The sequence below is a fragment of the Gouania willdenowi genome, chromosome 10 (genome assembly GCF_900634775.1).
Source record: "Gouania willdenowi chromosome 10, fGouWil2.1, whole genome shotgun sequence".
In the NCBI taxonomy this organism is placed as follows: Eukaryota; Metazoa; Chordata; class Actinopteri; order Blenniiformes; family Gobiesocidae; genus Gouania; species Gouania willdenowi.
The window spans coordinates 11,707,937-11,852,115 of NC_041053.1; the positions used below are offsets into that span (position 1 = coordinate 11,707,937).

Here is a 144,179-nt window from a genome sequence, read left to right on the forward strand (position 1 = left end):
GATAAATTGAATTACACCAAACCATTTGTACTACAATCCTTGAATAACGAGCGTAGAAAAGCAAAAATTATTGGATTTCCGAAATGAGTGGAATTAAAGTATCTCAACGATATAACTCATATTGATGGTTTTATTTCATGTTTTCTCTGTAATTGTACTAGGGTGCTGAGTTTGACACCCCTACCCTATGAAGATCTTTAGGAATCAATTCAAATCAACTACGTTTTTTTTTTTTTTTTTTTGGAATGTGTGAAAAAAAGAAGGTATACCTGAAGAAACCGACACATGGATCTACAATTGGCATCTTGTTGATAAGCAGCGTGACTATCTTCTGCTCCACAGAGCAGCACTTTGTCTAATTACGTTCCATTATATTTCGTAGCACAGCGTAAAGAAAACACAGCAAGTTTTTCTACGACAGAGAGTTTCATGAAATAAGCAGAACGGCGTCAGATCTGAATAGCTGTTCCAGTGCACTGTGGTGTAAAACTGCTTAATTATTGATATCTTTCTTACATATGCAAATACGCTAAATCGTTTCTGCATGACAGCTTGAAGCTGATGCCTGCAGGAGCAATGTTGGAGTGAAGAGTGTGGCCTTAGAAACATACGACTGCAGGCTCCAGGTTGCACTGTTTTACATACTAATTATCAGACGTGACAGGTTTTATCGGCGAGGCTCAATGCAAAGGCCTCAAACCGCCTTCATTCCACATGTGATGTCAGCGTGGCGATAATGAGATAGCAGAGTTTGAGCGTTCCTTCTTCATTTTCTATTTTAATCTCCTGTTTCACTTCAATTCTGTCTGAATATGTGAGTTAATGTACCTGAGAAGGTTAATGTCGGTCACAGGATTTTGGGACTTTTGTGTCCTCGATTCCATTTGGTCACATTGAGAGAGATAGAAATAAACAATGCTTGTGAAATATTTAAAGCCAGTGTGAGAGAATAATGGACTTTATTTTATTTAATTATTTCTTTTTTTTTTACTCTAATTAAACTACTGGGAATTCATTGCATATTGTTGGTAAACAGTCAGAATCGAGGGAATACCAATCTCAACGGATATCATCCCTTGTTCAATTTAGAAGACATTTCCAGGAAAAAATTAAAGTATAAAATTTGCTTGGTAGAATTTGATATTTTGTTCAACAATTTTGTATGTAATGACTCAAGCAATGAAATGAAGACTAATAGTTTTATTGGGAATAACTCTTCAGCATCCATAAGTATAGTTCATTTTGACTGACATGACATAAGCAAATTATAATGTTATAAAACAGCAGAGAATTGTATGAAAGCGACTGATACGTGTCCAAAAGCATTTGCAGTTTGTTCAGAGGAAGGAAAAGTTGCTACTATGATGTGCACAAATGACTAAATGTTGTGGAGATTGAACTAATAGTTATGATATTTTTCATTCTGATCTGAGAAAAGCACAAAAGTGACTGAGAAAAACTGTAAGTACAGGTGAACGATTGAAGGACCCATGCAGCATTTCTGAAAACGAGTGGTTATTCGATGTGTGCTTCTGGCCCGATGTTCAATGGTCAGACATTTATACATATCTGATCGAAAAAACCAGTGTATATACGAAAGAAAACCAAGTGGCGTTAAGTCTCCAGATGCTTATAACTACTTGTTATGAACGGGCAGGTAGAACGGCTGCTGTAATTCTGTTAAAGGAGGTTTCCGTGTATTTCCCTGTATTCTGATTAGTTTCAAATGATGAATATTGAAATGGGTCTATTTCGACAACTTCTGAATGTTATTACCTGAAAACATTTGAAAGCTTATTGAGAAACTGAAAAGTAAAATACATTTTAGGTCTGATAGTGTGCGGACAACTAGGAAAAGTTTTTGTGTTTTTGTGTTTCAATTTGCCAATGAAGAGTGTACAAATATCAAGCAAATATATATATATATATATATATATATAAAAATAGTGTGTATTGTGGTTTTGTGTGTATTATAATCAAAATCATATAAAGATGAGGGTGGGACTAATAACATATACTTCCACCCACTCCCTTTTTGAACACAAAATTTATGTGTATGCAGTAATATATGTAACTAGAATATTTACATTCTCTGAAGAAAATGCCAGTGAGGATGCAGGTATTTGCATTAGCTTAGCATTAGCATATAATTAGCATAGCATTAGCATTGACATTTATTTTATTTTTTTTATGTATTTATTCAGTTCATTTCCGACATGGTTGCAATCACAGAAATTCACTTTGACATTCAAAGCAGAAATCACATCGTCCGTTTTTTTTTTTTTTTTTTTGTCTTCTTGCATGCCGGAAAGGGTGACGGAAAAAAGCAGTTTGCTTATCTAAATCCGTCCCCTGCTTTGAACACTGAAAATTTTACATCAAAGCTCGTTTCTTTCCTGGTCAAACTTCTTATCTTCAAACCACAATTTCATCTTTTCATTTATGTTTTTTTTTTTTTTCTTTTTTTTCTTTTATGTGTGATGTGTTCTCATCTGCAGTCATTGTTCCTGTTATTACTCCTCCTCACTCTCGTTGTTATCTCAAACACCAGTTGATGAGTTCCATGTTGTCGCTGTGTTGATCTTGTATGCGTGTAGGAATATCCTCCGTGTCTTCTCCTTAAATCTTGTCATATTTTCGGATTGTTGTGTCTCTGCATCAAGGTTATTCCAGTGGTTGATAGCTCTATACACAGTACTATGTTTCCCAATGTTGGATTTGACCCTGTCTAGTCTAAACACATTATTATGTCTGAAGTAAAAGGAATTTTGTTTGTATGTGAAACGTTTTTGTATCTGATGTGGTAGTTTTTTAAATGAAGTCCTAAATGCGTGTATTTGTGTGTTGTAGTGTATTATTTCTTGCAGTTTTAGGCTTTTTGCCTTTTCAAATAATTTGTTTGTGTGTGCGTTGTGTGGTGTTTTATGTAAAATTCTTATAGCTTTTTTTTTAGTCTAAAAATGGTTCAAGATACGTTTTGTAGTTATTTCCCCATATTTTGGAGCAGTAATTTTAAATGCGTTGCTATGAGTGAAGAATAGATTGTTTTTAGTGATTTGTTATGTAGGATTTGTTGAAGCTTCCATAGGATGTAACTGCTTTTGGCAACATTGTTTTTAACTATTTGTATATGTTTTTCCAGGTCAGCTTGTCGTCCATCCACACTCCTAGTACCCTATATTCTTTTACTTGTTCTATTATTTCCATGTTTACTTTCAGTCTTATATCTCCTATTATTTTTTTCTTTCCGAAATTGATGAATTTTGTTTTACTGACGTTTAGGGCTAGTTTATTTACATCTAGCCATGTCTGGATTTTTGATAATTCTTCATTTGTTGACTCTATAAGAGTTTTAATGTCTTTACCTGAGCATAGAATGGTTGTATCGTCTGCAAACAACGTTAGTTTGAGACAATTTGAAACTTTAAAAATGTCGTTTATGTATAAAATGAACAGTTTTGGCCCTAGAATTGAACCCTGTGGCACAACACATTGTATGGTTTGGCATTTTGATGTGTGTTCTTCAAAATCAACATATTGTCTCCTATTTGTCGTATAGCGTTTAATCCATTTTAAAAGCTATATAGCGTTGGTTAGCATCAATATTAACATAGCATTGGCATAGCAATAACGTTACCCTAGCATTAGCACTCACCTAACACCTAGCATTAGCTTTAGTCTAACAATAGCATTAACTAGCCTAGCATTAGCATTATCTTAGCAATAGTATTAAAATAGTATTAGCACTAGGTTAAAAATGGTTGAAATTGGTTGAAATGTGTTGAACGTATTAGCTGAACGTGTTAAAGGTTGAATGGTTTGTAATATGTTTGCAAAGATTTGGAGGTAAAAACTAGAGCAGCACCACTTTAGCTTAACCTGTTGTCCACTTTAAAAAGTCAATGAAGTTTCACAAAAAATGTAATAATTCAAAAAGTTTAAAATTTACAAATTCTAAAAGTATAAGCATAAATCTCAGGAAACTTTCTGAACCTTTAGATAGCTTTTATTTTTTATTTTTTTTCAAAGTCGCATAAACTGTGGAGGAGGAGTTAACGTCAGACAGAAGAAAATAGCTTCATTGTGTTGTTTTTTTTCTTTTTTTCTGGAGGGAAGCCATCTGCATAAAGCATTTTGTTTATTGTTTCTTGTATTATTACATTTGCAATTTGTTTGAAATAAAACAGTATAATTAACTTTTCTATTTACATTATGATTCATGAGTTCACTCCATGTGTTTGCATTACCTCTGGAATAGTTTTGATCCTGACCGTGTTTTCTTTCTTCTTCTGCTTTCACAGCCATTGAGGTGAACCTACAGAAAGCTTTGGCTGAAGCCTCGTGCACTGAGACCTGCACCCAGGAGTGTTTAATACTAGGCCACTCTGATAGCTGTTGGATGCCCTCCGCCCTGGCCCACTTTCAGAGTCCTGGCAGCAACAGCCCCATCTCCACCCCCAACACTGCCACCCTCAGTCCCACCCTCTCCTCCTTTGGCTTCCAAGAAACCTGCGCTCGGGGTGTGAAAGCTAACATGGGCAGCCTGGGAGTCATGGATGGCCGCCATACGCTGGGCCGGTCCGTGCCCAAAAGGGATGATTTTGACAAGGTGATCAACCGGCCGCAGTTCTACAACACCCTGGACAGACACTGCAGTAGCAGGAAGGAGGAACCCGTCAAGGTCATTCCACTGGCAAACTTCTCCTCTCCAGTGCAGCAGACAACCAGCAGCTCCTTCTTACACGAGCACCAGCTGTAGAAACATTATTGTTATACATGTGTGTTTCCATCCATGAGTACGGCAGAATTGAAACAATGTCAACCAGCTCAAACCCAGTTCGACTAACGAAGATGTCTATACGCGTACCAGATCGGAAGCTGAAACCTTGTGCTAGAAAAGAAAAGTTGCCAAAGTAGATCCATTCAGTACAAAAGACATCACTTTGCTTTCAGTATGTCGGTGTTTGTTTAGAAGACTTTGTAGACTTTAAGCTTCTGAAGCTCCGCTTTGTAAAACCGTGTCCCCGAATGACCGTTTTCCTCATGCTGAAGAAAAAGAAAAGAAGAAAAAAAAAAAAGAAGTAAACTTTGTGCCGTGAAGCTAAATCAGGCTAAATGTTAATTATGAGTTGTGGATGGATGGTGTTTCTATTCAGGTTTGTTGTGACTCTGAACGCCATGTGAAACGAACTCCTTTGGTGGTGAGAGACGCTTCTTTTGTCTAGCCTGATTCCTTTCAGATGTCTATTTTGGTCAGGGGACAGCAGCACAGGAACATTTTCCGCTCAGCAAAACTAGGTCAAGAGTAGACTGCACCACGGCTTAAATTTTTTGGCAAGTCTTATCCAGCGCGCATACTAAACGTGAAAAACAAAACACAAAGTTTATTTCACACGTATGCAAATCCATGTGATTGCTCCACGACTGCTGTCTCTCTTCTGAATGGTGTGGACTTTTGCATTTTTATCACCGTAGCATCGCCATGAAAGGCTCTGAGCGTTTGAAAGTGTAACCTTTATTTTCCTCTTTTTTATTTCCATCCCTCACATTCGTGCAGCGCGGAAACAACTCCATAACAACAGCTTTGAAGCCAATTATGCAATTCTCTATCTAATTACTTTGATGTGTGATCTCAGTGCTAACCCATATTGTGGTCCAGAGGTTTGAAACAATTCTATTGTTGTTTCAAACACATGCAGTGCATGTAGAGGTGAAAAAAGAAATCCGCTTTACACTCTACCTCTGTTCTCATCGCTGTTATTAACACCTACGTTCTTGATAATAATTACTATTCTGTGTTTTCATACAGCTTAGGTTGGCTGCAAACTTTCTTTTATCACTTTCTCCTACACGTAGACGCTAAAATAATAGACTTCAAAAAATTATTTCGAGCCTGAGGAGTAGATGAATTATTGATGTTAATGTTATTTCAGTAGTTAATATAAGAAGAGACAGTGGCTGTATTTGGGAGGCCCGTGCTGCAGGCTGTACCTTATGTGGCTCCATTAACACACTTCATCACTGCCTGGCTGTGTAAACTGTTGTGATGATAATAACTACTTGAGACTAACTCGCTCCTCCTGTAACATATTGGATGCAGTATAATTTACTGCTGTGATTTTGCTGTTGTCCATTTTTCTCTCCTGGTAAGATCCATACCAGGTGTCAGCATCATCAGGTAAATGATTCATGTGATTCATTTTTGTTGTACCAGCTTGCAAATTGGGAACAGGCCTAAATCTGTAATGCGACGTTGTATTCTCAAGGGAGCATCCAAGGCAAATTGTGTTTGAATGCTTTTAGCTGGTGAACCTCGGCTCTCAGATCAGGGCTCATATTATTATAAGGAGGATTTATCAGAGGCTCAGTAAAATGATCACTTAAAGGAGCCGGCATGTCAAGGACACAAAAAGGGCGATTCAATTTCACCTCAGTAAATTATTCAAATCAATTCAAAACAGAAAAATTTAAATAAGCTCCATTTAAACATTTTTAGATGAAAACATCCTGTGGTTTGGATATTTGATTCCGAGCTCATATTCCAATTCCTTTACTTTTTTTTTTTACTACTTTCCGTCACTGATTCAGGGTGTTATAAATCAGAGGTTCTCAACTGGTGGGTCACAGCCATCAATCAATCAATCAATCAATCAATCAATCAATCAATCAATCTATCAATCAATCTTTTATTTGTATAGCGTCAAATCATAACCAATGGTATCTCAAGACACTTTACAGTAGAGCAGTCTTAAGGACGGACTCTTCATTTTATGGATACACACATATGCATATATACGTATATACACATACATATGTATCCCACACCCAACATGAATTAATCATGGCGGCAAGGAAAACCTTCTGTTAAGCAGCAGGAACCTTGTGTGGATCCCATTCCTATGATGAACAGCCATCCACGTTATGCTGTGTTGGGTGTGTGCAGAGGAAAGGGTGGAGACAGAGTTGTTGAGACTCTGTAACTCCACACTGAGGATCCCACGGACCTGCAAGACAAAAGCCAGCAGGAGTACAGGAGCAAACACACAAGGGAAGAAGCAGACATAGAGGGAGTGTTTGAGAGAGGAATGGGACCCTCTCCGGTCTCTCTCTAACCTAAATGACCTCTCTCTTAACGCCCTCTCCAACCTCTCTCCAACCGAGCATGCCAGACCCCCCCACCTGCAGTCTATGCCTATTGCATCTTAACTATGAGCTATGAGCTGGTTCCTAACTAAAAGCTTTACCAAAGAGGAATGTTTTGAGCCTAACCTTAAAGGTAGAGAGGGTGTCTGCCCCCCGAACCGTGGTTGGTAGATGGTTCCAGAGAAGTGGGGCCTGATAACTGAAAGCTCTTCCTCCTATACTACTTTTAGAGACAAATGGAACAACGAGTAGTCCAGCATTTTGAGAGCGTAGTGTTCTGGGGGGATTGTATGGCACTACAAGCTCCTTGAGATCGACTGGTGCCTGTCCATTTAGGGGTTTATAAGTGAGAAGAAGAATCTTGAATTCTATTCTATATTTTATGGGAAGCCAATGCACAGAGGCTAATACAGGAGTAATGTGATCTCTTCTCCTAGTTTTAGTCAGTACAGTGCAGCATTTTGAACCAGCTGAAGTGTCTTAAGCGACTTGCTCGGGCAGCCTGCTAAAAGAGAATTACAATAATCCAGTCGAGAGGTAACAAAAGCATGGACTAGCTTTTCAGGGTTGCCCTGAGACAGGATAGATCTGATTTTAGCAATGTTACGGAGATGAAAGAAGGCAGTTCTTGAAGTTTGTTTTATGTGAGAGTTGAAGGATAAGTCCTGATCAAATAGAACCCCAAGGTTTCTAACAGTTGTGCTTCGTGCCAGAGTAATGCCATCTAGGGCAGTTAGGCTAGCATAGGTTTCTCTAAGGTGTCGTGGGCCCAGTACAATGACCTCAGTCTTGTCTGAGTGAAGAAGAAGAAAATTTTGGTCCATCCAGGACCTAATGTCCTTTAGACAGGCCTCAAGTTTAGATAGCTGATTTGTCTCACCTGGCTTCATTGATACATACAGTTGGGTATCATCAGCATAGCAGTGAAAGTTAACAGAGTATTTTCTCATAACATTACCAAGGGGGATCATATAGATACAGAAGAGGATTGGACCTAGCACAGAGCACTGAGGAACCCCGTAGCTTACTTTAGTGTACACAGAAGACTTATTATTCACATGTACAAACTGGTACCTATCAGATAGGTAGGACTTAAACCAGTTTAGGGCAGTCCTTGTGATTCCAAGTAATTTCTCTAATCTCTCTAGTAGAATATAGTGATCTATAGTGTCAAAAGCTGCACTAAGATCTAATAAAACCAGCACTGAGAGTCGTCCTTCATCTGAAGCCCAGAGTAGATCATTAGTTACTTTAACTAAAGCAGTCTCTGTGCTGTGTTGAGCTCTAAAACCTGACTGGAAGTCCTCGAACAGGCTGTTGTTTTGAAGGAAGTCACAGAGCTGAGCTGCCACAACTTTCTCAAGAATCTTTGAAATAAAAGGAAGATTAGATATAGGCCTGTAGTTTGCTAAAGTGCTGGAATCAAGAGTAGTTTTTTTGAGAAGGGGTTTGATTACAGCTACTTTAAAGGACTGTGGCACGTAGCCTATTGATAGGGATATATTTATTGGCTCCAACAAAGATGGGCAGACTAGGGGAACAACTTCTTTAAACAGCTTAGTTGGGATCGGATCTGAAAGGCAGGTCGATGGTTTGGAGGATGAAATAATAGAGTTAAGTTCCTGAAGTCCTATATGTGTGAAACAGTTTAGGTTTGGCCTATTTACATTTAATGGTACAGCAGGCCCAGGTGAAGGCAGGGAGTGGCTAATTTTATCTCTAATCTTGTGAATTTTATCGTTAAAAAATGTCATAAAGTCCTCACAGCTGAGGGCTAGAGGAATCATGGGCTCAATAGAGCTCTGACTTTGTGTTAGCCTGGCTACAGTGCTGAAAAGGTACCTCGGATTATTTTTATTTTCTTCAATTAGTGAGGAGCAGTATTTAGATCGACTATGTCGTAAGGCTGTCATGTATTTACTATGGCTTTCTTGTATTCAAGAAAGCCATGCTTTCACAGTTAGTCTTACTTCATTTTCTTGGTTCTAATGACAGCAGAAACCATGTTTTTTTGCAGTTTTCAGTGCTATCTTCAATCATTTTAGCTTTTTGTCTTTTAATTAAAAATTTGGAATATTCTGTTTTGAATTTTCTTCATGAAAAAAACAAGAAATTGTTGAATCAAAATCCCACAAAAATGTATCCCATACCAGTGATATCATTACAAATGGGTCGGTAATACTTAACATGTTTTTTACAAAAAGGCTGACATTACGCTGTCATTATTATGACATGACACCTGTCATTAGCATTGATAAGGTTTATTTTCCCAAACTCACCTGTTTTCCATAGTTTTAGCTTCTGAAAAGTCACTTTCTGAGCAACTCTACACAAACAGGCTGATTTGCGTCCTACTTATGCATATTCATGAGCGGGCGTGTCAATAGACTGGACACTGACTTCCTCCTCCCTGCACGGTGACGTAGGGCCAGAGGACGGCCCACCCTCCTCCCACCCACTCCGTAGCAGAGCTCATGCGGCTTTATAAACATGAGACAGAGCGTTGGGGCGGGGCGTCCACTGGTACATACATTGACTGTAGAAAATACATACATAGCACTGCTTGAAGGTCTCTGAAATGTTGACCTTCTGTTTACATGTCAATCACGGCAGAGAGGTTCCTGGAGGCGTGGCTTCTCCAGCTCAGTGCTGCGTCAAATTTGTCATCAAAGCGGGAACGCGTCATCAAATTGGAGCGAGGTGTTTGGGCTCACCCTGCAGTAAGAAAGGAGCAAATCACCCTCTAACTAATGATTGACGAAACAAATGAAAAAAAAAACACTTTGGGCATGTGTATGAAGCACTTTTATCATGTTTAAAGCACAGAAAAGTTGATTTAGCTTAACATGGGCCCTTTAATGAGGATAAAAATGTCGTGATCAGGATCATTGATCCAGATATAACTGCCAACATCTACTAATGAGGAGATTTGGCTCTTGATGAAGGTTTGCGCTCTCTGAGTGTTCTAGTTTTTCATGGAATGTCACGGGTCCCAAAGCCAAATCAGTTGAGAACCACTGTTATAAACATCCATATTTGGTGACAAGACAAACATATCAAAGGCAACATGCACCATGATGTCACTGGAATTCTGTCACATGAATGTGATCCTAAAGCAAACGGCGTGAGAACATAATTTAAATAGTTTTCTAGTTGAACGTAAGTTATTGACACCAATTAGTTTGCTAATGGCGATATATTAAAAAAAGTTGTTTTTTGTCTGTTTTTATTTTTTTTTTCAATACACTGTTGTGCTTAACTATAAAGGTAGTTGTTTAAGATATAGATTAAATCACACATGTACAGTATGTACAATATTACCTAGCTCTACTCCTCACTGTGTTAGTCTGACATTAACTCCTGTGTCCTCTTAAACTGCAGCAGCAACATTACTGGAAAGTTCAATTCCAGAGTTAGTAATACCTGCATGAATGTACACCAATAGGATGTTGGTTTTGATACTAATACGTTTTTCAAAATTGTTACGTTTTAATTGTATTTCTAAGTTTGATTGTCTATGGCTTTTCTGAGGCTTTTTTTTATTTTTATTTTTTTTATATATAATAATAAGCATATGAATGTCCTCTCCTTTTGTTTGCAATGTCACTCTCAGTGCGTACGCTCTATGTCCACAGCTATCAGCTGAATAAAAGAGATAAACAGCTAATTAATCTCAGTTTTTCATGTTGCATGACTGGACTTTCATCATTACTTGGATATTTATCCTAATTTTTTTGCCTCGATCATGAATACAGATGCTTTCACTTATTCTGTCAATCCCAAACTTAGATAATAAACATCATTTGAAACGTGTACACAAACGTTTTTTAACCTCCACGAAACACTTTACTACGTTGTCAATACATCTATCATTATGATCAGTATTTGGTTTTAAGTCCCTGTTTGTTTGTCTTAATGAAGAAATGTTTCACTTTGTAAACGTTGAGAACTTGTAAAACGTGCTAGCCACTTTTGCCTCAACGTTCATACGGAGATCAGAACGCTACACTAGTGGATAAAGTGGACTCACTAACCTGGATGGACACGTACTTTAAGACTAATGGTTACACACTGGAAGCAGTTGTTCAAAATCATATGAAAATGAAGTACGATGCAAAGACATGAGATGACAATCTCAGTTGTAATGTATATGGAAATTATGCATATTATTGAGGAGAATGTGTCAGAATGTGTTTGTCAGTTTGTTAGCAGAAGTGTGTGTGTTTCCTTGCGTGTGTGTGTGTGTGTGTGTGTGTGTGTGTGTGTGTGTGTGTACTGGCATGCACCTTGCCAGAGTGTTTTACGTACACAAATGTATCTTGTACAAAATAATGAGAAAATAAAAAACAACAATTATATCACAATATGATAGAAAACTTAAGAATATGCTTGTAAATTCGTCATCAGTGAGTCCGGTAAAGTTTGCTTTGAAAGAAAGGCTTCAATGCTTGCCAGCAAATCTGTATTGGTCAGTTAACGCGATACAGTCTGTGTTGTCATGCCTTTGTAAACTATTGCACATAAATCTATGAAAAAATTATGTATTGGTGATTTTTTTTTTTTTTTTTTTGGTTTGTTTATAAGTTAAAAAAAAAAAAATACTTGAAACATTAAATATGAAGTCCTCAAACAAAGTATGGATCATGTTTGTTCTTCTCTTTGAGATGTGGTGTAATCACATGCATATTAAATATTACATAGTAAGTATTACATAATGTTTTACACATTGTTATTAGTAGGAATGTTGTTATATTAAGGGTACATACAATGATACACAAAATTCACGCTGATATCAGGAGTTTCTGAGAGGATGTCCCGCCCCAAACAGCTCCACTTCCTTCTACTGTCTCTGCAATCTACCAGAAGCCACGCCTCTACTTTTCTGCACGTGCATTGCGGAACATAACAAGGTCACATCAGGTCACATTGATACATGTCTATGGGTCAGGTAAGAGCCAAAATCATATTTACCTGTTTGATGTTTTGACGCGCAGCCTTGTTTCCGTGCACAGTTCCACATTCACTTTGATTGACAGTCTCAAAAACAGGAAGTCGAAGCCTATTGGCTGGGCGCACTCTGCGATCGTTTCCATTTGTATAGGGGTCTATAGGACGAAGGAGGGACTTATTTACATTAATGTATATGAATGACCACCGGCAGTAGACCATATATAGTAAATGACTAGTTAGGTATTTTCTTGCATTTCAAAAGAACATAAACATAGATTTCTCAGAAACAACAGATATCAGCTTTAAGTGTCAACGATTTCTTTTTTTTACACAAATAAACGATACATTTTCATGCCATTTCAATTTGCAGTTCATGTAGCACCGTGTAATAATGCTAATAATAAAAAAAAGAAAAATGGATCTGATAGAGAACCTATATTCTGCAGTACATTATTCTAAGCAGCATATTAAACAAAAACAGGTGCTTATTGTGATGTTTGTTCTATTTCCAAAGATGTAGTTTAGCATTGTCAGACTTTTGCGACCAAAACTAGCTGCAAACACCAGATCTGAAGGATGGTGGAGGATCTTCAATTTCAGGTATATTTAAGGCTTTAGCTATGTTGCAATAACGAGCTAGCTTTGCAGTTAGCATGTAGCTTCTGTCTCGCTCTCAGCGCTTTGTCTAAGGCTGTGTTCGAAATGGCACGCTCTGTACTACTCAGTGAGTACATACTGTCTACTATATACTATAAGTATCATTATGATGATGACCGTTCCCACTAGGGTTGCCACCCCTCAGGAAAGAAAATAAGGGACACCCACGGGACCGTGAACACAATCCTCAAAAATAGTAACATTTTGACAAAGAACAATGTTTCCCAAACGTTACAGCCCCATGTACCCCTTAGCTTGTGTTATACATTATTTATTGTGTCTGCAAGCTCGTCTCAACTCTTTCCTGTGTCTCGTCCAACATGAACCTCTACCTTTAAAAGTTCTGAAAACATTTTAAGTGAGAAAGTGAACAAGTAGAATATCAACGTGTGCTCATTTGATCCATAAAACTCGCGGAAACACATTCCATTCCGACATTTCAGAAAGTTTTTGGAGACCCTCTATTATACTTCTGACTGAACTTTTGGTTAACTTCAAAACCAGGGCCCTATTTAAAAAAAGCGTTAAAAACTGGAAGACAAGAAGAGGTATTTTTATTTCTAAAATGGGATGTTTGATTTTTGTCTTGAAGCCGGTCCCAGGACGATTTTACATTCTGCTCGCAGTGCATCATGGGGCGGTTGAGTATGACTAGTGTGCTCACTGTGCATGCCGTATATAGTACACATCCGAGTCTTTCTCACATAGTCGATCTTTTCATACTATCTAATGTGAACGCATTACAAACTAATTTTGACGTCAGACTTAGTATGAGTATTACGTTACTATGACATTTTGAACACGGCCTGAATCATTGTAAGAGGCACAGTTTAGTGGAATTGCACTAAACAATGCAGCCTTAGGCGGCATAGTTGAGCACAGATTCAATGATCTGCTAAAGGCTCAGAGCATCTGTCAGAAATGGATAAAATACATATAAAATACCCCTGTATCAAACGGTTCAATACAGATACATGTATTTTTGCAACCTAATATATATATGCTCATTTTTAGCACGGTTGCTCTCTAAACCATCAATAATCTATGAAAAATTATCCAGAATGTAACAAAGTAGGAGTCAGTGTGAGATGAGAAAAGTGAAAATGCTTTTAATAGAAGCATGTTAGTATGTATGCTAGTTTATCTTTCTAATATGCCCACCAGAGGTGAAAGTAACAGATTACAAGTACTCACATTATGTAATTGAGCTGCTTTTATGGGTACTTGTACTTGTTTGAGTATATTTATAAATCAGTAATTTTACTTGTACTTAAGTACAAATAAAATAAGTAAAGTTAAAATTATTTACATTTCTACACCCAACAGTTACTGAGTAAATAATATTTTTTTTTTTTTTGTTTTAAAATGATCAACAAACATTGTGAAACTACAAAAAATGAAAGGACGAAACAACAATCAAATGCATCACATCATAGCCGGCCAATCAGAAAGTAGAAGACAATAAGTTTAGAGTTAGGTGGTTATCTACAGTATATACTATAATAATCATACTGTTTATAAAGTGAGCATGAGAAGCATTATGCTTTATTGTGTGAGATTATGTTTTGTGAAAAAGCAATGGTCACGTTTTGGACATTATGAAAAACTGATGTATTACAACTATTAAATATGTGTCAGTATTGCATATTTAAACCTTAATACTGCTCCATAGCAGACTGATGAATATTTCCAATGATCGGATATTCTGGAGAAACATTTAATCAACTAAGTCCACTGTGGATTTAGTCGACTGTGAAAGCAAAGCTACACATCTGAGTAATTAGTTGATCTTAACTACTACAGCTGAGCGTGTCATAATTGCATAACCTAACCATAGCATGCTAATTTCACAAAGGGAATTGAAACTTTATGCTATGAGGCATGTTTTTTTTTTTTTTTTGCAGCCCTAATTGCATTCAGTTTATTCTAAAAGGTCTTGTGGCACATTAGTAAATAATGTGAAATAAATGCATGCAAAAAAAAAAAAAAAAGTAGCAGAAAAAGAAAAAGATTGCATGATATCGATGTGAATAATGTTGAAATAAACCATCACATCACAGGGAACTGATAGATCCCTATATGCTTCTATGATTACATCCTGTATCCAACCACTGCTGTGTGAATAAGAGTGCAAATGAGTGAATGAGCTGATATTGTAAAGTGTCATGGGACTACTACCATTTAACCAATTTTGTTTGGATTGAAATGTCATATAAAGCAGCTGCACTTTAAACAACCCAATCTGATTTATTCTAGCACTTACTGTAGTGCATGTTGACATGCATAATACTGCAAAGTACGCACTGTCAATCCTTTTCCAGCATTGTAACTTTTTCAACAATGGAGTGAAGGCTTGTAATAGTCAGTCAGTGTAAGGCCTGTAGATCTGCTCCGTGTATACGCTTCCTTCCACACTGAGACATCAGGGATTCACATGAACCTGAGATAAACAAACTGATATAGATGGTGAAATGATTTTAAGAAGTTTGATAGGAAGCGTATTTTGTAGGGGTGTAAAGAAATAGTTAACTCACTATATATGATAAAAAAATGTGATATAGGGCTCACAAAACAAACTCCTCACAATTTGATATTTTTTAAAAAAAAATGAAATAAATGTCCAATGAACTGTAACAAATGTGTAATAAATCTTATTTGAGGAAAATTGATTTGACTGCAAAAGTGCGAGACAGTGTGTGGGAGTGTTTTGCTTCACAAATAAAGAATGAACACAAATGAAGCAATCTAGCTGTTTTATTTATTGTTATTTCTCATTTCTATAACATAAATGTTATGAAAGCCGTACACTGGGCCTGCCAAAGAATTCCAAAATGCAGCTTGAAATGTTCAGCACCTCCTGTAACTTAAAGAAAGAGAGAGTAAAGTTGCTCAAAACAAGCAGTGTTATTATTTATGATGTTCGACATGATATATCATACAACAACCAATACATGCTTTATTATGGGAAATACACTTTAAAATGGAGGGAAATACTTTCTGTCAGTTGTAAATCACTAAGTTAGCCAGCAGGTAGAATAGAATAAAAGGATACATGAGGATAAAAATCATTTAAAAGTCGAACAATGTAGATTATGGTGTTAAAAGTCGAACAATGTAGATTATGGTGTTAAAAGTCGAACAATGTAGATTATGGTGTTAAAAGTCTCTAACAACGTACACTGATCCCGGTGGTTGTAGTAGTTCCAGCAAGATTGATTTTGTCTTCTTTGTGAACAGTATATTAAGTTGAGGTTTTCCTTTATTGAGACAAGGTTGTCAAGTGAAACTTCAAGGGAACCGTCGAAAGCGATCAGCAAAACTCCTCTGACGCAGACTGGCAGTTGACTGTCAAAACATGTCAGGAGATAAAAAATGTCCTGAAAAACCTTGCCTGAATAAACAAAACCTCAACTTAACAGACTGTGGGGTTTGCTCGTTCGCTGTTTCAGCAGAGTGGTTTTTTCTGTGCAGCACGACACACAGCACACTAGTTTACGGACCATATTGTATACCTAGCAGCGTCCGAGCCGCTATGGGAAGCAGGAGGGTCAAATCTCCTGCTTCCCATAGCTATGCTCCTTTAAAACGTATTTACTTGGTGTTATTCCTTGAAGCTTGGAATTTTATATCTTTGCTTTTTTATTTCGCAAAATTTCGCACCATGAAATTTTGTTACATTCCTAGTATTTTCATAGATTATTTTTTTTTTTTTTTCACTTCTTAACATTTACAATATTTTTTTTTTATAATTGTCTCTGTGATCTGGCTCATCCTTGTAATTATAGTTATTTAACAATAACTATGAAACAACTCCTGATTGCATGCTTGTGTAAATTATGCTGTGAGGGCTAACTAATGCATTATGTGCTACCATCCATCCATCCATCCATCCAGCCATAGATCCATCCATCCATCCATCCAATCATTGTAACTTTATTTCCTCAAAGACGGGCTCTTGAAGACCTTCAGCAACCCCCCAGGGCAATCGATCCTTCCTGCAACACGTTATCCACTGTTCCTTTATGAGTACATACAAGCCCTCTGGGAGCCAACCACAGGCATATAACACAGTGCAGGGGTTGATGTTCACAACAGCAGGACATGACAGGATCTCACTGACTCCCCAACTTACAGTATGTGACACGACGAGCGTGGTCATGCAGGCTGTAAAGCAATAAAAAGCTTTAGTGGGACATCTCATCTGGCAATAACAGCAGCATATGTTCCCTCCCCAGTCTGCTTAGGAGAGTCAGTAGTAACACCCCCCCCTCTACCACCACCACCACCAACACCACCCGTGTTTTTCATGGTAATTGGCTGCTTAAGACAGTGACGGTCCACACACTCCCCACCATACCAAATACTTTGCATGCCTGGTAAATACTGTAATAATGAAGAGGAAGAATTTGTTGGCATCACAGTGTGCTCAATGTTTTCCTCACACACACACACACACACACACACACACACACACTAATGCACAAACACACAAACATGCACACCAGGAAGCCTCTATCCCCATCTGCTAACAAGCACAACTTATTGTAGGCCTTGGTAGATTTCAAGGTGTCATCTGCTGAAGCGTCAGGAGAACATATAGAGATTGTCAAACACTACACCCGTTTCAAATTGTAATTAAACTGGCCATCAGGCACCTAGAGGCTGTTTGGTCAACAGCAGGGTACTAATTACTATGGGATGACCTTTGGAATAATACGTGGTGAATTATTCATAGTTGAGAAAATGGCTTAGGAGACATGCCAACGACATCAATGGGGCGGCTGAGCGTACATATACTCAACGAATTCATTCAAACGAGGTCCTCTGATGGATGCAACAGAGAGAAAATTAAATGTTTGAGATAAGCCCAGGAAAAAAACTTTTTATTCATATAATTTCACATATGCTGGACCCCATTAAATAGCTTTGTGTAAAGTTACTACAGTGGATGGAAGATAAGGTATTTTCTAGAGATTTAAGATGATTATCTTTGTGCTTTTGATGGAAGAAAATGAAATAACCTCACAGCCAGAAGTAGAAGCAAAAGTTATTTAAAACTACTAAAATACAACATTTAGATCAAAGCAGAATATTTACGCATCCATTAAAAATTTGACATTTTAACTCGATATAAAATAATATAGGCGGTGGCTATCCGTACGATTGCCATATCAATATACCAACTTTCTATCCGTACGCAGCGCTCATATTTTGCCAGTTTAGGTCACGTGATTGGTCAGTTTTTGGCCAGTTTAGGTCACATGAGTAAGACTAAACCTAACCATAAAAATTGTTGCGATATTGGGTTATAACCCTAACCCTAACCCTAAACCTAACCCTAAGACACTACGTACGTGTACTTTGGTAACCGTACCAATAGCACCAGGGGTTGTCCGTACGGCAATTGTACAAATAGACACTCTCAATAAGATACCACAACTGCATTATACTACTTAATTCGGATTTAAGTTTCATTCTGGCCATTTTCATTTGGAATTAGGTGTTCACAAGGTCAGTTGAAAAAGGATTTGATTTTTTTTTTTTTTTTTTAAATTAAAGGGGAATTAAAGCTCTCATGTAAACTTGCCAAATGAACTGTTTGTATGGCGTTGTGGTCCTCCTTGTATTGACTACAACTACGATTGCTATATTGTACGATTACGCATAAATTGGTGGGATAACCTGAGTCCTCGCTTCAACAGATATGCAACTTAGACAGAGGCGGTGGGGATTGACGGACAGCGGATTACGCAGCAGTTATGCAGCAGAGACGTTATGGAGTAGTTACGCATCAAGTAGAAATTCAGTGTTAGCGTTAACGCTTCTATGAACTCTATATCTATACGGAACGCCCTGCAAGAAGCCTCTTGACTCCAGTCTGTCTGTTCACTCTCACAACAACATCAGTGTAGTCGACAAAGAAAATACTCAGTTACCAACATCCCTAACATTGCCCAGCTCAACCATATACTACAATTTCTTTTATGCTTTTTTAAAATACTTTTGAAAGACAACCTACAAACTTAACATATTGTAATTTCCGGTTTTTAAGCTGCTACTTTATTCCCATGCTTTGAACCCTGCGGCTTAAACAATGACGCAGCTAATTTGTGGATTTTACAGGTTTTCATCCCACCTAAAAATGGAGCTCTGTCACGTTAGACCAGGTGGATCAATAAAACTATTAACATTATATTGTTTGCACTACTGCTGAATCATTGTGATCAGTCATTTTGTCATGATGGACACTCCCTCAGAAACAAAGAAATGTTGTCAGAGAGAGATAGAGAGAGCGCTGCAGCAGCCTGTATAAAGTAATAAAGTAAAAGTCAGCCAGTTTGTAATAGAAGAAAACAAAGGGCTTTAAGTTGTTAAATCACCACGTTTGGTTTGTTCAGGAGTGATCGGTGCTCTGGACTCTGAGGCTGATGGAGAATCTTACGTAAAGAGGACGACAGACAGAGATACAGTCTGTATCAAGGCTGTTCTGATCTCGCTCCGTCTTTAGTAAAACAGAGCTTTAAGTCCAGAAAAAAGGAAACAATAAACAGCTTAAATTGCCAAATCCCCACGTTGGATTTCTTCAGAAGTGATCGCGCCAATGTTTTTACTCAGATTCTGGAATCTGCGTGTACATTCCGCGGTAGTTCACGGTAAGAAGAATGGATGAAGTGGTGTATCAGTCTGGTTCCACTAAAAAGTGACCATAAAAAGCAGTAAATTCACTAATATGTAGATGTGGGGCAGTGAGGAGGAGAACTTTCTGTGGAGAAGGAAACTTATCAGTTGAAACACGGAAATTTCCATTAAACCTAACTGAGTTCTGCAGCCCGCCTACCTGCCCATTCTGATTGGCCGAGTCGTCTGAGGGGCACCCTCATCAGCCAATAGAGTGTGGCCTATGTTATGCTGCGACCTTTGTTGTGGATTTTTCTTAGAAAATTGCTACATTATTGGAATGCGACCAATATAATGGTGCGCTTGTTCAAAAATGATGGCACATGACTGCGCTAGAATAGAACCACAGTGGTGTACAAAAGAACAACAAATTATAGGAAAGACAAAATGAAACATCAAAATAAAGAGATAAATGATGACACATTTTAACATATTCATTTGCCCGTAGTGACATTGAAAGCCCCTTACAGCAGCTCCTGTCGAGCACTTGTGATGTTTCCGTGGGGTATTTAGCACAGAGAGGTTAAAGGTCCAGAACTGTTTCTTTCCAATCTCTGCTCACCCGTTGTGGACACTTTGTAGGAAGGACTTTTTTTCAGTGTCACATAACTACATAAACAGGAGTTTGTGGGCGGTGGTGTGATATTCAAGCAGCACATGTATAAGATTAATCTATAGTACTGCTATAGTAGCTTCTTTCACACATTGGTGAAGGCCTCTGAACGGCTCGGCCCTCTCTGAAGGACCTCAGCACAGTATTTATAGGGATGTTTTGAAAGAGGGTCAGGCATCAAGCTCTCTACTGCCATCACAGACGACCCAAATAATTAGTCAAAAATTTGACTAATTGGTGGTAATTAACAATGACCTTGTTTGCTTGGACATTAGAGAACTGTGACCATGCCAAGTCTGAACCCCCCCACCCCCCCTTTCTTCCCACCGACATTGGAGAACAATTACTGACAGGAGACGGCACACAGCAGGCAGATTTGCTTGCACTAAATGTTTTTCTCTTTATTTCAAAAGCTATTCACTCACTGATAATAAAATGTTGAGATGTTAAACTTTATTTTCCAGCTAAAGTGCCAAAAAATGTATTAGACACACCACCCAGTGTGCTGCGGTAAATTAACAACATTGGTTATTACCAACATAATGTTTTATTCTCCTTTCAATAAAAATACAGCGGTGTATGTAAATTGCCTCGAGGGCAGAAGGCTACTTTTTAATGCATATCAATATTATTAACATTATTACTAGTAATAAAATTTAGAATAAAAAAAGGAAAAACAGTAAAACACCTTGTTTCGAGATTAAAGTGTCATATGTTGATAAAATAGTCATTTTTCATGCATATTTTATTTTCAAACAAAAAAAAAACACACACATTTGAATTGATTATTTCTTTCTTGAAAACTTTCCTGTTCAAATTATTTTCTTATTTATTACTTTATACGTTTTTAAGAAACATTTCTGAAATATTACATTTATACTAGTTTTACATTTATTTTAGCAAAAGCAAATCATCTGCTGTTTTCATAGGTTTGACCTAAAATCTTTAAAATGTACCTAGTATCATTATCGTGCACAATATTCATTTTATTACCTTTTAAAAATGGGACTACTTTAGCTTTTAAGAGCCTGTATTCCACCATCTTAAAATGACATGATAAGTGACGTCACACGGCCCCACTGCCTGTAAACATCCCATTGTTTCCTATTTCCCGCTCTTCAGATCATTCAGCAGCTTTTTCAGTCAAAATGCCAATTTATGCTGCTTTTGGTTGCTCTAAATAATCAGGAAAAATTAAAGATGATAATGTAACTCTTTTGTTTACCGAAAGAATAAAAACAATTCCGCCCCAAAAAAGATCTGTGACCACAGGGGGCGACATTTCCAACTTTGTGGTTTGGTAGTAGACAATGAAGCAGAGAAGAAGAGCTCTCCTTATGGGCTTTTACCTTCCCTTAAAGCTGATATCCGGAGTTTCTGAAAAATCTATGTTCATGTATGATTCTTTTGAAACGCAAAAAATTACCTAACTAGTTTTTCACTATGGTCTACTGCCGGTGGTCATTCATATACATTAATGTATATAAGTCCCTCCTTCGTCCTATAGACCTCTATACAAATGGAAACAGTCGCTGAGTGCGCCCAACCAATAGGCTTCAACTTCTTGTTTTTGAGACTGTCAATCAAAGTGAATGCGGAACTGTGCCCGGAAACAAGGCTGCGCATGACAACAGCAAACAGGTAAATATGATTTTGGCTCTTACCTGAGACATAGACCCACAGTATATCAATGCGAACTGATGCGACCTTGTTATGTTCCGTGATGTAAGTGCAGAAAAGTAGAGGCGTGGCTTTTGGTAGATTGCAGAGGCAGTGGGAGGAAGTGAAGCTGTTTAGGGTGGGACATTGAGACGTCCTCTCAGAAACTCCAGATATTAGCTTTAACACTAGAAGTCCCAGGGATTTCTATATCCCCCCAGAAGTCCCAGAGCAGGGTCAAATGAACTCTAGGACCAAACTGACGACTCTGATGGCTACAATTTGCATCTATTCATTTGTAAATGAATCACCTGAGAAATCAGCAGGGGGGAGAGCCTGACTCTAACAATGGAAGTCTGGAATGTTAGGGGGAAGTGCCCTGGAAGCTAAAGTCACAATGCCCCGTTTATTAACTCGTTCTGCTTGATGCTGGGGGAGAACAAACACAGACTACAAACATTGAAAGAAACAGAGTCACCTCTTCCAACACACCTGATTCAAATGATTATCAGGCTTCTGCAGAGCTGGATGATCATTTGAGTAAGGTGTGCTGATTAGTGGCCCTCGAGGACCGGAATTGGACACCACTGGAATACCATGTTGTCATGCAGCCTTTTGTGCTGTGGGGAATAAATAGCTGGCTGCTTCCACCTGCTGACACTCCACACTTATTCTACTCAAAATGCAGAGAAGGTTTACCACTCAAGAAGCGTTGGAATTGATCCTGAACAATGCAAACCCTTGTGACTCAGATGGGGAGGACATAAACCTTCAGCCAAATTCGGATTCGGACTCTGAGCTGTCTTCAGGTTAGATTTCCCAAACATCCTATTTTCATTTCCTGACTTTATTTTTATTTAAAACCGAAGAAAAGAATAATTTGAATTTGTTCACATTGCAGATGACGCGACTGCTCCTCATCTGGAAAAGAGAGCTCGGTTGGAGAGTGAGCCCACAGAGACGGCGAAAGAGGGCACAGTGTGGCATGAAGAACATGTGGGTACAATTCTCCGTTTCACTCCAATGGAACCGTACGCTGCAGATGGAGAGCCAACAGCAAAGGCCAGAAGAAGAATCAGGAGTCGCCTTCAGAGCTTCCTCTGTTTCATTACTGTTGGCATGCTCCGTCCCATTCAAGAATGGACTATTCAGCATGCACGGCAAACGGAGCAGACGGACTGGTTCATGATCCTCCATGAACTAATGGCATTTATTTCTGTTATTATTTTGAGGGGGGTGACCAAGGTTCCATCTCTGCGTGACAGCTGGTCAGCATGCCTGGGAAACCCACTTATCACTGGAATTATGTCACGAAACCGTTTCCAAGACATCATGCGTCACCTACGATTTGATGACATGTTTACGCGCAGTGAGCGAGTGCAGACAGATAAGTTTGCTGCAATTTCGGATGTGTGGGGATCGTTTGTTACCAACTGCATCACATGCTACAACCCTGGTCGACACATCACAATTGATGAACAGCTTTTCCCATCGAAGACTCGCTGCTGTTTCCTGCAGTACATTGCAACAAAACCCGACAAATTTGGCATAAAGTTTTGGGTGGCTTGTGATTTGAAAACAAAGTACATCTGCAATGTCCTCCCATATCTTGGAAAGGACCCCAGTCGTCCCAGTGAGGAGAGACTTTCTGAGAGTGTGGTGATGAAGCTGATGGAACCATTTATGGACAAAGGCAGGACGGTCACCACGGACAATTTCTTTACATCACTGACACTTGCACGACGACTGCTCAGCCGGAAAACCACCATCCTCGGGACAGTCAACAAGATTCGCCGGGAAATTCCTCAGTCAACTAGAAAGATGGACCGCAAGGAATTCACCACTCAGGTATGTTGTTGGTCTTTTTTATTCCATCAACACCTCTGAGTGTGTCATTGTGTTTAAAACCGCTATAATAACAACAATTTCTTCTTTTTTAGGTGTTTTCCACCACTGGTGCCACGCTGACGGTGTATGCGCCCAAACGAAAAAAGACCGTCTACATTCTCAGCAGCATGCACAGCGTGGTTGAGACTGAGGAAACCATCAAAAGGAAGCCAAACACCATCACCCAATACAACACCACAAAGTGCGGAGTGGATGTGATGGACCAGATGGTGCGGGAGTACAGTGTGCGCACAGGAACACGGCGATGGCCAGTCGCCGTGTTCTACAACATGATCGACATGGCGGCACTCAATGCACATCTGCTTTATCAAGCATGCACCGGGGTGCAGGAGAGACGGGTGGACTTCCTGGTTCAGCTAGCAAGAGAGTTGGCTAACTCTCATGTGAGTGAAAAGAAGGCACTCAAAGAGCAACTGCACCAACAACAACCGCCTACACCTGGCCCTGGGAAAAGGGCTAAGTGTCAGATCAACCATTGCTGCAAGAGCAATCGCGCAACTGTGCGATGTGTTCATTGCCACAAATACACATGTGGCAAATGTAGGAGAGAGATACCGTGGCAGTGCCAAGTATGTCACGAGTCTCAATAAGAGGATGAAGGAGATTCTTCTAAATAAAAACCATTGAAAACAAATCACAGTTGTTCTTTTGCACATTTCTCACACCACACTGTCATTAAAAATAAATAATTTTTGTGTTCTCTTTGGGTCAAATGACACCTCTCTGGGTTTTATAGGTAAAAAGTTCATTTGACACCTCTGTGGGACTTCTAGTGTTAAACAATGCACAGCTGATGCTTTGATGGCTGAAGTTAGGTGAGTAATCACAGAATGAGCACCTTACGTCACAATTGAGGAATATAATTCTTTAAAAATATGAAGAATTCAAACCAAAAACAACACAGCAAAAGCAGGAAGAACGGAACGCTGGCAGATTATTAATGACTGTTAATTACCAAATTACCAAAACGCCGTACCAATATGGCACCAGTTCCGAAGTAAACGGTATAATAACCAGACCGAATGAGAATGAACAATTCGGTGCCTCATTTTGGTGCCCCGCCACTCCCCCGGTTGTTGATCATGACGTCAGTGCCGCTACTCATCAGACTCAGCACACCCGTTGCTCATCACTGATAGCGCGAGGATAAAAGACCACATGGAGTTTACTGAAAAGCCAAATAATGCACCATGTTTGATAACCTTCGTGTCCCAGAGCCAAGCACGTCAGCAACAGCAGCAGCCAGAGTCGTCCTCCCTGGACAAATTGAAGTGAGTCTCGCTCCCAGCACTGTTAGTGTGGCGGACATCATCACAGATGATGACAGCAGCCTTTGCCAACCGCAAATATTGCAGATTAAGTAGGCAAGCTATCAAACACTGTTGTCATTCAGTGTGTGACAACAACATATGAGCTATGTCTTGTACTTCAACTCAGTGTCCGCTGACTTTCTGTTTAATGTTAAGCTCATAACAAGTCGTGTTTGTAAACAAACTGTTGAACCTAAGCTTTAACACCAGATTTAGAAGGCACAGTTTTGCATTTACACAGGAATGCAACAGATTTACTGCAGGTTTACTGCAACCTGCGGCTCAGGAGCCTCATGTGGCTCTTTGACTCTTTTGTAATGGCTCCCTATAGCTTTAAAAAATATATTGAAATTAGGAGTTTTGTTTTTTTTTTTCTTCTCTTTTTACAGAGGTTATTCATGATTGTTCACAAATAAAATCGTGATAACAATAATTATCTCCAGTATTATATAGTTTAATACAGTATTGTTTTATTTGATATTATTTAAATGTTTTTGTTTATTTATTATTTCCATAATTACTTGTATATTAAAATAATATTGTGTTCAATTTGGCCCTGAAAATAAAAGGGTATTGTATTTTGACAAAGTGTATGCGGTTTAAGCACAGTTTAAGCACCGGAATTGTTTAAAAAATACAGAGTAGGCACCGGTATTGGATAAAACCCAATTGATACCCAACCCTACTGTTAATGCATCAATTTGTGAGATTATACAATATTAATCCATCAGAGACATACTCTGGTAAATCTCACTTTACTAAGGCTCAGACCTGTTCCTGTTTACGTAACTGCTTCATTTTAAGTGCTGTCTGTGCGGCTCTGAAGCGGCTCAGCCTACATCATAAGGTGGACAATATTTGTATTTTATGCAGCCTGTATTATCTTACAGGACCTAGGCTCCCTGCGTTGCCAACAGAGTATATGAATACATGAATGATTGAATTTAGCAGTCAGAAAGTGCTTGACGAATGCAGGCTTTATCAGCAGAGTCCATCAGATAAAAATCTATGATTCCTATGGGATGTCATTGAGTAAATGAAAACATTGCATCAATGCATCATTTCTCTCCTGTCAGCTGTCATATCAGATCCACACAGCAACGTGTATAGAGAATGACTCGTCTTTTTCCAAGAGAACTGATTGTTCAGGAGGCTCGGCTTTTGTACTGGATCAGAGCATATCCTAGCACTGACCCTGGTCTCAGGTTAGCTGTTCAGCATAAGTTACCATTGTGATTTACCCCGGTAGGAAGCAAACCAACGTCATAGTACAGCACACACAGAATAAATCCAGGAAGTTAGCACATCAAAGGAAATCCAGCTTTGAAAATCTGTGTTGTTGCAGCGGTGTTGCTATTTGTAGACGTTCCCTGTGCTCTGGCCGCACACCGGCTGCGTATTGACACAAATGTTGTTTCTGCTGCTTGAAATACAGCTGCTTTTGATAAAATGATCTTGTAGCATGTTGTCCACATCACACTGATGGTAAAGAGGTGTGATTTGTGTGTCGATGACGTTTAATTAAACAGTGATTGATGCAGGAAGTCTAAATCTGTGAATATCGTGCCAACTTTACAGAACTTCCGTCTGTGGGTCCCCTCTGTGTGGGGAGCTTAAAACATAAAGGTCTCATCCTATAGTTTCCCTAAAATATCAAATATCACACAAACAGAACAAGAATAATGTTAGAACAGAAAAACACTGTTTTTCGGGTTTTTGATTTTTATGTATTTCTGTTGAAGTTAAAAATCAGTAATTCAAAAATAACCACACTGTTTATTAGTAAACAACGGGTACTCAGTTTTTGTAATCCATGTCCTTCATGTTTTTGTGTTTTCTATTTGTATGTTACAGCTAACGGAACTGAAAAAGTATTCTTCTGTAATGCACTGAATTATTCCTTGGTGACTGCCACTGATAATATTGTTTCCTGAAACATACCACACAAAACTAACAACAAGAGAATTAATATAATTTAAGGCTGCGTTTGCAAACAAAGCATATATAATTAATTTCATTAACATTACATTTTCAGAGTTAATTCATTTTCAACTCAGGATTTTATGTGCAACCATTAGGCTGTTAACACCTGCAAGTAGGAAGTGATCAAATATCAGTGTAAAGTACATACAGTATTTTAGATTCCCCCCCAAAAAACACCAAAACTGGCAAATACCTCTGTCAAATAAATTATTCAAAAAAAAAAAAAAAAACTTTTGTGTTTTCATATTTCACAAACCAACGTTCATTTTTCTTCTCTCAGGCTGTTTCTGCATTAATCATCAATCAAAGGATGAAGCAGGTTTAATGTTAGCTACCTTACACAGGATGAAAAGAAAGTTCCCATCATGCCCTGTTGGCGGTTAGGAAGTACATTGGTGAAAGTGCTTTTACTGCGTGAATCTAAAGACAGCAGCGTGGCGCGGGGGGCCTGACAAGCCCCCTCATGTTCACACACACACACACACACACAGCTTTCCTGCCGGTAAGGCAGCAAGTCCCTGAAGCTCTTCCTCCGTGGAGTTTATTGTCAGAGTCTATCCGACGGTGAGATGTCTCTCCTCCCTCTTTGAAATTCTTAAGATCAAACAAAACAACAGTGTTGACACAGGGTGTGTGTTGTGTTTGTGGTTTGAATTTATAATCAATTTCCATGGTTAGGGGTTTCTTTTGTTTTGCTCTTGTTACTAGATTACTAAAGCGATAATAAATAAGGGCCTGCTGCACTGCTCATATTTTATCTACTGATGTATTATGTGTGTAACTCAAAAAGCTTTTTACAATGCAGAGTGAAGACAATGCAAGAATATACGCACAATATGAAAATAAAACAGAAATATGCTAAAGCATGGACCCATCTGGTCAATTTCTCCACTGCTGTGTTATTCAAAGTAATCAACCTACACTTTCAAATGCAGCCGCTGCACAATACTAAGGCAAAGCACGGTGGGATGAAAAGAAGGGAACAACAAGGAAATCAATATAGCAATTATGTGCGCAGATAATGGACATCAAAGTGTTATTTGGAGTGACCGAAAAGAAGAGGTGACACAAAGCCAATTCAAATACTGCAAACATTCCTTTGTTTAAAAAATCTGGAGCCACTCGCATGGATTTAATGTCACCAAAAATAACAAACTGTGTGTTTCTTTTTAATTTTATGTTGTTGTTTTGCAACTTTGTCGAAACTGAATTAGGATTATTTAGTACTAGCTATAGCTAATGATTAGATTTCTCTTTATGTTTGCAGCCGAGGCGTTTAAACTCAGTGGTTGAAGACACAGGATGATTAGCTAGGATACAAAAATAAATAAATAAGAAAAAAAACACACACACATACACACACACACACACATACACACACGCATACAACAATAACAACAGAAACCCCACACGTGTATTGTGTGCGTTTTTTAAATATATATACAGTGGGGCAAAAAAAGTATTCAGTCAGCCACCAATTGTGCAAGTTCTCCCACTTAAAAAGATGAGAGAGGCCTGTAAATTTCATCATAGGTATACCTCAACTAAGACAAAATGAGAAGGAAAAAAAATCCAGAAAATCACATTGTAGGATTTTTAATGAATTTATTTGCTAATTATGGTGGAAAATATGTATTTGGTCAATAACAAAAGTTGATCTCAATACTTTGTAATGTACCCTTTGTTGACAATGACAGAGGTCGAACATTTTCTGTATATACATATAAATTACTGATAGTTTAATGTCACAGATGTTTGTTCTACCTAAGATGTGTAGTATAAGTTTTAAGTGAAATAGTCCCAAACTTTTGAGACTTTAGGTTGGTTTTTCTTCTGTTGCGTAATTCTTCTTCACTATGTAAATGGGGAAGCTGCACTGCACCCAGCACTTCATGTACAATACTGCAGCAAATATGAAGCAGAAAGCAGCCGTAGTCAACATTATTAATTATGTTACTAATCATTGTTGCATGAATATGTTTTATATAACATATTATATATTTTACACACATTGTGGTTGTCGCGAATCTCAAAAAGATCTATACATTTAATGACATCTTTCTTTTGCTCCCTCCCCCCGGCAAGAATATCAAACTCTCCCTATGATACACACACATCCTTGGTACGCACACAAAAACCTTACGTGTTACAAGTCGGTGGGCACAATGTTTGCGCTGGGTGATAGCGACGGGCCTGAACTACAGTGATACGTGCATTTGTGTCTAGAAAAACACCAGACAAATCTCCACTAACACAATATAAAGTCCATACATTTGTCACTATGTCTGTATTGAGAAAACAGTAGCTAAAAACGACATATAACCGGTAAGGGAGGTTGAGTTTGGTTTTTTTAAAATGGAGCGGAGAGGATTTATACATTTTTTCCCCACACCTTCAAGAAAATTGTACGCACACTGTGTACGGGCTTCCGGCTGGCGGCGCCAATGACACACAACACACAATCAGAGAGGGGGAATGAAATAGGGCAAGTGGAGGAGGTGGAGGATGAGGAGGAAGGGTAGAAACGCTGATAAACACTCAAAAACATCCACTCCTCTGCAGCCGCAGCACATTTTTTCTCTTTCCTGCTCAGAGGTCACCTTCAACCCTGTCAAGCTTCACAGGTGGGTCAGAGATCTGGATTTGATAACTGGAGGGAGTTTAGAGAGCAGACATTTGACAAGCATGACAATGCTCTGACAGCCCTCATTGTGCCATGATTAATGACTGACATCCCTGTTGCATGTCTCATACGGAATGCAAATGCAGCTCTGTGGGTAAATTAGCCTAATATGGCACATGATTAGAGACAGGAAGAGTTAGGTATACGAGTGTAAAGCCAGAACAGGATGTGGGGCTGCTAGGTCCTGAAACAAAGCGTTATTATAGAGAAGACTACGGAGGGGATCAGACTGATGCTGCAGCGAGATTGAAAATGACCGCCAGCAAATCCTTCTCATTTGTAGCAACATGTTGACATTTAGCGGTTAGTCCGGGGATGAACAGAGGCAGTGTTTTGCATTTTGAGATGAAAAGTGACTCCAGATCCTGCTCCCTCACAGCAGACCAAAGTCATTTTCCTTTGGCTATTTGCTCTGATCTTTCACAGTTACAGCTGCACTTTTAAAACTAAATACTATTTTCGCAGCACACATTTGCAAGTAATTGACTCCAAAATAAAAGAGCAGGGTGGTTGCATTTGTGAGTGTTTTTATTTTTCATTTAAAAAAAAATGGTTTAAAAAAAAAAAAAAATGGTTATTATAATATAAAATACATTTTACACCTACATCTTCAGTGGTTTCCAGCCTGAATTATGAATCCATCATTAAGTCATTGTGGATATACATAGAAACCATTGTGAGGCATGGGCGGAGTGGTGTACGGGGACACTGGGGATTTCCCCGGTGGGCCGCTGGGTCGGGCCATGAGAAAGAGAAAAAGAAAGAGGCAATAAACACGCCTGTCAAGTATTCCATTTTGGTCGGGACACTCCCATATTTTACCCCTCGTTCCCGCCATTGTCCCGTATTAGTATTTTCCCGTAAATCTCCCGTGTGTTAATGTCATAATAATTAAATGATCAATAAATAAAAACATTCCTCTGCCTTACTAAACTGAACGCCATCACTAGCCTCTTGAGAACTTCCAGCTGAAATGGCCTGAGTGGCAGTTCTCGCGAGATTACTGCCGACAGCGGCAAAAAAAGCCAGAAATAACTGAGAAGAGAAATGGATGAATGTAAGAAGACGTTCCGGCGAAAAAAACAAAGAACTGGTGTAAATACCTTGTGAAATGTGACCGAGAGTTTATCTTCCTAAATCAGGATGGGACACAGTTACATGTTCTGTTAGATTAATAACTGAGATTTTAGCGTCTACAGGTAAGTCACCATGAAAAATCAGCCAATCACAAGCACCAACTCCTTTTAAAAAGTGTTAAAGGTTGTAAAGTCTGTAACAAATGTGTCCAATAAGTCATGAGTGAATACCAGAGAACCACAGGAGTGAGCATGTATAATGTAAATGTTAATGTCTAGCTTGAAAGACAAGCAACGTGAAATTAACAGTAAATATGCAATGTGTTGACTTGTATATAAACTGTAATTATATTAAATAAACACATGCTTCATACTATTTATGTGTTCATTTAGGCTGTATTATAAATTAGGAATTAGGGCTGGGTGATATATCAAGATTCAAGATGTATCGAGTTTTCTTTTTTTATTTTCTATTTTATAGAAAACTACAATATCATATATATTGTATTTTGTATAAAAATACTTGTTTTAGGAGTCGCTGCTTTTACTTCTCAGAACAGCATGAGAAGCACAGTTAGATGGATTAATGAGTGTGTCCTAACCTAACCTAACCTAACCTAACAAGCTACACTACAGAACTCACTCACACATAGTGTGCAGCTGTTTGTTGATAAATGTCCCTGTGTAGCATTTTGCATCAGCAAATTTAACTTTGAAATAAAATTATCTAGATTTATATTGTTTATCACCATTTTGAGAAAATATATTGTGAAATGAGTTTTGGTTCATATCACCCAGCCCAGGCAACTTGAGGGCTCAAGTTCATGATTAATATATGATTATGGTCCAAAGAAACATCAAATGCAGTTTTTTTCATCAAGGGACATGATGAAACTTGTGATGCTGGCTGGCTGGCTGGCTCCCCACACCGCGCATGAAGTGGGCCAGTCTGTCAATGACTCCCAGGCCACTCCCCAAGCTACCCCCCCACAGTCCACCCCCCCAGTCCACCCCAGTTGTGAGGCACAAAAGGTTTTTTTTTTTTAATTACTCAAAGAAAACTATCTTGGCATTACAAAGCAACACACAAATTTAACCTACTACTCAGTGAAATAATGATGAAAATCACAAATAAAGTTCAAATCCTTCACAAACCACAAATGGAGGGTGAGATATGTCCTCGCTCTCTAAGTGTTATTGATCACCCCATCAAAGGACGTGAAAGTAATGATTTGCTTTAATGCCTGCTTGAAGCTACAGGAACACTGCACTACTGATTCTGTAGCCTCAAGACAGACTCTGGCAACACAAGAGGACAAAAATGATTCCATCGAAGCTCTAAAATAAATATGATTGTATACTACTGAGAGAAAAAATCAACAGGCTTTGTAAGGGAGCAACACTATTTGGAAAATATGGTTAAAATGTAAGTGTGTTCACTGTTTAGTAGGAATGTGAAATAAATAAAAACCCCCAAAAAACTGCGATATAAAACTCAAAGGTTCACAAAATAAAATCAGGTAAAAAGGTTTTCAAAAAGCGCAGCTGCATGGACTTAGCAAGACGGTGGACAACGCGAATGCTCCGTAGACTCATAACTCATAAGTCAGCTGTGTGTAGTGATTAAACAGCGATCGAGCAAACACAACGGTCAGCACCAGGGGCCTCGCACCACATTTTGGGCCTCTATTGTAAGTTATGTACAAATTCTTTTTTTTTGCCCGAAAACTACACTAGTATTCCTGCATTATTATATAGGCTTTTTTTTCCTTCATAATAACCTAATGACTCCATATCCATTGCTTCTATTTTATAAATCTGTATTTTAGTGGTTTATTGAATATTGTGTTTGTGACATACTTTTGCTACAATTTAGTGGCTAAAACATTATTTATCTGGTTAATAAAAGGTAAATACAGAATGATTAGGATGATGGGGACGCTCTGGCCACCTAAGATTTGGTGGCAGCAAAACTTAGTCTTCAAAATGATGTTCTTTTAAATAGGCAGTGGCTATCTGTACGGTTGCAGTATTACATACCAACATTCTATCCGTACGCATCTCCCCTCATTGGCCAGTTTCTTGCGATATAAAGTTATAACCTAACCCTAAGACGCTACATATGTGTACTTCGGTAAACGTATCAATAGCATCGGGGGTTGTCCGTGTGGCAACCGTACGAATAGACATTTTCTAAATAATTATATTTCCAATCAAGATTTGATGTGCAAAAGGATTGTTCCAGCATTGAAATTCGCGAGAGTGCACGTAGTTAATTTCAATCACTAATATATTACTTATAAAAGATGTGTGTTTTAAAGCTCACCTCTGAAGAATGAAGTAAGCAGTTGCTTTTTTCTCATTTCACCTTCTCTCCACTCATTTCTTTCCCTGCATTTTTGGCCTGATTTTCCTTTTATTGAGGAAAGACATGGTTTCCTGCTGCTGTCTATCTCCCGCTCCTTGTCACATCCATCGTTCAGACTACATGTCACAGAGTAGCAGAAGCACATGTGGGTCGTACTATTTGCAGCTTATTTTCACACAGGGACCTTTTCATTTCAATATAAATATTCAAACAGTCCGACACCCATGGTCAGCGCACGCCTGGACACATCTGGATACAAACCAACTTGTCCGTTGAGCGGCCAAATTTCAACACATCTAAGCATTAAAGCATCTTCTAAAAGCATAGATTGAGACAGGGATCATGTGATTCATGGTTTTGTCACAACAACATTTATTACTGATCTGTTGAGTATTTCGTATCGTGAGTATGGTGTACATTTTAGTCCATCCTCAGGTCTCAGAGTGAGGTATCATTTATCAGGAAAACCTCTGTCACTTCTCAAACCAAACGGACTCATGTCTCAGCAAAACCTGCGTCAGATGACTCGCCCTCAAATGACACAGCCTCAAGCTTCAACGTAAAAATCGTCAGAATCAATTGCCTCAGGACGTAAAACATGACATGACATATTTTGAAGGAAACGGAAATGCACATGATGTCATCAATGTGATGCTTCAGATATGAGAGTAAGTTGAAAGCTGTTATTTTACTATTTATTTTTAAAGATTAAGATTGATTGATAAATCCTAACTTTTTCAAGGAAAGAACAGCTTTCCAACTTATTTCTTCATGTGTATTTCCGGTTTCTTCAAAATAAATCGCCTTGTCATGTTTTACAGACTGAGTTTTTGTTTTTTTTTTAAAGCCTGAGGCTGTTTCATTTAACAGAGGTTTTGCTGAGTCATGAGTTAGTTTGATTTGACAAGCAATACCTCACTCTGAGACCTGAGGATGTCCTAAAATGTACACCGTACTAGAGCCCTATATCGAATTTCATTTGTATCTTGACTTGACTGTTTCGTTACACCCCTAGAGTTTAGGACGATAGAAAAGGCTTTGCTGTCTGCTAACACCAAGCACACCTGATTTGTCATACAGGATCAAAAAGCCATTCATTAAAAAAAAATGAAAAATAAAAAAATGAGTAAGTAAAGATTGTTAGAAAATGAACAAGTGAATGGCTTAAATGAGCCTCGGTGAATAATCGAGTGAGCGAGTGAGTCAGTGATTAACTCTGACAGGGAAAATGACTGAGACAGCAATGAATGAAGAACTGAATGATCAACCTGGAACGACTCAAAGACGTTGCAATATTGAGTGGGTGTGTATGTGTGTGTGTGTGTGTGTGTGTGTGTGTGTGTGTGTGTGTGTGTGTGTGTGTGTGTGTGTGTGTGTGTGTGTGTGTGTGTGTGTGTGTGTGTGTGTGTGCGCACGAGCACGGGAGAGAGAATTGGTTCAATGACATTTCTGGCATCGTGACAAGTTCCACTTAAAATCCAAGTTTCCCAGTAGAACACTTTGGTTGACTTGTGTCAACTGTTTTCTGGGTGACTTTACCTGTCCAATTTGACGTTACAGTTTTGTTTGTTTGTTTGTTTTTTTACTCATCCTTCGGTTTTGCCTGTCTCCAAATTTATTCCTAGGCTTTTTTTAAGAACAAGAGTGAAATACAAGCAAGAGTACTCATGCAGAAGTCAATTAATCATGGTGTTTGAAGGCCAGGACTCACCCACAGTGTAAAAGGAAATTGGTGATGCTTGTGCATTGTTAGCCAGTTCAACTTTACTTCCATGCTTTAACTTTTAGTTATAAAGAGTAGTGATATTTTCTACTCAAGTAGAAGTACTGTCACCTGATTGAAATCGTACTCAAGTACAAGTGCAAGTACAGTATGTTATACATAAAATACTGAAGTACAAGTCAAAAGTAGCTCTAAGTTTAGCTACATTTATCAACCATAAAAAATGCTGTTTGCATTACGTTTAATCTGGTTGGTGGGCTATGATGTGATGCATTTGATTGGTGTCTGGTCAATTCTTTTTTTTGTTTTGGTTTTTTGTTTATCAATGTCCGTTGATCATTTTAAAACAAAAAAATAATTTTCCCAGTAACGTTTGACTTCTATTAAAAAGTACAAGTGAAATTACTGTTTTAGAAAAGTACCCATAAAATCAACTCAATTATATAACATGAGTACTTGTAATCTATTACATTAACCTCTGATTATGCATAATACAATAGCTGATGAAACAAGTTCTCAGTTTGATCCCTAACTGAAGTTCCACCAAATGTATTAGCATAGCCCTGACATTGAGGGGTGACTCTAGATGTCCCTTTCCAACAGCTGGCACAAGACTTTAATGAATATGCATTACAATCTTCATGATATTTATCATCAAGTGTTTTGATTCTTAATACCAAGTCAACTTTCTTCCCAAGGACGTAGAGTTGTGGTGCCTTGACCGTTGTAGAGAAAACAGTTTGGAATTATTGAAATTAATCTGGTTCTATGATCATCTGTGAATCCCTCACTCTTGTTTGTTGGTGTTGTCGGATCTAAAGCACGAGCTTGCTCCTCTTCACTGTATTAAGCAACAAGTTACACTGTGATCAGCTCCAATTATTCCACAAAATCCCCTGCTGAATGAATGAAAAATCAAAGGCTTGACCAGGCTGTTTTCCTCCTGTGCTGATAAAATGTTCAGTAACGTTTACTTCTGACAATAAAGGAGGTTGTTCACCCTCACTTATGTCATTGCATTTGCAAACACGAGTAACCAGAGACCGCAAACCTGCACCATGAACCAAATTTCCTCTTTTCCAGATATTATCTGGATCAGTGATCCTGATCATGGTACCATGATCATTCACACTTTAACGGCTTGGAAGAAATGCCAGTCCCCACTAATAAGAATACAGTAAGACCAAATGTATGGGCACCCCCATTTTTTTTTTGAAACGTACAATCTGAATCCAGATGAAATCATTGTGGTAATTAAGTAACCAACTCAACATAACTCTGTCAAATTCCATGAAGATCGGTCATTTATGAACTGAGGTATGAATTTCGGTATTTTCGCCAATGAAGAGAGATGAGGATTTTTCCTTTTTTTAAACTGATCCAGAATCAGTAATTTAATCTGGATCCCTTCCACAATTTAATGGAATCTTGAGGTCTAAGTTTGGTAAAAATATTGTCATAATCCATTAAGTCTTTTAGTGTAATCCTGATACCAATCAAACAAGCAAATAAATAAATGCCAGTGAAATTATGGTGGAGTTAAAAGTATAGTGGACGATTTTCCGGAAGTTTAGAAAATAAATGACCTCTGCACATCCAACACACTACCTGCTTCCAAGAGGGAATGCCTACATGTGCGAGAGAAATGTATAAAATGTGCAACTTAGACAGATATAACATATCTGCAATTAAATAGTGTATAAATATTTTGGGAAGGATTATGTGAGTCGTGCATCAGACAGTTGTTTTACAAAACGAGGCCGAAATTTGGATTTAGTGTTGTGAAAAATAACTTAAACAGCAAAAAGATTTAAAAACATGTCTTGAACTGTGGTCTGAGAGTACAAGTGAGTGCATTTATCTTCTTTCATATTATTACTGCTTTTATTGGGGTTGTAAAAATTGTGCAACTTGATAATGTTCATGGATTTTGTTTTTTTTAACTCCACTCACAGTCTAAAAACATGAATATTTACATGCTCCCAGTGTGCCTGAGATTATTGTCCATGTATCAGCCTTTAATTGGACTGTAAATAAATTGTGTAAGGCATAAAAAAGCAATAGGAACTTAATGTAACATGAAGTATAATATGTGTAGTAAATGTTTTCCTAAATGACACAGTATTATGGAAAAAAAAAACACTTTATAATGGTTTTGCTACAGTGATATACATTCCTTTAGCCTCATTCAAACGGCCAAAATTCCCTTGTTATTCCACATTTTGTAAAAAGTCAGCTCCAAACAGACGAGTTGGAGTCTTCTCGGATTGTGACGCCACATCGCGTAAACTCCTCCACCTGACAATCCTGACTCCTCCTACCCTGTAAGAATACATATTATACTGTATTGTCATCTATGTAAAGCTACAAACACAAAATGTGTTCTCTGCATTTAACCCCTCCCTGAGGAGCAGTGGGCAGCCACGATGTAGCACCCAGGGAGTAAAAAATGCGTCTTACATCTCATTCACACACATTTATGTCTATTTACATGTAATGAGGTAATAAACACACTCCCTGAAGCTGCGCTGAGACGGACTCACAAGCACAATAGCCGCTTAAATAGCCATGTGTTTTACTGTATTGTGCAGTTTTTTGACTAAAAACAATAACAAGAGTGTGTGGCTAGCAGAAGAAAATCGCTTTGGTGATCACTGATTTCCCTCGCAAGAACGAGGCTTGAAGTCTGCGTCTACAGTCACACCCACTCACGCATATGCATTAAGGTCCCAAAACAGCCTGTTTTTAGAAGTGTCATTAAAGAAACTTTTCAGAGGGCTAAAACTCCAGAAAACTGTCGAGTTTGGGAAAATAAACTTTAAATATTATGTTGTTGGCGTTCTTAAAACAAATGGAGAAATATAACAATACTGGACATTTAATGTTTTCTCTGACTGTATTTGTACAAATAAGCATTAACAATAAGTAATATATATCAGCAAATCTATTGAGAAGAGAAAAGTTGCCCAGTTATTGGAAATAATGTTTTATATTTATATCAAAACAAAATATCATATCAATAATACAATAATTAAATGCTCAATCAGTCCAGGCTGCATGTAAAATGGTTCAAGTTTCTTCTTTTGAATGATTTTACCATTGCATTGATACAGAAGTTTCAGCTACCAATGGCTGTGAGCAAAGAACAGCATTCCCCATGACCAATAATCACACTCCTGCTCTTTGGTTGTCTTAATTACACAATAAAATAACAAAGTGTAAACTTTAAAAGACACCAGACAGATTTGCTCTCAACACAATCATTCTAAAGGGAGTAAGATGCAAAAGAATAATCTGCTTTAGTGAACCAAGATGATTAAGAAGACACTCGCACTGAAACGCTGTGCAACAATTAGCTAAGTTGTCGTTCTTTCAGTGTTATTCATACAAAGGGTCGTGGCTCGTGTGAAGCTTCTCATTCCGCTTGTTTAATAGATAGAATGACGCAACGTCCATTTGGCATTTTTATGAGCTTATCTTTCAAAAAAAAACAACAACAAAAAAAAAAAACAATATAGCAATGATGGTGAAAATGTTTGTGTGTAAAACACTCGAGGTCAACGCCTCAATCGGAAAGTTATTGATAAATCCAAGGATTTGAAGACAGGGCGAGAAGTGGAGCTTTGACGGGTACCTGTGATATGATGGTGGCTGTGTGATGTGAACAAACAGTCTTTTCCAGGTAGGTTGAGTGATTGCCTAATCCCCTGTAGCTAGATGATTGCAGAGCAAGGTCAGTTTGAAGGCTCAGACTGATTGAGTGCTGTCTGTGGTCAGGGGCTCGCTAAAGTCTGATGCCATTAAGTGGACAGCAGCTGAGAATTCACTCTGGAGTTTTATAACAGCAGCAGAACCCAAACCGTCTAAACTTAATGACAATGTTGGGCCAGTAATCATCAAGACATAAAGTGCAGAAATGTGGTGATAACTTTGTGTTGAAAACAAGTCTGTGGCTTTGTTTGAAATGATACCCGTACTACTCATACTAAGTCCGATGTATGTAGTGTGTTCCAGGGTTGGGGTCAGTTATGATTGTGTTTGCGTAATTGATAATGACTTGCAATTATGACGTGATTGTAATTATAATTGGAAAAATTGGTTGTTGTTGTAATCATATTTGAAATGTAACTGAGTTCAAATAATTGACTTTGTAATTGTATTTGGCATAGTAATTCTATTAAAAATGTCATTAAAAATGTAGTTAGTTAGGTTCCTTAAGGATCAACATAGCCTTTTCAAAAAAAAAATATATAAATCTATGGCTATACTGATAGAAAAAGGCTCAGACGCCCACACCAAAAATATTAAAATCAATATTTTTATTGATTAACAATGTAACCAAGAGATGAGAAACAATTTGATAATTGATCATATTTTTATGTATTGTGTATTTTACAGCTGGTTTAAGACATGGGTCAAAACTGACCAATTAAAATTAGAGATGCTGACTAAAAGCTAAGACAAGAGGAAGGTTACGTTTCATGGGGTTATCTATTAACTCATTCAGTGCCAGCCAATTTTAAAAATGTTGTTCAACGTAATCGTAATTGAGTTGTAATTGAACATGAATAATTGAAGATGTAAATGTAATTTTAAAATGTAACTGACCCCAACACTGGTGGAAAGATTGAGTGCTCGAGAAATGTAGTCTATATCGAGACATTTCTAAAGTATATGTAACAGAGTCAATTATGTATTATGTATATTTTATTTTGTTATAATTACACAAAATCTGTCATCTTAAGTTTATTTTATTTTATTAATTCATACCTAACAAGTTGGGCCTCCAAGTCAGTATGTGGAACCTTTGTTTCCCCATGTTCAATTTTTAATATAGCACTTTTGCCTAAGCTTTGTTTAGCCACGCCCTTACCTCTTCCTTTTGGTTAATTATCTCCTGGTGAGAGGTAAGTGTCTTTGTTGGTCGGATAAAAATCCCTTGATTAGCTATGTTTCCAAGTTAGTTGGCTGAATTAAACCTGTTCTAAAGTGCTTCCGATGTAATGTAACACATGTTTGTGTCGTTTGATTTGTGTAGGGATATGTTTATGGAAAATATTGATAGGAGGATTTTTGTGTGCGTTCCTGCTGCTGTCAGAATAAAAAATCTTTAACACAACGCAGTGTCTCGACCGGTTACATATGCACGGCGGGCACACAAGTCATATTCAACCGCCCGATTGCGAGCGGAATTTAAGATCGTCCAGGGACCGACTTCAAGCTAAAACTCAAACATCTTCTTTTCAAAACAAAATCCTCACTAGTTTTTTCAATGCTTTTGTAAATAGGGCTCTTGTTTTGAAGTCAACCGTAAGTTTTGTCAGTAGCACAATGGCGAATCTCCGAAATGTCGGAATTGTGTGTGTGTACGTTTTATGGGTCAAATGAGCACATGTTTCTTCGGGCCCGGGGGCGGCTCGTGGGTTTTGCAGTAGCGGTTCTTGGAATTACATTTGTCATGGACGCACTGGCCTCGGGCTGTGGGATAACACTCATACTGGGCTCAACCATAGACACGTTGTTCCCAAATACCTGTTTTATGGAATTTCCACTCACTTCCTCCTCTGCTCACAGCCACCACCATTATTCCTAAGCCGCACACTGGTCACCAGACTGGCTTGATAACACAACAATAAGCACAATATACACAACCACAATTTCACATCGCATCACTTGAAACTTATTGACTATTCCCCACCCATTCATTTTCCTATCTTGTATCCCTCCTCCCTGCTAACTCCCCCCCCACCCCCCTCACCCTGGTGTAACACTGCCCTCTCTTTTTTACATCCTCCCTTTAATAAAGTATTTACCCTTCCCTAGGGAGAGCTGGTGATGGTCACAATTATGCAATGAAATAAATTCATTTATTTAATTGCAATAATAAAATATGCATTGCTGTTAAAAGATTGCACTTCTTGTAGTGTTAACCTTCAACAGCATGTGCAGACAAGGTGAAAAAAAACAAAAAAAAAAAAAACAAATGAGCACATGTTGATATTCTACTCAGTCACTTTCTCACTTAAAATGCTTTCAGAACTTTTAAAGGTGGATCATTAACAGATATATTTAGCCTCAGTTTGCTTTCGGTTTATGCAGTCATAGGTTTAAAATGTATCTTGGGAAACTTGGAAGTATACATCAGTGGGAACGGTCCTCATCCTAATCATGTATATAGTAAACAGTACTCATTGAGTGTGTAGTGTGTAGTAAGTTAGTTTGTGATTTCGAACACAGTCTGTGTTCTTCTTTATAGGATTTACTCCCATTGTTTCCAGTGTATTCTTTCTAAATGTGTCTTGCATCTCATTCTCACCCATTTATGTTTATTTACATGTAATGAGGTTATAAAATTGGATTTGTGTAAAGAAATGTGTAGCTTTATGGGGTTGCAACTGGATCAGCCGATAGACTACAATGATCATTCAAATATCGAGGGAAAGCAGCAATCTGCGTATCAACCTCCAGTAGTTTGCTGCAGAAATCCTTTTTGCGGACATCTCTGTGACAGCTCCTTGGCAACTTGTGCGCTTGTGTGCCACGAGCTCCCTAAGCTGACTGTTTGGATCAAGTGGGAAGAGGCAGCAATCCCAAATGAACATAATAGCAGATCCCAGTAGCTTCCACGGCCGACGCTATGAGATTTAAAAGACTACAGAGAGGAGAGCGCATGAGTAAAAGAGGAGGGGTAGAATCCACTTGGAAATGACAGACAAATGAAACTCACTAGAGGCATTATGTTACTATACAGATGACTCGCTGAAGCTTAGGTGTAACGTCAACATGCAAATACTGAAGATAATAAAGTGGTGACATTTTTTAAGGCTTAGAAAATGGATGAAAGACTTGCTAGCCTTTATCAGAACACTTTGAAGTGTCATCCCTTTGAATTGTAGAAAATGACTGACAAATTGGCACTTGAGGCGACAATCGAACATGAAAAATACGAAAAAAAGCAACATAAAAATAAAGTCACATTTCTGGAAAACTATAATGTATATATATATTTTAGAGGTAGGATGGTACACTGAGTATATGATACAATACTTGGGTTCACGGGATTGAAAGGAGGCAATAATTAGAACAAAAAAAATAAATAATAATAATATAATAATTAAATTAAAATGCATTTGACATGGATCAAGTTTTAAACTGAATAAAAGTGCCTCCCTCTATGTTGACGCATCTAAATTAAAAGTAGATGAAGCTGAAATAATTGACGCCCGTGACTGCATTCTTCTGAAGAGTTTCCATTTGATGTTACCTGAAGATAGAGTTTGATAAAGTATTTATTTATTTTTTTTAAATTAAAAATGAAGTAAAAATGTAAGCTACAAGCATGAACATTTTTTTGTTCTTATGTACAGCATTGATGCCAACAGACCTGGGGCCTCATTTATAAAACATTCAGTAGAAACTACACTAAAAGTGAGCGTACGTAGAAAATCTGAAAATGTGCTACCCCCCCAAAAAAAACAGAATTATAAAACTGTGCACAAGCTACAAGTTTGTGGTGATAAATTCACTTCATATTTTTTCACCCTGGACACGCCCAAATTCTACCTTAAATGGTTAGTGCAAAGGAGCTCATGAATGGTTTTTGCATCTAAACGAGCTGCTAACCAATGGGATTCTACGATCGTTCGTTGCAGAAATCACAAGGAAAACAAATTTCAGAACGAGAAAGAGATGTGTGTGAGTGATGAAGGTGAGTAATACCATAAATAAATGAATAAATGAAAATGAAGTTATTTTCAGCATTGGTTACTGCTGTATACGGCGTAAAGTGTGGCAGAGACACACCTTTAGAGCACGGATACTAAAGGACACACCTGAGCCCAGGTGGTCCTTATCAGTCCATTATAGGTAAGAGTTCACAGACATGCACTAAATATTGACAACCATTGCTGGGGGGTTGGCTTAATGTAAAGTAATGTAAGTACACAGCTTTTGTTAATGTCCCCCTACCTGGCTACTAAACGGCCTCATCTTCCTGAATGTATTATTATTATTATTATTATTATTATTATTATTATTATTATTATTATTATTATTATTATTATTATTATTATTATATTTTATTTAATTTGTGAAGCTTGAGCAACACTTTCACAATCTGTAAATAATTCCAAATGACTTCTGCGGTAGATTGAGAGATGCTGTTTAAATCTACTTCCTTCTCCACAATAAAATCGAGTGTGCATGCAAAGGCGTTCAGCAAAGGCGGAGAAACGTTGTTAGAGACTTTTAATGCAATTGTCTACATTGTTAGACTTTTAAATGTTTTTTTAATCCTAATGTATCCCTTTATTATCGCCTACCTGTGTCTCACTTAGGGATTTACAACTGACAGCAAGTCTATACCTCCATGCTAAAGCATATCCCCCATATTAAAGCACATGTATAGAGTGTTGTATGATATATCATGTAGAACATCATAAATAATAACACTGCTTCATTTCAGCAACTTCACTCTCTCATTCTTTAAGTTACAAGAGGGTGCTGAACATTTCAAGGTGCGTTTTGGATCGCAGCAGTTACTGTTCGGTACTGCAGCAAAAATGAAGCAGAAAGCATCCTCCGGCCTGATTTTATCATGATTTTACAACATCAAATGATGCGTCAACAGAATTTTTTGTAGTCAACATTATCAATTATGTTACTAATCGTTTTTGCATTATTGTTTATGTTAGAAACATTGTGGTTGGTGCAAATCTCGATACGTTCTATATATCTGATTCTATTTTTATTTTTTTTATTTTTTTTATTTTTTTTGCCTCCCCTGGCAAGAATCTCAAACTCCGCCTTTGCCACATATTGTTGACAATTACATTGAATTTCCAAACCTTTGACTGGTAGTTTATAACTTAGTGATTTACATACATTTATTGCTTTAATTTGAGTAAATGTGTGCTAAATATGAAAAAAGCAAGGTAAACATTGAAAATATTTATACGCTAGAAAATTGTCACCAAATGTTTACATTGGGTATGCCATGTTATAGAGTTTGCAATTTAAATTCCCTCCAGGTTTCCTTTAAGGAAACAGACAGAATTGGTTCTGGCTAGATGGACACTCCACATCATTTAATGTATTCCAGTCTATTACCACTTTTGTTCTGACACCTCATTCTTTTCCACCAATATACAAGGGGGTCATTCAATAACTGACACCTCTCTTCCATGGCGTAGTCACATCTCTGTTGCTGTTTGAGCACGTGTCGCAGCTAAGAAGCTTGAATTTTAAAAAGATGGATTTGCTGACACAGACATCCCATCACTCCTTGGACTGAGGCTTCGCACAGGAAGTGCTTCACTGTAAAAGGTGTAGTAGCTGTGTCACTTTTATCGAAGGTGATTGATCACAGCAGACAACAGCTGATGTGTGCAACTCAATCGTCAGGGGCAAAGGGATGCTACTTATTTCACAGGATCTGAAGCATTGCTCAGGTTGCTTCTGCTGAGACACGATTGAGATAAAAAAAAAAACCTCTCAGGCTTGATTTAATGTATGTTAGAATCTTCCCAGGGAACGCAAAGGAAAAACGCTAGTAAAATATACAGAAATTTGAACCACAATATGTACAATACAAAAATGATTAGCAACATACAGCAATTGATAATGATGATTAAAAAAATTGTGTTGACACATTGTAGCGTCTGCCGTCTCGAATACAAGTCAAAATGCATGCACTCATTTGCGCTGAAGGTCCAGTATTATGCTATTTTTCACCCATCTCCATTTGTTCTAAGACCCCCAGCAACATAATCTTTGAGGTTTATTTTCCAAACTCACCTGTTTTACACTATTTTATCCATTGGAAAAGTCCATTTCATGACGTTTCTATAAAAGGGCTGTTTTGGGCCTTCACGCATATGCATAAGTGGGCGTGTCTGTAGATGCAGACTTCATGCCACAGCTTTATTACTATAGCGATTTTCTTCTGCTATCCACACACTCTTGTTATTGTTTTCAGCCAAAAAAAACTGCACATTACAGTAAAACACACGGATATTTAAGCGGCTATTGTGAGTCCAACAAAAACTGCTCCACGGTGTGTGTTTATCACATCAGCAGCAGCGTCAGTCAGCTGCTTCAAACACTCACCGGAGATGCTACGTTGCTTTCTTCTCGTTCTCTCCGCTACCAATTACAGGAATAGTCCATTCCAGATAATAGTCCACTGTTTTGTTCAACCGCTGCATCGCATTGTGTCACAAACACGTCAGATCATATCAAAGGTGATACGAGGCGATATAACGGGTACTAAAAATGGAACTGATTGTAACTGCTTTCTTGTTCAACACCGTGGCTGCCCACTGCTAATCAGGGAGGGGTTAAATGCAGACAACAAATTGTAGATAGATTTACATACAGTATATAACAATAAAGTTTAACGTATATTCTATATAAAACCACAGTGTTTGTTTTACTTGTGAGCTAGTTTGAGAGGGAGGAGCTCACATTCTTATAAAGTAGGTGGAGCCAGGATTGTCAGGAGGAAGAGTTTCCGCGATGTAACGCAAGAAAAATCCAACACGCTCGTTTGGGGCTGACTTTTTACAAAATGTGGAATAACAAGGGAGGGAGGAAACACTTTGGCCCTCTGAATTAACGCTAAATGAATGTATATCACTGTAGCAAAGCCATTAAAAAGTGATTTTTTCATAATACTGCCCCTTTAAGTGATTAAATGCTTCTCAAATACAGCAGCATATATCACAAGTATCATATACATATAAGCTTAGAATCATCTGTTTTTTACCATATAAACCATTCTAAGACACACCCATCACAGCAAAACGTTAATCATTTTGTCAAACTTGGAAAAATGTGGCGAAATAAACAAGCCAGCACTGCTCACCTTTAAAGTGATGCCATGTCTTACAGAATCCCAATTTTCTATCAAAAGTGTTCTTAAAATCTTCCTAAGACATTCAAAATTCCAATGAGTCCCAGCATTTAGTCCAAAACACAGTAAAATGTCCTAAAAAGCACATGTAACGTCCTTTTTACAAGAAGAAAGCAGCTCTACCCTGATTAGAAATCCTCATTTTTAGATTAATGTTGTAAATTCATGATAAAATCAGGCCGCTTTCTGCTTCATTTTTGCTGCGGTACCATACATTAACAGATGTTACGACTGAGGTCGTATATGTGAGTGTGTCTGTCTATGCTGTGTGTGTGTGCTGTGGTGGGTGTGTCTTGTCAGCCTATCATCCAGGATTCATTCCACCTGCAAAGGAGGGGATGGAGTGACGGGTCTCTTCTTGATTGGTCAAACCTCCACAGGCCGACCAGTAAAAGGGGAGGAGACAACGCTGTCTGACGGCGCGGCGGGGCAGAGAGGGGCGCATCATGTCACTCTTCACTGGTCTCAACCATTGGAGCAGACAACAGTCAGGAGTGTGGGACGAGTGTGAGAGACTTTTGAGCGGCCGTATTTTGTTTGTGTTTATTTTGGCCCACAGCTCCCTCCTGTAGTTAATTCTCTTTTGTGTTATAGAAAATTGTGAATAAATAATTGTAAACTTAGTTTTGTCGATGTGTCTGCTTGAGACCAGGGAAAGGTGGCACACCTTCATCTTACGGTCCAGTTCTCCTAGGCTGGGCCGTAACAAGTCATGACTCCAGTGGCAAAAAAAAACTTGTATTTCTAAAGAACAACAAATGAATTCAAATATATATGGTATAGTCACTGTGTCTAATGGCACTTAAAATGTACATTATATTGCGGAAAACTGTCATGAAAACTTTTGACCACTGGGGAGGGGGAGAGTTTGAAAAAAATCCCACTGTGGCATTAGATAGAAACCACAGCAGCATCTGCCATGGTGCAGGTGCACTGGGAAAACCATTTGGACTAAAACAAAAAAAAAACAAAAAACAAAAGCGTACTCTGGGATTTCTCAAATGCCACTTAGCATTCAAGGACTTGGTGATTCATTAGTAGCCCAGCCGACTGGTTAGATGGAAGCATCTGTTTGCTGGATTCAGTCCTTATGCCATCAATGTCACAAATAATCACCAACAACAGGTGGTGTGCAGCTACAGGTTCTTCAGCAACCAGCATGCTGCGTCACCCCAATAAATCCATCCTATATCTAAAGGCTTCTTAAAAATCTGTTAATTAACAAGAAGAAACATTTATGCACGTCATTTCATTAGCATTAAGCTTTACAGTATGTGGAATTTATACAGTGATCAAAACAAAACAACTGGCTCACTGCCAGCTAGCTTGCACCCACATGATGTAACTGATGTATGTTTATTAATAGAAATGACCTTTAGTATTGTCTTAGAGCTCAAAAGCCCCTAGAATACGGAGGTTGAAACTGTAAATTGCACAATGTAATTAGGTTCAGCATTAATAGAAGTTAAATTTTCTTTTAAAAGTATGGAGTCGTTATTACTTAACATGTCAATCAATCAAAAAACATTGTTAATAGTTGGCACATAAAGTTGGATACAAACATCTACATACAATATTTATATGAAGGACCAAACAGAAACGGCTAAAGAAACCAAGGTGGGATTTCCAAAATGTACAACCTTTATTCTCAAATAAACAAAATATACTACATTTGAAAAATCTTTACTGGCCGGCCTGCAAAAAATTAAAGGAGAATACAAACTAAATATTTTTTTCTAAACTCACAACCAAACTAATTAAACCTCTCCAGTTGAAACCATGTAAATAATCAAACATTCAAATATAAGCTAAACTAGAATTTCTAAAATATAACTAAGAAAACACTAAACTATAAAGGACAGGCTGCAGCTTCCTCTCCCCCAGTGGTTCCATAAGGTGGTTGATCCCACTTTTGCTCCGCCCTCTATAAAGGGGCCATCTTGGGTGGTGCCACTTTCTTTAGGAGGTGGGGAGCGCTGAATGCCAGAACAACATGGTGAGTTTCAACTTTAACAAAGCAAATATCATATGCTGTGCACTCAACTTAATTAACTTTGTAAAGAAAAAAATGTGTGTAATCTTTATAAAAAATAATAAACTTAACTGGAGCACTGAAGTGGATCCACCACAGCCTACAATACAAGTGAATTGTCTTTAAACAGCACCACATTGGGTCATGTCTTCAAGGGTTAATGTTTGTTTGTCAGTATTGCATATTGTGTCATTAAACAGTGAAACAAACAAACAACATGCTGCCCAAACAGAAAGGTCCCTCGTCCACTCTGACACCCAAGACCGTCTTGCCACAAAGTTAAAGTACTGATAATGACCTTGACACCACCGTGCTTGCACCACAAATGGGATACACGCATAGAGATAATCTGCCTTTTTTGTCCGTATTTTATCCCTTGCTGTACAAGGACGGCAAACGCCAGATCCTTTTGTGTCTTGTAAGATTATCCTGTGATCTGAAGTGTCTTAAGTGCAATTTAGTGATGTTATGAGATGTGCCGAAGCTACAAAGCTTGTGTTGAGTAATGGAGGGGGTGTTTCTACAAAGCTTGCATCGAGGCTTGCTTCATTTGGAGATTACTGTATTTCTCAAAATTCAGCACTGTTTTTTTTGTTTCTGTTTTTGTCAGCATTGATATTTCCAAATAAAATATCCATACATCATTGTCGAAAATTAAACATGCATATTCAGTGACTTCTTCCAAGTTCAACGGGTGTTTCAACAAACAATTGTCACCTTGAGTAAAAAAAAAAAACTAATACACAACATATTATCAGCTTAAGGACTAGTGGCCTGGCGGTAAGAGGACACGGCTGAAATAACTGTTGGATGACTGGAGGGGCAGGGATCAAATCCCGTTTGAACCAAAATTGGGAAAATGTACACACAGAGAACACATTGAAAAATATCTTCATTACAAGCGTGATCATACGTTTCATAGATTTTTGCGATTCACAATCATCCCCAAGAGCCACATAACTTCCCAACAGACATAACAATTCTATGCATCACAATTTATTTGGTGAAGATACAGCCGCCTGTGATTATAAACCTGGCCAGTAGGTGGTTTCATGTGCACATGAAGCTTTAAGAAATGAACCCTTTCTCAAACAATGCGCTCAAGTGGTACAAGGCCTCACGAGGCTTCATCTCACCATCACTAGCAAATTTGTCCCAACAATCGGCTCTGACACAGGTTGTGGCCAACAATTGTTTATATTAAACCTTTTCATTCTTAACGACCAAAACTCTTTGTGTGTGGGGTAAGCAAACAACTCCCGATTCATAACCCTGTGATTCTATACTGGAAATGGCTTCTAGCCAATCAAGAAGCGAGCTCACTTAGGAACATGTGATGATGCGTTCCAGGTAACTTGGATCTGGACTTCCGAGTTGATAATCCCAATCCCCGAGTTTAAACAAGATATAGCATCAGATTCTTTCCTGGCTTTACCAAGTAGAAGCTCCAACTTCAGGTGGTGTTGGGAGTAAATATTTCAAGTAGGAGTTTGAAAAATCCAGTGTTTCATGTTACTTGGGACGCAGCATTAGATCACATTGTTAAATCTTATTTGAACATGCAAGATTTCTGGCTTGGAGGAAGATCAGTTGTGGGACCGATATGTGATGCATGTGGTGTGCTGAGTTATGATTATTGGAGCACTGTTCAAACTGTTCTATGATTGATTTTTATCTTCATGTCAAAGCTCTGTAGCAGTTAAAAAATCTCTTCATACAGGAAAACCCTATGCATTTACCCCACTTTAGGTTACTCATAACTCAAGTCAAACTCTCTCAAAAAGAAATAATAATTTCCGTCTCAACAACATCTTAGATAACCAAGTGCTTTAATTGGGAAGAAGGATAAAAACAATCATGAAATCAACCTGAATCAAACACATTGTAATAATGACTTCATGAGATACTTTTGCTTTCCTGCTACGTTTTCTTTTTGATCCAGCAATGCTTGGATCTATTTATGGTCTGTAGATTTATACCTAGATGTAACGGTATGTCCAATCAACAAATTGCCATTTTAGACTCTTTCAAAGCACTTTGATATGTTCATGCTGTGTTGGAAAGCGATGAAGACCACAAGAAGCTTTGTAATTTACATTTGTCCATTTTTAGTAGAAGATTGATGTTGGAAGTGAGGATTATGTGGAGGCTTCATGTGGACATAATCACACCAGTTTCCTAAAACCTATAGTTTAAAGAGAAAAAACACAACAGGGGCGTTTTGTGAGAATTGGACAGTTAGATCTGAGTAGAAAGTGGGAATATTTAACTACCCATTATGGATTTATAATGACTTGACCAACAAAAAAAAAAAATAGAAACAAGTTCTTTGTAGTTATCTGTTAGGATAACTTCCTTTTGCTCATTGATGTGATGTTCTCTATTATCAGTAAATGACAACATCAGAAAAGCCTATTCCTTATTCTTGATTCTGTTCTTGTCTCGAGGAAGTTTTCCACCAAATTATAAGTCCCAAGTCTGCCAGAAAGTTTTTCCCATAGTAGTCTGTAGTGTTTTCTCAGACTTTTCTTCTCATTAGGTTTTACTTTGTATTAGGACCAATAGATACGTGATACCATTTATGCTGTTTTGTTTCAACTATCTTACATTTTTAACTGTGGTTCAGAAGCGAGTGTAAAATCTTGGCACGGCAAAATCGAAGACACGTCAAGATCTAAACAGATGAAATCCCAGTCTCATTAAAAGTTTTAATAAATTACATATTTTGCAACAACTTTTTTTTTTTTAATAAAGTTAGCTGATCTGCGGGTGCCTATCCCAGCTGTCGTTACACAGTGAAAACTAGGCGGCGTTACACCTTGGATAGCGCACCAGTCCATCGCAGGGCAACAAACAATCACTCACACTCACATTCACTCCTGCTGTCAATTTGGAACCGAGGTTCCCAAAATGGGGTATGGGTACCCCCAGGGGTATGCAAATGATCATAGAGCAGGGGTGTCAAACTCATTTTAGTTCAGGGGCCAAATACGCACCAATTAAATCTGATGTAGACCACAGATTTTATACAGTAAAATGAGCAATTTCATCATTCATGTGCCCTAATTTGCACTTCCACATATTTAAAGTATATAAGGCATCAACAATATCCAAGCAATAAGTATCAGTCTACGAATCTACTCTTAAATGTACTCGATTTTGTGGCAAGTTTTTTATTTAACTTGAGGAAATCTTGGGGAATCATTTGAGGAAAATTGTAGGATTTTTGAAATACTGTGATTTTTACTTTCTCCTGCAGGCCAAATTGGGAGCTTTAAAGGGCCGGATTTGGCCCCCGGGCCTTGACTTTGACACGTGTCATAGAGGGTACATGAATAAAAAAAAAAATTAAATTAGAAACTAGAATATAAATCAACCAGCAGTCAGGAGCCTCCATGCATTGCCACAAATTATACATTAGCTGATGTAAGACTACCCTCTAGTGGTGAGAGAGAAACAAACCATCAAAAAAGTGCAAATATGATGAGAGCTACATTGCTTCACCAATTTACATTCCTTACAGATTATTATCACTTTTTTTTATTTTTCATTATATATTGTTCCTCAACAGGATATAAAAAATTATGAGACAAATTGCACTGTAGGGCTACATTGTATGTAACATCAGTTGTTCATAACCTTTTATAGGCTGTGATGCCATTTTATTATCACACATTTTTGGTGTCTCCAGAGACTTTTTTTTTCCTTTTTAGAATTAGCTTTTGATAATGTTTGTTATTGCCAGGATTAGTGCACAAAGTGAGCAGATGCCCCAGCTCAGATATTTTCATACTATGAACTACATTTATGTTTAAGAAAGTCAAAGTATCGAATACAGTTGTTTAAACAGTAACTAACCTCCAAACCCACTTTGGGGAAATGTATTTGAGTATTAAGAACTGTTTATTAATCCTAGTCCCACTTTTCACATTTTAGTAAAAATATTTTAATTTTGCATATTTAGTTGTAAAATGTCAGAGTTACTGCCCTCTAAGGGTTGAACACTGGCTATTACAGGTAAATTTTTGCTATTGGCTGAAACGGACTCTAAGATTATCCTGCGTCATCAATTTTCACTGTTGGCCCCACCCCTCCTATAAAAGCTGAGAGGAGGGAGGAGGGTTTCTCCAATCACGACCTTCAGTGAGCATTGATTGACAGTTTTAATGAGGAACTCCTCTCTTCAGCTGTGACATTTTTGACTCTGTTATATCTGTGTGTGTGTATTAAAATCTGTCTGTGTGTGTGAGCGGCGTTCCAGGGTCATGAACAGAGGCTGCAACACGTGTGTGTGTGTGTGTGCGTGTGTGCGTGTGTGCGTGTGTGCGCGTGTGCGTGCGTGCGCGTGCGTGCGCGTGCGTGCATGTGCGTGTGTGTGTGTGTGTGTGTGCGCGCGTGCAGCTTCACGTGGGGATTATGTGTGCGTGATTGTTGATTGCAGATGATACTGTGTGCTGTGAGTGGGCGTGTCTTACTGCTACAACAGTAACGACCATAATCAAGGCATTTTTTTGAATTTCCCTCCTAATGGCAGGTCAGCAAAAAGCAGGGGTTTAATTACCCTTTAAGATTGTATTGTGTGTAGTGTCATGATTTGAATAAGAACAATAATTAAAACTTTTTTAATCAGTATTTTGTATTATTAGAAATTGTTAGACATTTCAGGGAACCTCATTTGAATTCCAGGCGGCCCCACAAGGGGTCACAACCCCAAGGTTGAAAACTACTGTATTACATTATTATCAGAATCAGAATGTTTTATTGCCATTGTTGATGAACATATTCCACAACTAGGAATTTCTTTTGACTTACAGGTGCTTAAAAAAGATGCAATAGCAAACAATATAATAGAATAGATTAAATAAAAATAAGATAAAATGAAAATAAGGCATACAATAATACGTTTTTGATTATGGTATATATTAAATAAATATAATAAAATAATATATACAATAAACATGTCGTCAGTGCAGGTTATTAAGGACATGATTTATAAAGTGACCCAGATTATAGCAGTTACAAAGTGTCAAGTTTGTAGAGAGTATAAAAGTGACTGGGGTTTAAAGCAGCGAGTTACATATTGTTCATAAGTGTTCAGTGTAGGGGCTACATGGCTTCAGATTAAATATATGAAGAGGTACAGGATTGTCAACAGTTTGGGAAGCACTGAGAGACTCCAATCATCCAGTCTTTGTTTTTTTTTGTTTTTTTCTTTTTTTTGGAGGTGGGGGAGGTTTGAGGTTTAAAGGTTAAGGGTCAATTTTATTTTTCAGTTGCAATTATGTTTTTAATTACCCATCTTCAATTACAATTAGTGTCCAACTTTTTTTTTCCAATTACAAATTAATTACAATATTTTTGTTTTTTATCATCAGAAAGTCTAATGTCTCAATTACAAAAGTTGAATTGCAATTAATCACAATTATTGAGCCTGAAATAAATAGTCAACCTTCCTCTTGTTTTAGCTTTCCGTTCCTAAATCAGCTGTAAAATACACTGAAAACAAATGTCTATTATTTAATTTCTTTCCAATCTATTGTTACCTTGTTAGGCTTCCTAATCAATGAAAATATTGGTTTTAATATTTCTGGTGTGGACATTTGGTTTTAAATGGTACAATGTGGAAAAGCTTGAAATGAAACATATTTGAATAATTGTTAATTACATATTTGCATAAATGTTCATAGACCTGGCTCCCCAGTTTTGCATTAAACTATAATTTACATTTTTTTTAAATAGAATTTTCATGGCAATTGTAATTACAAAGTCAATTACCTCAACTCAACTTTATTTATATTTATATACAGCACAAATTACAACAAAGTCATCTCAGTGCGCTTAACATAATATAAAGTCTTTAGTAATAAAGAAAGAACCCGACAAGAATCTAAACTTAATTACAATTGAATTGCCTGTACGACATCAACATGTTTTTAAATTACAATTATGTGTAATTATTAGGGATGTAACGATTCACTCAACTCCCGATACGATTCTAAATACTGTACTGTTTCCCTTTTATTTTTCATTGTCAAAAGAATCCCTTGATAAACTATTCAAAACAATGCAATTTAATTAAAAATAAATCTTGAATGAAATAAATAAAGGAATAATACAAATGAAGAAGGCTATTCATTTAAATTCTGGTTCTATAGTAAACAATACAAAATTGCATAATAGTTCTTTTTTCTTTTTAAAAGTGCAACTGAAAATGTATTTTGTGCCTTAACAATTGGGACTTTAAAAAATCATTGCACTATTTGCATCAGATATTGGTTTGAACCAGGAGAGGGCGCTGGTAACCCAGTGGTCGGTTTGCATGCAGCTATCTTGCAGTGAAGAAGAGATGCTATGCTAGCAGACAGAGCTAATAGAAAAACGTGGCTTTTACAGATATTCACGTAATATTACAGATATTCTTTCGGTGCTAAAGGGGTAAGGAATCATTTATTAACATGTTTAAGAGTAGAAGGCGGCCAGAAGGAAAGTTTTAGCAGATTTCGCCCACCGCCAACACCCTCTGCTGTTTAAGAAAGTCCTGCGATTCAACTTTCACAGCATCGATGTGAACCTTGATACCTATGAATCGATTTTTAACTGCCTTACGATTAATCGTAGTCATTATATATGTGTAATTAATTATCCATTACGCTATTGCAATTATAATTTACCCCAACCCTGCCCTTGTGTGCCCTTATCCTATCTTCATTGTATTATCAACAGTTTGAGCACAATGCGCTAAATGTCTGTTTTGTAAAGTAATCCATCTAATAAATATTTAGCACACGCAAAATAATAATGAACTATAGACATTGACATAGATGCACATAAAGCATGTAAGGGCTATGAAGCTAAATTAGTTTCTAGGTTCTGAATGGCCGTGGACACAATAGCAATTTCATGGTTGTTCAAGTTGAGACGATGCAGGAGCTCTCCTAGGCTTGTCGACCTTAATCTCAGCAAACATCAGAATCCCTACACAAAAAAGCAGAAAATGAGCTATTGATTTTCCTTTTTTTCCCCCTCTCCGCTCACTTTCCTAACCCCTCTGGTATTGTCATTCTATTGTCTAAATGAAGGTCAGCATTGGTTTCCTTGTCACTGCCCCTGAGATGCAGTAGAAATATAGCACTCTATGTTTTTTGAGAGAAAAGGCTCTTTGACGCCAAGAAGAGGTTACTTTTGTCTTTCGGGATTAATTGGCTCGATAAAGCATTTTCTTTGTAGAGCTTCATAGCTTTGGATGCACAGAGGAGGGTTTACATCGTTTATGAATAACCTTTAATGATACACTAAAATATAGATTTACCGTCATTTAAAGGCATTCTGACACAACATTTGGGGGTGGGATTGAGAATGACAAGGTAAAGATGTTTTCTAATAATCTAAGATCAAACAATTTCACATGTAGTCAAATCCTATCTCCTCTTAGGTGACAATTTGTGTTTTCATTCAATCAAATGTTCTATATAAAGGAGGTTTGTGAGGTTGAAAAAGCACAAAAAAAATGAGCTCCACAACACTGACCGGATACAAGGATAACGTGTTATTTTTACTTTAATTTGAAGTGGAAATAAAAACAAGCAGAACAACCAAATGTCTTGTTTTTTAAAAGAATTCACAGAATATGAAGGTGTAAAATGAAAAGACCCAAAAACAAATCTGCTTCACCAACATATGCACCAAAAACCAAACTAAATGAGAGCTTTTTAAGCACTGAACAACAGTAACTATTTTGATGCACATAAATGAAGAGCCATGAGAGAAAACCATGAACAGGTTGGCCTCGCACAAGCCGAGAAAACCTTTCATTTCTGGGAAAATTCTAATTTCCTTCATGCTTCAAAAAACATAATCAGATGTATTAAAACGGAAAACTTTGTGTTTGTAAAGGGCTTCCGTTTTTCAATGGGGGGTTTACAGCTGATTTAAGGAAAACTTGTTTTTTTTTTTTATTTGGTTTTGTTCAGTGTTGGACAGTAACATGGTAAATGTATTTAAGTATTGCACTTAAAGTGATTCCTATCATAAAAAACAGGTAATTTATGCTGTTTATTGTTTGTTGAATATACCTTATGATGCTCAAATTTTACTACGAGTAACAGAAATATGTTTTTTTTTTTTTTTTTTTTTTTGTATTACAGGTGTTGGTTAGATTATTTTTTTGCAAAAAGAAACTGTTGTAATGATAAATGCAGCTGAGGTAGTAAACTCGGACTTCTTATCTTTATTTACGTAATATAAAGCCAATGCAATAGTTATTTGTTCATTCTGTTGATAATGGTGAAAGCTGAATAATACATTTTTTTTACATATTCATGTAGGAAATTTGCAGCAATTATTTATAAAATACACATAATGTCCCAAGTGATACTTGGACGTTATGTCAAGAAACATATGGGATGGGATTTGACGTTGTATTTAAAATAAATGAGAGTTTGAAAATGGTGGTGTGTGCATTTGGACGTCACTATCAGCCATCTTACTACAGATCCACGCATGCCTTCCAATTCAACAAGGAAGACACCTTAAAAATGGTAAATGGTTTCACCTTAAATAAATATAGTCTGCTACTATGTAGCTTCTAAATCACATCTTATTCCTATTAGTAAACTTTGCCTTTGTGGTGAGGTGACTTGCACATTTCCCAGTGTCCTTGAATGCACCATTGCTGCATGTACCACACCCTGCTCCTCTGTGGGCCTTAATGAGTTCATCTAGACCACATGTGCAACCTTTGGTTTGGTCATTCCTGAACTGTTGGCTTGGTTTGCTGTGGCAGGGATGTAAGTAAATCTGTGTTCTGTTTGTTCATTCGATTTTCATTATGTAGCAAAAACGTGAAGAACGAAAAAAAAAAAAAAACACTCATTATTTGATATTTGTTTCCAAAACCAAAATGAAAAAACGGAAAACGCCTTGTTCTTCAAATTCAAGCTCTTTTGCTAAGGTACAGAAAACGAAAAATGGAAAACGAACACCTTTATTCATTTTCTCCATTACCGATTGGCCAAAGTACGTGACCCGGAAGTGTACTCTCATCCAACGCTAACGGCTATGCTAACGGCAGTTCTGCATGATAAGATCGCTGCTTCCACCTGTGCATCCGAAACGTGTCCTTTTCACTTTAGCTGGTGTTGGGCACAGAACCTCCTCACGGACATTTCGGAGGGTTTAGAGACTCCTAAGTGTTGCAGAGCTAAAGATATGGCAGAATGTGTAACGCTTCACCTCCGGGTCACGTACTTTGGCAAATCGGTGATGGAGAAAATGAATAAAAGTGTTTGTTTTTCCTTTTCTGTACCAAAAAACAAGGCGTTTTCCATTTTTCATTTTGGTTTTGGAAACAAATGAGTTTTTTTTTTTTTTTTTTTTTCATGTTTTTGTTACATAATGAAAAATGAATGAACGAATGTTACACAGATTCAAGTAGCTCTCTCTTTTATTGGAATGTCTGTTTTATTATGATGAACAATAATTCTTACTACTGTTTTAGGCTTGTGTCAAATTGAGAGTCTGGTGGTGCTGGAACAGAGTGAGAAAGGTAACTACTTCTAAGCTAACATAATGTAGCAGTGACTGTTCACTATTAAAGCCAATTCATTTATTTATGATACAGCTTTACTTCTGCTGTCATGTTATGTTCTCTAGATTAGTGTTTCTTTTTGGTTTTTCCCACTTAACCATTAAGCATCTTAGTTAGTTTTGTCCAATTTATTGTGTTGTGTTGTATGTAACTAATTTATTTTACTGTGTTTTGGATTTGGTTTGGTAACCCCTTCATTATTTGGATTAGCCAGTGTTTGTGTTGTGGTTGTAAATAAAGATTATGACTGTACACTACCATCTCTGTGTTCATTATAGAGCTACCTGGGCATTCAGTAATAGAAGTATCTTCTTGTACGTAACACATATTTACATATCGGCACTCTATCCATGTGAAAAAAGACATTGATGGACCTTTTCTACATAAGCGTATTGTACCTGTTGTCACTGTGCTAGGATGGCTGAGTGGTCTAAGGCACCTGACTCTAGGATTCTTCCTTCTGCTGCTGTGGGGTTGAATCCCACTTTTGACTTGTTTATTTTCATTTTAAAATATTTAACATGGCAAATTCCACCTTTAAAAATACATATATGAAAAAAAATAAACATTTTAGGTAGGGGTGGGCGATATGGGAAAAATACATCACAATTTTTTTTCATTCAAATAATTTAGACTATTTTTAAGTTATTTACTAATAAAACAAACCAATTCATCTACTTAAAGACATTGCCCTAAATGGAAAAGAAGGAATTAAAGCTCATTTCAGATGAGGTAATTTCACATACTTTTTTTAAAATGTATGTAAGCAATTCAAACTGGGTCCAAGTACAATTAACATCAAATAAAAAGGCTGAGAAGTTATTTTACTCACACGCAGTCTTTTTACTTTAACTAAAGTGGTTTAGCATTAGCAACACTTGCTACATAACATGGCAGCATACCAGTCTAGTGATTTCTATTTGTTATTAATATAATCCTACTTTAAGCAGTGTTTGAATGCCTCATTTCACACAGTTTGGACAATAATATCCTTTACAAGATAAAACGTTGCTGTTTTGATTACACTAGGCCAGGGTGATATAAACCAATATTCATATCTATTATTCATTAAAATGGCTATAAGCAATATAAACTCTTGTTTTTTTTTTTTTTTTTTAATTTTCAAGAAAAACAATAATGGGTCGAAGTCAGTGGAGAAAAATGCCACAAAGATCCTTTTATAAATCACTAGCAGCACAATATTAACATTTTGTCACTTTTGACCTTTTTCCTTCATTAAGGCTGAAATGTGATTAAATTATCTAGTGGTTTTTCTTGGTTTGCTGGTTGGTCAAGTAAAATCCATAATTTTAGGAATATATATTTTTAAATGATCAAAGAGCAAAAACATCTTTAGAATTTTGGTGTTAAGCTCAGAAACAGTGTAGCTTGAAAAGTCAATGCATCTCACTGGTTACAGTTGTTTAGTTAGTTTTTCTCAGAAGGTTCTTTCACAGTAAAATATGATGTTGTGCTGTAATTTCATGCCTTTTTTATGGTGATGATCGGAAAACAAACGCTTTTTTTTCTCTTTATTTTTTTTTTTCCGCAAAAGGGCTTCTGAAGAGTAAAGTTCCCACAGGACGTACTGTCTGATTGGCTTCTGTTTCCTTTCATTTGTATTGAGGATAAATCAAATAGGCTTTAAATTATGAAAAGCTGGAAGCGTTGGGTATAGCAAGTCAAACTGTCATAAACATCTGAATAGTTGATGATTCCGGCACTCATACTATCACAAAATCACTGTGATGTGTTTAGGTGCCTTATAAGTGAAAAACCTATTTTATAGCATAAAAAAACAGTTATTGGTAACAGGGCCAGTACTAAAGTTACTAGTGTTGTAGTACTTGAGACTAGGCATGTGAATCTCCATCACTGACAACGATTCAATGCACTATAGGCAATACGATACATTGAAATCCCTGGCGATGCGATATGATTCCCCGTGTCCATGATTTGATATTGACTTGATGGCGATTCAGTTCTACACACTGTGATATGTGATTCAACGTGATGCAAATAAATGATACCAAATATTTAAATATTAAATAAGAAGTTGCAATTCAGTATGGTACTAGAGGCAGAGGATTTATTGTATTCCTTATAAGCAGCAAATTTAACACAAAAAGTGCACATTTTGCTTCTCTACTTGTCTCTCTCCATGCATAAGTTCATGTGACTTCTTTTTAGCAACAAAACAGGCCTTTTCACAAGTAGGGTTGGGATTTGGAACCAGATTCAGCATTAAGAAACAATAATTGGTTTCCTCACGTTTGAAACCTGTTCATCACACGGTCACTACTTAACCAGTAAACGGTCGTGAAACATCACTCAATGAGTGACTTAAAGTGACACTTTTAATAGTACTATGTCAATATTCTTGTTTGCCAACGATACTAATATAAACTCTTCCGCAGGCATTAAACTAATATAGTAGTGAGGAGCAGAAAGCAATAACATTTATTATATAAATAATACAAATAAACTTTCACTATTAGGTCTTTCACAACTCCTTGTGCAAAGAATGATGGAAACTATCATTTAACAGTCGCAGCTGCTGTAAACAGTCTATCACTAATCACTGTCCATAAGACAAAAAATAAAATAAAATACACTTTCAAGAACAGATCTGGGGTCAGTTATGTCTTTATCACAGGTAGAGGGTGTACCGTCTTGGACAAAGTTATTAGAGGTACTTTTCTCACCAGTTTTGCTGAAGCTCTGATTCCAATCTCCCTTGGGGAGAGGGCAGGGGGAGCAGTGGCACTGTATTGATACAAGTGAACCCCTCAGTTTGTCGAGTTTAGCAGCACAACATTCTTTACAATGCACCTGCGTCTGGTCAAGTTTACCATCTTTCTACGGCCGATTTGACATTTTTAAGTGTGTTATGAATCTCATCTATAGCTACTGCTGCTGCCCTCACTGACGGTCTGAGTTTACCTTCGTACTGAGATTCTCTTACAATCTCAGTACATAACTGCTACGTACTGAGATGTACCCGTGCTGGATTAGTCATGCACAGAGATTGTTGTACTGATTTTTAAAAAATGCTTAAAACATCACATCAGTCGACCATTGATAAAAAATGGACCAATGATAAAAAAAAAAATATTGTCATGATCAGATTTATATGAATACAACAGCTTATTGTAAAGTTACATTAGGTTAACTGTTATTTAATGCAATGTATATTATAATTATGTTTTGTTTTTTTAATAAATGAATCCTTTTCGTACAAGGTGTGTTCACAGACGAGCCCATATCCGCTCTAGTGGTTAGGTTATGTTATGATTCAGTCCTGTTTATGCAGACTGTAAATCATAACCAGCTACATTATCATCCAATTTGTTTCGAATCTTGAGCCATTTTTCATTGAGTATTATCTTTAAAACCCATAAAAATGTAAACACTTACTCTTAAATAGTTACTTATTGTTACCATTTTTTTCCCTGTGGCACAAGCTTTTCAGTAATCTGGTATAAGTCACACAGACAGAGCTAAAGCCATGTTTTCTTTGCCTCGTTTGTACACACAGTGTGATAAAAATCAGAACCATTGTGTTCACGCTTGACCTTGCGTTGCTTTCGTGTCATTTAACAGTCAGTGGAAAGCTTCTTGTCATGCTGTTTGGCACATCAGTGGGATCTAAATGCTTCCCCAAAATCCGCAGCGACATTTCCATCATCATCACCCTCCCAAGGTGAGCATGTTATTTTCCTGAATCCCACCTGGTGAATAGTGCTGAAGCCTTTTTTGCATATTCTTCACAGTTGTTTTAGGTTTACTGAGCAGGTCACTTCGCCTGCTTGCTTGAACAGCTGCTTCAGTGATGACCCCCCCTTGCCTCTACCTAACAGGGGTTGGAAGACTACTTCTGTGTTGCTCCCTGTCAACTTCTCCTTTGCTGGTGAAGCCTGCTGGTGACCTCATGCACAACATTTACGAGCGCCATATGAATTATTTATCCTCATCCATTTTAGCCCAACTCTGACATTTTGATGTTTGATGCCCACAGGCTTTGGCTTTAACAACATAGATAGGTCCTCCTACCTTTGTGCGCCATCAGGTAAAATACAAATGCAAGGCTTTGGCACATATTATCTGTGGTGGAATGTAGTGTGAGACCAAAACAGACAAAAAGGCCTGGAGTTCTGGAGCCTCACCAAATGTTATCAGGGTTTCAGTACAAATCTGAATATTTAGGAGTCTAAATTTGCTGATTACAGCAACCAAAACATGTGGAATTCACTACATGCAAAGACCTTGAGTAGGTGTCAAGTGAACTGCAGCAACCTGATCTCATGGAAGATTCCAAAACTGTAATGTTCACTAATCGACTCTTATTTTTTCATGCTGCTTGGAAAGAATGCGTTTTGTAATACCTGGAATGAAAATGTGTGACGTCTTTAACAAGTCATAAGAGATACTGGCCCTGGTGTAGTCTTTAGTACATCTGCCTCACAGCAAGAAGGTTATGGGTTCCAGCCAGTGACGTGCCGTCAGGGTAGGCAAGGTAGTCAGTGCCTACCCAAGGGTGAATTGATATTTTGATTATTTGTTTTAATTATAATTTTTTTTTTTTTTTTAATTATCATATAATTATAAATTATTTATTTTTTCATTTCCAATAGCCTACAGTACCTATAAGTTTGAAAGTGGCCGCATTTTGTGCGTTTCATAGCCCAAATTACTAAACAGCGCTATTTCCTGGAACAGCTGCAGTCTTTTATTTTTTTTTTTTTCACGCCGCTGTAAGGCAGAGGGAGGCCACGCCCCCTCCGAAAGGCACGTTGCTCTTCTGCCTCCATTCCCATTGTGTGTTTGCGCATGCGCAGTCAGGTCCCCAAGATGACAACCATTTATGTCCAAAGGCAGTGTAGAGAGCTGCCTTTGCATGTAACCGCGCTATGCTAAATGCTATATGTAAGTTCACAGTACATTAGTGAATTGATATCATGTGACTGCTGCTGCTACGTTCTCTAGCTAGTGGGCGGGATAACACTACAGTCATGATGACAGCGCTAGAGACAATAGATAAACTTTGTTTTGAGGAAAAACGACAGCTTTTAAAAGATGGAGACCAACACCTGAGTTACCAGAGCTTCAGCAAAGGTAAGGTCTGAACATGTTTCATACTTTTCACAGTGAATGGAACAAAAGGAAGGATTGACTTTGTGGATGCTCCTCACTGAGGATGTCTTAAGTTGTCATTTTCTCCGTGTTTCTGTGTTTTCAACACAAACAATGGATGTACTGTCGTGTCATGAGATACAGTATATCATGTTGGGGAAGTATGGAGGCTATATTAAATTATTGTTTATATTTCTTTAATGGTGTTTATGATGTTGATTTTGTTGGGTTTTTTCTTTCTTATTATGAATTTTATATTTTGATAAGTGCATTGAGATGACTTTGTTGGAAATTGCTTTATACAAATAAACTTGATTTGAACTGAATTAACACTTGACAGCAGAAACATATGAAATTGTCATTGGTGGTCTCGATTTGCAACGTGCCTACCCAACCCTAGTGGTCACGGCACGTCACTGGTTCCAGCAATGGGGTGGACACTTGGGTCCTTATTGTGTGGAATTTAAATGTTCTCCCTGTGCCAGGACTGTTTTCAAATCAAATTACCTCATTTATCAAAACAATCGCCGTCAAATGACACGCTTTGATTTGGCGGAGGTTTTGTTGAGACACGAGTCCATGTGGTCAGACAAATGACAGGTTTTTCTGATACCTCTGAGATAGGGCTGGGCAGTATACCGGTTCATACTGAAGACTGGAGTAGATCTTTGTTATATGAATTTTAAATATACCGCTGTATTGGTGTATTTGATTACGGAACCCTACGCCGCGTTTCAGACCGTACCCTATTCCATGTTGCACTTCTAAATAGGAAGGTAAACAGTAGCGCTCTGGTGTTAGTTATGGTGTAAATCATACATGTAAATGGATCAGAAAGACACAATTGAAAGCTCTGAAGCTGCATGTGAGCATGTGTCTGCATGCGCATGCCTCTGCTACAGGAGAACAACACTCACGGACACTGAGGCACGGTTAGCTTAACATGTCAGCAGTTTGGCACAAAAAAGAGAGCAAAGGATTGCAATTTGTAATTCCTATAACACAGAAATAAGTCCTGGTGGAGCTGCAAACAAAACGTTACCTTATTCACCATAAGAAACCACCACACCACTGAGTATGCATCATTTAAAGCTATAAATCAAGCTAAAGCTAAGCTAGCGTGGCAAAGAGCCATTGGGCTACTGTTGCAAACTTGTATTACTACTAGTGTAGAATTATTGTACAATATTCACTCATCATGACAGTAAAATAGAACATCTTAAGTCAATTTACTGCAGTAATTCCTCTCTCAACCAGTAGAAAATGCTGTGAACCCCTGATTATGCATGAAAAAACACTTCATATACCCTGAGACCGTCAGAATTTTGAAAAATACTGTGATATACATTTTTGGTCATACCGCCCAGGCCTAATCTGAGACCTGAGGATGTCCTAAAATTTACCTGGTCATTTAAACATGAGCAGACACACTTTCAGAACAGATTTTAAAAAGCTCACGTTATTACTGATACCTGCATTTTTTTGGTTTTCCTTCAATAAACCCACTGAGAAACCCTGCTACTGGACAGGAGTGCAACAGTGCGCAACATGCACACAAATCACGAGAGCTCTGCGCTCTGTGTTTGACCAGCGTGGGAATGCTGTTGTGCATATATACAGAGGAAGTGTGACATTATCTGAACCTGTTTTGGATAATATTTCGTCGGTGATTGGAGCGATGTCCAATGTATCAGGAGCCAAAGCTGAACCATTGGCAGCTCAGCCTCCACTGAGGCTTTTTAATGGTTTTGTTTATATTTTTTAATGTTATTAATTGCTTCTATTGTGCGGACATCTGAGGCCAATAAATGACATATTTATGTGATTCTCTAAAATCTCTGCCCTGATATGAGGTTTGGTCGCTGTGCAGTGTGCTCAGGGAGGAGGGGGGTCTCGGGGGTGTACGGGCTCACGGCCGCAGACTCGTCCACCTTTTCTTGACCAAAATGTAAAGAATTTTCTTGACCAAATAGCAGGGATTTAAGGGTTTAGGCTGAGGATGAGTAACATTTTATTTAAAGCATCATTAGGCATTGGTTAAGTTAGTTCAAATTCAGCCGCCAAATTTATCGACACCCGATCATTGGTACGCTGGGATTGGTCAGATACAAATGTTTCATAAAATGTTTCATAAATTTTCATAGTTGGTCCTGTCGTATGACACAATGTGCACTCACATTTGCACCTGTTTTCATGCAAGGTTGATAAAAAGTGCTCTTTTGTCTACGTCTTGAGTAATTACTCAACTTGGCCTCTGGATGCGCTGTGAGGACTGTGCTGCTCAATATAGGGGTCGCTGCGTTTTCATTTTGTTCTGATAATAACAGCATTTTAAGATTTCAATTTATAACTTTTGGTAAAGTTATTGATACCTCATTTTTGTGCTGTTAAAGAGTCTACTCCCTCCTTGTGTTTTTGTCTCATATGCAGTTACAGAAATCTTAATCACCCAATAAATAATTTTACAAAAATATTTCATAATCTGACTTAATGATAAATTTGGTAAAACAGTTTTTTTCTTTTTTTTTCTTTTTTTTATTCTTGATCTTGTGCATCAGATCACTCTGTAACTGGCTTTGGCCCAGTCTGCTGCTCACTGCATCTCACACTAGTGATGATTTTAGTTTTATATCCAAATGTTTTCTTAATAAAAACCATAAGGTTAGTCACAGACTGTCTTTGTTTTTTTTTTTACTACATTTAAGGGTATGTTTCTCAGATTTAAAAAGATGTCCTTAACTATCAAACTGCACACCTTTGTTTGTTACTACCATTTACACTGAAAGTTGTTGGCCATTCCTCATTGTGTACATGTACTACCACATGTAGGAAGTGAATTCTTAAATGATTAAAGGTGTTCTTTCTGGTAGTCTACAGGTGTTTCTTGGTCAGGAGGAGGTCTTTCAGAAAGCAGACAGGTCAGGCTGTGCTTTGGGCAACAGGAAGAAAAGAGAAAAGACTTGTCCATTTGTTGTCTTTGTCTTGTCAGTCTTTTTCAACACCTTAGAGCAAATTGCGTTTGGAGAAGTGCAATATGCCTCACTTCTGCCTGACCTTCCCCGTAATCCTAGGCAACCTGGTAATTTGGATTTTTATCAAACTTCTTAAAAAACATGCTGTATATGCATACAGACACTGGCTGTCTGAATTCACTGCAATAGTTAGCGTTAAACATCAATGACTGTGCAGCAATTCTATATATAAAAACAAGAAAAGATTTAGTTTAAGGTTTTTGCTCTTTCAGTCAAATATGTTGAAACACATCTTCAGGGTTTGATTTAGTAAAATGTGTTGTTTGCATTCGGTGCAAACGACCTTCGGTGCTCTTTTAAACCAAAATATTTTACCAGGCTGGCTTTTTCTCCAAGAAAAGACTGTTATAAACAGCGACTGTGCTTGTTTAAGAAAAAAAAAAGGAATAAATGAATAGGAAATATTTATTACCTTTATTCCTCATTGAAATATTCTTAACTGAAGATGTTTATTGCATAAAAATCTTTATCTTGCATAAACTATTATTTACATCAATACCTAAACCAAGCATATCAGGGAGTGTTTTTTTTTTTCCCTCACTCGACATTCTATTAACTTTTACCTTTACATACAAAATAGCTCTCTACAATAGGCACAGACATTTCAGAGGAAAATATTGTGCTTTGTCGATAGGCAGATAAGATGGAAATTTCATATTCGTCTCGAGAGCCTTGCACCAACAGAAAATAGCAACATAGTACATCAAAGAAGACTATTATTAAAAACACAAAAAGGACAAAACAGTGTCATTTAACAATATCCAAGATACATACTCAACCATTTTAGTGCCTTTTTATTTATGCATTAGCAGAGGTATGCTACAGTGTTCCATCATAACACAGCATGTGATGCATAGGTAATACCATTATTCTTACAAAGGGAGGTATAGCATTATGTGCTGCTTCACATAAACATCAGTGGCTGTGTTTAGATCCTATTTTCCTAAAGGAACAAACATTTACCGCCGTGCATCTTCTTTAAAGAAACATGCCGGGGGCAGTGAGTAGTTATACCTCTGCCAAGGAGGTAATGTTTTCACTGGCGTCTATTTGTTTGTTTGTCTGTTACTTAACAATTTTGACAAAATTTAAACCAAAAATAGATTTTGGAAAAGCTGGATTGGTTTCAAAAATTTAAAAATCCCTAGTCAGAGTTCGATATGTAACAATGATCAGCAATTTAACTATATATATATATATATATATATATATATATATATATATATTTATTTTATTTTTTATATATATATATTTTATGTAATAAATGGTCAATGATGGAACAAAAGTACTGAGCCAGAAATGTAGCAACTTCTCAAATTATTATAAAAAAAATAAGATGTTACAACTTGTCAATAATGAAACAACATGCTGAGCCCAAAATGTAAAATTTTTGTTTGTGCAGAAATTATTTGGTTATGCAAACCAATTGTTGCAGCAGCTGTCTGTGCAGTAGTAAGTAATAGTAAGTAATATTTATTTATATAGCACCTTTTACAGACAGGAGTCACAAAGTGCTTCACAATACATACAGTGCATACAATACAATACAAATTACAGTTATAGTCACAAAAATATGATGGTCATAAAACAACCCTTTATCACTGGAATTTTAAAATGCTTTCTGAAACAAATAGGTTTTCAGTTGGCTCTTAAAAGCATCAACGGAATCAAGCAAACGCAAGGAAAACGGAAGATCGTTCCAGAGCGTTGGCGCGACCGCCTGGAAGGAGCGATCTCCTCTGGGTTGGTCTCAGACGATCATGGAGGTGAACATGCTGGATGTGGAGGTCCTGGGCTGGTGTGGTTACACATGGTTTGCGGTTGTGAGGCTGGTTGGATGTACTGCCTAATTCTCTGAAATGCCTTTGGAGACGGCTTATCAATTGCACTCTCCCTCAGAACTTGTGACATCTGTGGCATTGTGCTGTCATTAAACGGAACACTTTTATTGTGGCCACCCTGAGCCACACCTGTGAAATAATCATCTTGATATGCCACACCTGTGAGGTGGGATGGATCATTTCTGCAAAGGTAAAGTGCTCACTAACAGATTTAGACACATTTGTGAACAATATTTGTGAGAAATAGGTATTTTGTGTATATAGAGAATGTTTTAGATCTTTGAGTTCAGCTCGTGAAAATTGGGAGCAAAAACAAAAGTGTTGCGTATATTTTTTTATTCAGTGTATACAGTGGTGTGAAAGTGTTTTTCCTCTTCCTGACTTCTTACTTTTTTCATGTTTTCCACTCTTAAATATTTCAGATCATCAAACAAAGTTAAACATCAAAGATAACACAAGTAAACACAAAATGCAGTTTTTAAATGAAGGGTTTTGTTGAGGAAGAAACAAATCCAAAGCCACATGGCCCTGTGTGAAAAAGTGTTTGCCCCCAGCTCCTGTTAAAACATAACAGCTGTGGTTGATCACACCTGAGTTCAATTTCTTTCTGCCAGAAAACATCTTGATGATCTCCAAGACTTTTGAGAAAATATTCTATGGACTGACGAGACAAAAGTTGAACTTTTTGGAAGGTCTGTGTCCCATTACATCTGGCGTAAAAGTGACACCGCATTTCAGAAAAAGAACATCATACCAACTGTAAAATGATGGTGGGGTGTGACGTCTGGGGCTGCTTCAGGACCTGGAAGACTTGCTGTGACAATTCTGCTGTCTACCAAAAAATCCTGAAGGAGAATGTCCGGCCATCTGTTCGTGACTTCAAGCTGAAGCAAACTTGGGTTCTACAGCAGGACAATGATCCAAAACACACCAGTAAATCCACCTCTGAATGGCTGAAGAAAAACAAAATGAAGACTTTGGAGTGGCCTAGTCAAAGTCCTGACCTCAATCCTATTGAGATGCTGTGACTATTGTTTATACACTGTATTTGTTTGATGATCTGAAACATTTAAGTGTGGAAAACATGCAAAAAAAATCAGAAATCAGGAAGGGGACAAACACTTTTTCATACCACTGTATATGTCAGAACCTTTTGGTGAACCTTGACATTTTTGGTAACTTTTGTTTTCTTACCTTCATATATACATAAAGTGTTTATACATAAAAAGGACCAAAGTTTTTACATTTTTGACTCAGCATCTTCTTAGATTGTTTAGTTGTAACATTTTTGGTTTTAATTTTTTTTTTTTTTTTTTTTTTTTTTTTTAAGTACATTTCCGGCTCAGCTTTGATTACATTATTGACCAGTTATTAGATTTTGTTTCATTACTTTTTTAAATTATTGTTATTAAGAATTTTTGTTTTTTTTACGTTTTGGGTCATTATTACATATTGGGCTCTTACATCCCTCTCTCACATCAATGGCACAATTTGAAAGATTCATATATCGGCTTGTAATTGACCAAGCTTTGCGAAATTTGACTCAGATTGTTTCCTCATTAACCTCACCGAGTGTCATTCGGATCTAATCCGGATTGTACATTTCATTGATTTTTTCAAAAGATGTAGGGGTGTCCATATATTTGTACCTACTGTATTGTTATTAATGGTTAAAGACATGACTTCCATGCCTTTCGAGTGGGAATGATCATGGTAGCATGATCAGGATTACTGCTCGTTTTTTTTTAAAATTATTATTATGTATTTATTTATTTTGTCTTGTTTTTTTTTTTTTTTAATATCAACACATTTTTGTATTGCAGCCAAAATGGCAGAAACAGGATGCAGCCAATAAAGAAATGGATTAATTTGGTAATACTGTTGAAGCAGGTGTTGATTAAAAAGGGTGAGTAAAACAACTATCGGTGGACAATCTGCACACATTACACAAGCTCCTCTTATGAAAATCATTATTTTAATCTAATAAATTGACTTGCTTGACGTGCATTCCGAGGTACTTTCATCTTCATCAGCTCCACATCTTCACTCTAAACGGTGACATGTGTCAATAATGTATCAGGCAGTCCAAATCCTCCAGTGGCTCCTTGATCTTCCTGATTTTCGGCTGCAGATAGTTCTGCTTTCTCCTCCAGAAACTCACCATAACAAAATCATTAAAGATGTGCCGGAGGGTTCGCAGTCCAGCAGAGAACCTTCAGTCAGAAGTGCAATAAGTGAACCACACAGGAAATGATCCTTGTACATCTGTGTAGGTGGTATTTGTTTTTTTGATGTATACAACCTACTGCAACAGAAACAGCCAATTAGACATTTAATTTTACCCACTGATGCTTTGTAGATTGCACTCTCAACATGCATAACGTTGAAAATGTCAGTCCTACTGCGTCGCTATATTTGATGTTTGCTGTTACTATGTTTTCATTCCCCTCCACCCCCAGAGCTTTCTTTATTCTAAGAAAACAGCTCGGAAATAATTGCTCAAAGCCTTTAATCATCACCAATGCTCAGAGCTTTTTTCCTGATTTATACAGCCCATCGTGGGCTTGGTTTCTGGTTGTAGAAAGACCATTAAATGTATTTGTAATGGAGAGTTGTGCGCACACCAGCGCTCATTACACCTGCCAGAGAGATGAACGGCGAAGGAGAAAAGCTCCTTAACCACATCAGCAAGCATCCACAACAACATGTTTATACATGACCGTAACAGTGAGCTGTGGCACTTACGTTATAGAACATCATATCTGTAATCCATCATAAAGTGATTTCTTTAAGTAAATAAGAAGGATGATTGTTAATTATAAATGATTTATTGTTTCTGATGCATTAAAAAACGTGCCTAGATTAGTAGAAAATGAGTTCGGTTTGAGCGGGGGGGTTGGATCAGAACGTAATCAAGGGAGAAATAAACGTGGGAAAAATTCATGCAATGAGGAATACCATTGAGATTTTAAACTTTGTGAGAGGGAAATGTATGTCATCTAAAATCTGTTCATTCAGTTGCATTTTTATAATCAACATTTTAGGATGAGCAGTTTTTATCCATAGGGAGTCAGATGTTAAAGTGGAGGAGAAAATACATACATTGGTTTATACCTACTGTTATGAAGGCATGTGTAAATGATTGTGCTTATTACTCTATTGCGTGTTAGTCCTGACATCCTGTCTAATAGCACCAGCAGGCCCCTTACTGGATAATGCTGGGACGGATGTGAATAAATTATTTTAAAAACGTAAGTCTGGTTGTGCAAATGTTTAAAACATTTAACTGAAATAAGAAGTTTCCTCTTTATGCTAAGATAGACATCATAGGCTGAATTGCACAACATTTTAAAATGTGGGTTGAGTGTTGCTAAGCTACACTGGGGATGATATCACTATTTAAAAACAAATGCCTATATATTTGTGGTTTATGATTGTGAATGTGATTTTTGTATAGTAAGAAAAAATGTATAAACTGAATTCTACATGGTCTTTGTTTTTTTGTTGTTTTAACCAATAGTTGGTATTTGTTCTGCCTCAGAAGACCTGAGTTGGGGTTGTGGGTGGAACATTTCTTGGACCTTCTGTGTGGAGGCTACTAGGGATGATCCCTAACATTTTTATTTATTTTTTTAAATAACAAATAAAGAGACAGTGTATGCCAAATATGAATAAATCAGAGGTAAAACAGGTTTACTCACAAACAAATGGAGAAGGTTGAAATTGCCTCTTACAACATTGTTTCTAACTCCATCACAGATAATGGATTTGTTGACGAAAGGTCATGTGACTTAAACTTCAGAATAGATTTGTGCATTGCATTGTGGGTTTGGGAATCCTGTGGAATGTTTGAAGTTACATTTCCAGTATTTAAGATGCTTTGACTTTATTCTTACTGTGATTACTTGTTTCTTTGCCTGATAAGGAATACAACAATTCTCTTGGATCCATTTTCATTTTGTTTGTTAATGGTGTACTATGATGTGACGTCACAAAGCACGATATTAGATATTAGCCATATTGTGAGGTTTCCTTGGAAAGCTCCAATATCAACACCCACATTGTTATGGCACAACTTTTAATCTGTGAAAACACAAGAAATGTCCCTTTTGCAGTGTGTTTGTGTTCACATAAACATCTTTTTCAATGACATACAGGAAACAATTTGGATTTATCAAAAAAAAACTATATATATAGTATATAATTAGTTTTATGCACATTGGAGCAACTTTTGATTAAAAAACAACAAAGTTAACACACAATTATTTGTCATCATTGCTGACTTTTACGGCTGTGTATTTTGTGATTTTTGAGGCAGTGTTTTGGAATGTAATATACCCGACCTGTATATCAGTAGATTCAGCTCAGCCTTTAGTTTCACCTAGTATCTTTTTATAGAGCTCTGCATTATTTTGTGACTCTCAGCAGTGAGAATACCCGAGTTTGCCGACTTGTCGACTCTTCCCTCTTTGAACATAATGGGCTGGTGTGTGTATGTGTGTGAGTTTCTTAGGCTTATGGAGAGGTATAGAATGTGCGATTTAATTCATTCTTTACAACATTTTGTCCTGTGAGAGTCACGGAGGCTGGAGCTGCCCCCGTGGGTGGGTCCGGGGGCATTGATTATGATTAGAGTCTCTAAATGTGTCCATAGTAGTGACTGAGTGTGTCTTCATGTGGCTCTGTGCCACCCTATCCACCCCATAACCCTAATGTGAGCTAGAGATAGGCACCAGCAGACCCCACAAACCTTTGTGCAGCTAGCTGGTATGGGAAAATAATGGATAATCCTTTTTCTCTCTATCACCAATAAATCTCTAACTGGCTTTAGGTTCTGAAAACTCTTTTAGGGACATTATCTAAAATGTTGGCATTTTCTTAGATCTGACTCCCCCAAGGGCGTCTCATCCTACTGCACAGACCTGTCAGGCAGGAGCCTCACAAAGTAAAGGGGTGAGAGGACACCAATTAAGGAAGCCATCCTTGGCCAAGGAAGCCAGTGGCACAGCTTGCCACAGGAAGTGGGGCGTCTGACTTTCTGCATAGGGTCACAGCTGTTTGTGGGGAGGTAACCGCTACAAGCCAATACAAGGTACAGTTTAGCATCTGATGAGACGGGCCTCATTTGAATAGTAAAGAACCGTCTCAATGTCACCAATATATTTACATGATATCCTCCACAGCTACAGCCAGGATCACAGTGGAGACTTTACAAGAATTAGACAATGTCAGGGGAGCAGCACTTTTCAAGCAGACTACTTGTTACCACTTACTTACTTTTATACCATAGTAGGCCTATATATGGTATGAACAAATGCTGAGCACAACCAGGAGTGGGGTCAATTACAATTTTAAGTTACAATTACGTTGATATTTACGCATGTTCAATTGCAATTCAATTATGATTCAATTAAATTACAATTATTATTTTTTTATCCTCTGAAAGTCAAATACAATAATGTTCTCAATTACTAAAGTTCAATTGCAATTAATCAGTTACTGGGCCTGAAATATATAACCTAATAAAAGTTAACTTTCTTCTTGTTTTAGCTTTCTGTTAGCACCTCTTATAACGGGTCATAAATCAGCTGTAAAATACACTAAAAACAAATATATATCATCTAGTTTCTTTCCTATCTATTGGTTTCCTTGTTAATCTTCCTAATCAATTAATATACAAGTTTTAATATGTTTGGTGTGGGCATCTGAGCCTTTAGTGTGTCAGTGTACCCCTTGATGTAACATATTTTAATAATTAACTACATGTGTAGAACTGTACATAGAACTGTAACATGGTTCCACAGTTTTGCGTTAAATTATAATTGACAATTTTTATAGAATTTTCATGGCAATTACAAAGTCAATTATCTAAACTCAATTACAATTTAATTACGATTATGACAGAAACAGGTAAATTTATAATTAAAAATATGCCATATTTGTAATTAATGATTAAAATTATGCCATATTTGTAATTAATAATTATGCAATTAAAATTATAGTTGACAATTATAAATCAACATTATTCAGAATTACTCATTACTTATTATCACACAAAACTAGTTATATAAATTGATGCAAATTTTCAGATCTATTATTTTAATCATTGCCCCACGATGGTACAGTATGTAAAAAAAAAGCCCTAAATTCCAAGTGACTGGTTCATTTTAATCACATACATTTTGTAATCACATAGTTTTCAGAGAGGTCTTGAGAACACTTAAGGTTAGTAATTAAAAAGACCGTCTCTAAGCAGCTTGTCCAGAGCACGAGAGGTTTGCGTATCTTTACCTGTGGCGCTGAACAACTGGCAGCGAGGTGGAGACGATGGGATATGATTGGCTCCTGCTACGAGCAGCTGTCCACAATGCCCATATTTGGGCTCAACCCAATTACATCCCCCCTAATCCCCCAGTCACAGGACTGATGCAGTCAGAATCATTCATCTCCCTGGCTGAGTACTATGCCATGTGTTAACAGCCAAGAGCTCCCTCGCCCCCAATTCACCGCCAAGTCCTACCACTCAGGTTGAAAGTCATGCCAATCATATTGACTTGTTTGACTGGGATGCTCCCATAAGGCTTATTGATGGACAAACGTCTGAGGGCTGAAAAACACTTAATGTACAGTAGAAGGGAAGCAGTGCGTTCAACAATGTCAGCTCTGGTAATTTCAGAGCGTGGATCAAACCTGCCCAGTGGACTGATGGTGAGGTGAACCAAGGGGGTGAAGAAATATCTTTTGACCTGATATGTTAAAAGCAAAATATCCTGGAGCTGTGGCAGGATCCAATTCCAACACATCATTTTCAAAGGGGACAGTAATAACAGTTGGCTTTTTTTTTATTTTTTACTTTTTCAGGGAAAGAAACATCACCTATAGTCTTTTGTCGGCAGAGTTGTAAAGAGTACTGATATATCCCACTCAAGTAGAAGTACTGTTACTTGATTGAAATTGTACTCAAGTATAAGTACAACAAGTCATACATAAAATACTCAAGTACAAGTAAAAAGAAGTTAAATTAAACTCAAAGTAAAAGTTATAGGTTACTTTAATTTTTTTGTTTATAAATCTGGAACCCAACCCAACAAGATCCACATAAACAGGCATTTAGCGACAAAAAAAATCCTTTTTTATGGGAATAAATCTCCAGCAGAACCAGGTTCAGAGGTGGCAGCCATCCACATTGACTGGTTGGGGTTAGTGAACAGAAGGACAAACAGGATAGAATAGAAGGATAGTCCATCCCAGTGTCCCGGACTAGTTGAGCCGTAGACCATTGATCAGTCCATTTGAGTGTTCCAGACTAGTTGAGCCGTAGACCATTGATCAGTCCATCCAAGTGTTCCAGACTAGTTGAGCCGTAGACCATTGATCAGTCCATCCGAGTGTTCCAGACTAGTTGAGCCGTGGACCATTGATCAGTCCATCCAAGTGTTCCAGACTACTTGAGCCGTAGACCATTGATCAGTCCATCCAAGTGTTCCAGACTAGTTGAGCCATAGACCATTGATCAGTCCATCCGAGTGTTCCAGACTAGTTGAGCCGTAGACCATTGATCAGTCCATCCGAGTGTTCCAGACTAGTTGAGCCGTAGACCATTGATCAGTCCATCCGAGTGTTCCAGACTAGTTGAGCCGTAGACCATTGATCAGTCCATCCGAGTGTTCCAGACTAGTTGAGCCGTAGACCATTGATCAGTCCATCCGAGTGTTCCAGACTAGTTGAGCCGTAGACCATTGATCAGTCCATCCGAGTGTTCCAGACTAGTTGAGCCGTAGACCATTGATCAGTCCATCCGAGTGTTCCAGACTAGTTGAGCCGTAGACCATTGATCAGTCCATCCGAGTGTTCCAGACTAGTTGAGCCGTAGACCATTGATCAGTCCATCCGAGTGTTCCAGACTAGTTGAGCCGTAGACCATTGATCAGTCCATCCGAGTGTTCCAGACTAGTTGAGCCGTAGACCATTGATCAGTCCGTCCGAGTGTTCCAGACTAGTTGAGCCGTAGACCATTGATCAGTCCGTCCGAGTGTTCCAGACTAGTTGAGCCGTAGACCATTGATCAGTCCATCCGAGTGTTCCAGACTAGTTGAGCCGTAGACCATTGATCAGTCCATCCGAGTGTTCCAGACGAGTTGAGCCGTGGACCATTGATCAGTCCATCCGAGTGTTCCAGACTAGTTGAGCCGTAGACCATTGATCAGTCCATCCGAGTGTTCCAGACTAGTTGAGCCGTAGACCATTGATCAGTCCATCCGAGTGTTCCAGACTAGTTGAGCCGTGGACCATTGATCAGTCTATCCAAGTGTTCCAGACTAGTTAAGCCGTGGACCATTGATCAGTCCATCCGAGTGTTCCAGACTAGTTGAGCCGTAGACCATTGATCAGTCCATCCGAGTGTCCCAGACTAGTTGAGCCGTGGACCATTGATCAGTCCATCCGAGTGTTCCAGACTAGTTAAGCCGTGGACCATTGATCAGTCCATCTGAGTATCCCAGACTAGTTGAGTTGCGATTAGGAACCGCTAGCGTCAAAAACAAGACACCTGTTCCTAGTGGTTAGGTTCCAATTTATCTTAAACGTCTTGCGGTCTCCACCATGCTCTGAAATGCTAGCACTACAGACGAGGTTTCGTCTTGTACAGGGTGCCCGTAGTGATCTAAGTGATCACTACAGAGGGGACCTTGTCCGCTTTAAATTATAGCATCTCACTCTCACTTTAAATAAATCAATTCTTCCCCACCCTTTCCATTTCCCGCCTTGAGACTCTCCTCCCTGTTAGCGCAGGTTGTGGCATTGTGTGATTATGGGTTCCATCCATCCATCCATCTTCTCCCGCTTAGCCGTTTCCGGGTCGCGGGGGCAGCATCCTCAGTAGGGAGGCCCAGACTTCCCTCTCCCCGGCCACTTCCTCCAGCTCTTCCGGGGGGACCCCGAGACGTTCCCAGGCCAGCCGAGAGACATAGTCTCTCCAGCGTGTCCTGGGTCTTCCCCGGGGCCTCCTTCCGGAGGGACGTGCCCTGAACGCCTCACTAGGGAGGCGTTCAGGGGGCATCCTAATTAGGTGCCCGAGCCACCTCATCTGGCTCTTCTCGATGCGGAGGAGCAGCGACTCTACTTTGAGCCCCTCCCGAATGACTGAGCTTCTCACCCTATCTCTAAGGGAGAGCCCAGCCACCCTACGGAGGAAACTCATTTCGGCCGCTTGTACCCGTGATCTTGTTCTTTCGGGCATGACCCAAAGTTCATGACCATAGGTGAGGGTTGGAACGTAGACCGACCTGTAAATAGAGAGCTTCGCTTTTTGGCTCAGCTCCCTCTTTACAATGACGGACTGGTGCAGACTCCGCATCACTGCAGACGCCGCACCAATCCGCCTGTCGATCTCTCGCTCCATCCTTCCCTCACTCGTGAACAAGACCCCGAGGTACTTGAACTCCTCCACCTGGGGCAGAACCTCATCTCCAACCCGGAGAAGGCACTCCACCTTTTTCCGGTCGAGAACCATGGACTCGGATTTGGAGGTGCCGATTCTCATTCCGGCCGCTTCACACTCGGCTGCGAACCGATCCAGTGAGAGTTGAAGGTCACGGTATGTTGGAGCCAACAGGACCACATCATCTGCAAAAAGCAGTGATGCAATACTGAGGCCCCCGAACCGGACCCCCTCAACGCCCTGACTGCGCCTAGAAAATCTGTCCATAAAAGTTATGAACAGAATCGGTGACAAAGGGCAGCCCTGGCAGAGTCCAACCCTCACCGGAAACGATTTCGACTTACTGCCGGCAATGCGGACCAGACTCTGACTCCGGTCATACAGGGAACGAACAGCTCCTATCAGGAGGTTCGATACCCCATACTCCCGGAGGACCCCCCACAGGAATCCCCGAGGGACACGGTCAAATGCCTTTTCCAGGTCCACAAAACACATGTGGACTGGTTGGGCGAATTCCCATGACCCCTCAAGGACCCTGCTGAGGGTGTAGAGCTGGTCCACAGTTCCACGGCCAGGACGAAAACCACATTGCTCCTCCTGAATCCGAGGTTCAACTATCCGGCGGACCCTCCTCTCCAGTACCCCTGAATAGACCTTACCGGGGAGGCTGAGAAGTGTGATCCCTCTATAATTGGAACACACCCTCCGGTCCCCCTTCTTAAAAAGGGGGACCACCACCCCGGTCTGCCAATCCAGAGGCACTGCCCCCGATGTCCACGCGATGTTGCAGATTCGTGTCAGCCATGACAGCCCCACAACATCCAGGGCCTTGAGGAACTCCGGGCGGATCTCATCCACCCCTGGAGCCCTGCCACCGAGGAGCTTTTTAACCACCTCGGTAACCTCAGCCCCAGAGATAGGAGAGCCCACTCTCGGGTCCCTGGGCCCTGCTTCCTGATTGGAAGGCCTGTCGGTGGGATTGAGGAGGTCTTCGAAATATTCCCCCCACCGATCCACAACGTCTCGAGTCGAAGTCAGCAGCGCACTATCCGCACCATACATAGTGTTGACGGTGCACTGCTTCCCCCTCCTGAGACGCTGGATAGTGGTCCAGAATCTCTTCGAAGCCGTCCGGAAGTCGTTCTCCATGGCCTCACCAAACTCCTCCCATGTCCGGGCTTTTGCCTCGGCGACCGCCGTGGCTGCACTTTGCTTGGCCCGTCGGTACCTGTCTGCTGCCTCCGGAGTCCCACAGGCCAAAAAGGCCCGTTAGGACTCCTTCTTCAGCTTGACGGCATCCCTCACCCCCGGTGTCCACCAACGGGTTCGGGTATTGCCGCCACGACAGGCACCGACTACCTTGCGACCACAGCACTGATCAGCCGCCTCAGCAACAGAGGCACGGAACATGGCCCACTCGGACTCAATGTCCCCCGCCTCCTCCGAGGCATGGTTGAAGTTTTCCCGGAGGTGGGAGTTGAAGCTCCTTCTGACGGGAGACTCTGCAAGGCGTTCCCAGCAGACCCTCACCATACGTTTGGGTCTGCCAGGTCTAACCGGCATCCTCCCCCGCCATCGGAGCCAACTCACCACCAGGTGGTGATCAGTTGACAGCTCCGCCCCTCTCTTTACCCGAGTGTCCAAGACATGCGGCCGCAAATCCGATGACACGACTACGAAGTCGATCATCGAACTGCGGCCTAGGGTGTCCTGGTGCCAAGTGCACATATGGACACCCTTATGCTTGAACATGGTGTTTGTTATGGACAATCTGTGACGAGCACAGAAGTCCAACAACAAAACACCGCTCGGGTTCCGATCAGGGGGGCCGTTCCTCCCAATCACGCCCCTCCAGGTCTCACTGTCGCTGCCAACGTGAGCGTTGAAGTCCCCCAGCAGAACGAGGGAATCCCCAGAAAGAGCACTCTCCAGTACTCCCTCTAAGGAATCCAAGAAGGGTGGATACTCCGAGCTGCTGTTTGGCCCATAGGCACAAACAACAGTCAGGATCCGTCCCCCCACCCGAAGGCGGAGGGAGGCTACCCTCTCGTCTACCGTGGTAAACTCCAACGTACAGGCACTAAGTCGGGGGGCAAGAAGTATAGCTACCCCGGCCCGGCGCCTCTCACCATTGGCGACTCCAGAGTAGAAGAGAGTCCAACCCCTGTCGAGAAGGCTGGTTCCAGAGCCCTTGTTATGTGTCGAGGTGAGACCAACTATATCTAGTCCGAACTTCTCCACCTCGCACACAAGCTCAGGCTCCTTCCCCGCCAGAGAGGTGACATTCCACGTCCCTAACGCTAGCTTCTGTAGCCGGGGATCAGATCGCCAAGGCCCCCGCCCTGGACGACTGCCCGATCCACACTGCACCGGCCTCATATGATCCCTCCTGCGGGTGGTGGGCCTACGGGAGGGCGGGCCCACGTCGTCCTTTCGGGCTCTGCCCGGCCGGGGCCCGTGGGCAAAGCCCCGGCCACCAGGCGCTCGCACTCGAGCCCCAACCCCGGGCCTGGCTCCAAGGTGGGGCCCCGGTAGCGCCAATCCGGGCGACGTGAACTGCCCGGATTGGCAGTTATGGGTTATTTTTCAATATTATTAATAACTTTTCTGCTGGGATTGTTTTAAGATTCCCTTTGGAAAACATGGGGAGAGACAAAATATAGGACGTGAAGGCGCGACTGTCAGTAGTGACAGGGCCGCGCCACATCGTCACGGCATTGGAGGCTGAAGTGTTCTGTCCAATTGTCAACTGACCCTTTTGCCTGTATGACTTTGTTCATAAAGTTTGTTGTGCTTGGCAAATAAAATGTGTGAAAGGGGACTGGACCAAATTAAAATGCAACAATGTTGGAGATTCACCACCCGAATAGCACCAAGTCCAAAGGACTATATGTATGAAAGCACCCTTATGCTGCGTTCACACCAAACGCGGTTTCTGCGGCACAAGCGAACAGATTACATGCAAAGTCAATGGTTTAGACGCGCTAGGAGGCGAATTATTCACCGGTGGGGTGGCGCGGACTGTTTCGCGCGTTGAACGCGAAGGCTGCGGCAAGCGAGCTCCCGATTTTCGCGTTATTCGCCGTTTGCTTGAGTTGAAAATATTGAACTCCAGCGGCTGTTGCGCGTGACGCGCAGGCGCGAAAGCCAATCAGAGTCCTTGTTGGCAATGACGTCAGGCAGGCAACACGGAAACCAGTATTTTCACCCGTTCAACCATTGAGGAGAAGCTAATCGTAGCGGTGTGTGACCACCGGGAACTGTATGACACGGCCTGTTATTTTAACCGGGACCAGGACAAGGAAGGATTTGGTGTGGAGGAGAATCAGCGAGGAGGTGGAGCAGCAGGTAAATGTTCTCTCTGTAGTTTTCATCTTTGAAAGTCGGCAGTGAGTGAGGATAGCATTAGCTAATGATAGCATTAGCCGCTAACACCAGCTATTTTCACTTATGGGTTATGAGAGGAAAAAAAAGTCAGGAGAACCGTAGTGGGTCAGCTGCAGGAACATCCAAACTGTGGAAATACCCTGTGGTCATGTCCTTCATCGACCCCTTTGTTTCACCGCGAGAGACAAGCAGCAACATGGGGTAGAGGGTTGAGGAAGACAGGACCGCAAAGTATGGTCAACCATCAGAGACTGGAGATTTGTTTATCAGTGCAGACATATAGAAATATATAACAGGTTAATATTCAGGCCTTTATGCATCACAGGGCTTCTTCTAGTGAGGGGATCTAAATCTAGTATAGTGATTTAAAATCTATAGTAATGTGTTTCATATATTGTATTTGCTGTCACTCAGAGGTAAACAATCAGATGAGTGATGGAGAAGGACAGGGAGGGGGAACAGATAGTGCTCATGGAGCAGGAGAAGATGCTGATGATGGTGCTACAGCAGCATCTCCTGCAGAAACAAGTGCAGCCAAACCATCTGATATGAACATGACAGAAGTTGTTTTGCATTCTGTTATAAATAAAATGTATCTATAAATGCTTGGTATATCAGTGATGACAATGTTGATCATTACCTAATTTAATGTTTAATTAAAATATATCTATGATCTTATTTAAGTAACAGTGACTTGATAAGCTATTATATATATATATATATATATATATATATATATATATATAATGTTTGTTTATTTTTAAGGAAAAAGAGCAAAGAAGAGGCCCAGCCAAGGCCCTCCAAGAGAGGTGGAGCAGCTTATCCTACAGACCTTCAGGAGACCACCTCCTCACCACCAGCTCTGACTGAGGATGAGATGTTTTTCAGAGACCTGCTTCCTATCCTGCAAAAAGTGCCACCAGAATTTAGGGAACGTTAAATTTCAAAGTTTTAAACTTCTTGATTATCATCCGGTAACACTAAATTTGGAAAATTTTAATTAGGTTTTGGATTGGGCTGGGGTGGGCGGCACTCTTTGCATGGCAGGAACCACATTGTGAATAGTTGTTTATACTAGTTTGTTTATTATGTAAGTATTATAATATTGAAGTAAATAGTTTGTTTAAAATTGAGGTATTATGTTAATGTACATGGTGTTCTTTCAGAATTGTTGATTAAAAACACATTTTGAAGTGTACTTTTGCTTTCTTTTTAATTTCTATCAATGCATCTTAACAGAAATGTGTACACCACATCAAGGTTATATATTTTGTTCATACAAGAATATATAGTTTCCTCATATTGATTCTCTGTGAGACCTTTAATGCCTTAAATTAATTTCCGAGGTGAGGTTTTTTGGATTATTTCTTTCTGGTTAAAAATGAAGCTGACAGACGTTTCTCTCCCCATTCTTCCATATTTATTATACACATGTTAATACAATAGGAAGTTTGCTCTATAGAAGTATGTGTTTGGCTCTTAAAATAGTCGTTTTAGGTGTGCTGGTGCAATATGTCTAGCCATGGAACGGCTCCTGCAGACAAGTACGATGTGAAGACCTCTCGTCCATAGCTGTTAGCTGTGTTCCTGAAGGAGTCACCTGTGGCCAGATACCTGCACAGTGAACAACATAGAAAAGCTCAGATCATTGATAATCAGATATGTATAATGTGGGTGTGTGTACGTGTGCATAAAAGGTGGAGAGATTAGAGAGAACAGGCCTTATCTCCCAGAATGTGTTGCCAGATGACAATAATTAACAGTAGTAAATAAATGATTTATTAATAAGAGTTAAAAACAATAAATATTAATGAAACAAGCCTCATCTTCCAGAATAGGTCTCCAGAGGACAAAAAATAACAATAGTAAATAATTTATTATAATGATTAACTTTTATTTTAGTTGTAATATATTTATGATAAAAACAATAATAAAGCAGGCCTTTTCTCCCATAATAGGTATCTCCAGAAAACAATAATTTTAATAATTCTGCTTTTAAATTCCCTTGGGATTAATATAGTATCTATCTTTATTGTGTATTTAAGAGATGTGTCTGATGAATCATGGCATCTTCGGTTGCTTATGAAACTTACCGGAGACAGACAGACAGACAGTTGTTCGGCTGCAGAGATGGAGCTCCTGTAGTTGGTATCCTGCCGGGACATCCGTGGGCCAATCCGACCCAGCAGGTCGTCGAATCGGGCGCTGGTCATCCACAGGTACCGCTGGAAGCAGTCATCATCCAGGTGTAGCTTCTGAAGCAGTCAGTGAAGCTCACCGAGTTGGATGTGGCGCTGGTTAACCTGGTGAAGCCAGGAAAGCCGACGTTTCTTCCCCTTCCGAGGTTAGGAGCAGTGAATTGACGGAGGTCCTCCATAGTTGATGGTGGAAACAAACAGAGCCTGGTTGTCGCCGTTTGGGAGTCTGGTGGGCGGAGCTTCGCTTCAGACGCGAATGTGAAGCGAATAGGGAAACATTTTTTGATCAGAATCCTGCGGAAGGTTTCGCGCGACAGACGCAAACGGTCCCGCAGAAAACACGTTTGGTGTGAACGCAGCATTAGTCCCTCCAATCTCTCTTTCAATGTCTTCTCTTGAATAAAGATTGTTTCTCTTGAAGCTCCAAGATGTCCATGCTCAGGGCCAAAGTGGTTGCTTTGTATTTATTCCAAAGGGATTTTTTCTCCTTGAACAGCTGTATTTGATTATTTTGTTCAACTTGCATGCTCCGAACTTGGGAAATATGTTCTCGGAGTTTCTGGTTCTCCTTGAGCAGAAATGCTATTACTGCCACCTGGTTGTCAATGTCAATAGCAGGCTGTGCTGCTTCACTGCTAATGTTTTCTGGAGACACAGCTGTTATTTCTGAAACACCGCTAATGTTTTCAGGAGACATAATTATCTCTGAAACACTGTTAATGTTTTCAGGAGACACAGCTGTAAACTCTGAAACAATGGAGGGCACCGATGTTACACATTTTACTTCTTTCTGCTCCTTTTCAATCAACATTTTTGTTCTTTTTTTCATGAATGAAATTAAAAAAACAAAACAAAAAACAAAAAAATAATTGGCATCCAACTTGTTGCTTCTTTGTAACCTTATTGTTGTATTGTTGTTCTTGTTTAATGGCGTGTTGCGTCTTCAAATGACAAATACTCTTTGTATCTTTGCAAAAGGTGAGGTTCAAAGGCAGGATTCCAATATCAAAGGCAAGCTTCTAATAAAGGCATCATAGGCCAAGGCAGGGTTCCAGTGATGACATCATAGGCCAGTGATTCCCAACCTGGGAGGCGCGTGACGTGGGGGGAGCCTTGCTGAACTATTGCCATTGACATACATATACATGGTTTCAAATCCAACTGTTCACTGCCATTGACGTATATATACATCAATTATGTTTTTTAACGGGGGTTACTAGGAGACACTGTGGCAGAGCTCTTCCATAAATACCAGACTTATACTGTGGTGTAGTGAACAACTGGTGACCTGTAGGTGGCAACAGTGCAACTTTGGATGAGAGATTAGCCACAATGGGCATATATAGTCGAGAAGAAGTCAAGAGTTGACAAGGGAGAAAATGGCGCAATGAGAGAAGATGAAGTTCAAGCAGCTCACACTCGAGCAGTACATGTGTCGACCTAAGTCGACTATTGAGAGTGTTGCGATCCTGAGAAAAGACTATCAACAACTCGGGACTAGCGGTGAGACTCGGTGCGTTTCACGACACCGCATTTTTCCAAAGCCCATCTGGAATGAGGCGGATAAATTCAGCGAACCTGATCCAGATTCATCTAATGAATGGCTGCCGTCGGGGTCAACTGGGAGCAGCAGGTCAACGTCCACAGATGCTCCAGAAAGACATAGAGGTAAAAACTAGCTTGCTTTGCAACTGGGGGACAGTCACTCCAGTGGTATCTGTCATTGTGTCCTTAGGCAAGACACTTCACCCATATTGCCTAGTATGAATGTAATGTGAGTGAGTGAGTATTGGTGGTGGTCGGATCGGCACACTATGGCACCCTCGCTTCCATCAGTCTGCCCCAGGGCAGCTGTGGCTACAATAGTAAATTACCACCACGAAGAGTGAGGCGTGAAAGAAAGCCATGTAAAGTGGTTTTAGTCACCAAAAAGAAGCGCAATATGAATCAAATACATTATTATTACTAGAACTAAAGATTGATTAGGATTTGATTTACTAACTTGCTAGCGAGCTAACTTTTATTGCTATTGCTAGCGTGGTTTGAGAGAGAAAAGCGATGCCAAAATCAAAGTGATCCCGACCTCAAAGCGATTCCCCCTTCCCCCATCCTTCAGTTCATGCCACATGAATGCCATTTTGTCCCACTACGGTCATATAGGCTACTGTAAAATCTGTTGCCACAACTGAAGTGAAGCAATTTTCAATTTACAGATTGTGCATTCAGCAAAAATATGTCATTATCCACATTAAACTGCTCACTGTCAATATTTTCAGGCACATTCTGACAGTCTGCCACAAAGCAGAGGTAATGCTTGGAGTCCAGTGTCAGTCGCAGAGCTAAAAACTTTCTTTGGACTTTCTCTTCTTACAGGTTATGTTAAAGAAAGGACAAGAACCATTAGAGAGCAGCATTACCAATCCTTCAACACTTTTTGAAAGGAGTGTATATTTGTGGCGCTTGTGATTGGCTGATTTTTCATGGTGACTTACGTGGTTCCTTCCCTCGTGGGAGAAGCTAAAATCTCAGTTTCAAATCTTACATAACGTGTAATTATGTCCCATCCTGCTCCTCTTTAGGAAGGTAAACTCTATGTTCCATTTTCCAGTTCTTTGTTTTTTTTTTTTTGCCAGAATGTCTTTTCACATTCATCCATCTGTCTTTTGAGTTGTTTCCGGGTTTGTTCCTGCTGTCGGTACTAATCCTGCAAGAACTGCCACCCAGGCCATTTCAGGTGGTGCCAGTCCACTCTTGGTACCGATAAATCCTTAATGATACCCATCTCTAGGGGTGAGAGGTGTCATCCATGTTGGATGTCAGCTTTGTTACCAACTTCCTCCCCACCCACCTCTTCCAGTGTCTCCAGTGGGCTGCCTAGGACATGACTGGCCCTCCTGACCAGCTTGTTTAGTTTCTTCTTGTCCCTGTCTGTGCTGCCCGCTCCCCAGTAGACCATGCGTAACTACTCTATAACGTGTCCGCTGCGTAATCCGCTGTCCGTCAATCCCCACGGGCCTCCGTCTGTGATGCGTATCTGTCATCTGTGATGACTCAGGAGATCTCGCTAATTCACTTTCAATTGCAAGATATAGCAAATTGTAGTCAATACAAAAAGAACCACAAAGCCAAACAAACAGTTAATTGTGTCTTTGGAGAGGAGCAGAAGGAAATCGACTCGGTCCTGCCCTGTAGATCTCCCACTTTTGTGGAGATAATTGTGATTCAACCATAGATAAGTGCAATATTTATAAGTGAAATACGATCTACTGCCGTCGTGTCCAGGATGTAACTCCGCCTAGCACCTGAAGAAAGCTAGAGAATAGGCACCAGAAGACCACCGTGACCCTGAAAATGAGTAAGCAGATCAGAAAATAGATGGAAATACGATCCGCCTTGAGCGCTCAGTATTTTATTTTGAAAATAAACCAGATGTTATGTTTTATTCTGTGTTTGTGCACTACCTCCTGTCCTGCACAAATGCTTATCTTTGCTTAATTTATGTGGTATCTGTTGCAGAGGGCTCCGGACTGATGGGGTAGTTACGCAGCTGTGACAGATCACATAAGCTTGCGGTGGAAATTGACACAATGATTTTAATGGAAACAGCAGTTACACATCCAGTGAAAATAAATAAATGAAATAAATTAAGTTCCTATTGTGCAAGATTTGATCTCTTCCTTTTTAAGTTTTTACAGTACATGAGATGTTTACTGTATGCAAGAGAACCGTGGCAAGCTTTGTTACCAAAAATAATTGTGGGGGGGTTGAAAGTAACCAGTAACTTTTACTTTGAGTACTATATAATTCAGCTACTTTTTACTTGTACTTGAGTATTTTATGTTACAATCAAGTAACAGTACTTCAGTGCGATATATCAGTACTTTTCACACCTTTGTATAGGACTAATGTGGTCCTGAATTACATTCACCATTCAGTTTGGTGAGCTCTTTTTGTTCACTAAGATAAAGGGAGGAGTCAGGCTGTCCTCATTGTTCCTGCTAGAAAAGAAACACATTAATTTTAAACGATAAATATCATCCCAACATAAATCATGCCTCTTAATCCCTTCACTGAATCATCTCTAGTTTAAAGACCTGATAAAAAAGACAATGAGGAAAACAATGAGGAAGTTTGCACAGGGAGTTTATCAGTGCTGCTGAGGAGAGATTGACTTTCACCTCCATTTTGGCTCAGGTTACAGCTCTATTTTCACTTGAAGACATCAGCTTCAGGTTTCACATGAAACGCTTGGACCAAATGTTGGTCTTGTTCTGTTTTATTCCGATAGCTGCTTCCAGTTTTTAACATTGGTCTGGATTAGGTCTCACACCTCACATCCTCTGGGATGCTGTTTGGCATTTAGTTCTGCATCCATGTGTGCTCTGTTTCTACGCTCACAACACAGTAGACTAAAACATTTATTTCAGGACTATGAGGAAATCAGAAAGCGTGAGAAAATATATCTTGTGTGGGGCTACTTTATCAGCCAGAAGTGCCATATTTTTTAAATTTAAAAAAAAAAAAAAAAAAATGATAAAACCCTAATAAGATAAAAACAAATGTCGTGGTGTCTACAATGACTTTGTAAGAATGCAATTTTAAGATGTAATTTAAATGTTTTGCTTTAAAGTGAACTGAATGTTACAGTCAATGGATGCTGAGAACCAATTATAGTATTGAGTTTACTGTTGTTTGATTCAATTTAATTAAACTTTATATAGTGCAAATTACAACAATAGTCATCTCAAAGCGCTATCAAATTATAAAATTCTTAAGAGAAGAAGAAAAAAATAAATAGAAATCGACATGAAAAAGCATTAGCGACAGTGGGAAGAAACCACTCCCTTTAAACAGGAATAAATCTCCAGCAGAACCAGGTTCAGAGGTGGCAGCCTTCTGCTTTGACTGGTTGCGGTTAGTGGACAAAAAGAGTAGAACAGGATAGAGAGATGAAACATCAGAGTGTCCCAGACTAGTTGAGCCGTGAACCATGATCAAGAACTGTCAACTCCAACCTCAAGATACCTGAAACAGGTGTTATTATACAGTTTAAGCTTTTGCGAATAAATAGGTTTTGAGTTTAGCCTTTAAGGTGGAGAGGGTAGCAGACTGGGAGCTGGTTCCAAAGGTGAGGAGCCTGGTAGCTGAACGCTCTGCCTCTTTGACTTCTAGACACGTTTGGAACTTTCAGTAAACCAGCAAACTGAGAGTGGAGAGTTCAGCCCGGATGATAGGGCACTAACAGGTCTTTAAGATTTACAGGAGCTTGATCATGTAGAGCTTTGTATGCTAACAGGAGGATTTTAAACTTTATTCTAGATTTTACAGGAAGCCAATGAAGGGAAGCCAATACTGTAGAAATATTCTCTCTATTGCTTGTACCTGTTAGTATTCTGGTTGCAGCATTCTGGATTAATTGGAGGCATTTTAGGGAGTTACTGGGAGATCCTGACAGTAGAGAGTTACAATAAACCAGTTCTTTCAAACACGCAACTGTAGAACCACTTCTCAAAAAGCCCAATCTGGACCCAGCAGATTTAAAAAACTTCAGGCCCATTTCTAAACTTCCGTTTTTGTCCAAAGTGTTGGAGAAGGTGGTCTCTGATCAGTTGGTACCCTTCTTGGAGAAACACAACATTTTCGACACTTTTCAGTCCGGTTTCCGTAAGAATCACTCCAGTGAAACCGCCCTGCTTAAAGTGTCCAGTGATATTATGATGGACTCTGGAAAATGTGCTGTTCTTGTGTTGTTAGATCTCTCGTCAGCATTTGACACTGTGAATCATCAAACCATGTTGACAAGACTGCGTGACCTGGTTGGAATGTCTGGACCAGTCTTGGAGTGGTTCTCCTCGTATTTGTCGGGGAGGAGTTTTAGTGTCTATGCAAATGAGTTCCTGTCTGACCCTGCTGATTTGCTGTGTGGGGTTCCCCAGGGCTCTGTTTTGGGCCCGATTTTGTTTTTACTCTATATCCTTCCATTAGGGAAAATTATCCAGACCTTTGATGATGTTTCCTACCATTTGTTTGCGGATGATATTTAGCTTTACTGCTCTTTTAAGCCCTCTGAGATCCAGAAATTAAGCTCTCTGCTGAAATGTCTTGCGCAAGTTAAACAATGGCTCGGTGCAAATTCCCTACAACTAAACCCAGACAAAACAGAGGTGCTGGTGTTTGCCCCTGATGACGCTATGCCAGGGATTCACCAGTATTTGGGCGACCTGAGTTTGTCTGCTAAAACAAGCCTTAGAAATCTTGGCATTATCTTTGACAAAGCAATGTCATTAGAGCACCACTCTAAACTGTTGACAAGGAACTGTTTTTACCAACTGAGGAAAATCTCTAAACTACGTTCACTTGTGTCCAGAGATGATCTTGAGATGATTATCCACGCCTTTGTGTCTTCCCGTTTAGACTATTGTAACAGCTTATTTTCCTGTCTAAACAAAAAGGCGCTGTCTCGTCTTCAGCAGGTATAAAACTCTGCGGCGAGGTTACTGACTCGCACAAACAAAAGGGCCCATATTACTCCCATTCTAAAAGCCCTTCATTGGCTCCCAGTCACTTTTCGTTTCAATTTTAAAATTCTGGTGCTGACCTTCAGAGCCTTGCATGGTCAGGCTCCCTCCTACATTAGAGACTTGTTGTGTCCTTATACCCCCTCCCGGAGGCTGAGGTCCCAGGATCAGAACCTGCTCATGGTCCCCCGTACCCGTTACAAGACCAGAGGAGATTGCTCCTTCCAGGCGGTCGCGCCAACGCTCTGGAACGATCTTCCGTTTTCCTTGCGTTTGCTTGATTCCGTTGATGCTTTTAAGAGCCAACTGAAAACCTATTTGTTTCAGAAAGCATTTTAAAATTCCAGTGATAAAGGGTTGTTTTATGACCATCATATTTTTGTGACTGTAACTGTAATTTGTATTGTATTGTATGCACTGTATGTATTGTGAAGCACTTTGTGACTCCTGTCTGTAAAAGGTGCTATATAAATAAATATTACTTACTTACTTACTTACTAACATATGTATTTTATTTTAAAATTTTTGGCTAATTATTCTTTCTCAAGATTTTTTACTTATATAATTAGCTTTATGTTGTTTTCTTTTCTCCTTCTGAATATACTGCTGTATCACAGTATTTAGGCTATAGGTAACGAGGCTCTTTCAACACGTTGTATTCTGTTATAAAACTGGATTTTAGTCGATTTTTATTCTTACTATCTGTTTTTTTAAATCACAACTTATCCACCATTTTTGGTCACTTTAAACCCATTTAATTTCTGATTAAATGTGGTTATCACAGATTCATACAACAATGGACCGTCATTTTGCTGACTTTATAGATGGGCCCCAAACTTTTTTCCCCTTCATTCCCCTTTATAGATGGCCCTGTCTCCACATGATTGTTCTTCAATGTTCATGTCTGTGTTCAGTGCACCTTCAGCTACAGTGGGGGTCCCCGGTTATTTTCGGGGTCGTGGGCTGAAAAGGTTGATAACCACTGCTTTAAAGGGCCAGATTTTGTCCCCGAGCCTTGAGTTTGACACGTTTGATTTACAGTGTACATATTTATTGGAGTAAAAATTGTACAATCACAAGCATCAAATGCAACATTTGTACTGTTAAGAAACATTCACTCTATGGATAGCTCTTGTGTGCAGAGTGCTGTGACCTTAACCTTTTGTACTAAAACAAACACTTCAGCACACACTGATTTTATTGGCAGCTTTTCACAACGTGATGTCTTTCCTGCTGCGGAGGCTCTGAGAATATAACAAGAAACAAATAAAGCTCGGCTGATCCTGCAGAACATCTGTACCTGTGTTCGTATCCATGCGCTTAAAGTGACACTTTAAACTGACATGCATGTTGTTAATGTGTGTGCAATGTGGGTATGTTTGTGTGTTTCTACACACAGGGGGTAAATCTGTGCAATATATTAGGAGCAGCATGTGTTAGTCTGACTTTTATTTGTGTGTGCCTTAGTTGGTCCTGGAGGATCACAGTGTTTTCATCGGAGTCTGTGTGTGGTGACAACATCTGCTTTGAGCGGGTGATCCATCTCCTCTTAGCTGCCATATAACAAGCCATGAGGGACTTTATTCTGTGAATGCCCAACACACACACACACACGGGCTCCATCATAAAATTTACAGTTTCACAAGGGCATTGTCGAGGTTGTGGTTTTTACTGCCAAAATATGAATGTTAATTCAGTTTTCTGCATTGATGCTGAAGGGAATTTCAGGAAAATAAAGGATTATCATTCTAATACCAACACTTCTCCTGCTAATAACAGGAAATATAAACGAGTTGGTGATAAATAAAATAAAAAAAAAACATTCCCTGCTGCTTATCTTCATTACCGCCGTATACTCGGTGTACATTTCAGCGTGTTTGCTTTAAACGCAGTCGAAGCTGTTGCTCTTTCAACCCTCATCGCCATGCAGGGGTACAAAGTAGGCTTTCATCGTTTCTTTGGAAAGCACACTGTTTTTAAACGCCCCTGGCTTTCTTCCAAGCTCCCAGCCTCAATCCCACTGGTCTAACAAGCATGATGCTTTGAGGATTGACTCATGATTCAACCCAAATTTACAAGTCGATTACTATGCAGACATAAAGTCAAGCCAAGTACAAAAAAAATGAGGCACTTTTGTTGTTCCCCAGCAGTCTTTTGGATGTCCAGAGATGGGGATAGTGTGACTGCGTATCAGCATGACCACGCCTCAGCGTGAGCATGTATTTAATAGGCGTCAGTTGAAACTTTGATGTAATTGATAAAAGAAGCTGTTCCCCTAATCCTAATGGCACAATTCCTTATGATCCTTTATGCAGAGACTTGCAGAAGATCAAAGAAACTGAGTTTGGCCCAAGGCGCATGAAGATGTATTAAAAATGAGCTTGAAGGATATATTAACAGGATATAAATCATGCAATTTATTGAATTGATAAGTTCAGCATTGCCTCTAGTTCCCAAGCTATTTTCATCGCTCACTTGCTCCAATAAGTCCTAAACCAGCTGTTATATGCTGTGGCAAGGACCATGTGCTTTCCGCTGTCTCTAATTAGATATTTTTCTAAGTAAAATGTACTGTGGGTAGGGGATCATTACATCATTTGTCAAATGTGCCATGCTGTAGGACACAACAGAGATTTGTCGACTGTGGGTTTCAGAATACTTTGGCTGCAGGCCCTGCATGTGCTGCTTTACCTAATCTGCAAACTCTCAACTGTGTGTGACGGAGGAAACATCAAACATCAACTATCAGAGAACACTGATTAAGTTTGTGTCAGTGCTAGTCAACACATCATACACACACAGTCATATCAGGGGAGGATCAATAAAGCTTGTCTAACTGTACAGTATTATGGGTGGAAAACTCCAGGAAATAAAATGGCCCCAAAATGTTGTTCTTAATGTAATTTTCCACAGCTTTCAGAATGTCTCTTGTTTAGAATTCATACTTCAGTACTTAGTAACGTGTTACTCTAAAACTTTTTGGGATCAAGAACTCTCGTTCTCTTATTTCTGAATTCAAGTGCCTCCCATTTGAGAAACACTGCTCTAATATGACCACTTTTTTCAGTAACGTGTAATCTAATGTCTTTCTTTTTTTAAACCAGTAATCATTAAATAGTTACTTATCTAAGTCACTGAGTTACTATTTATATAATTTTCCTCAAGTTTGCATTTTCAGCATTAGGACAACTCATGTTTTAAATATTCAGACTACATTTGACAGGTGCAGCAACATATACAGACAAAAAATGTCAAGTCAAAAAAATACTATTTCTATTTTATAAAGTATTTATGTTAAGTGCAGTCAAGAAAAAAACACATTTTCTTTTATTATAAAAACATGTATGTTTTTCAGGTAATAGTTTGTCAGGAGATACATTGTCGATGTTACTGTTAAAAATGAAAGTCAATAAAGGAAGTGTTGGCAAAACCGGTTGTCATTTTTATGTATAGGGGGTGTTGTTGGCAGCTGCTGAATGTAACTAATACAGCAACTTGTAAATCTAACTCAGTTACTTTTAGAATCAAGTAATCAGTAAAGTGTTTACTTTTTAAAGGAGTAGTCAATGTTCAAATTTATTTTTCAAAGTAAATGTGGCAACACTGCACACTATTGTTCAATTTGACACATTTTGATTTAGTTTTAGTCATAGTATTTTGACAACTTTCAGTGAAATGTATTCATCAGGACTAAATCAGTTATGGTCTAGTTTTGGTTGACTAACTAAATCATTGATTTAATTTAGCTTTTCTCTCATATAACAGCATTACTGTTATTTTAATTTGAAAGAATAAAAGTACATTCAATTAATAAAAATATACACATTTGTCCACACATCAGTTCTTCTTTTTTTCGTACAGGGATTGACATTTTTGCCGTACATCATTTGTCACTATTTACAGTCTGTAATCATCGGTAGAGACAACAGAAGTTATCTTTCTTCCTCAAACCACAATCAGATTATTTTTCCAACTAGGCAGCCACTTCTTAAAAACATACTTCATTTTTTATTAGATTTCTTCCAGTGCAAACATTACGTTTTTTTTTTTTTTTTTTTTTTGTATTTGTTAACAAAACTATTAATATATTTTGACATGTTTCCATAACTTGCTTTAAGAAAAAAATGAATAAAAATCCGTTATTGTCTCAAAAAATAGTCTACGGAAACTATGACAAAATGTTTTCTTCAAAAGAATTAACACTGGTACACATCTTCTGTTCGACTTTAATACGGATAGGGTTCAAAATGGCCAGGGTTGATCAAATACATTGTTGAGCCCATATCTCAATTCTGCACAACCCATTGGTTAGGGCTTGACTTATGGTGAAGGGTTTAAGGAAACATTTTTTTTTATCTGGCACTTTACTGTGATCAACCCTGCCCGTCAACATGATAAGCATGATAAAGTAAATCCTACAAGAAGGAGACTGGTGTAGATTTTTTATTTAAGAGTAGACGGTGTGGAGGTTCAGACAAAATGAGCTGTAAAAATAACCTTTTTACCAAATCTGTCACACGATTGTAGGAAAAGGCTGCATTAAGTGGCAGCTTTCTTTAGAACTTTCAGTCACCTACTATAAGTCTCATTGAATACAGTGAAGCTATTATTCCATGCAGCAGAGGGGAAAGTCCCCACATTTTTTAACTCAAGTAAGAGGCAAGAGTAGTTATTTAAGCTAAAACATTTATCAAGTAAAAGTAGAGAATAAAGGTGCGTTCACACCAAACTGTTGCGACTGCAGTCACTTCAATCACCCGTGATCAGTCGTTTGAACACAGTGCCGCTTTTTGGTCACTCCCTCACTTCATCGCTCCAGTGACGTGATTATCAAGGAACAGTGTGTGTGTGTCTGCGGAGCCACTGACACTGATCACTTCTTCCCCGGCCGTACGTTTACAGCACTTATTCTAGACGGCGCCGTGTTTAGGGTTTAATGGATCAACTTATGGGGTTACTAAAGAATGAGTTCACCCAGGTTGTAGGCTGATTCAAGAAGTGGTGTCTCCGCTCCACAGACAATGACAGCCAGGGGAGTTGTTGCTTGAAGTCACTTAAAAAGTTCAAATTTTTCATCTTTGAGCGACTAGGTCACGCAGGACCTAGTTGCCAGAATCGCGCAAGTCTGGTCGCTTGAATGGAGGTTGCTTGAGATTGCATCATTTACAATGATTTTGAATGTAATCCAGTCGCTTCAGTCGCGTTCATTGTGAGCGTACCTTAATTGTTCAAAACTATACGAGGTGTGAGTGAAAGGTACTTGATGTAGGATTTAGAATTTACCCAAGTAGTGAGTAACTGCTGAATAACTTCTTCTTTACTTTACAAGATTATAATATTAAAATTCAGGATCAATAAACCAATCTTTTAGGGGTTAAAAATCAATGCCTTCATAGAAAAAGTCCTCAACAATTGCTATAAACATTTTGAACTGCAATGACTATATACAAACCAAATATTTTGATGCAAGGACATGACTGGGGTTGGATTTGCCTATTGTGTCATTTGTAGCTAACTATGGTGTGTTGTTGCTGAGTCATGGAGGAGGTGAACAGCAAATGGGTTTATAGATGGGTGAAAAGGCAATTTCCCAGACCGTTGGTATAGAAAGTAAGTCATGGGACTCCAATCATGTCCTCGACTCGCTTTGTTTGATTGGTCAAAGCGTCAGAGGGAGCCTGTTGTGGGTTTTCTGAAGGAAAATTATGCTAAATGCAAGAACTCACCCTAAATAATGCGTCCATAAAAAAAAATATTTGTATTTTGTCCATCTTATAACGTTAAGTTTTGGATTTTACTGTTGCTTTTCCAGCATTTTCGGTCCACAGAAAAGAGGAGTGTGCGAGAGGACAGTTTGAGAGCTCAGAGTTATGACACCTATGGAGTTAGAGCATTATCATTATCATCATTAACCCAATCACTCTCATAGGATTCCTCCATGCAGTGTAGCAGCTCACTGTAAGAAGACTTCAGTAAATGGAGTTTCCTTATTTTCAAGGAGCCGAGCACAGACAGCAGGGCTGCTTCCTCATCATATTGGGTTCATATTAAGAGTGCTGGTCCTTCCCCAATCTGACACAGTTACTTTTTTTTTTTCTCATGCTAATGGCACATTTACCTTTATGTGGAAAGCCAACTTTTATTGTTTATCTTTCATGGCTGTCTGTAAAATGTATCCATCTGAATATGCAACAGGTGTATGTCATCACTACTGTGTAAACCAGGGGTCACCAACTTTTCTGAAATTGTGAGCTACATCATAGGTACTGTATAGTTCGAAGGGCTATCAGTTAAAAAAGCTCTTCCTAAATACTACATTTTCAAAGTTTCTCTTTAATTAGAGGGAAAGATCAAAATGAAGGCCAGCAGTAACTTAAAAAGGTAGGAAATGTTGAGGTTTCAACATGGAACACTTTATTTCTCCTTACTCAAGCAACTGTTTTATAGAAAATCCACCTTGCTTTTTTTTAAAAATACGATGGGTGTGGAAAGTATTCGGACCCCTTTAAATTTTTCACTCTTTGTTTCATTGCAGCCATTTGCAAAAATCAAAAGTTTGTTTTATTTCTCATTAATGTACACTCTTTACCCCATCTTGACAGAAATAAACAGAAATGTAGAAATTTTTGCAAATTTATTAAAAAAGAAAAACTGAAATATCACATGGTCATAAGTATTCAGACCCTTTGCTCAGTATTGAGTAGAAACACCCTTTTGAGCTAGTACAGCCGTGAGTCTTCTTGGGAATGATGCAACAAGTTTTTCACACCTGGATTTGGGGATTCTCTCCCCAATTCTATCATCTCCAGTTCTGTCAGGTTGGATGGTGAACGGTGGTAGACAGCCATTTTCAGGTCTCTCCAGAGATACTCAATTGTTTTTAGGTCAGGGCTCTGTCTGGGCCAGTCAAAAATGGTCACAGATAGGGCTTTTCCACCAAGAGCACGGAGTTTTTTTTTTCGGAGCTGGGGTTGGTGCCAGTGCTACTTCAGAGCTCCTCCTGTTTGAGCACTTGATGAAGCCCATGTTTTGACTGTTGACATCGTATGAATACTATCTTATCCTACGTAAAGATTCTGCTGAACAAATGAAACTATCTTCATCGGAGTCACAGGAATCTGCGACAACATTTGTGAACACAGGAAATTATCAAAGACGTTTTATTGCTTAACAATGACCGTGTTAGCATTTGCTAAGCTACTTAGCTTCAACTATGCCTGCATAAGTACAGCAGATAAAGGCAATACGTTGATTTTGATATGTTTGTTTATCATTATAAATGCTCTTAATGCTGACTGTGCACGTCCGTGACCATGCTGTTGGTGGGACTCAATACGACCAGAATCAGCGCAAGTTTGTGTCAAACTAACGAGTCCTGATGTCATTTCATTCTAATATATTTGGACCAAGGACTTACTGTGTGTGACTGAAGAGATGCTTTATTAAAATGTGTCCTCATCATGTTGTTCAACTTGTGTTATTAATGATCAATGACACCTTATTGACTCCAACATGTTTTAAACCTATTGCTGCGGTTTGATTTGTTTCAATAAATTTTGAATTGAGGAAATCTTAATTGCATTCTATTTAATTGTCCTACTTAATAGGTGAGTATTGTATGAACTTTTCAATTTTATAAATGTATCAAAATTAAAAAAAAATACAAACCTAATAGTGTGTGCTACAGCAGGTTATGTTTCTATCTTAGGGCAAAAAAATGGATGTAAAGAGTAATTAAATTAACTGAATAGAAATAAAATGCATGTGTGTGCTTACAAGTAGGCAACAAACAATGAACAAAGTCCTTGTAGAATACAAAATAAGTGACTTAATTTACACAAAGTAAAAAAAGATTTACAAATCAACTCAATATATATTAACATTTACTTAAATGATTGTGGGTTTTCTATTAAAAAGGGCCAAAGCCTGATTCTATCTACTCCAGAATCAACACTAGTGTTGTGGAGTTCATCATGAGCTGGAGGTTATGGACCATGGACGTAGTCCTGACCCTGGTTCTGGTCCATGAACCGAGTCGCTGACTGCTCCATGGAAGAACATCTGCATTAACATCTTCCTGCTTTTTTTCCTGCATAGAAGCATTAAAATAATATTTGAATTTATTATTTATATCAGCAGTCTCCACAGTAAGAAAATACAAAAACAAACACTCAACTGTGTAATTCTTAAGCCAAAAGTGTGTAGTTTGAAGCAAAGCTTATACAAAACTACCTTATCACAATAAAACTAAACAAGGTTCTCTAGATAATCACACACAAAAAATATTTAGCTTATATTACTATTTTAACTATATATTCTACACAAGTTTTATATATACAGTGTATACAGTCACATCAAACATATGTACATACACATGAATGTATATATGCCATGTACTTGATAAAATTGTTACTCTTCTTTCTTATACTTACTAACAATATATGATTTAGAAGTCACGCGAGATGTTCTGAGAGTCACATGACAAGCTGAGAAAATTCAACATGGCGGCTCGCTGCCGTGACTAGTTTACCGATCCTGTTTACGTGCACATACTAACGATTTTTACCGTTAAATCAACGCCACCAACGAGAGCCGACCACGCGCCCTCTCACCAGCCAGAGTGGAGGACCTCGAGGACTTCATAGATAGATATTACGCTGAGTACGTGATGGAGTCCGGACCAAAAGCCAGTACATCAGGTAAGTCGGCGAAGCGCCGGAAAAACGATTCGGCCACCGATACATCAGACCTCGAGGTAGAATCCCACACGGAACTCCTACAGACCATAATTAAGAGGCTGGATGTGCTCGACTTACTGCACCGAGACGTTCAGGAAATGAAAGTCAGCCTGGAATTTGCCTATCAACAAATCCAGGACTTACAAAAAGATAATCATGATATCCATTCGGCTTTATCTGCGGTGAGCTCCGAGGTAAAAGAGCTGAAAAAAGAAAACAAGTTTCTTAAAGAGTCAGTCCTGGATATCCAATCTCGTAGTATGAGAGACAACGTAATATTCTCAGGTATTCCAGAAACCCCCAACGATGACCCACATGCTCTGCTGAAAGACTTCATGTCGTCGGCGCTTAAAATCCCGGCAGAAACCGTGAAAAACATCACATTTCACCGTGTCCATCGCCTCGGACCACGTAGAGGAAACCGTCCACGTCCCATCATTGCCAAATTTGAGCACTTTCAACAGAAGATCCAGGTTAAAAGTAAAGGTCGGGAACTTAAAGGTACGCAATTCGGCATGAATGATCAATTCCCTCGGGAAATAAACGAACGTCGAAAAACCCTGTATCCTATCTTTAAAGAAAACCGACAGAAAGGCAAAAATTCCAAACTGGTCGTAGACAAGCTTTACATAGATGGCCAACTGTTTAGGGACTTAAACATCACCCCCTGGCTCTACTGAGAAAGACAAATCTAAAAATAATAATAATAATGAAGTTAAAAAAAAAAACACAACACAGGTGTTATGTGAGTTAACATTGAAAGGATAATTCTCCACTTATGGTGAAGCTAAGGTAGCATTATTTTTAAAAAAAATTAAAATAAATATATATGTTGTATGTGTGTATGTATATATCTGTACATTAAAAAAAAAAAAAAAAAAGGCAAATAAAAACAATAAATACATTTAAAAAAAAAAAAAAAAAAAGTGTGTATGTATGTGTGTGTGTATGTGTATGTATATATGTATACATATGTATGTATGTATGTGTGTGTATATGTATGTGTATGTGTGTATGTATGTATGTATATATATATGTATGTATGTATATGTGTATATATATATATATATATATATATAAATAGAGAAAATATATATAAAATAATGATAACTCCATAAAAAAAAAAAAAATTAAAAAAATATATGTATATATATATATAACAATAATAATAATTAAAATAAATAAATACATAAAGATAATAATAACACTAAAATAAAAACATGGATAGGTATATATAGACACGTATGTGTATGTATGTTTGTATGTATGCTACATATTGGCTTAGATTTTGGTAAACACTTTTTGGCACGTACTCTCTCACAGGACACTCTCTACCCTCATGTCAACTCACTCGTCTCGAACCCCTCACTCTTTTTTTTGTTTCACACTCACTCAACACCCACAACACCCCCCACCTCCTATACCTCCTATAATTACCCCTTGCTCCTTTTACTCTTTTGATATTGGTTGTTGTCATTGTATGTTTGTGCTTTTCACTAACCTATTCAATCCAGTCCTTTACCCCGTGGTGCTATCGCATGATAAATATGTCTCCTCTTCTTTCTTTCCTTGCATCCAAGCTTTTTACAACACAGTGCACAAATGCTCACAGATTCTCACTTATGCTCACACCTGTATGGACTAACACTCACCTCATTCTATGTATCAGTTTACAGTAACTTCTTGGAATGTGCGTGGCATTCGCTCACAGGCTAAAAAGATTAAGATATTTGACTATGTATCAAGATTAAATGCAGACATTGTCTTCTTTCAAGAAACTCACTTACTTAAATCAGAAGAAAAATCCCTGACAGATTCAAATTTTAACAAGATATATAATTCATGTTTTAATTCCAGACAAAGAGGAGTCTCGGTTCTTCTCAACAAAAGGTTACCCGTTAACATAATCAACTCCGTCATAGACCCAGAGGGTAGATATATTATTATCAAAGTAGTAATCTATAATAAATGTTTCACAATTCTTAATCTATATGCCCCCAATAATGATGACCCTGATTTTTTCCATAGAATTTTCTCAGAGCTTTCAGACCTTTCTGCAGACTCGTCTCTAATCATCGGAGGTGACTTCAATCTGGTGCTCAACACATCATTGGACAGATCTAGTAAGTGCTCAAATACAAAACCATCTCGATCTGCTAAAGTATTAATGGATTACATGGAAGACCTTGGAATAGGAGATGTATGGAGACTGAATAACCCAACTAAAAAAGAATATACCTTCTTCTCCCCCGTGCATAAATCCTTCTCCCGAATTGACTTTTTTCTTTCAAATAATTCCATCGTACATAAGATGTCCTCTAAAATACATCCTATAATTATTAGCGATCATGCCCCAATATCCCTCACCCTGCAGTGTGACTCTAATCAGAAAGTATCCTCTCTATGGCGCTTTAACACTTCATTACTTAATGACAGTAAATTTGAAAAAATTATAAGAAAAGAATGGGAGGACTTTCTATTGACAAACGACTCCCCGGAAATATCACCGTCCTTACTCTGGGAAACTGGCAAGGCTGTCATTAGAGGGAAGATTATATCATACTCTTCTTTTAAGAAAAAACAGGAACAGATGGCAGAAAAAACACTTGAAGAAAAGATCAAAAAACTTACGGAAGAATACGCAGCTAACCCTTCTGAACTTTTATGGGAAAAACTCCAAAATACAAAACTTAATCTGAATATCATCTTATCTAAAAAAACCGACTTCATTTTGCAACAATTACGATACAAAAACTTTGACTACAATAATAAATCAGGCAAATATTTAGCAAATCAGCTCAAACATAGTAAAGAAAATTCCTTTATAGCAGCAATTTCTGATAACGCAGGTCAAACTTTAAACTTACCTCAGGACATTAATAACATCTTTCATGATTATTATCAAAACTTATACTCATCAAATTTAAACCCTGACCCTGAAGATATTAAAACCTTTCTTAATAAACTAAACCTACCACAGCTCACTATAGATCAGAAAACCACCTTAGACTCACCATTAACCTTACAAGAATTACAAAATGCTTTAGATAGCATGTCAACAGGCAAAGCACCAGGTCCAGATGGGTTCCCTGCTGAATTCCTTAAACATTTCTGGTCAATGCTGGCTCCACTATTTTTCAGAGTAGTAACAGAGATCAAAAATAAAGGGCATGTAGGAGGTCACATGAATACAGCGAACATTAAATTGTTACTTAAACCAGACAAAAACCCCATATTACCCTCAAGCTATCGTCCCATCTCACTTATTAACACAGACTTAAAAATTATTTCCAAAGCACTCACATCCAGGTTAGAGAAAGTAGTACAGTCAATTATACACCAAGACCAGACAGGTTTTATTAAAAATAGACACTCCACAGACAATGTGAGAAGACTGTTTAATGTGATCAACATGGCACAGAACTCTAAAAAGAAAACAATAATCTTGTCACTCGATGCAGAAAAAGCATTTGATAGAGTAAACTGGTCATTCCTCCTAACTGTCCTTGGCAAATTTGGCTTCGGAGAATCATTCATACAATGGATCTCCACCCTGTACAATAAACCTAAGGCCTCAGTAACCACAAACAAAATAACATCCCAAAGCTTCACACTGCAGAGGGGAACCAGACAAGGCTGTCCACTCTCACCTTTGCTTTTTGCAATATTCGTTGAACCTCTCGCAGCAGCTGTACGTCAGAACTCTGTTATTAAAGGAATCCACTCATCCATCTCAGAACACAAAATTAATCTCTACGCGGATGACATTTTACTCTATTTGGAAGAACCGCAATCCTCTTTAGAGGAAGTATTTAATCTAATAAACAGCTTCTCTAAATTATCAGACTATTCCATTAACTGGACAAAATCATCAATCCTCCCTTTGACAAAAAACTCTTGGAATCCTGCACACCAAAATCCACAACACCCCTCCACCACAAATACAATTAAATATCTAGGCTTAAATATATCACCAAACTTAAATGAATTAATTAAACTAAATCATGATCCGATGTTGGACAAAGTCACAGAAGATCTGCGGAGATGGAACAATCTCCCCATCTCACTACTTGGCAGGATAGCCTCAGTTAAAATGAAAATCTTACCAAAAATAAACTACTTGTTCTCAATGATACCACTAAAACCACCAAAACAATGGTTTCAAAGATTAGATTCTACAACTACAAAATTCTATACTAGAAATAAAAAACCTAAAATAAGCCTTTCTACCCTTCAAAAAAACAAAGACGAGGGTGGTTTAGAAGCCCCTAATTTCATGCATTATTACTTAGCAAACCAAATACTATATTTAACAGAATGGCTAAATCCAAAAGAATACTACAACACCTGGCTAGAAATAGAACAGTTAGACTGCAAACACATTAAACTCTCTGATCTCCCTTTTATCACTGCGACCCTCAAACATCACAACTGCTTTAAAAACCCACTAATTGCCTCCACACTGACTGCATGGTGGAAAGCCCTGGACATCACAAATGGCCAATTAAAAACTAGTATACTCTCTCCAATCTGGCACAACCCCGACTTTAAAAATAAAAAAAACACCACTCTATCTGAAGACATGGGAAGAGAGTGGAATCACTCATCTCCAAGACCTTTTTGAAAATGACAAGATCAGGTCATATAACAATCTAACCCAAGCATTCGATATAAATAAAAGTAACTTTCTACAGTACTTACAAGTAACAGAGACAATAAAGAAAACCACTCCACTACACTTAACTACGTTACAACCTCCAGAACTGGCTATATATATGAAAAAAATCTCAACAAAATCAAAAAAACTCTCAAAAATATACAGAGCGCTTTCGAACACTAACTGTAATTACTTACCAATCGCGAAGTGGGAGGCCGAACTCTCAATCACCCCGAGCACTGATTTCTGGGCAGAAATTTGTTGTAATACTTTTAAGATGACAAAAAACACAAACCTTCAGCTAATTCAATACAAGGTCCTCCACAGATCCCACATTACCCAACAGAAAATGCATAAAATGGGCTTCTCAGCAACAGACATCTGCTCTCAGTGCACCCAGAATACAGCGGATTCCTATTTACATGCCTTATGGCTTTGCTCCCCAGTTCAACACTTTTGGATTCTAATCACTGAAAAACTGTCCTCCATTTTGGACTACAGAATTCCTTTATCTCCAAATCTTTGTTTGATTGGAGACCTGACAATGCTTCAACCTCCAGCAAACCAATCACAATCAATCCTTGCGGCACTAGCCATAGCAAAAAAAACAATATTACTAAATTGGAAAGACAAAAAATCCTTAAACATAAACCAATGGCAAAATCTCCTCACAGAATTTATTTCCATGGAAAAGATGTCTGCTCTCAGAAAACAAAAAAAAATAACGTGCTTTGAGGAGCGTTGGACTCCTTTTTTAATTGCATTAAATCTAAATTTTTAAAAGCCTGATGATCTAGCCTGCAAGCGACTGCCAGCACCACTCTTTACTAACGCACTAGCCCAACTGTAGGCCGGGGCCGCCTTGGGCCTCTGGGGTGGTCTTGGTCAGGATGGCTGGGGTGGGTTGCCGGGGTGCCTTGTTGCCTCAGCACGGGTGTGCATTCCTTCTGGGTGTTCACGGGGTCCCGGGGCTGTTTGATTTGGCGCCGCTGCCCCTTGCATGCGCATCTGGTTGGTCTCTGGGGCTGGGGCCCTGCGTGCTCCCCTGCCGCTCCTTCCCCTTGCTCCCTGTCCCCCTGTCTCGTCCTCCCCCCCTCCTCCTCCTTTGCTCTTGCGCCCGCCATCCTGTGGGGTTGGGTTTGGGGGGCTCCCGTTGGCCTGGGGCGCTGGTGGGGGGGCTGTGGCTCCCGCCTGGGGGACGGGCGGTGCCGTGCCGTGTGGGTTGGCTGGGGGGTGGTCTCGTTGGTGGGCCTGGGGTGGTGTGGTCCTTGGCTCCGGTCCGGGGGGATCCGGGGTGGGGGTAGCTTTGGGGGTGGCTGCTGCCCGGGGTCGGCGATTGCCTCCTGGGTTGCTGGGTGGCGGGGTGTGGCTGTGGGTTGCTCCGTCGGCCCTTGCGGGTCCTTGGCTTGGCTCCCTGGGGCGCACCTTTGCTAGGGATGTCGCTTGCGCGACGAGCTAGGCGGGGCCCCCTCGGGGGCTTTTTGTACGACCGCAATGGCCGGGGTGTGGACGTTATGGCTAGGGGGTGGGGTGAGGGGTGCTATGGGGCCTCCCCGGGGGTCGTATTGGGCGGGTGTGCGGGGGCGCGGCGCGTGGTTCCTGGCCCGGTGGATCCGCGTTGGGATTGGCTGGTCTGCTGGCTGCCCCGGGGGCGGATCCTTGGGCTACGTGTCCGGGGAGGTGCTCTCCGGCCATCTGCCCGGGGACCGGCCGCGGCTCGTGGCGGCGCTGCGCAGCCTTGGGCGGGGCGGGGCTGGTGGCCTTGGGCCCGCTGTTGTTTGGGGTGTGCTGGCGTCGGGGGGGTGTCTCGTGCCGGTGCGTGGGTCGTCGGGGATTGCCTCCGTGGGGGGGGGGGGGGGGGCTCTATTGGCGCCGTTGGTGTGGGGGGGCGGTTCCGGGCTGGGGGTGCTTCGGTACTCTGGCTTGCCGGTCCGTGGCTGGCGGGATGGCCCTGCTTGGCGGTGGATGGCGTCCTCTCTCGTCGGGGGGGCCGGGGCCGCCTCCCGGTGGAGAGTGTTGTATCGTGGCGCCGGGTGGGCCTGTGCTGGCCCTGGTGCGGGCATGGGCCTCCCCCCTGCTCGGCCGCTCCCCTTGGTGGCGGGGTGGCGTTGCTCCGGGCCGGCGGGCGGCGGGGGTCGCCCCCTGGGGCGCCGGGGGATGTTGTTGGTGCCTGGCTGTGCCCGGGGGTGGGGGGTGTCGCCGTGCTCCGCGGGGCCGGCGCGGTCTGGGGGGTGCCGTGGGGGGGGGTCTCCGGCTGTGCTGTTCCGGGGCCCGCAGTGCCACTTGCCCGTCTGCGCCATCTACCCTCTCGCGTGGCCCGCCACGCGGACGGGCCCGGCTCACACTGGACAGGCCTCCTACATGTTCACTTCACCCCACTCCCAGCTGGTCTGGCTCACTCACAAAATGCACCACACACCAATACCCAACCCTTGGGGGGCTGGATGGTGGGGCTGGGGGTGGAGGGGGCCGCCACCTGTGTTACTATGTAGTGGCGTGGGGGCGGCCCTCCCACCTCTAGTTGCCCTACTAATCCCTCCAATTTTAATCGCATCTCAACATGTCACCCCCCGGAGGGTGTATCATCTTTTACACCCTCCGGCCTATTACACCACATACACCTAAATCCACAGAGGCTGGAGGGGGAGCACCGCTCCCCTCCATCCCCCTTCTTTTAATTACACCCCATACATTCACCAAACACACACATTCACACAGGGGATCGGGAAGTGCCTCTCCATTGGGGAATGGAGAGGCACCATAACAGGGTGGTGGGTTGGTACACATATTTGGGCCTCTCCGGTGGGGGCCTGGCCCCTCTGTTGGTGGCTGGGCCACTGCATAGAGCAAAAGCACATCAAGATGGTGCGGTCGGGCGTGGCGGTGGGTCTCGGGGGGGCTTTGCCGGGGTCTCTCCTTGCGGGGTCTTTCCGGGCTGTGTCGGCCGGGTGGGGCGCGGGGGTGCCTCTCCCCCTTGGGTGTGGCTTGGTGCTTGCTTTGTCTCCTGGTGGCCTTGGGGGCGGGCCCCGCGGTGTGCGGGCCCGGGGCGGCCTGCCTCGCCGGTTTGGGGGGTGGGTGTGCTGGGGGGGTGCTGGTGTCCTCGCCGGGGTTGGGGCGGGGTTGCTTGGCGCCTCGGGGTGATGCTGTTTACTGGGGGGCGGCGCTAGCTGTTCCGGTGGTGGAGGTTGCTGTCGGCCGCCTGGTGGGTCTATCCTGCCGTTTGCGGACTGGTGGGTGGGTCCGGGGCATCTTTGGCTGGGGGCTGCTGTCCCGCACTTGATGTGTGCCATTGGGGTGCCTCCGTCCCCGCGGTGGGGATCGCCGGTTGCTCGCGGGCCGGCGGGGGGCGCTGCTCCGTGGCTGGCGCTGTCCGGGGGGTGGCGGGCCCTGGGCTGCTGGCCGTGGGCTGTCCGGGGCTGTGCGGTCCTGCTGGGCCGTGGCCGGGTCCCGGGCGGGGGTGGGGGATGCGTCCCGGGGGGCTTGGCCCGGGGGCTTGCCCTTGGGGGGTCCTGGTCCCGGGGGGTGCTCCTGGGGCCCGGGGTGCTTGGCCTGCTTGCCGGGCCGGTCCTGGCGGGGGTCTTTCGGGGCGGGTGGCGCGTGCCGCGCCCTTGCGTACCTACTGGTACGGCCCCTGCTTGGGCAGTGCCCCGTGAGGTAGGGTGTCGGGGGCCGGAATAGGGGGCCACATCCCGGCGGGGCGGTCTGGCTTGGCCCTTGGAGGGGGCCCTGGCTTTAAAAAAAAAAAAAGAACTGAAGCTCGTGGCGCGGGCGGCATCAGTGAAGGGTGATCTGGGGCGCCGTGGGGGGCTAGGTTGGGGTGCCTGGGGGCCGGCGGGGAGACTCCCAGCGGCCCCCTGGTGCCTTATGCGGCTTGGGGTGTGGTCGTCCTCCCTGGGCGGGCTGCTCCTGGTGCTGCATCCGTTCCGGGTCCTTCTGGCCTGGGGTCGGGCCCCTGCTGGCTCTGGGCTCGCCGGCGGGTGCCCATTGGCTGCCTGTTCGGCGCGGTTCTGGTCGTCTGCTGGGTGTGGGCTTCGGCTCCTCCGCTGGGGCCTCGGGCAGGGAGTTCTCTGGGCCTTCCCCTCGGGGGGTTAGGCGCGGGGGTGGGGTGGGGGGGTCGATGGGGTGGGGGGTCTGGGGGTTGGGGGTGGGATCGGTGGCGTGGTGCGCTGGGTCCTTGGCTCCTTGGGGCTTTCTCGGGTGTGTATGGGGGGGCGATGGCTGCCTCTCGGCTTGGGATCTTGGGGGCGTTCGGGGGACTGCTTGGCCGTGGGGTGGTCGCCGGGGGCCCTTAGGCTGCCTGCTCTTGCTGCTGGCCTGACTGCTTCTTCGGGCCCGGGGGCGGCTCTTGGGTTTTGCAGTGGCGGTACTTGGAAATACATTTGTCATGGATGCACTGGCCTTGGGCTGTGGGATAACACTCATACTGGGCTCAACCTTAGACACGTTGTTCCCAAATACCTGTTTTATGGAATTTCCACTCACCTCACAGCCACCACCATTATTCCTAAACCACACACTGGTCACCAAACTGGCTTGACAACACAACAATAAACACAATATACACAACCACAATTTCACATCGCATCACTTAAAACTATTCCTCACCCATTCCATATCCTATCTTGTATCCCTCTTCCCTGCTAACTTCCCCACCCCCCTCCAACCCCTCACCTTGGTGTAACACTGCCCTCTCTTTTTTACATCCTCCCTTTAATAAAGTATTTCTTACCCTTCCCTAGGGAGGGCTGGTGACGGTCACAATTATGCAATTAAATAAATAAATTTATTTAATTGCAATAATAAAATATGCATTGCTGTCAAAAGATTGCACTTCTTGTAGTGTTAACCTTCGAAAGCATGTGCAGACAAGGTAAAAAAAAAAAAAAAAAAAAAAACAATATATGATTTAAAAAACTTTTTAAACTGATTTATGTTGTTTTGTTTCATCCCTTATGCAGTTCCATAATTTAGCCCATGATATTGTTATACACAAATTATTTTCCCCTTCTCTCGCTAAAAATCTTTTCTGCAACGCTTTTGGACAGTTTTGAGTTGGATGAGATCTGGAGTTTTAAATCTGGTGTTTTTAACAATAATCCATGTGTGTGTTCTCTGTATCCTGCGTTATGTCTGAGTCTGATGGATCTTTTTTACATTATAAATAACGGTTGGATGTTCGTCATGTATGTATTTCCCCGAACTTCAAGACAGTAACTCAAATATAGTAAAACAATTGTACAATAAAGAGTGTGCAATGCTTTTTGAATAAGAATGTGCCTGCTTTTGTCCAGGAATAGAAAACAATATTAGTTCTTAATAATAGTTTCATTTGTTCATAAACAAATGATATTTTAAGATGGACCAACAGATAATATTGTACGTTTGCATAGAATGAATGAATCTAACTGGATTTGTTCTGAGATGAAGACGAGCTGAGCTACAGATGAACCTTTAAATCTAACTCTGAAATGAGCAGAAACGTTGTTACCACATAGTTCAGTAATATTATTACATGATCATTGTGTAACAATAAGGGATGTTCTGAAAACAGATCAATGAAATATTACTGCTGCTTTCAGGAATATTAAAGCATTGTTATGGTTTCCTAGCTAACCAGAGGCTAACTGGCTAGCCTGCACCACGTTAGACGTAACGTTCATAATATTGATGAGGGAATATTGTAGCAAGCTAATTTTGGTTAACAACAGGGAGAAATAAAACTTACCAGAATTAGTAACAGTTCTACAGGACGAGCTCCTCCATGGCTATAGTTCTGTTCAGTCCATGGGGCTCCGTCCTCTTTCCCCTGAATCTCTTCAGACATGCACAGTACCAGGAAACAATGTTCTCCTCCTCTGACCACTGCTCTATCTTCTTGAACTTACTTTGGACTCACTTTTAAATATTTTTTTTTTGGATTTGCGCTAACGTGACTAGCCGCTTGCCAGCTTTAAAAAATGGCTGCTTTTCGTTTTTGGAGGACCGCGGATAACCCCGCCTACCACCCACTTCAGAGCTGAGCTGTAGCCCAGAAGCTAAGTGGGACCAGCGTTGCCCCAGTTTTTGGCTCCGAGAGCTGGAGCTATGTTGGTGGAAACAGAATGGCCCCGAGCCAAAACACGAGCTAGCTCCAAGTTAGCACCAGCTCCTGCCCGGTGGAAAAGCCCTAAGAGGTGTTCTGAAGCCACTCCTTTGTTATTTTAGCTGTGTGCTTAGGATTGTTGTTTTGTTGGAAGGTGAACCTTCGCCCAGTCTGGGGTCCTGAGCACTCTGGAAGAGGTTTTCTCCCAGGATATCTCTGTACTTGGTCGCATTCATCTTTCCTTCAATTGCAACCAGTCGTCCTGTCCCTGCAGCTGAAAAACACCCTCATATCATGATACTGCCACCACCATGTTTCACTGTTGGGATTGTATTGGGCGGTGATGAGCAGTGCCTGGTTTCCTCCACACATACAGCTTAAAATGAATGCCAAAAAGTTCAATCTAGGTCTCATCAGACCAAAGAATCTTATTTGCAAAAAATTCTACATTTATGTTTTTTTTTCTGTGAAGATGGGGTGCTGAGTGTACATTAATGAGAAATAAAATTAACATTTTTGATTTTAACAAATGGCTGCAATGAAACAAAGAGTGAAAAATTTAAAGGGGTCTGAATACTTTCCATACCCACTGTATGTCTTATACAGGACATCGCATATTATATATAACACACCACGGTAATGGTCAAATTAATACTAAAACTTTATCAGCAGTATTTGACTTTACTGAGTACTAACTATACACCTTTCTTATGTAACTAGAGCTCGTGAGGGCACCTCACATGGTCCATGCGGCTACCTGGTGCCCGCAGACACCGTGTTGGTGACCCCTGGTGTAAACTATAAAGCCTGCACATTGTTGAGCAGCATGTGTGGAGTGTGTGTGTTGCCAGGTTGGAAGGTATTAAGCAGCCACGCAGTGCCCGCATCCCAAATCCTCTTCTCCTCTCCGCCCCGGCCCCGGCCTCAACACCCCTCTCCCAGACTCACCACCCACCCCACCACCTGCCCATGTGCTCTTTGTGACTGTGTTTTGCTTTATTGTTACTGTGTTCTGCTTTTGGTGCATGTACGTCGAGGAGATTTTTTCCTAGTTTTATACTTTCCTCCCTAATAGGGAAGTCAGTTTAAAGCCTGCTTTTTCCCCTCACCTCTCCTCCTGTTGTTCTCCCACTTTTCATCTAAATAAGGGGTGTTGCCATGGCAACCCACAGTTCTCCCGTTCTTGTCCTCCCATGTTATATTTGATTGTCTTTTCATGTTTCTTTGGATGGGATGTAACTGAAATGTTTGTACAGCACTTTGTTATTCATATCTGTGAAAAACACTTTACACAGTAAATAAAATGTACTTACTTACTGTAGTTACTGCCCTGAGCAGCGGCTGATGCCGTTGGCTCATCCCCGCCACATGCACACTCAGAGGGGGCTGTGATCCCAGCTGCCTGCCACTCTGAGCGGACTGATAACCATCACTCCGCATCCAGACGATACAATTAATTAACCTTGAATTAGCATCTCTTGGTTTACACGCACGTTTGTTATCACTCTCTCTGACACCGGTTTGTGTTTGGAGCGGAACCTGCGCAGTCACGGAGGGTCCTGAGGACACAAAGTGATTCGTTCCTCCTCGATATATTTCTGCCTTCAAACTGTTTTTTCTCCACCTCTGTCTGCCTTTATCCTCTTTATTTGCCGTGTAACTGTTGTGTCTAACACTGTTATTGAGACTTTTCTGTCATTGCACTTTTACTACCAAGGATATCTGAACGTGTCTGACTTCAGTTGAGTAGCCAATAGTAATGCCAAAAAACAGCTCATGGAGCGCAAATGTTTGTAGAAAGATCTCTGATTGGCTGACATTCAGATTCTAGGAGCGTCATGCTCCTGGACTTATTAATGCAATTTTACAGGGTCAGCTTTAACTACAGTATTTACCTATAAAAGCAAGGGAGGTCTGTGTGTCTGTGTGTGTGTGCGTGTGCGTGCGTGCGTGTGGAGCAAATATCTCCTTGACGCGGAGCAAGTTCGACCTGAAACTTGGTCGACGGGTTCCAAATACCCCGAGTGTGTGTATCTGTTATTTTGGAGTAATTTGGTCATTTCAAAATGTTTATTTTAATTTTTATTTCACTTCTGGACGGCCCCGAAATGAAACCTATTCAACTTTTGACCTCAGGGTGTGAGGGGGCGCTAGCGCACCATCTATATCTATTTCACTACACAGCTCCTCATGCGAGCAAGAGTCACGTGTGCGGCCACTCCTCCTCCACTTCCTCCTGTGCCATGCTATCGTTAGCTTCTCAAACACGGGAGCTCTCTGAATAGATTGTTTGAAACTGTCAGCCACTAGTGAGTTTTTTGCAGACACGTTTCCCATTGTTTAAATCATATAACTGTTGCTCAATAACTTGCTGTTTCTCTAGAGTCAGTATTGACTTCAACCCGTTCAATACTCCATCTGGAAAACTGCAGATTCTCTGTGGTGCCGTGCATGGAAGCTAAGCTCTGACCACTCGGTTCGAAGGTAAGAAATGATTTTTGTTTTTTTTTAAAGACAGCCGAATTGTAGTAATACTTTAATTTACTTACTCACTCATGTAGTTTGGAGTTTTGAGTTTTGTTTTGCGCAGTTTTGTTGTTTTTCTGATTGGCGCTACAATGTCTATGGAGTTTGGTTATCACCGTCTCAAACATTTCACGGAGCACAAACACACGATATTTATTTATTTATAATAAAAAATATACTAAATGAGTTAAGTAAAACACAAAAAAATGCACAAAAAGACAACTGAAAGAAAAACAAATACACATGACTCCAAAAAATAAACGTTACAGAAAAATACAATGCGGGTGCACAAAGGAGATGGATGCAGACACACACACACACACACACAGTATTTATAATAAAAATATGCTTAATGTGTAAAATAAAACAAAAAAAAACTAAAAAAAAAATTTATTCAAAAAGTACAGAAATGCATAAAAATATACAAAATTAAATATTTATACAAAAAAATACACAAAATGACAAAAGAATCACACTACAATGGCAACAAAAAACTATAATTATACAAAAACACAACAGAAAGATACACAAATACACATAATGACTCCAAAAAACATACCTTACAGAAAAATACACCAAACAAAAAATATATAAAAGTGAGTTAAAAAACAAACAAACACATTTATCATGTTCATATACATTACAGAAAAATTAAATGTGGGTGCACGGAGGAGATGGATGTAGACACACACACAGTATTCATAATAAAATATACTAAATGTGTAAAATAAAACAAAAAAAACTAAACAATATTTATACAAAAAGTACACACAATTACAACAGAAATGCATAAAAATACACAAAATTAAATATTTATACAAGAAATACACAAAATGACAACAGATTATACAAATCTGTTGTCATTGTATAATTATACAAAAACACAACAGAAAGATACACAAATACACATAAAGACTCCAAAAAACATACATTACAGAAAAATACACCAAGCAAAAAAAATATAAAAGAGAGTTAAAAAAAAACAACAAACACATTTATCATGTTCATGTCCCATAGAATTAAACCAGGGAAATCGCTCGCGATGTTTTTTTTTGCACCCGCAAATAAACCCTTTTTTAACACTAGAGTATGTACACCTCTTTGTACAGCCGATCTTCAAACATATACTCATTTGGCCATAATTAACTCTACTGAAGCTCCCACAGGAATGCATACTTCCGACGGGCACTGTACTAGTGTTTTAAAAGAAGGAAAGTCATTTTTTACATTTGTACACAGAACACTTACTGAGTAAATTGTTATTATTGTTTTTTTTTTTTAAATGATCAACAGACAACACTCAAATGCATCACATCATAGCCAACCAAACAAATTGAACGTAATGCACCATGCCAAAAATGACACAAAACTCTAAAACATCTATTTCAGAGTTCATAAATGCAGCTATACTTTTTTTTTTAATGTTGAATTGAATCCATTGGTGTAATTTTATTTAAAAAATAATTCTACATTTTGACAAACCTTTTATTTTATGCACATGCTGTTGTGGAAAATAAATTGTGTTCCAATTGTGCAAGATTTAACCTTTTCCTTTTTAAGTTTATGCATACACGTTTACTCTATGCAAGGAAACCGCAGCAAGATGTATTACCAAACATAAACGTGGTGTGAAAGTAACTAGAAACTTTTACTTTAATCCTCTCACATACTGTTTAACAACTTGGTCACAGGCAAACTCAACCACACTCAAACCTTTGGAGTCACAAACAATGAAAATACTGGACTAAAAACCATTACGGTATCACCACTGCAATATCTTAGAAAAGAACAGTCTGTTAAACTGGGAAAATTACATCTAATATTCAAACCTCTGTATAATTTACAAAATAAATCAATTGGTGGGTCGTCTCCTGCCCTCAGTGGGTTCATAATCATCAGAAACACATCGCAGCACACAAGGAGCAGTATGGGGGGACTGTATTGTTTTTCTCCGCAGAAGTGCCTTCAGTCAGAGAACCTTCTCCATAACCGCCTCACAGCAGTGGAACTCAGTCCCTGTCACCACCACAAATCAAACCACATACAGTATGTTTAAATCACACCTCAAACACTGGCTCATCAGTCATGCCAACACTAACCTGTGCCTCCCCTGACTGCATATGCCTATCGGTGACTTTTTAATGTTTTATTTTATGAACATGGCTTTTAATATCTGATGATTGTCTCTTATCAAATACTGTTTTTTTTAATAATATGTAATATGGAAGTGTGTAATTATGTGTATTATGTGTAATTATTATTCACTATATGTTTTATTGTATATTTCCTTTAATTTGTATTATTTTAGGGTGACATTTAAACATTCTGTCGAGGGACTGCCGATGAAAGATATTATCTGGATATTAATGTACACTGTCCTTAAGTAAAATACAATTTAACTGAACTATGTTTTACTTGTACTGGAGTATTTTATGTATGACTTCCTTAGACAGGAAGTCATACAGTACTTCTATTTGAGTAGGATATTTATGCACTCTTTACACCTCTGGGTGTCATAAGTATACTACTACACACCTGAGATTGCAGGTTGCTGTTTGAAGAAATGCTGCTTATGACTACCAACAAAGATTTGGGCCTCAAGCCCAAAAAGCTTAAACTTGGCAATGTCATTGCTGTATCCACAAAAACGTGGCTTTTTCTTGAGCTAAAGTGGCAGTGGGGGTGGCTGTGGGTGGAGATTACCAAGTCCCACAATGAATTGGAGTGACCGTTTTGTCTTAGACAGAGTGATTCTCACTGCTGAGGAATAGAGTGAGACAACTCCTGGTGAAATAGGGTGCTGCTCCCTCGCAGGTGATCTATAGTTTGTCAGCACCAATCAGCCTGAAATGGAAGAACAGTCCATTCATCTGCTCATGGCTTATTTAAGAGGGTGAGCTGCTTTTGAATGCCTCCAGCACACATTCTCTTCTAGAGGCATTATTGGATTGAGCCTATTTATCTTCCTCTTTATCCAGTGAGAATGTACTTTTGGATTTATATGTCCATATGATTCTTTTCTCTGTGAAGAATTTCCCCCTCATGCAGCAATGAATCCAGAGGTGCTGAAAAGGAGGAATGGGTGCAATGAATATGTCTCCCTAAATATCAACAGGATGTTTGTGTGAAACACATAGAAGCAGAATCGCTCCAGACTTCAGTGTAATGATTAAGATATATACAAGCAAAAAAGTTTTGCTACGAAATGTTTTTTTTTTTTTCCAGACATTCCCAAATGGAAACATGTATATTACTTAGATTTGCATTTAGACAAGGTAGTTCAAGGTTAACAGAGGATTCCAGCATAGGACTATAATAGTGCACAGTAGTGCCAGTAAATTAGTTTGAGACCCACATGCTGGTTAAAGATATATCATGGCGGCACTCCTGGAGGTTTGAGATTATAAGAATCCTTATTTTACTGCTAACATATCCTAGCAATGTCTATATGCTCTGAAACAAGTGGGTTTTTTTCTCCATTTATTGCAAGCGGTATTAAAAAAACCCAACAAATACCTTTGACTGTAGCAAGAAAAGGGAATATAAGGCATGCCATGCGACAATTAATCTTAAATCGCGCATTCAATGGTAAAAAATGCAAAGTTAAGGCGAGCAATTTGATCAAAGATGTACTCCAGCTGAGATGATGGCCCTTACAAAGCATAACTCATTACACTTCATTGGTTTCCACGTCAATACATATGGAAACCACACAGCCAATTAGTCATGTGTCATTCTTTTATTGTATGCCTGTATAAGAAAGGCTTTTGCTTTGAAGAGTTCTTCAAAACCATTGCATAAGTCATTAGGCTATTCATTAAAGACTTACACATGCTATGTAATTTGCTAGCTCAAACTGAAAGAAGGGCTTTCTATGCCGCACTGATGTTTCCTTTGGCTCTGCCGAAGTTTCCTATTCATATAAATTTCCACATTGATCGTACTCATTCTCCAAGGACAAGTGTTTCAGCTTAAATAAAATATATATGAGATGCAACACCCACTGCTAAGTATGCAGCATACCCCTTATGTGATAGTGATAAAACAGTTAACAAAATACTTGCTAATTCATTGCTTGATATAATGTAAATTTTTTAGTATGTATAATTTTGCATACATAGAACACGATCAATATTTATTTGACTAGCATTTTTGTGGAGAACAAAGGGATGAACAGAATAAAACAAATCTGCGCCTACCCACAACCATTGTTATGTATTCACACTCTTTGCAGTTTGCCACATTTATTTTATTTATTTTTTTATTTTCTAGCATGTAGTTCAAAACACTCTAAATGATTATATTAAGTTACAAGATTCAAAAGTGTAATCTGAGGGTTTTCGACAAAAAGATGATCATCTGTCAATCGGTCAGTGTGGGTGTTTGGTGTCATTGCATATTTTGCACTTTAGTCCTGGGGAACTCGTTTTTTTAGCGCCATCTGATGAGGAAACTTTGAGAGATAAAAGAAAGAAAAAAAAAATGTTGGGTTTTTGAATGGTTTATTCTACAAATATATACATAACACTGACATAAATATGTGGGTTAGATCAGGCTGTGCAATATGAAGAAAATCCCATGTGGAATGTAGACTAGGTTTATGAGGCGTAGATATTCTTAACGAGTAACTAAATCCCAAAACCAAATCAGCGCTCTACAATCTGTGGTGAGTAGGTTGGATTGAGAGAAGAATGAATATAGAGGCGTAATGAGTAGCTAGTTAGCATAGCATTGATTGTTCACTGGAGATTTTACAGTATAGACTGAGTGTGTCTTAACTGCTCCAGAAGCCCCACCCATAATCAAGTTTTTTTTTATTTTTTATTTTTATTCCAATCCTAGTGGCAGGTCAGCAATATCCAGGGGTTTAGTTAGACTTTAACAAGTGACAATGAACTGACAACACTCTGGGTCATATGTCCAAGATCTAAAATGCAGCTTTGCCTCCAGCTCCAAGCTCCAGTCATCATTGCAGGTGTGTCCCAAAAATTCAGTAGACACGGCACAATCCAATAACAGACGCCATGGTGTACCAGGCACTGTAAGGGATTGGAAAACCTACAAGGAAAAAGGTGTTTTTACATTGCAGGCAGTGTCATTTTTGCACACAAGTGCACAGCAAAAAGGTCCTGCAATGTAGGATCTTTCTATGTGGAGTTTGTATGTTCTCCTTTGAGGATTTACTCAAATTTCCTCCCAAATTCCCAAATCTCTAATTGAGGTCTCTAAATTGCCCTTGCATTCGGTGTACATTTTAGCACATTCTCAGGTCTCAGAGTGAGGTATCAGGAAAACTTGTGGCATTTATCAAACCAAATGTCGTTTTTTACGGACTGAGGGGTGGATTCACTAAAGGTTTAGTGGTCTTAAAACGTGAGCAAATGTCACTCCACGCGCTAATAAGGAGTACACTGTCCCAATGCGCCCTCAGGCCATTTAGCGCATTTCCCTCTGATGAATATGCACAGTATAGGCTCTCCCAGGGAGAGCAACAATATGGGAGGAGGAAATGCAAATAAATGAATGCAGGGGAAGCAATACGATTCATGAAATCTGGAACTGTTTGCGGTGATAGTTTTAGGACCAGAAAATAGTACGACTGAAAAGCAGGTGCAGACACACGCAGTTGACAGAAAAAGGCTCTGTGTGTGTGTGTGTGTGTGTGTGTGTGTGTGTGTGTGTGTGTGTGTGTGTGCGTGTGCGTGTGCGTGTGTGTGTATGTGTGTGTGTGTGTGAGAGAGAAAAATGGTCAATGGTCACATATGAGAATGTGTGTGACACAGCGCTGCTCAGACCTACTGGATGATGGTCAGGAGATCATCTTCAAATAATGCAGACTGATTGACAGACTTGCTGCATTAACTCAGATCAATGGTAGATCAATAGGATGGTTTCTGTCCAAATTTGCATATTTTTCATGGACTGATCAGAGTAAAGTTACAGGTCATGATGGAGCGCCCACATTAAATTAGGGGGAAAGTTGGTTGTTTTAAAAAAAATAATAAAAAATGTGTTTATTTAGTTTTCTACATTATTAAATGTTTGTGCAGACAGAGAAGTCCATTTGCCTCTATTTTAACTTCCTCAAATGTTAGTGTGCTTGTGCGCACTGATGTCTCCACATTAAACAAGCAAAAGCTCAATTAAATAGGAGCGGTCTACACCAATTCTGCTCATGCACTAATCATTGCTGCAGGTGAGGAAACTGCATCACTAAAGGATTTAGGGAAGCAACTGAATTACCACCCTTTATTTCAGATCTTAGTGAATTCGCCCCTGAGGCCGTTGAGTCTGACTTTTATTTTGAAGCCTGAGGCCATGTCATTTGACAGTGTTTAGTTTGACAAGTGAGGCCTTTTTTCTGATACCTGTACATTGAGACCTGAGGATGTCCTTAAGTGTACACCATACTTTGGAGCTAATGTGTGTGTTACATGAGGTTGAATAGGCACCAGCAGACCTTCGCTACCCTGATTAAGAAAATGTGGTGTGAAAGGCACATTCAGTAAGAAGTGGTGCAGTCTTGAAGGAGCATAAGAAAAGTCTGCATTACCTAGTGTCTACGTTTAGTTTTCCACAGTTTGTTGACACCTCGGGTGTACACTGGTTAAAAAGAATTACACAAGTTCTGCTGCCTCTTACTGTTTTATTGTGAACCCTGAACTAAAGTCCTGATTCAAGCGAGTACAGAAATAAAACGAGTCAATGCATCTTTGGTGTAGAGTACTGATATATCCTACTCAAGTCCAAGTAATATTAAGTCATACTTAAAATACTCAAGTAAAAGTAAAAAAGTAGCTCTATTAAATAGGACTCAAAGTAAAAGTTACTAGTTACGTTCACCTTCCATGTTTATTCTTGGTAATGAATCTTGCCACGGTTCCCTTGCTTACAGTAAATATATCATGCATGAACTTGTACAAATCTTGCACAATTGGAAATTAACTATTTTATTATTCTCAAATATTACACGTGGCGTGCTTCCAACGCGGCCGACACTGGAGTTGGGATTGTTGAACTTTTGGGGCATATCGCAGAGCGTCGACCAATCAGGATCATTCCCCAACCATGACGTATTCAGAATAATGAGAAGAAAAAAAGAAAAAAAAAAAACACTAACTGGAGGCAGAAACAGATGGACAGGCACTCTCCTGCTGGAATAGAGCGCCTATAGTTGGTGTCCTGGTAGGAGATGCGAGCGCCGATGCCAGTCAGCAGGTCGTTAAACTAGGCACGGGAAAGACGGAAGTAGCGCTGAAAGCAACTCTCGTCCGAGCGCAGCTCTGGTGAATCCAGAAACGGCGCCGAGGCGCAAATAAAGCCAATATACTCTCTGGATAATGTAGAGCTGATGAACGGGGGTCTCTAACATCACAGTGAACATCACACACTGAGTCACACCAAAATACATCGGACCGGAAACACCGCCTTCTCAACACAATAATGTTCCCCACCACTTCACAGTCACTGGGTGAATTATGAACGTATCTGATCGCCACAATATCATCCACTGTATGAACACCACTGGCAACAGAGAAGCCCCTCCCCTTGACGTGCGTCCCGAACATCTTCGACGCTGGTGACAAGCGTCTGTATTCAATGAGCACAAGCGTCCAACTACACCCGTGAGGCACGGTTTTCACGTCCGAAACGTGTTTGGTGTGAACGTACCATAACCCTAACCTTAGCATATTGAGATCGTGATTCATATACAACGACTTCCTTACTTACAACTAATAAGTAGTAATTCTGAGGTTATTGAGGGAAAATGCTCAGTTAATGGTTTACTGGTTTTATAATAAGGCTATGCAGAATAAGGCATTAATAAGTCCTTAATAATGACTAATCATCAATATGTTTCTAATTTGCTAATAAGCAACTAATTAATGGTGGATAGATGTTCCCTAATATAAAGTGTTACCAATGAGGGTAAGTCCTGAAATAAGAAGCAAAAATAAGTCTACTATTATTTTTTAAATGATAAACATTTAATGGGGTCAAATTGACCCCAAGGATGACAGGGAGGTTATTTTATTTTCCACAAAAGGCGTCTGTATAAAATAAGTTTTGTCAGAATGTACAATTATATTTGAAAAATAAAATAACACCAATAACAAATGCTTTGTCATTCAATGCTGTTTTGTCGTGGAGCATTAGGTTTAATCTGGCTGGTCGGCTATGATGTGATGCATTTGATTGCTATCTTTATTTTTTAAAGTTCCACAATGTCCGTTGATCAAACGAAAAAAATAAAAAATATTAATTTACTAAGGAACAGTTTAACTAATGACTTCACTTCTTTTAAAACATAATTAAGTATATAATTTTACTGAAGTAAAATTACTGATTTAGAAATATACTCAAAGTACCCATAAAAGCAACTCAATTACTGTAATATTAGTACTTGTAATCCGTTACTTTCACCTTTGATATACTATTATATTTACATTCAGACTGTGCTTTATGGATATATACTTTTAGTTGTAAATTTAATGTTCTAAATGATGTTTGCTAGTGAGCATAAAGGCAGGTCATCGAGGTTAGACATTCTATTTATCATGTGAGGAGGTCATGTTGTGACACATCGTTCAGTACTACATCAGGTCCTAATAGGACATTTTCTCACTCAGCTTTTGTCTGCCTCAAAGTTTGCCGCCCTAACTCGCGGGTGCGTCACATACGGTATAAAACTCATATTTATGGGTGATTTGATGATGCCGTTGGCTCGAGGTGAGGCTGAGCTACAAGCTCATCATTGTTAAGAATGCCGTGTCACGCATTAACTGCTGTCATTTATAAAACTGTCATCATCACGAATCCAAAGTGTTCATTCTTGACATTAGATAAAATGTCATCAGCCCTCACCACTCATTTAAATCCGCAGACACGTCGCAGTAACCTTTATATTTAATGCGCGTGAGCTATAGGAAGTGTTAAGCCTGCGTGCGCTAACCAGGGCGTGTTGTCAGCCTCCTTTGTGAAAACACCCGGCTGTTGTGAAGCTCATCCTTTTAGCTTTTTAAGAAATGCCAGTTCAGTAGACAGTTGAAGGAGCTGTAGGAAGAAAGCAGAAGAGAAAAGATGAGGGAGCCTTCTCATTGATTCCATAAGCAGATTTTTTTTTTTTTTTTGTAATTAATCTTAGTACATAGCTGTTATAATTTAATTGGTTATCATGCCTTAATTGTTGTAAAGGGTTTAAAAATTTGAAAATAATGTTATGTTTATTGACTATTGGTAAATTCACATTTAGAGCTACACAATGCATATTTAAAGCTACATCTTGTATTCAGTACACATGAGATTCCTGTTCTCATTACATCTGCTTTTTACCCTGCTCAAACTTTATCTGTATGCGCCATAACTTCTCCATTGTTGTGCATTCTTCAGCAACCTCATTGAGTCTCACACACAAGCTTAGAGAGGTACTTCAACACTTGTTTTGTTTTGTTTTTTGAGGATAAAAAAAAAACCATCTTTGTGTCGATGTAGCCTGAATATAATCTAAAACTACCTCTTGGCAGTTCTAAGACACAACGGCTTTCTACCACTTGCTTTGATGGGCTTTTAAACTCATCTCGCAGCTGGCTTATTACTTTTGGTTGTCTGGTGTGGAGTTAGCGGTGCTGCTTCTTAGACATGTTCAATTTCAGTGGTTTCCATGTCGAGTTTTCTTCAGTTTCTCCGGATTCCACTTACTATCAAAAACAAGTGGAATGGCTTAGTTTAAAGACAAATTGAAGTAGGTTTTTCGAAACGATATTTCACCATGACTTTGACACGTCTCAGTTATACAGAGTAACTCAAACGTGATGATAATATAAATAGTGTCTCTCGTCTTTATACATGTAGAAAATCAACCAAGGGCTGAATGACACATATGGATTATTAAATAAATAGAAGAACAAGTCAAAATAACATATACTTTCCAGTAAACTTAGGGTTTCTCAGGTGTTTAGCCGACAGGTTTTTATCTTAAACTTGGATGCCAAGCAAAGAGGAAAGTCAGCTTAATCCATGTTCAACCACCCTGTAAAAAACGTACATCTTCCTTATAGGCAAAGGTGCTGACGGCTGGAGAAAGCTTCTGTTGAACAGAAGAGCTTTAGTGGACTCTTGGGTATTACCTTACAACCGAAAAAGAGTCATAAAACTGAATAATACTGGATTTATTTGTGTTAAACCTAGACGGAGCATTACAAGTAGTATAAAAAAATATAAAAGTAACATGTCTGTGAAAAAGTAGCCTTTTAGACACTCACTCATAGTTAAGGCTACACTGCCTCTGTGATTTCACAATGTAATGTTACTGTTATGTCTTTAATGGTGCTGACAGAAGCAATGGGTTTAATGATTATCTATAATGCGTATCTTTTAGGCAACAGATGTGGAGACCAACTTTTGGATTAAAGGAAACAGAATCTCCAGGCTACAGTACAAGTACCTCTTTAACACAAACAACTATATTTGTGGAAAGCTGCTCCATAGAGTGCAGTAAGAGCTGATGGTCTATGACAGCCCTATTCAATTAGCGGCCCGCGGGCCACATGCGGCCCGAAAGCAACCTCAAGTGGCCCAAAGGCAACTGCTGAATGACTTGGGTCCGAGAAGTATAGAAAAACATATTTCAGTAACACTGACATGTTCTTACAAAAATTCCTGCATTATTACAAACATTGAATGCAACACAACCCACAATGCATTGTGTTGTTGTTGAGGCGGAGTTAGCAGTTCTATGCAGGTGAAAATCTCAGCATGACTTTTTCTACCCTGAAACGAAAAATCGAAGAGGAAAACCGTCGGTTTAATCCTTCATGGACAGACAAGTATTTATTTATTTTACCACCAGGTCCGAACGCCAAACCAAAGTGTTTACTCTGCAACGAGTGCGTTGCAGTGCTGAAAGACTATAATGTCTGGAGACACCACACTGAAAAACATGCCACGTTTCGAACAAACTTTCCCGAGGGATCTCATGAGATGGCGGCTAAAATTCAAAGTTTGACTGCGTCTTACAACCGGAGCTGTACTACAATGAAGCAGACTTGCACAGCTCAGGAAAGAGCCACAGCAGCTTCCCTTCGTGTATCATGGATCTTGGCAAAGAAAAATAGGCCGTTCACAGAGTCAGAAACTGTGAAGGACTGCATGTTGGCTGTCGTGGACAAAGTCTTAACCGACGATAAAGTTAAGAAGAGTGTGACATCTGCTATCAAACAGGTACCCCTGTCTGACACTTCCAACATTCGCAGGGTTGACATTCTCGTCACAGATGTCTTTGAGACGCTGCTAAAAGAGCTCAGAAAAGCTGACAATATGGCTGTAGCAGTCGACGAGTCTACAGATAGAACTGACACAGCCCAGCTTTGCATGTATGTCCGTTTCTTTGACGGGAACGTTTTCAAAGAGGAACTGCTGGGCTTGTTGCCATTAGATGGACAAACAACAGGTGAGATACTGTTTGAAAAAATATCATCATTTTTTGATGATAATGATCTGGACATGAAGCTCGTGTGCATGCTTGTTATGCTGCGTTTACACCAAAGGTGTTTTCTGCGGGACCGTTCGCGTCTGTCGCGCGAAACCTTCCGCAGGATTCACGGGATCAAAAAATGTTTCCCTATTTGCTTCATATTCGCGTCTGAAGCGAAGCTCCGCCCACCAGACTCCCAAAAAGGCGACAACCAGGCTCTGTTTGTTCCACCATCAACTATGGAGGACCTCCGTCAATTCACTGCTCCTCGGAAGGGGAAGAAACGTCGGCTTTCCTGGCTTCACCAGGTTAACCAGCGCCACATCCAACTCGGTGAGCTTCACTGACTGCTTCAGAAGCTACACCTGGATGATGACTGCTTCCAGCGGTACCTGTGGATGACCAGCGCCCGATTCGACAACCTGCTGGGTCGGATTGGCCAACGGCTGTCCCGGCAGGATGCCAACTACCGGAGCTCCATCTCTGCAGCCGAACGACTGTCTATTTGTAAGTTTCATAAGCAACCGAAGATGCCATGATTCATCAGACACATCTCTTAAATACACAATAAAGATAGAAACTATATTAATCCCAAGCGAATTTAAAAGCAGAATTATTAAAATTATTGTTTTCTGGAGATACCTATTCTGGGAGAAAAGGCCTGCTTTATTATTGTTTTTATCATAAATATATTACAACTAAAATAAAAGTTAATCATCATAATAATTTAGTATTATTGTTTTTTTTTTGTCCTCTGGAGACCTATTCTGGAAGATGAGGCTTGTTTCATTAATATTTATTGTTTTTAACTCTTATTAATGAATCATTTATTTACTACTGTTAATTATTGTCATCTGGCAACACATTCTGGGAGATAAGGCCTGTTCTCTCTCTAATCTCTCCACCTTTTATGCACACGTACACACACCCACATTATATACAGTATATATATATATATATATATATATATATATATATATATATATATATATATATATATATATATATATATATATATATGATTATCAATGATCTGAGCTTTTCTATGTTGTTCACTGTGCAGGTATCTGGCCACAGGTGACTCCTTCAGGAACACAGCTAACAGCTATGGACGAGAAGTCTTCACATCGTACTTGTCTGCAGGAGCCGTTCCATGGCTAGACATATTGCACCAGCACACCTAAAATGACTATTTTAAGAGCCAACCACATACTTCTATAGAGCAAACTTCCTATTGTATTAACATGTGTATAATAAATATGGAAGAATGGGGAGAGAAACATCTGTCAGCTTCATTTTTAACCAGAAAGAAATAATCCAAGAAACCTCACCTCTGAAATTAATTTAAGGCATTAAAGGTCTCACAGAGAATCAATATGAGGAAACTATATATTCTTGTATGAACAAAATATATAACCTTGATGTGGTGTACACATTGATGTTAAGATGCATTGATAGAAATTAAAAAGAAAGCAAAAGTACACTTCAAAATGTGTTTTTAATCAACAATTCTGAAAGAACACCATGTACTTTAACATAATACCTCAATTTTAAACAAACTATTTACTTCAATATTATAATACTTACATAATAAACAAATTAGTATAAACAACTATTCACAATGTGGTTCCTGCCATGCAAAGAGTGTCGCCCACCCCAGCCCATCCAGCCCAATCCAAAACCTAATTAAAATTTTCCAAATTTAGTGTTACCGGATGATAATCAAGAAGTTTAAAACTTTGAAATTTAACGTTCCCTAAATTCTGGTGGCACTCTTTGCAGGATAGGAAGCAGGTCTCTGAAAAACATCTCATCCTCTTCTTTGGTCTTTTTCCTTAAAAATAAACAAACACATTATATATATATATATATATATATATATATATATATATATATATATATATATATATATATATATATAATAGCTTATCAAGTCACTGTTACTTAACAGATCATAGATATATTTTAATTAAACATTAAATTAGGTAATGATCAACATTGTCATCACTGATATACCAAGCATTTATAGATACATTTTATTTATAACAGAATGCAAAACAACTTCTGTCATGTTCATATCAGATGGTTTGGCTGCACTTGTTTCTGCAGGAGATGCTGCTGTAGCACCATCACCATCATCAGCATCTTCTCCTGCTCCCTGAGCACTATCTGTTCCCCCTCCCTGTCCTTCTCCATCACTCATCTGATTGTTTACCTCTGAGTGACAGCAAACACAATATATGAAACACATTACTATAGATTTTAAATCACTATACTAGATTTAGATCCCCCACTAGAAGAAGCCCTGTGATGCATAAATGCCTGAATATTAACCTGTTATATATTTCTATATGTCTGCACTGATAAACAAACCTCCAGTCTCTGATGGTTGACCAAACTCTGCGGTCCTGTCTTCCTCAACCCCCTGCCCCATGTTGCTGCTTGTCTCTCGCGGTGAAACAAAGGGGTCGATGAAGGACATGACCACAGGGTATTTCCACAGTTTGGATGTTCCTGCAGCTGACCCACTACGGTTCTCCTGACTTTTTTTTCCTCTCATAACCCATAAGTGAAAATAGCTGGTGTTAGCGGCTGATGCTATCATTAGCTAATGCTATCCTCACTCACTGCCGACTTTCAAAGATGAAAACTACAGAGAGAACATTTACCTGCTGCTCCACCTCCTCGCTGATTCTCCTCCACACCAAATCCTTCCTGGTCCTGGTTAAAATAACAGGCCGTGTCATACATCTCCCGGTGGTCACACACCGCTACGATTAGCTTCTCCTCAATGGTTGAACGGGTGAAAATACTAGTTTCCATGTTGCCTGCCTGACGTCATTGCCAACAAGGACTCTGATTGGCTTTCGCGCCTGCACGTCACGTAAAACAGCCGCTGGAGTTCAATATTTTCAACTCAAGCGAACGGCAAATATCACGAAAATCGGGAGCCCGCTTGCAGCAGCCATCGCTTTCAATGCGCGAAACAGTCCGCGTCGCCCCACCGGCGAATAATTCCCTCCCAGCGCGTCTAAACCATTGACTTTGCATGTAATCTGTTTGCTTGTGCCGCAGAAACCGCGTTTGGTGTAAACGCAGCATTACGGATGGGGATCCATCCATGGCTGGAAAAGTTAGCGGTTTGGCTGCACGTTGGTCCGCTGTTGCGCCTCAGATGACAACCCTGCATTGTATTGTGCATCAGACTGTATTGTGCGCAAAACTGAGCGATTATTTTGAAAAGACAATGGACAATGTGATGGCTATAATAAACTTCATTCGCTCAACATCGAGCCTCCAACATCGCATATTTCGCAGATGTTGGAGATGTCTGCGGAGCACAAGGACCTATTGTTGCACAACGACGTAAGGTGGCTCTCCAAAGACAAAGCACTGGAGCGTTTCTGTGATCTCAAGGAGGAGATTACGGCTTTCCTCCTCCGCAGCAAGTTAAAAAGAGCAGAGACATACTTAACTCAAATATTGGATGACAACTTCATGGCTGATGTGTGCTTTCTGTGTGACATATTTAGGCATCTTAATCATACCTGTCAAGTTTTGGATTTGAAAATAAGGGAAATTTTCTGGCGCCCACTACGAGTCGTCCCACCCACTCAACCAAGCTCCAGTATCCCTTATATTTTAAAATAGGTGTATAATAAATCTAAAAAACCCACATGTCAACCACTTACTAAATACAATTATTTGATTAGAATCTGGTAGGTCGACCTTTATGAACATTAAAATGCTGTGAATAATCCTACTAGGGCTGGTGATATGAACCAAAACTCACACCTCAATATTTATTCTCAAAATGGTGATATGATATAAATCTAGATAATTTTATCAAATGAGGTCTGACCAAAAAGACAATTCGGGGTTAAATTTGCTACAAAACGGCACACATGGACATTTATTAACAAACAGCTGCACAATATGAGCACTCAGAAATTAATCTAATTGAGCTTTACATGTTGGTCGGAGAAGTAAAAGCAGTAACTCCTAAAACCAGTATTTTGATACATAATAAGCTATTATATATATATATATATATATATATATATATATACATATGAAATATTATAGTTTTCTATATCATTTTCTAGATCGCCAAAATAGAAAACTCGATACATCTTGAATCTCGATATATCACCCAGCCCTAATTCCTAAATTATAAAACAGCCTAAATAAAAACATAAATGTGTATATGAAGCACATGTGTTTATTTAATATACTTACAGTTTATGTTCAAGTCAACACGTTGCATATTTACTGTTAATTTCACGTTGCTTGTCTTTAAATTAGAGATTGACATTTTATTTTATTACAAATTTTCTTTTAATTTCTCATACTCACTCATGTGGTTCTCTGGTATTCACTAATGACTTATTAGACACATTTGTTGCAGACTTTACATTCTTTAACACTTTTTTTAAAGCAGTGTATGTTTGTGGGGCTTGTGATTGGCTGGTTTTTCATGGTGACTTATGTGTTCCTTCCGCTGTGGTAGACGCTAAAATATCAGTTATTAATCTAACAGAACGTGTAACTGTGTCCCATCCTGCTGCTCTTTAGGAAGATAAACTCTATGTCTCATTTTACAACGTATTTACATTAATTCTTAGTTTTTTTCTCTGGAACGTCTTCATTCATCTCTCTTCTGAGTTATTTCCGGGTTTGGTGCTAATCTCGCGAGAGCTGCCACCAAACCAAGCCATTTCAGGTGGCAGTTCTCGTGAGGCTAGTGACGCCGTTCAGTTTAGTAAGGCAACTTTATTATTATTACATTAAAATACGGGATATTTACGGGAAAATAATAATACGGGAAGATAGCGGGAAAGAGGGGTAAAATACGGGAGTTTCCTGGCCAAAACGGGATACTTGATGATCTTAATGATCTAAATATGGGATTGCAAGGTAGGGATAAAACTGTCATTGATCTTGTTGAACAGATGGGTGCCTTCCAAGTCAATCTGGACATTTTTACAACTGACTTAGGCACTGGGAGAATGCTGCATTTTCCCACACTACGCAAATGCATCTCATCCACCTTGCAAATCACTGACGTGATGACAGGTTTCATTGCACGGTTGAAAGAGAACTTTACCAGTCGACTCGATAGGCTTGTTCTGCCCACAGATGTGATGAGCTTTGCCAAAAACCCCTTCACTGCTGCAACACACCAGGACTTATCCACCAAAGCAAAGCAAGTGGTCCCCTCTATTGATGAGGGGAAATTCATACTCGAGCTTGTGGATATGCAGTCATCCCAAGCCATGGCTCACAGCAATGGACCTGCAAGGTTCTGGTGTAATGTCAATGTACACCAGTTCCCTAATATTAAGAAAGTTGCAGTCCACTTGCTCAGTATGGATCATCATACACATGTGAATCAAGCTTTTCACACATGAACATGATAAAAAACAGCTCTCGTTGCTCTCTGACTGACAGTACTCTTAACCACTGCCTTCGGATTGCATTGACATCTTTTGAGCCAAACATCCATGCTCTTGTTCAAAACAAGAGGTGTCATTTCTCTTACTAGAAAAATCCACTAGGGAAGTGTTACACTCACATCTACATAAGTTGAGATGTAATGCCTAATGTTAAGTGCAATAAAGTAGTGTGCTATAGCAGGAACAAAATGTAGTTTTATGTATTTATGTGACTATTTTCTTTTAACTTATTATTTCACTTAGTGGCAATTTTTTATGCACATTGATGTCAGCTTTATTTCATTTCAATGGGATAGTAACTGTGTCACCGTGCCCACTGTTTATTTTTTTGATTATATGCACTCAGAATGTGACTGTCTCAGATGAGACCATATATGGACAGGGTCAAACTCTGTTCTTTGTTATTTCAAGAGAAGAAAAATACGTTACTTTATTTTTAAAAAGTTACTTTTTTTTGCACTTTCAGATGTCACCAAATCCAAAGATGTCATTTCTAATCTGCACTTTGTTTTTATGTTCACATGCACCTTAACATGTGCTTGTATTGTATTGTATCAAAATGTGTTTTGTGTTTATGTGTTTGAAATGTAAAATTTTAAGAAACCATATTTCAGCACAGGTTTAGTTAAGCACTGCTGTTCTGTTGTGTTTATGTCGTTTTGGATGTGGCAATACGTTCATAAACATCCAGTGTGTTTGTTATCTTTTCTATTTGTGTTTATTTTAAATGGTTAACTTTGCTCACTGTCTGCTAAAAATGTCCGGCCCAGCTCATATCCTTAGTCTGAAAATCCGGCCCGAGTCAATTTTTAATTGAATAGCCCTGGTCTATGACAATAGTTCAATGCTTCTCCATCCTAGTGATATTTCTGATGGATAGTGACCAATAGAGAAGGGACATGCCATTTAAAACTGCTAAAGATGATCATTCTTTTTATCAGGTAAATACATAGGTCCCTATTTTCAGTACGAAGCGCAGCCGCACGACGCACCTAAAGGCCGAGTTGTGTGAAATAATCAAAGTGTGGTCAGAAGGTGTGTTCTTTGTACCTTTGAACTCATTATTGCACCCACTTTATTCAGGTGGACTGAACTTCCTCAATATTCAGTATTGAGGTTCAATAAGAAAAAGGGTGTTAAGGGTTTTCTCTACCTTCTTCCTGGATCTATTCATCAACCAGCTTCGAGAACAGATGACAAGAGTTTCAATGTGGTTTTTTTTAAAGTTTAGCAAACTCAGAACATGCTCAGGTGCAATATTCTTGACGCAGTTCACATCATATACAGCTCAGTGTGCAGTTAACACTGTTGGGACCACAGTTTTATGTGAGGAGGGATCGTTGGAGCTTGTCTCTTCTTCATGGAAATAAAAGAAAACAGAAATAAAATAAATATCTCTGACGTGCCTCAGAGGAGAGTTGGAAAGGGACCCGGCAGTGTTTAACACAGTTCAAGCTCATTCATCTTAGTGGAGTCCCATAGGCTGATGCATCAGAGTCCTTTTACTTCATTCTTACTGGGATTTCTAGTGTTTGCTCCAAAAACTCTGGTGTTTTCAAGAACTGAAAATTGCTGCAAAATAATAGCAGATGTTTAATTGGGACTTGCATTAAATTATCCACAACTTTTGATATCATGGGGAATACTGCAGCACACTAGAACAAAAATCGTGTTAGGAGAATGTCCTTCTTGTCTGGTAAATAAACACAAGAAATAACATCAAGAATGAAGTAAAAACACTTCTTTGCATCCATCTAAGGCCCTGTTTAGGCGAGAACTTTAGCTAGTGAAAACACAAAAGTTTTGTTGCGTTTTGGCGGTGCATTTACACATCATTGATTGATGTACAGGAGGACAGACTCCATTCACCTCTTCAGCAAACATTTGTGTGTCATCATGCGCTTATAGAAACACATCACCTTCACCGCCTAGCGTCCATGTTAAAAAAGATAGAAATTAAGCCTGACCCCAGGTTCGGGCAAATAGCTCTCAGTAGGAGTGCAGCACTGTGATTGTCATCAGAATCAGGTGCAGGCATGAAATACGTCTCCGCTGATCCAAGTGATGAAGTAAATGAACTTCAGCTTAAATCTAAAGAGTGATGCACGCGGAAACTCTTACTTGTGTTTGCTGATTTGGGAACTGTGTAAAATCATACCGCCATCTATTGGCCTGACATGTATTCAACATTGTTTTTTAGGCTTCCAGCGCTCCCATGTAAACAAAGATCATTTTGAAAACGTTGCCATGTGAATGCGGAACTTTTTGGAAACAAAAACGGAAACAGAAGCAAAACGATGTTGTGTAAACAGAGCCTAAGGGACTCCACATCCCACAATGCAATACATGAAACTTTTCCAATGTGTCAATAAGAGTGTTTACAGTCGAGATCAAAACTAACTTTTGAGCATTAATTTCAACCTTTTTATCTTTTTTTTGAGCGAATGATCTTTAATTTATTGTTCTAAGAGGCCTCCACTATATCATTATCTGATGAAAAAAAATGTCACCAGGCGTTTTAAGGAATAAATGAATAAATTCATCCCTGAAAAGGAGCAAGTGTGTCAGAAAATGGATGGATGAAAAAAATCATTCATTCAGTCATTAAAGTTGTAAAACTTGTTCCCATTCAGGTAAGAAGTCTGCGAGATAATTTTTTCATTCAGAACATTAACTGTTGCACCAATCATGCACACACAGAGGATTGTCTTTGTGACGACACAGATAACACGATTATTAAGGGTGTGGATTTAGGAATTGATTGGGTAGATTAAAAGTCCTTAGAAGGTTTATAATAATGCACCCTGACGAACTGTGATCCATGTTCGTCTGCCTCTGTCAAAGGGGAAAAAATCTCTATGAAGGACAATTAAAACAGCCTGCTGAGAAAAGTATTCTGCTTTGAGAAAAGATTAGACATCTTAGCAATGAACCGCACAAACTGAAGATGCGTTTCATGTCGAGGATCTCTGCAGGTCATTGTATTTGGCACAAACAAACAACATTTCAGGGAAAAATGTGATTTTTCTCCGAATCTAATTCCTTTACAGTATGTGCAAACAGAAAATATGAATAAAGTGTTCAAGTTGAAATTCAACAGGTTTGAATATTTCATTACCAATGAGCAGACTTGTGAAAAGCAGCCCCATCCTCAAGGTGAAGCACTGACATGCAAATGCATGCAATCTTTCTCTATCTTTATCATTTGAGGCCAAGAGGTATCAAAGCCTTAGTGTGTTGTCATGGAAACCTTTCACCCTTTACGCTTCCATTGTCAGCAGTAGCTGTGCACATGTCCAGCTCAAGGCAGCAGTTCTCTATCGGCTTTCACGCTGACACACTTTGAAAGGTGTTGCTGAGGTTATCTATCTATCTATCTATCTATCTATCTATCTATCTATCTATCTATCTATCTATCTATCTATCTATCTATCGAATACCTTTTATTCTGCTACTGTCTATTAAAACCAACATGTTTCCTTTGTGTAATTCAGTCAACAACTGCCTTGTCCTTTTATGTTGTAATTCCCTTTAAGAAACAGTTTTTTCCTGTCGCTTTTGTACATTTCTCGAGTCATCCTGACCAATTGTACAATGGTAATTGTATTTCTGAAAACACAGTCGCAAAACACCATGTATAAGTCTCTCTGATGTAAAGTGTGGCTAAAGTTTGGATATCAAATTACAACCTTATTTTATGTGGGACATTGATTTTAAGAGACCGGACAACAAATCAGTAATATATATATATATATATATATATATATATATGTGTGTGTGAAAATTGTTTGGTTATTGGTTTTGAAACAAAAGTTTTTTTTTTGTTTTTTCTGTAGGCAAGGTAAGGAAAAGCACGTTTATTTGTATAGCGCGTTTCATATACAAGGCAAATCAATTTGTTTTACATAATTAAAAAGTTCAACAGAAAACATTAAACAGTTAAACATTAGCACATTAAACAGGGTTTCAAAATCAACTCTAAAATCATTAAATCGACGATAAAATGATGAGAAATATTTCTCTCAATCATACGCAGTAGAGTGCCATTAATTTAGATTTAAAAATGTTCATATTGGATGCTGACTTCAGCTCTGCTGCAGTGTGTTCCACCTCTTTGCAGCATAACAACTAAAAACAGCATCACCATTTTTACTGTGAGCTCTGGGCTCCACTATCTGACCTGTGTCCATAGATCTGAGAGACCTGCTGGGTTCATACCTGAGCCAGTGTAAACACTTTAACTCTGACCTCTTTGTTCTGGTTAAGACCTGAACTGCAGTGTTCTGAACCAGCTTTTCTGCTGGAGATAATAGCATGGACCAGCTTCTTCTGATCTTCCTGAGTCATGAAGCGCTTCATTCAGGAGATGTTCTTTAGGTGGTAAACGCCGTTTTTGCAGTTGATTTAATCTAAATCTGAGTCAGTGTGTGTGTGTGGAGCGAATATCTGCCCGACGCGGTACGAGTTCGCCCTGAAACTTAGTCAACTGGTTAAAATACCCCAAGTGTGTGCACCTATTATTTTGGAGTAATTTGTTGTAGCAAAATGTTCTAAACGTTCATTTTAAGATTACGGCCCTCTCAATAAGGACTTCCGGTTCCGGGTTCATGACGTCACTGTGTCGCAGTTTGTTTGGGTTCAAAACAAAAAAAAAAGTCAATAATAAAAACGTTTATGTACTGATTAGTTATTTAAGTTAATATTTCATGGTTATTTAAAATTATCCGCGTGATGCCAAACTTCCTTAAAGTCGCGGGTCACGGAGTCCACTTCCTCTAAAAAAAAAAATAGATAAAAATAAGTACACTTCCTTTTTCATCTCCATCTCTGTGCCTGCCATGCTATCATTAGCGCCTAAAACACGGGAGCTCTCTGACTAAGTCATTTGAAACCGTCAGCCACTGGTGAGTCTTCACCGACAAGTTAATCATGTTTAAACTGTCCATATAACTGTCTGTGTAATTGCTCACTAACGTGCTGTTTCACTATAGTCTGTATTGAACTCAAACTGTTCAATACTCCATCTGGAAAACTGCAGATTCTCGGTGGTGCTGCGCATGGAAGCTAAGCTCTGACAACTCGGTTCGAAGATAAACAATGATTTTGTTTTGCGCAGTTTTGTTGTTTTTCTGATTGGCGCTACAATGTCTATGGAGTTTGGTTATCAGCGTCTCAAACATTTCACGAGAAGACACACACACGGTATTTATTTATAATAAAAATATACTGAATGAGTAAAATAAAACAAAAAAACTAAACAATGTTTATACAAAAAGTACACAAAATGACTCCAGAATCACACTACAATAGCAACAAAAACAATTATTATACAAAAAAATGCACAAAAACACAACTGAATGATACAAAATAAAAACAAACTTAAAATGAAAAAAAAAAAACAAAAAACAACAGAAAGATACCCAGATACACATAATGACTCCAAAAAACATAAATTACAGAAAACTACACCAAACAAAAAAATATAAAAGTGAGTAAAAAAAAAAGAAACAACAACAAACACATTTATCATGCACATGTCCCATAGAATTAAACCAGGAAAATTGCGCCCACATTTTGCACCGACAAATATACCCCTTAATAACACTACAGAGTACAAAGTATGTACACCTCCTTTACGTCCAACCTTCAAACACATATTCATTTGGCCATAATTCTACTTATTCTTCCACAAAATGCATACTTCCGACGGGCACTGTACTAGTAGTTCTAATTGTAAATAATTACATTGTATTATTTACTCTATTTCAGTTATTATTATTATTATTATTATTATTATTATTATTATTATTATTATTATTATTATTAATAATAATATCATTATTCATATTATTATTATTACATTCAGTGAATAATTATTTTATATTTGTATAATATTAAGGCAAGGTTTGTATAGCCCATTTCATACACAAGGCAATTCAATGTGGTTTACGTGATTAAAAAGTGCATCAGAAAACACTGAACCATTTTAAAATAAATAACATTAAATAAGCAGTATAATCAATTAAATGTAATGCTGACAGTTTGTTTCACTTCTTTGTATTGAAAAAAAAATAATATTAAAACAGTGACATTTAAAAACTGAGTTTGATTAAAATATGTTTTAAAAAAAAAATACAATAAAGAATAATGTTTTGAAAAAGCAAAGCACTAAACACAGCTGCTCACTTCATCAAAGAGCAGCAATAAAAAGCACATTTAGCAGTACCAGTCAGTATCACACAGAGCGTTTCAGTATTTGTAGCTCATTTTGTTGTTTAGAAGAACTTCAATAGCTTCCACACATGGAGGTTCTTTGAAGATTCTGATAATAAATGTGCCTGGTCGGGTTGGTGTTCGCGGCTTTAGGGCTGGAGGAGGGTCTTCTTCTACTGATTATTAGAGGTTGTAAATGAACATATTTGTGCACCAGCACCCCTTCACACTGAGATCAAAAGCTGAATTGTTAGGTTTCATTCTTAAGAAATGTGACTGTGGCTGACGGTGAAAGACTGGAGAACGTATCACTTTATGGCAGTCACGTGACCACAGGCTCAGATATATATATTTCCCACGTAACGTCACAACATACGGGCATTTCCCGACCCGGCGCCATTGCTGTCAGCAGTTGAAACGAATTAGCCTCTGTTTACAGGCAAAAGAGTACAATATAGTAGTCTTGTGTTGAGTTAATGGTGCACGATAGTTCAGTTAAATGTGGATTCTTTAGTAAGGGAAGTCGGCAAGTCAGATCCTTAACTTCGGGATAATAATTGGCTCACAGGGCTGGGGTCGCACCGTGGCTACAGCCTATGGGTTGGAGGAGCAGTCGCCGCCACAGTCAGAGACCCGGTGTTTGGCCCACCTCACTGCGTTGGTGGAGCTCCCTTCCCACTCCCTGGCCTCCCCACCGTTGTCGGCCCCCTTTTTTTTTATTTTCATTTGTTTTTCCACCACAGTTTTTTTGGACTTTTTCACGTTTCGTCCTTGTGGGTTATCTTCGTGCGATGTGAGCCAGCCCCTTGTTTACCCTTTGAGTAGGCTATATATGTGCCACAGGCACTATTCTGTGATGCTAAGGGAAGAGTTTATTTATTTATTTTTTAAATTGTAATGTTATATGTTATAGAATATGTAGTTATCTGATTTCTTAATAAAAAAAATTAAGCTACTGTGAAGTTGCTGTTGCACTTTTGCTTAAACCTGAGTTAAAGCTTGAAATTGTTGAATGACAGAGCCTCATTTACTTTTTATTTTGGGATTGTTCTATGCATTTTAACTCTTGAGGACAGTCGCAGCAATAAAGCAATAAATATATCTAATGTTTGCATTACAAAAAAAAAAACATACTCAACAATCAAATCGAAACTCGATTTTTTCTTTTTTTATGCAAATTCACCCAGCGCTATGTTGTATCCTATATCATGTAGAACATCATAAATAATAACACTGCTTAATTTGACCAACTTTACTCTCTCATTCTTTAAGTTACAAGAGTGTGCAGAACATTTCAAGCTGCGTTTTGGATTGCAGCAGTTACTGTTTGGTACAAAAACGAAGCAGAAAGCGGCCGCCGGCCTGATTTTATCATGAATTTACAAACTTAAACAATGCGTCAACACAAATTTTTGTAGTCAACATTATTAATTACAGTATGTTACTAATCGTTTTTTCAATATTGTATATGTTACACACATTGTGGTTTACGCAAATCTCGAGACATTCTATCTATATATTTAATTCTTCTTTTTTTTGCCCCCCCTGGCAAGAATCTCAAACTTTGCCTATGATGTAAAGATTAAGAATACACTCTTCTGCAAAACTTAAATTTAGATACTCAAAGAACAGCATTTAAAAATAAAAAAATGCTCTTCAGATATTTATCCTGTACGTTATTTATGTGCTTTTAATTGCCTTTTTTTTCCTTTGTTTTTATTTGCAATTTATAACATACAATTATTGGCTTTTTAACACTAAATGAGTATTTTTTATTATTATTATTATTATTATTATTATTATTATTATTATTATTATTATTATTATTATTATTATTATTATTAATAATATTATTACTATTATTATTAAAATAATAATAATAATAATAATAATAATAATAATAATAATAATACTTATTTTAATATCAAAAAACTTCCAGAAACTACCTACAGCATTATCAATAGCCTGCTTAATGTACTCTTATGATTAGACGAAACTGAGTATGAAACATGTACATCATTGTAAAGCTACGTTTTTAGTCTTTGATGGGTTCTTTGCACCTCTTATGTCTGTGTTTGAAAGAACTTTACAAAAGGTACATGTGTTCCAATATTATGTTATGTCTCAGAAGAGACACTATCATTTGAACTCTTTCAAAAAGCACAGCAAGACAAAATGCACATAAAGTACGCTTTGGTCTTGTTGATTTCTATAGATGTGTTTGTGAAAGTGACACATGCTGTTAAAAGGTGAATACAATGGTGACCTAGTTTTATAACAAAGATGGAAAAAAAATGTGTGAGAAGCAGTAGTTAGCAACCTCCTTTTACTTCTTTATCAAGCTCATGGTTGTCACATTATACATGAAATATGGTAAAAATCTATCCATGAGAACAACTCAACTCACAATATGCCTACCTACCCCTTATTAGAAAAGTGAACAAAATCCTAGACTAATGTTTTTTTAATCAAATGCCTAACCATAATTATCCCTAACCTAAATCAAACTCTAACTGTATCATTATTCTATATTTATTAACAACAAAAATATATCTCTAACCAAAATATCTAATTATTAAAACAGAGTTTTGTAAAGGAAGTATTTTATTCTTTTGGTTTCTCTTTTCAGGAAAGGAGTTTTTTAAGAATGTGATTTTTATTTATCTATCTATTTATTTATTTATTTTATTGTTCATATTTGTTACTAATATTTTATGTGTATTTTGTTGTTTTTTCAGATGTATTTTACTTTTTTAATATTACCATCATAGTTATTTTTAGGACACTCCAGAGGGAGAGTGACTTATTTATCTGAGTGAGTTAGTACAATTTTAAATGTTTCATCCAATATGATTTTATTTCTGACTTCATTTTCTACATTCTAGCATTCTAGCTTATTTTTTTTTTTTTTTACCTTTTTTATATATGTGATAACCATTTTTATCCCCTTATCTATTATATATATATATATATATATATATATATATATATATATATATATATATATATATATATATATATATATATATATATATATATATATATATATTAGGGATGTAACGATTCACTCAACTCCCGATACGATTCGATTCACGATACTGGGTTCACGATACGATTCTCTCACGATTGTTTTCATTTACAAAATGGGACTGTAGACAATTTTTTTTTTGGGAAAAAAACAAGAAATTACTGTATTATTTTCCTTTTATTTTTCATTGTCAAAAGAATTCCTTGATAAACTATTCAAAACAATGCAATTTAACTAAAAATAAATCTTGAATTAAATAAATAAAGGAATAATACAAATGAAAATGAAGCCTATTAATTTAAATTCTGGTTCTATAATAAACAATGCAAAACTGCATAATAGTTCTTTTTCTTTTAAAAGTGCAACTGAAAATGTATTTTGTGCCTTAACAATTGGACTTTAAAAAAAAAAAAAAAAAACGTCATTGCACTGATTTACGTCATATTTGTTTGGACCAGCAGAGGGCGCTGGTAACCCAGTGGCCGGTTGGCATGCAGATATCTTGCAGTGAAGAAGAGAAGCTATGCTAGCAGACAGAGCTAATAGAAAAACATGACTTTTACAGATATTCAAGTAATATTACAGATATTCTTTCGGTGCTAAAGGGGTAATGAATCATTTATTAACATATTTAAGAGTAGAAGGCGGCCAGAAAGAAAGTATTAGTAGACTCCGCCCACCGCCAACACTTCCGGACAATTGTCAGAAAATCGATATCAACCGTGATACCTATGAATCGATTTTTAACTGCCTTACGATTAATCGTTACATCCCTAATATATATATATATATATATATATATATATATATATATATATATATATATAAGCTGCTAGGAGTGAAAACCGTAATGCACCTGGTACTTTTATTTATTGAAACTAGAACAGACAGTTTATGGTATTTGACGACATATGTGTTGTTTTCTTCACGATGTAAAAGCATGCACAAATCACTTCAGAGGTTTAGAATCATCACTGCTCACGGTCAATGTTTCAGCCTGCTGTCGTAATTCCTGTTTCAACATTGTACTGTAATATGCTACAAAGAGTACCATGCTAGCACCCATAACCTAATAATAGTCTAAAGCTAAAGCCAATCTCGCTACCAGAACACAAGTCTGAATCATGGGTGGACTGGGACATAAACTCAGCCCTGGCATTTTCTGTCCAGACCAGCCCACTACATTATCAACAAACACCCCGTAGAAGCCGTTAATAAGTAATGCTCAACATGTGGCTTTTTATGTCTGATTTTTTTATTATACCCTTCGGAAAACCTGACGAGGTGGAAACTTTTAAACTGCTTTTTACCTATTTTCTTTGACCCAAAAGGAAAGACTTCAGCTATTTTTTGCCAATAAATACCCATTTTTGATACTTTTATTTAATTTTTGTTCTTTCTATAAATTTTTTGTGCCACTTTTCATCCAAATAAGCTAACTTTTCTTTTTAAATACCACTTGTTTCCTTTTTACCCTAAATTTTGCCTCTTTGTTCCACATTTTTACCCTTTTTCACTATCGATTGCCACATTTTGCTCATTAAAGCTACCCTTTGCCATTACATACCACCTGGTTCCTCTTTATTTGTACATTTTTTGGCCACTCTTGACTGCTTTTGGCCCATTTCAGTCACTTCACACTCTTTTCTTGCCACGTTTTTGCCACTTTTGGACCATATGGACCACCTGTTACCATGTCTGCCTCCACTCAGACCAGACCAGCCCACCGGGATGATGCCAGGTGGCCAGTCCACCTGTGGTCTGAATCTCTACCAGAAAAAGAGCAGTCAGTTCTCACTCAGTAGCATGTTTGGTTGATGGTGTCTCTGTGCTACGCTAATGATCACACATGAGTTTGTGTGTTGAGCAGCTCACATTCACTGCAAGTTAGCAGCCATGCAGTTGAGAGACGACATGATGAGGAACTTTGGTACTGTGATGAAGGAAAGAGCTCAAGACCTATTGTAATCCAGTATATCTCATACAATAACGCAGGTTGACAATCTACCGACTTTAATGCAATTTGATACAGTTGTGGCAGAGCAATGATATACGATGGACTATTACATCACGAAACCTGTGCCAATTTTTGCGTTTGATTTTACTTTTGTTAACCCTAACACTATCGCTAAAATTCATAACACCATCACTATCGCTGAGTGATTTTTACTTGATATATTATACCCAATAAAAAGTCTTTATCGTTAAAATATATAAAAATATGTCAATACACGACATAAGGGAGTTGTGTTCTTTTATTTTCAACTATGCCATGCCTAACAAAATGAACAAAAAAAACTACCATGGGTGGACTAAAAATATTTACCAAAATTACTGAAAAAATTAAAATGTAAGAACAAAAAATTCATAGAAAAAAAAAAAAATGAAACTGGAAACTTTGTCTTTGATTCACCCATTTCTGGGACATTTGAGGCTTCCCTGGTGTAAAAATGATCACCTGACTAACACATTTTTATGTGGAATACCATATGAATTTCCTTGGAAATCACCACTTTGTGATATTTATTTACAACTACTGGACTAAATAAAGATAGCATGGTCATTTCAAGACCACATTTACTTACTTTATTCCTTCGATGCAGTCAGTTCATACAGTGTAGTAACAACAGGACACAAAAAGTGGTCTTTGGAGTAGGGGAACATCCACACCTTCTAAAACATCAGAGAAGATGCTGAAGACACTCTGACAAACACAACTTCATGAAAATAATGTAAATATGTTTGCTCTGGTAAAAATCAGCCACTGATAGTGTTCTAGGGTTAAATTGAAGGTTGCTGCCCGGGACAAACCCTTCACAACTGATGGTTCACAAAAGCGTTACAACGACTACAAGAGTTAGTGACTAAATGTGTCATTACTTGATTTCTCTTTCACTTACCTATAGAATATTTATAGATAGGGCCCAAAATAGAAAGCGGTTATCTTACGGAAGATTTCAGCTCAAGGGTAGAGGCAGACCTGGAGACAGTCGCAGGCAGGGGGTCTACTAACACTTAGGGGAGCTAAGCTTGACAGCTCCTTACTCATCAGGAGCCCACAGGGAGGCTTGTTCCGCCCAATCACTGTTGTGATGCTCAATACGAGCGCTCCCAGGGACACCTGGATGAGGGCTGGGATACTCGGTCACTGTAACAATACCACTTCAAACTAAATTTAAGCAGCACTTTTTTTTTTACCTTTCCTTTTTTTGTCATGGTTTTCAAAGGCAACAAGAGCAAGAAAGTCTCAAAGACAATGACAAAATGCAGTGAAAAGGTCAAGGTTAACTATAATAGTTTCTAATACAATTTTTTTATTTTTTTTTCAACCGAAATAAATGCCAAAGTGATTCTAATTGTCAACTTTGACATTAGAGTGGATCTGAATGGTTTTCACTTTAACACTCAAACAGTGTAGCAAAACACATAGAAATCTGCTAGTTTCCAGCATAGAAAACCAATCTGCTGCTCAGAAAAACTGCAATTGCTTCAATCAGAGAGTTTCATAGCAGATCACATTGTTATAGATTCACACAAACTTAATTAAAGGATATCCTGCACTGTTAATACAATCAAGCCCTTTGTAGAGTTTGCATGTTCTCTCTGTGCTTGCATTGGTTTTGTCCAAGTTTTATGGTTTCCTTCCACCATGCAAAAACATGACTAGTAGGTATTAGGTTTGGAGTTTCTGAATGGGACTGTGAGTGATTTTCTGTTTGTTTGTGTTGGCCCTGTGATGGACTGGTGTCCTGTCCAGGGCGTAGCTCCATTTAGCACCCAATGACAGCTGAAGATAAACATCAGCAGACTCCTGCGACCCTAAAAAAAGGAGCAAGCGGGTCAGATGAGTGCTAGGCGATGGACCAATGTGGGAAAAAGAGCAAAATCAAAAGAGATGTGGGCAAATGGAGTAAGTTGGACAGAGATGAGAGAGAAGGTGAAGGACCTGCAGTCACTGTCTGGTCCTCATAAACACCTAAGAGCATGATAGGTAATGAGCTGAGCTTTTGTTTTTTTAAGTAATAAATACAATTTTCTGGCATTCAAAGTTGACAAAAACTATTTTTTTAAGCAGGTCTATAAATCTCTGTAAGGGAGCTTTCACACCTAATGACCCTAGAGCGGTTAAAACACTCTAGGATTTGTTTGCTCAGATTGTCCGCCTTGTTTGTGCGGTGTGAACACGCAAACACAGTCTAGAGCAGATCAAACAGATGAATTAAAGCAATTATTTCTGCCGGTCTCTGAGTGTTTAGTTACGCTGTGAAGTGCGGACTAAGACAGGAAGTATCAGAGATGACATCAAGCGCATTGACTTGTGGATGGTCAGAAGAACCGGCGATGGCGCAAAACAGGGCTACAAAACCAACATAAGCACTTGCTGCTCTATTGTTGAATGTTGTGAAAGAACAAACGGAGAAGGAAGAAGTTTCTGTGCACTTTTAAGCACTGAGGCGGTTAGCTCATGTAACCAGAGACTGTTTGGTGCGGATCAGAAGTTGTGCTCTGAACACAAACAAAGCCAATAGAAGAGGATAAAATGATCAGTTGTCCTCCGGGACTGAACCGGTGTGATAAAGAGTGAAAACAATCTTGTTTTTATTATTATTGAGTTTATTTTATATCCGAAATCTTAACAAAGAGCCACAATCTTTGCTGTTTTTTTTTCTGTGCCCAAATGATGCAGGATTTATTTTCATTGCGCAGTGAAAGATTTAAGACTAGTATTAATAAATATTTGTCTTTCATCAATGGACGTATTGTGATGCGACAATAAGTGGAGTGTCAGCCTTGCTCTTCATTTGTTTCCGCCAGATTCTTGGTAATAAAACTTTGATAAACCGTTTTTATAGTTTCAGTATATATTGAATGAATGCTGCATTGAACATTATTTGTGCTTGAGCCTGAGGTAAATATAGGTAACACATTCAATCACTGAATGGTTGTGAAGTGAATGGTGAAATAACACGTAGCCACTGCCACACCTTCAGCCTCACTAAGGAAACCTAAATTCTTCTTCCAGACAGTGACAGCTGTGTTCTGTGTATTCAGACCTTAGTCTTTAAATGCTTGAAATGTCACATCAGTTCCACTTTCCGAAGAATCTTCTGTGTTTCCCTGACATGGCATTTTAGAAGAATTGCAGAGGACACATTAACTTTGCTAATCGGTCAAAGAAACCCCAGAAGTACTTAGTGCAAAAAAAACTCATACAGATGAATGTAAAGTGTAACAAACGGCTCAGTAATTTCTTACACAGTGTGTGCTTTCTTTCTATCTTCATTCTTTTTTTTTTTATTTTTTTTTTTTTTAGCTTTTAAAAAAAAGGGGGCGGGGGGTATGTGGCTGTAAGTCTTGACCTAATCAAATATATGGCTATGTTCATTCTACTTAACGGTAAAAATACTGTCCGACTGGGGCGCAGTAGAACTGTGACCAAACTGATAAATAAAAGCAATGACATGAAACTATATATGATGGGGATTTTTTTATATTATTTTATATAACACTGTAGTGGAACAATCTAGCAGTATAGCGCAGTATTTCTCAAAGGGGGGTATTACCAGCAACTCACAAAACAACGACAGAAACACAAAAATAAACTGAATAATAAAAAAAGAACAGACAAACAACAACAAAATACACAAAATGAACAAAAAAACATTTACTTACCATTACCAGCAACACACAAAACAACAACAAAGACACACTAATTGAGAGAAAAATACACAAGATCACTGCAAAATACGCAAAAATAACAGTAGAAATATACAAAACGACACCAAAAAACACACACACACTGAGGTAGAACAATTTAATATTGCCAACAACACACAAAAACAACAACAACAAAAACAAACAACACCAAAATACATACACATAATGACACCAAAAACAAACAAAATGATGATAGAAATTATCTTGATTATGAACTGAAAATACAAGGGTCAATCTCAGTCCCACATCAGGAGGAAGTGACAGGAAATTATAAAAACTATAGAAATAAATCTATTCATGAGGCACTACATATAGTTTCATTCCACTTATTTACAAAGTGAGATTCTTTAGAATGTGTGTTAACACTCATTCAGTCCATCATTATGCTCTATAGTAGTTTTTCACAGAATTCTGAAATTCCAAAATGTTGCAGTCGGACAAAGGGGGCACTAAGTAATTGATTAAAACATCTTAATAAAACATACTGAATTATGTCCTGATTTAGCTGGAGAAAGTTTTTGCCATCCAGGATTTGATATCTAAAAGTTAAAAAGTGCATCCATTGGACTGGTGTCATCAGGAGACACAGAAATATACAGCTGTGTATCGTCAGTATAACTGTGGAAGTTCACACAGTTATTTGTTTTTTGACTGGTGCACCCAGATCAGCCCTCATTACCCCCATTCCACTGACTCCAAGTCTTCATTGGCTTCCAGTCAAATTTTGCATTGAGTTGAAAATTTTAGTCGTGTTTTTTTGTACGTTGCATGGTCAGGCCCCTCAGTATGTTGCTGATTTGTTGTGCCCCTACACTTCAGGGCGCAGCCTTCGGTCTTCAGGCCAAGGTCTCCTAAAACTCGTTTCACTCTAAAACCAGACTGGTACTTTTCAAAAAATATTAAAATCAGGTAAAAAGTCATTCAATTGAATAAATAGAAGTTTTTGCTTAAAAATGGTAAGTTGGATATTAGTCGGTAATTATTCAAATCATTAAAATCTAAATTGCTCTTCTTCAGAAGGGGCCTCACCACTGCTGCTTTAAAGGCCGCAGGGAAGGTTCCCATCTGAAGAGAGCAATTCACAATGTTTAAAAGTTCATCCTTTAAAGATCCATAAAATGTTTTAAAAAATGAAGTTGGGATTGTGGTGGGTTTTACTATGGAGAAAGGCATCTCAGCATCAACCAGGACAAAACTGTCCAGTGTTTCCTCAGGTAAAGATAGACTCAGAACTGTTAAAAACCATGGTACAATTAGATAAAATATTACATCTGATAGTGTTGATCTTTGCTCTGAAGTGGTCTGCAAACTGCTCACAAAGAGACTCAGAGGGGGAGATCTGTGAACTGTCAAAATCAGTGTTAAATAAAAGATCAATGGTGGAAAATAAAACTTTGAATTATTGTTGTGCTTGAATATTATGTTGGTAAAATATGAATTTCTTGTGTTTCTTTTGGCT

At 39.0% G+C, this 144,179-nt stretch overlaps 1 protein-coding gene across 1 annotated transcript in view; it reads left to right on the top strand.

Moving 5' to 3' along the window:
- pcdh11 (protocadherin 11) overlaps window positions 1-5,297 on the top strand; it is a 239,962-nt gene extending 234,665 nt beyond the window's left edge. The window contains 1 exon segment of the mRNA XM_028459226.1: window positions 4,302-5,297. Coding sequence (XP_028315027.1) covers window positions 4,302-4,759 — 458 coding nt within the window. The 3' untranslated portion in view covers window positions 4,760-5,297.
- The last annotated feature ends 138,882 nt before the right edge of the window (window positions 5,298-144,179 follow it).